The sequence below is a fragment of the Coenobita brevimanus genome, chromosome 39 (genome assembly GCF_032717465.1).
Source record: "Coenobita brevimanus isolate Jiangsu-jjx chromosome 39, ASM3271746v2, whole genome shotgun sequence".
In the NCBI taxonomy this organism is placed as follows: Eukaryota; Metazoa; Arthropoda; class Malacostraca; order Decapoda; family Coenobitidae; genus Coenobita; species Coenobita brevimanus.
Window position 1 is genome coordinate 23216319 of NC_136992.1, and position 144179 is coordinate 23360497.

General features: G+C 43.9%; 2 protein-coding genes across 2 annotated transcripts in view; one reads left to right on the forward strand and one right to left on the reverse strand.

Annotated features, from left to right (window-relative positions):
* LOC145396870 (zinc finger protein ubi-d4 B-like) overlaps positions 1-11260 on the reverse strand; it is a 636773-nt gene extending 625513 nt beyond the window's left edge. The window contains exons 1-2 of the mRNA XM_080270158.1: positions 11128-11260; positions 10101-10210 (exon numbers count right to left, since the gene is read on the reverse strand). Coding sequence (XP_080126284.1) covers positions 10101-10210; positions 11128-11171 — 154 coding nt within the window. The 5' untranslated portion in view covers positions 11172-11260. The remainder of the gene's footprint in view (positions 1-10100; positions 10211-11127) is intronic.
* Positions 11261-45869: 34609 nt separating this feature from the next.
* On the forward strand, positions 45870-119639 carry LOC145396820 (uncharacterized). The gene is made up of 6 exons (XM_080270105.1): positions 45870-46029; positions 46110-46277; positions 54072-54174; positions 60912-61164; positions 81315-81445; positions 118166-119639. Exons 1-6 carry the CDS (start codon positions 45870-45872, stop codon positions 118332-118334), a joined length of 984 nt encoding a protein of 327 aa, XP_080126231.1. The 3' UTR covers positions 118335-119639.
* The last annotated feature ends 24540 nt before the right edge of the window (positions 119640-144179 follow it).

The window sequence follows — 144179 nt, forward strand, 5'->3', positions numbered from 1 at the left end:
GGACAGTAACCACCCACTTCGTCAGTGAAACTTTTTGCAACCTGTGTGTGAGTGTGTGTGTGTGTTTACAGCCACAGGCCTATATGGGATGTTTGTTTGTGTGTGTGTGTGTGTATGTGTGTGTGTGTGTGTGTGTGTGTGTGTGTGTGTGTGTGTATAAGACCAAAGTGTGAAGCTCGTTAATACAGTCCATGGTGCCTTCATAGCATGTGCCTGTTGATTTGTGTGCTGTTAGTGGGTGTGTAAATGTCATTAGAACCTGTAAGAAATGTTTAACATTATGTTATTTCAGTAAGCATCTGTTGAGTTAGTGAGGTAGCTACTTGATAATTAAGAGAAGTTTTGTTTAGGAATAAGAGGCCAGTTCCTCTTACAGTTTGGGGTATATGCAATGCATTTTTATATCAATTTTCCATCTGAAAAAGTTTCTGAACAGTTCTTCATTATATTTATGGCCAGAATACCCCACTATAATGTGATATGATGCATCTTAATGTGATCTCAATTTATGAGATCATAAAAGAAGATCCATCCATCCATCCATCATCCAATCCTATGTTGCCCCATGGGGAGCATAGGAGCCCAGGGCTAGGCAGTTGGTCCTGACATTTAAGATGAGAGTGACCAGCCTCACTCATCCCTGAGTGGCATTATGTGAGCAATAAATCCCAACCACCCCTTGGATATAAACCTTCACTTTTTGGATATTTCTCTATGTGTAACTTGGGCCACGAGTGCCCAATACCTTTTTTTTTACATTTTTTAAAAACTAAAGTGTCCGAGGTTTGGACAGTGTGTCCAGAGATAGGTGCTATTAACCATTCTCATGTTTAAAGGGCAAATACACGGATGTCAGAAGTTTAGAAGAGCTGTCCGAAGTTAAGGAATTTGTTCCTAACTTCAGACATTTGAAAATGAAAAAAAACAAAAAAAACATGAGTTTTGCGTGGCTACTTTTTTTATTATATGGATTCAGTAGCTACTGTCCCTGGCTACCACATGACACCAACAGGGATAAAATTGCACCATTTTACACAGAATTATTCATTAAAACACATAAAAATGTTAGGGTGTTTTACGGTACTGTATGTCACTGGAATGTACTGGTTACTACCATTACCACTGTCATGAATGAGAGTTCTACCATGTTTCCATATGGACAATATGGACAATACAGTATCAATGGCCATGTGGTGACATATGAAGGTAAGTAGCACTATCTGTAGCCTGTAGGAATGCAAAGTCTTACTGAACAGACAATCTCATTTATCCCAAGAAACTGATACATAAAAGAAACGTACAGTATATATTTATAGAAATATGGATTTCTGGCTTCCTGCACGTGAACTACCATGAGATTGCTAATGAACCCCATGGCAGATTCAAATTCATGTAAAATGATGTATATTTAAATCTATGCCACAGCCATGAAACTGACTGATTACATGACTAGTGTACACGGTTGTGCTATCCCCTGGGTGAAGCAACTGCAGCATCCACCCAGGAGCCAAACCTACTCATATTTCCCTGGACCTCGCCTTGGCAAAGACTCTGATCTGACCTTGGTGAGGTGTTGTCTAACATAATGGGGTGCTGGATCCCCACAGAAGCAGTTGCTTACTGTATCTGTAGTCGGTAAGTCTACTCAGCCAGACAGACCAGGGTTAACTAACAACAACAATAACAACAACAGCAACGATGAACAGGATGACAAATTTTGTACTGAACTGTGTTCATGCAATATGAAATAAAGTTCTGCTAATGTAGCATCAAATTATCAAGTCAACCTACTGGACAGTGTATCTGTCCTAATTACTGTTGAACATTAGTATGAAAAAGGTCCAACAAGAAGCATTTCATAGGTTAAGCTACATACAACTGCCTGTATCATTTTGTTTCGTTTTTGTTTATAAAGACTTCAACATGTTTGCATGCATCAGCCTTGGTCACCTAAAGGTGGCTCTCCATGCTGCTCGATCTCTGGCAGCCTCCCTATTTAGTCCCTTATTCCTGAGGTCAAACTCTATGACCTCATCCTAGGTCTTCCTGGATCTGCCTCTCGCAACACCGCGCCCAATGTTCACACTTCTCACTTTCTGCACCGAAATGTCATCCCCCATCCTCTCCACATGCCCAAACTATCTCAATCTACCCCTCATCACAAAACCATTACACACTAATCCCATCCTTCCTCTCAACTTTTCCATCATAAACGTAGCCAACCCCCCAGGCCTCGTATTCAAGGACACATTGCACATCCACCTAATCACTGTCATTTCTGTGTGTTTGAGCCTGCAGATATCCTCCTTTACTGTCCAGGTCTCACTGTAGGCATTAATAAGTTATGACACAATTCTATACGTAATATGTAACTATGTACAGTAACTGTATAAGCTAGCTATAGGTAACAATATGTATGACTGGTAGTTGTGTCTGGAGTTCTCCAGGAAGAGGTTAGATTCATTTCCCCACAGCCAGACACTCACGTATTCCAAAACACAGGATGACCTGATGAAGCTGTTCAAACGTCGGAAGTGTGAGCCCTACATACACACACAAAAGCATACACACACATACACGTACGCCCACACACTTTAACCAGAAGTCAGAGGGGGATATAAGTCCAAAATCACATGTAGGAGTGTTAGAGAAGGTTAGACAGCCAGAGAGAAGGAGAGAGGACCAGACAGAGATCCCCAGAGAGCGACAGGAGAGTAGGAGCAAGAGAGAGAGAGCGGGAAGGCAATAGCATGCACTAACTGCTACTAACCATACACGGGTCACGTCAGGCTATTAACTTTTAGTCAAGCAACTGTTTCACAATAAACCTCCAACCACCCCAATCTGCCTATTTAACCGCCCCACTTAAAATACAAAGAGGATGACGAAACAGAGATGACCTACCCTGACATTCTCCTACAACTTTTATTCTCCCTCTGCCTGGGTCTCTTCAATCAACAAGACAATACATCTCTCTCTATAACAAAATAGAGTAAAGCCACATAATCCTGACATCTGGTGGCCTTTGACATTGGTGGCAAGTTCACACCATATGATGCCTCACAACTTTATACTGGTGGTGCTTCGACAATCTACAATTACAACCAACCTCCCTAACTCTCTACGTCTACAGCTATGTCTTTCGACATTTTCTCTCTGGCCCTCTCTCCTTCTCTCTGGCTCTCTAACCTTCTCTGACTTTCCTACATGTGATTTCGAACATATATCCCCCTCTGACTTCCCATTAAAATGTGTGGGCAAATGTGTGTGTGTATGTAGGGCTCGCACATTTCTGACACATGAACAGCTTCCATCAGGTCATCCTATGTTTTAGAGTACTTCAGTGTCTGGCTATGGGGAAATGTATCTAACCTCTTCCTGGAGAATTCCGGACATAATGACCTGTCTTACATACTGTTACCTATTGCTATATGCTGCAGTCACATAGTTACACATTAAATACAGTATTGTATCATAACATACTAATGCCAATATCACTATCAAACAGCATTCCACTTCTAACACACACATTGCATACAAAGATCCCTTAGCACTGAGGGAGAGCCCTCTCAACGTCAGGTGAGGCAACAGCTCCTTCATCTTCTTCAAACCACTCCTCACACTAGCCACAGAGCTAGCTCCAGCCCCATCTCCAGCACACAACATGTCTCCCAAGTAACAAAACTCTTCCACACACTCAAGAGACTCACCAGCAGGATCAATCCTTTCATGCCTGATATTCTCCACGTGTTCTTCCCGACACACTGCGCATGTGAAGTCAGCATTCACTCACAGTCTACCTCTAATACCAGTATGTGCTCGCTTATCACAAACACTGTACAAGATGGAAATACTTCCCATATCCTTGTGGCAAACTGCACATGGCCACTTTCCCTCTTGTTTGACAGCACCTCCACCAACCCTAGATACCATCACCATCCTTTTATCTGCATTTACTCTCAAGCCCTTGTGCCCCATACCATCTCTCCACTTCCTAAATCTTTCCTCACCTCCCTTTCATTCTCTGCAATCAACACCAAATCATCAGCATACCACGGAAGTCCATTTCTGAAGTAATGTAAGAGGGCTTCTGGCACCATGATAAATGACAAGGGACTGAAGACTGACCCCTGATACACACCAACATTCACAGAAAACTCATCACTTGAATTTCCATTCACTCTCATGTAGGTGCCCGCACCCACATAAATGGCCATAACCACTCCAACCAGCCACTACTCCATCCCAAGCTTTCTCATTGCCTACTTCAACACCTTTCTAGGGACTCTGTCAAAGGCTTTCACCATATCAATTTTCACTCAATTAACTCAATTAATGCTGGCATGCCGCAGGGGTCAGTTCTGGCACCAACCCTATTCCTGGTTCATATTAATGATCTCTTATCTGTCACCCACAATCCCATCCACTCATATGCAGATGACTCAACACTACATAGTTCATTCACACTCAGACACCCATTTACAAAGTCTCATATCTCTACCTCTCAATTCAGTACAGCCATCTCCATAAATCAAGACCTATCTACAATTAGTGAATGGGGACAAAACAACCTTGTCTCATTTAATGCCAGTAAAACTAAATACTGTATATACAATTTACTAACAGACAGATATTGCAGATTCGTACATTACCTTCAGCGCTACTAATATTCCCATCTCCAAAAGTACTGAAATTCTTAGCGTCTCACTTAACAATGCCCTCAGCTGGACCTCTCATGTTAGATCACTTGCTAAAACCATCTCAAAAAAACAAAAACTTGGATTATTGTACAGAGTCTGTAACGTCTTTCCTGATGAGCAGTTACCTATAATTTATGTCATGTGTGCTCTCAGCTTGAATATTGCTCACCCTTGTGGAATGGATGTGGAGAGGTTGCATTAAAACAACTAGACAAAATTCAGAACAAAGCTGTTAGAATTATTAACAACCCTGCCATTACAAATAAACTACAGTGGGGCACCAATTTTCGCGCTTAATTGGGTCCTAAAATAATGCGCGAAAGTGGAATTAGCGAAAGTTGGGGCATTGTCTTTATGGCAAAAAGGCTAATTGGTTCCCGGTTATCCTAAAGTAACATCAGATTTTCATTTTCACTTGCAATACAGTACATCAAATCACTATTGTACATTGCATTGTGAGATACAAACAATAAAAACTGTACAGTAGTGTACACATTATATGAGGAGAAACATACCACAGAGACCAGGTTACTCTCTTTTAGCCTTGGCCTTTCCTCCCGATTTTGAATGTCCCGGCCACTTTTTATCTCCACCACTGCCTCCCGGCCCTCCCCCCACACCACCAGGCTCTCCCCCCACACCACCAGGCCCTTTCCCCACACTACCAGGTATAGTAGAGGCCACTGAACCGTGAGAATCCAACACAATGGAGCTAGCACGCTCGTACACAATGGCGGGAATGGCTGGACAGAGTGTTGACATGACGTCATTCAAGATGGCGGTGGGTTGCGGGCGGGCGGTGCAGGAAATTCAAACTTTAAAATATTGTCCCAAACCCAAAATTTGTGCGCGAAAATCGATTTTTTTCAAGCGAAAGTGGAAGTTAGGGAATATTTGGTGCATGCCGCGAAAGTGGATTCCGCGAATCCTGCTGCAGCGAAAGTTCGTGCACTACTGTACCTCCCCTACAAGTAACAAGGAATGTTGCCTCCCTTGCAATATTTTACAGATATTTTTATGGCAGATGCTCAGACAAAGTTGCGTCCATGGTGCCACTTCTCCATGCCTTCCCTCATGCTACATGGGAATCTGGTAGCGCTCATGATTGGAATGTTACTCAGCCATATTGCATAACTTCTGCCTATCAGAAATCTTTCATTCCCCGAACTGCATCTCTCTGGAACTCACTTCCCCAGAGTTGTTTCCCTCCAAATTTCAACCCACAGTTGTTCAAGTCTAACTGTTACAGATATTTTATGAACAGAGGACACCAGTAATCTGGTGTATGGATTATTTTTTTTATTCATGTGTTTTTCCTTCCTCCGTTCTGTTATTAAAAATATATATATATATATATATATATATATGCTGTATATATATATATATATATATCTATATCTATATATATATATATATATATATATATATACAGTAATCCCTCTAATATCCGAACGCCCAATATCCGAACATCCCCACTAACCGGACATAATCCTCCTGGGATCCAATATTCCCAAAATGGGCCAAAAACTGCAAAAAATTTGAAAAAAATCTGACTTTTTTCCCTCCCATAATTTGAAATTCCCGCCTGGCGCCAAACAGCTGTTACACCATGGTCCCTTCACCCCTTCCTTCCTCCCCCTCCCCCCTCCCCTGTCAGGTTGCCATGCGGTCTTTTCCCTTACCAAGTGTGGGCCAATTTGGTAATGAAAATTCGTTTGGTAATGCATTAGAATAATGCATTACCAAATGGATTTTTCACATGTATGAGGATACACAGGATGGAGATGGTGGATTGTTTGCTCTCTCTGATTAATCTGCTACCCTACATAGTGTGAAAATAATCAACATGGTGTTAGTTATAAGGAGAGTGATTACATGTATTTCCACTTGTATATATAATTAGTATATATGCTAGCTTTACGAATTTGGTAATGAAAAGTTATATTTGACAATGAAAGTTGAGGAGATTGGTAATGTGGCTGTTGCGATCTGGCAACTCTGTTACCCCACCAACATCAACAGTCACAGCTTAACTCCGATGGAGAGCAGATACTCATAACAATGCAAGCCACAGGTGCTTGTTTTTTGTGAATAAACAGTGAATAAACTGCAATACCTTGCCACTAGAACACACAGGAATTTACAGTGTTGTGCAGTGTTAAGAAATTAGAATTTAGAGTGCAGAGGATTAACTGTGGACTGCAAACTGGCGGTTCAAACCAGTCCAAGACCAAGGGACTTGTAAGTACCCAGAATGTTTAATATTGTATAAACTCACCTCTAAAACCTCATTTTATGGTTCTTTTGCATTTATTTCAGTCTTTTATGTCCCTTATTGGTGTGATTTGGGTCTTAAATAGGTGCTATGCATGTCCAGAGGGAGTTGTATAGGTGTTTTTCAGAGTTAGGGTCCGTAAGTACTAGTCCATAAGCTGGGGCCCAATATCCGGACAGGACCACTATCCGGACCTGCCTATGGCTCTATTGATCCGGATATTAGAGGGGTTACTGTACTGTATATATATCAACAAAAACAAAGTACAGATCCCTTTTCTTTCCTATATATTTTTCCTGAAACTGGTAGACAGTCCTGATGGACCCAGGTTCGAATCCCGGCTGGGGCAGGGAACAGTTTAAGGATTTGAATTTCATAAAAGGCAGACTTTCCTGATCTACCAGATGACCCGCCGACATGTCGTAAAAATACCCCCGCTAATACCAATACACCAGTCCTGTATGAGACAGCCCTAGCATGTATTCAGTATGGACGGTGGGTGTTAGTGCCGAAGTGGTGACATGTGGAGGTGTAGGAGGACTACTGGGCCTTGGGATAGGCTACTGCCCCTGAGATATAGGCCCTGAAGCCTTTGCCCAGAGTCGGACACAAAAAAAAAAAAAAAAAAAAAAAAAAAAAAAAAAAGACAATGAACTTGGCATTGGTGGTCCCTCTGCCTGGCATTAACTCAAACTGCATCTCATCAATGTTCACTTTTTCTTTAATCATACCTTCTAAAACTCTCTCCATTACCTTCATTATCTGGTCCAAAAGTTTTACGCCTTTGTAATTTCCTCTTTGCAGGGCTTCACCCTTCCCCTTGTACACATTTACAATCACACTCTTCAGCCTGTCATCTGGAACAACACACTCATGTACAGAGTAATTATATTTAACAAATCAGTAACATCTCAAAGGCTTTCGATCAAGTCTGGCATAAATCTTTAATTTCCAAATTTCCTTCTTACAGTTTCTATCCTTCTATCTGTGCCTTCATCTACAGCTTCCTTTCTGGTCATTCCATAGCTGCTGTTGTAGATGACCATCATTCTTCTCCTAGATCTATCAATAGTGGTGTTCCTTAGGGATCTGTCCCATCACCAACTCTATCTATCTATCTATCTATTGCCAGACGCCTCAATCCCGTTTGGGGTGGCCACAAACAAATCGCCTCCAAGTCACCCTGTCCCCCGCCATTTCACTCCCCTGCTCCCAACTCACACCCCCCTCTCTCATATACCTCTCCACCCCATCTCTCCATCTCATCCTCGGCCTCCCCCTCCCTCTTCCCCCCTCCACCTCACTCACATACACTCTCTTCGTCAGTCTTTCACCCTCCATCCTCTCCACATGGCCAAACCACCTCAGTGTGTTCCTCATAACGCTTCCTATCACATCCACATCAACACCACAACGCTCCTTTATATCCTCATTCGTCAGCCTGTCTCTCCATGTGACTCCACAGGCTCCTCTTAAATAACTCATTTCCACGGCTCTCACTCTTGACTTGTGTCCTTCCAACAACGTCCAAGCTTCACTTCCGTACGTTAGAGTTGGTATCACAATACTGTCATGTAGTAACTTTTTCACTTCCATGCTCACCCCCCTGTTTCTTATCACTGCTTTCAAAGAACCAGCAACCTTTCTTCCCTGCTGTACCCTTTCAAGCACTTCACCCTCCAAACCTCCATCCTTACTCATCACACCACCCAAGTACTTAAACGTACTCACATTTTCCAATTCCTCACCATCCAACCTCGCTGTACATTCACTGACTTCACCTCTCTCAAAGACCATCACTTTACTTTTCCCTACATTCACCTTTAGATTCCGTTTCTTACACACTCTCTCAAACTCATCCACCAAGCCTTGCAGCTCCCCTTCGTCTTCACTCAACAACACGGTATCATCTGCAAACAACAGTACAGGGAGTTTCCAAACACTATCCTCTCTCACCAGGGCCACTCCAACATCCACCACCCTACCTTGTACCTCCTTTATTACTCACTTCCTTTTATTCTTCAATGACCTTCTAAGTTGTACATCTAATCCTATCCACTCATACGCTGATGATTCCACTCTTCAACTTTCCATTCCATTCCCTCAACATCCATCTCACTAGTTACTTCAACAAACAAGGGATGAGGTTATGGCACACCTGATGTCTGACTTGGCTCATATCTCTGACTGGGGGAAAAGTAATCCTGTTGTTTTTAATGAATCAAAGACTCAGTTGTTACACCTATCAACCCGACAAAATCTTCCACAGGACTATCACTAATGTTTAATAATATCCAGCTGAATCCTACATCAACCTTAAACATACCTGGGGCTTAATTCTCTTGGGATTTATCTTGGACGGATCATATTACATCTCTTGTAAAATCTGCTTCCAAGAGATTAGGTGTTCTAAGCCAACTCCACACCTTCTTTGCCCCTACATAGCTGTTGATTTTATACACGGGTTTTATTCACCCGTGTAGAGTACAACTCTCACGTGTAGGGAGGCTCCCCACATACAGCACTTCTCAATAGGGTGATGTCAAAGGCTTTTTGTCTCATTAACTCTCCTCCTCCTACCGGCTCCCTTCAACAGATAGATAGATAGATAAACATTTCTAATACTTCTTTACTCACATGGCTGTAAGTCCCATTTCTACTTCTGTATTTCTTATTCAATCCATTCTGCAATGCTAATATACAGTACAAGTCATATTTCTACAGTTCATATCTTGATTTTGATACTCATGCCTGACCAATCTCACACCCAGAGAGATACCTTCACATGGTGGCACTGATATAACTGGGCAGCTCCACTACCCAGTTATATAAAAGCCCCTCAACTCCTTCTCAGTCATCTGAAAGTAGGATGATTAACTATGGTACCTGGGCATCTTCAGCTTGCAGTTCACTAGGTTCACATCCAGATGGGCCATAACAGAAACATTTGTACGGTACTTTTATTTGGGTCCTCTTGCTGTCTCAGCACTAACATAAGTCTTTATTATGCATCAGGGCTTTCTCATACTATGACTAGCTACGTAAAGAAAAAAAAAAAAATAGTCACCATAATAAAAGGGTCAAGTGAACTGAGTATAAACTAGCCTGACTAAGCCAACACTAACCAGTCTGAGAGTCGAGGAATGGGAGGCGTGTCTTGCGTTCCCTCATCAGCCGCACATTATAGTTGGCACTGTTGATCATCAGTGAGCGATACTGTACATCCTGCAGGAAGCTGTCAAAACAATAATAATCAGCCAGTAAAATACCAATACCAGCACAGTAGAGTGGTTTTGTTATCAAGTTCCTGAGGCTTGTGATTTACTTTAAAGTTTCCCCTAGGTCAGAAATGAGTGTTTTTGTGCTTTTAGCCTTTCTTGTATGAACCAACACCACATATGACTTCAGAGTTGCCTCATTTAAATTACATTTTGCCAGCACATATCCCAGACTCAAGTATGGACTCACTGTAGCACACCTACTTTGCAAACATACACATTTATAATAAATACTACAGGTATTACAATGTATAAACAATATGATTGCCCAAGTATGATGAACAGTTCAGTGCTAAGAAGATACTGTGCATATACTGTACATACCAATGATATGCTTCTGCACAATACAGAATGCTTTTTTCACTGTTTTCTGATACACCCTATAAATGCTATCATTAATGAGCAGGAATTGTATATCTGACTGGTTATAAATGTAAGTAAACAAGTTTTTCCAAGCACATGATAAACCAGCAATACAAAAAAGATGTTTTCAATCCCCATTTCAATTTATTTACACAAAGTATTTGCTTGCTTTATAACACCTCCATGTGTAATATCATGATCACTGAAAAATAACAGTTTAAAATATATTACTAACATGCTAACAATATCTTGAGGATATATTAAGTTGGACCCTGACTTTATTAACATGCAAAATTACTCTCCTGTGCCTAGGATCAGACAACCATCCTTTGTTCACAGTTATGTGTGCTATACCTATATCTTTCATTCAATACTCTGCCATATGAACAAAAAAAAAGAAAGTTGTGATGAATGTGCATTATGGGCGGCTAAACGCGGGGGTGGGCAGGGCAGACCGGGGCAGGGCAGGGCAGGACAAGTGTCATAATCAGCTGTCCCTCATCACACTCACCTGCTGATTTTCTCCAGATTAGACTGCACCAGCGTGTCTGCCATAGTTGCAATGCCTCCGGGGGGTCTCAGGGGGCAATACTGGGGCTCTATGGGTGAGCTATGCGTCAAATAGCGGCGTCCATTAGTAATTAGTTGTGTACTCTCAGCCTTCGACCCATTTGTTTACTAGTGTCCTGCGTCCGGCTGAGACCCCCGGCTTGAGCACATAACTACCTTAATATACACCCAGCATCATACCATGCCACTACTACACGTATTAGCTGTCGTGTACCTAAGTGCCAATTAATGTTAATGGTATCTGGTGTAAGTTATTGGGATACCAATAATAAAATATGCAAAATAAGCTTTATCACCTTCCTAGGTATTCGGACAAATAAAAGAGTGCATATTAAAGAGGTAAAATAAAACGCTCGGAGCTTGGCCTGAGTGAGAGCCACATGTCTAGCGTGTGAAGTAAAGTAGCTTCAACTGTTTTGGAAAGAAATATTTCTGCTGATATTTTGTGCTTGTGGCGTCCGAGGTTTTATGAGACTCTGGCTTCAGCTCGTCTATTTTACGTTAACTTGTTCATATCATTACAGTAACATGGCGTACTAATAAATTCTCAACTGGGCAGACGCATGAAAGAGTACTTAAACAATGAATAACGGATGTAATGCGGACATAGATAATTAAATAAGGAGAACACAGTGAAAGGAGGGAATCGGACATTAGTCGATACCTTGAGGGGCCGCCGCGCGCAGAGTCTCGGCGTCGTCCGTAATTTATGAGCTTCGCCTCTTCTTTTTAGGCAAAATGAGTAGGCGAGAAGGTAGTGTGGCACCCCTTATTCCTCAAGTCTCCAAGTTGTTGTCAAATTTGCAGTGATATTAGCGGCGTGAGTGACGATATGGCGATGGAGGAGGTGGTGAGGCTGGCCATGGAGGCTTGTATAAACCCCGTGTTGTTGTGTAGGCCGGTGGCACCTTGTACACTCCTTTGTTTTACACCACCACAGCCACCAGACCCTCAAACTCCACAGTGCCGGGCTCGAGGATGCTGGGCTACGGCACTGTGGCTGACAGAGGCTGGGAATGGCACAAGAGAGGGAAAAATAATTAAGGTGGATAATCAGAGGGTGTCAGTCCCCGAGATTGGATTAGGCTACATGGCCGGTGGTCATATTTAGGTGGAATTTCTACATTCATATAACCATTTAATGTAAATATTTCCCTATATCAGTCAGTATATTTTATTGTACTGTATTAACTTGTTTACCATGGGACTTGTCTGCAGATTAATAATTGTGAAATTTGTATTGCAGTATATATCTACTGGTAGAAGGTAATGGGGAAGGATGTTTAATAATAGATTGTTAGGTTTTGGTTTGTTAGGTACATACTGTAGAAAAGATGCAATTTGCCATAGAAATGATTATCAGAATTGAATGAATTGCAACAAAGTATACAAGAAAAACAGGTTGTGGCACTGGGGGAAAAAATTGATAAAACAATAGTTTGTCAAAAATGCAATTACGAGATTCTGATTTTTTTTTTTTTTTCAGTGATTTAGACAATTCTAAGATACTTTTCTTCTGTGGCATTTTCATCACAAATTATTTTTATTTTATTCTTGATAATCTGACAAAACCATCAAGAGTAAAATATGCAGCCTTCATGGATTTTGAGAAAGCATATGACAGGGTGGATAGTCAAGGATTGTGGAAAGTATTATGAGTATATGGAGTACCCGGTATATGGGAAGTTGTTGAATGCTGTGAAGAGTAGTATGAGGGAGCTAAAGCTACAGTGCGTGTGGATAGTGAACTGATTGAATATTTCTATTTGAATGTTGGGTTGAAACAGGGATGTGTCTTGTCTCCATGGTTGTTCAATCTGTATATGAATCGAGTTATAAAAGAGATACAATTTAGGGCAGTAGATGTTGGAGTAGCCCTAATGAGAGAGGGCAGTTTGGAAACTCCCTGTACTGTTCTTTTCAGATAATACTGTTGTTAAGTAAAGATGAAAGGGAGCTGCAAGGCTTGGTGGACGAGTTTGGGAGAGCATGTAGGAAACGGAATCTAAAGGTGAATGTCGGGAAGAGTAAAGTTATGGTCTTTGAGAGAAGTGAAGTCAGTGAATGTACAGTGAGGTTGGATGAGGAGGAAATGGAAAATGTGAGTTCATTTAAGTACTTGGGTAGTGTAATGAGTAAGGATGGAAGTTTGGGGAGTGAAGTGCTTGAAAAGGTACAACAAGGAAGGAAGGTTACTGGTTCCTTGAAAGCAGTGATAAGAAACAGGGAAGTGAGCATGAAAGTGAACAAGTTACTGCTTGACAATATTGTGATACCAGCTCTAACGTATGGAAGTGAAGCTTGGACGTTGTTGGAGGGACACAAGTCAAGAGTGAGAGCAGTGGAAATGAGTTATTTGAGAGGAGCATGTGGAGTCACCTGGAGAGACAGACTGGCAAATGAGGATGTGAAAGAGCGTTGTGTTGTGGATGTGGAAGTAATAGAAAGTGTAAGGAGAAGCACACTGAGGTGGTTTGGCCATGCAGAGAGGATGGAGAGTGAGACTGATGAGGAGAGTGTATATGAGTGAGGTGGAGGGGGAGGCCAAGGATGAGATGGAGGGGTATATGAGAGAGGGGGGTGTGAACTGGGAACAAGGCAATGAAATGGCTGGGAACAGGGCGACATAGAGGTGATTTATTTGTAGTCACCTTATATGGGATTAAGGCGTCTGGCAATAAATAGATAGATAGAATTTGCAACAAAAATGCCATAGAAAAGCATCTTAGAATTGTCTAAATTGCTGAAAAAGAGATCAAAATCTTGTAATTGTGTTTATGGCTGAAAATATAATACTGTAATATCAAATTTCTAACAAAATATAAAGTGACCCATATTTGCCTTATTAGAAACGTTGGTATTATTATGCTTTTGGACAACACCTCCAATTTTTTGTAGGTTAGGGTTGGTTAGCTTAGATAATTTTTGGTTTGGTTGGCTTAATTTTGTTCAGATGTGATTTTATCAAGACAAATTTGTTTTTCCGATGGTGTTCATTATGTTGTGGACGAGTTTTCAGCTTCATTCCTACTGGGAGTTGGTGGTTTCTCTAGTTTTTAACTATTTAACCCATCATTTTCCTTGATCTTCAAAGTCTTCCCCACTTTAGAGAGGTTTTAATATTGATAGGGCTTGAAATAATGTCTGAGAGACTACTGATTTCTGGAAGAAAAGGTCAAATTTGTCTGAAACACAGTGAACACCGTTGGAGAAATATAATTTCGTCTTCTAAAGAGGTGTTGTGCGAAACAGCAATTTTGCCAAAACATTTATTCTAGAGGCAGGACATGCATGAAGACTAATGGGGAAGATGTATATACGGTATGTTTCGTCTTGTACTGGCACAGTACTGTGTAAAATTGGCCAAGTTACCACTTTCAGCCTGAGGATTTTGTTTTATTCTTGCCACTGTATGCCAGTTTTTACTAAGCTTTAGTGAAGCCTTTTTGTGGTGAAAACCTTTATTAAAGACTTTTAACCACTGCCGGATGTTTCAACTCGAGTGTCAGAGGTTTCTCCAATGTTCAGTTAAGTCATGTGAAGACAAGAAGAATAAACAAAATTCAAGGTGGTTGTTGTGCTACCCTAGTGTGTCTGGTTGAGCAGACCCATCAACTGCAGGCAAACAACCACCCCTGTAGGGCTGTCTTGTACAGTGATCCATTGTTCACAAGTGGCTGACAACGTCTCACCACAGTGAGACACAGGGATTAGTGTCGAGGTTTGGTTCTTGGGAGGATGCTGCATTTGAGTGTCTCCACCCAGTTAACAGAGGCACCATAGTAGGTTCCACAACACCCCTTTATATGGTTACCCCCCAGCATAGTAAATGGTTTCTTGAGCTATATTAAACCATTTGGCTTGTCACTCAGTATAGAGCCACCTGAAGTAGAAAGAAGAGTCAGAAATAGTGAAAAAGAGGACGGAACAGAAAGGAAGAGAGGAGGACAGACAGGCTGGTAACCATGAAGGAAAAAATAGGCAGAAAGGAAGAGAGGAGGACAGACAGACTGATAACCGTGAAGGAGAAAGTAGGTAGCTAACACTTAATCAAATGAGTGGGTGATGGGTGCCCCCATCTACCACCACAGAATTCAAGGTGAAGAGAATCAGTGCTGTAATAGCTAATACATTCCTGCGCAATGCTTTGTTTTATGATTTCTTTATCGTGATGCAGCATCATGTTGCATTGTCACTCTGTAATGGAAATAGTTGCTGATGAAGAACCTACACTTCATGGTGCTATGCCTCGTGGGTAGAGCAGCAGCAACATCTACCCGAAAGTCAGACCTCATATTTCTCTGCACCATGCTGAGAGAGACATTGGTCTGACCCTGGTGAGGCACTGTCTGCCACAAGTGGGTGCTGGGCCCTTACACAGTGTATGTACAGTACTGTACTGACCCTGGTGATGTCCTGTCTTCCAAAAGAGGGTGTCGGACCTCTACTTGGTGTACCGTACTGTATGTACAGTACTGTGCTGTACCTGTAGGATGGCCACACAGAATCAGTTGCTTATATACCTGTGGTCAATGGGTCTGCTCAGCCAGGCAGACTGAAGTAAGCAACAACAACACTGGAGACACTTAAACATGTGGATCATTATCAAACTCTTTGCCAGATTATAGCTTACAGTACTTGTTGTCATGATTACCATTCTATTTCTTAATGTTCACAGTTGCTCTCTTTACTGTATGGTATTTTAACTTTCACCTTCCATAACCAGAAAGAGACCCAACTTAACCACATATATTTTTGCATGGCATTACCCACTTATTGCACCATAAGGATTGCAGTGGCCTAGCGATGTGATTTTCACTAACGGCATGGCTATGGTGTTCATTAGCATTTTATTTTGTATGTTGGGAGTATAAGTTAATTCCAGGTGGTGATTTGTGGTCAGCAGTGACACAAAAGGTCAGATAGAAAGAACTGAAGCAAGGAGAAATTTGAGAATATCCTCCCTTCAATTTTGTTTGCAATCAAATGCGGATGCGATGATTTACTGAATTGACATTCATTTATGGAATCGGCACTTTTAATAAGAAATTACAGTATATACAATTTCTGACACCATATAGGTTCATACACACATAATTACCTGAAAAGTTGTACTTAATTCAGCTTAAAAAAAATAAAAAAAAAATAAAAAACTTCCTGAAGTTAGCAGAAGTGTTTCCTCTTTAGCTTGACAACATGCTTTGACAGACCTCTATTTTTATAATTATTGATTTAAAATGCCACTACAATAATCCCTCATTTATCTGGACATAATAGAGCCAAAGGCATGTCGGGGTAGTGGCTACATCCATATACTGTAATGAACACTATTCCCCTATCACACCCAGACCCTACCTACACCCACCTCTAACCTATACCTAACTTATTTGTACAGTACCTATGCTTAATTTGACAATGTTTTCCAGTCGTTCAGGCATATTTACATCAAAACACATTGGAATATCCAAAGTAATGGTAAACCAAGAAAACCATGCAGAAAAAACACTGAAAACCAAAAAACACCATACCTAAACACTGCGGTACTGTATGTACAGTACCCATCCTTATTATGGCAGTGTTTTCCGGCCATTCTGCCATATTTTGACATGAAAAATCCATAGGATTATCCAAAATAATTTTCAGCACCAAGAATCCATACAGAAAAAAAAAAATGAAAACCAAAAAACACCCTACCTAGACACCACTGTATGTACAATACTCCTCCTAATTTTGGCACTGTTTTCTGGTCAGTCTGCCACATTTTGATATCAGAATACTTATAGGAATATCCAAAGTAATGCTAAACACCAAGAAAACCATAAAAGAAAAAACAATGAAATCCAAAAAACACCCTACCTATACACCACTGTATGTATGGTACCCCTCCTAATTTTGGCACTGTTTTCAGGTCAGTCTGCCATTTTTAGACATCCAAACACACATAGGATTATCCATATTAATGCTAAACATCATGAAAACAATGCATAAACAACAAAAATCCACAAAAAAAACTGACGACAGTTTGAAAATCTGTTCTCTGTGACGAGTGATTTCCCGGGACTCAAAAAATAAATTCCACGGACAAATATGCCACCATGAATTGGTTATACTATCTATCTATCTATTGCCAGACGCCTCAATCCCGTTTGGGGTGGCCACAAACAAATCGCCTCCAAGTCGCCCTGTCCCCCGCCATTTCACTCCCCTGCTCCCAACTCACACCCCCCTCTCTCATATACCTCTCCACCCCATCTCTCCATCTCATCCTCGGCCTCCCCCTCCCTCTTTCCCCCCTCCACCTCACTCACATACACTCTCTTCGTCAGTCTTTCACCCTCCATCCTCTCCACATGGCCAAACCACCTCAGTGTGTTCCTCATAACGCTTCCTATCACATCCACATCAACACCACAACGCTCCTTTATATCCTCATTCGTCAGCCTGTCTCTCCATGTGACTCCACAGGCTCCTCTTAAATAACTCATTTCCACGGCTCTCACTCTTGACTTGTGTCCTTCCAACAACGTCCAAGCTTCACTTCCGTACGTTAGAGTTGGTATCACAATACTGTCATGTAGTAACTTTTTCACTTCCATGCTCACTTCCCTGTTTCTTATCACTGCTTTCAAAGAACCAGCAACCTTTCTTCCCTGCTGTACCCTTTCAAGCACTTCACCCTCCAAACCTCCATCCTTACTCATCACACTACCCAAGCACTTAAACGCACTCACATTTTCCAATTCCTCACCATCCAACCTCGCTGTACATTCACTGACTTCACCTCTCTCAAAGACCATCACTTTACTCTTCCCTACATTCACCTTTAGATTTCGTTTCTTACACACTCTCTCAAACTCATCCACCAAGCCTTGCAGCTCCCCTTCGTCTTCACTCAACAACACAGTATCATCTGCAAACAACAGTACAGGGAGTTTCCAAACACTATCCTCTCTCACCAGGGCCACTCCAACATCCACTACCCTACCTTGTACCTCTTTTATTACCCCATCCATGTACAGATTGAACAACCATGGAGACATGACACATCCCTGTTTCAACCCAACTTTCAAAGAGAAAAATTCACTTAGTTCCCCATCCACACGCACTGCAGCCTTCGCACCATCGTACATACTCTTCACAGCATTCAACAACTTCCCATCTATTGCATATATTCTTAACACTTTCCACAATCCTAGTCTATCCACCCTGTCATATGCTTTCTCCAAATCCATGAAAGCCGCATACAACTTCTTTCCCTTCTCTAGAAACTTTTCCACTAAAGATCTGAGAATGAATATCTGATCTACACAACCTCTTCCCTTCCTAAAGCCTCCCTGTTCTTCTCCAACTAATTTCTCTGTTCTTTCTCTAACTCTGTCAATAAGTATCCTACCATATACTTTTCCTATTATACTAAGAAGACAAATGCCCCTATGATTACCACACACTTCTTTTTCCCCTTTTCCTTTGTACAAGGGAATAATTATACCTGACTTCCAATCCTCCGGGACTCTACCTTCCTCCCAGGCCAATCTGCACATCTTCCACATCCATTCTACTACTATCTCTCCCCCATGCTTCAGCATTTCACCACACACTCCATCAATTCCAGGGGCTTTCCCTGATTTAACTTTCTTCATTGCTTCCACAACTTCTATCCTACTGATTTCTTCCTGTCTTCTCACCTCCCTCCTTCTTCCAGCCATTCCCCAGCCACTTATACTCGCATTACTTCCATCCTCCACGTTCAGCAATTCCTTAAAGTGTTCTCTCCATCTGCTCACTTTTTCTCCCTTCTCCACTAGTAATCTACCATTTTTATCTTTCACTCACCTGCTAACTTCACTTCCACCCTGTCTTACTCTTTTTCACCTCTTCCAGAACATTTTCTTACAGTCCCTCCACTTTACACTCAAATTCCTTCCAAATTCCTCATCCACTCTCTTCTTACTCTCTCTTACTAATCTTTTCACCTCTCTCTTTCTTTCTACATATAACTCTCTCTTCCACCTCTCAACTTCTTCCACGCCCCTATTTCTCATCCATTCATTGTATGCCTTCTTCTTTTGTGCCACAGCCCGTTTCACCTCTTCAGTCCACCACGCTGTTCCTTGCACCCCTCCGTCTTCTCTTCCTTCCACACACCACATCACATGCTGCACATATTTCTTCTGTAAATATTCTACACACACCTTCCACGTCCCCCATCTGCTCCAACTCATATTTGCCCAATCGTTCCTCCACTTCTCTCTTATACTCTGCCTTTTTCTCATCCTCTTGTAACCTTTCCACTCTCCTTGCAACTACTTCCTCTCGTCTTTCCCTTCTTCTATTCCTCCATCTTACTTGAACTTTAACTCTGGCCACCACCAAGTAGTGGTCAGAAAGTCCACTCCCCCAACCTCTATAAACTCTTGCATCCAATATACATCTTCGCATCCTTTCATCCACACACACACATAATCAATCATTGCCTTCCTTTCACTCAATTCACCACCCACCCTTCTCATCACTCGCCATGTATACCTGTGGATCATTTTATGCCTGAAGAAGGTATTGGCTATCACCAACCCCCTCCCAGCACAAATGTCCACTAACGCACTCCCATTCTCATCTATCTCAGCAGGCACACCCCACTCACCAACTATTCCATCCACTTTCACATTCCCAACTTTACCATTCATATCACCAATCAAAAACACTCTATCATTCCTTCCAAACTTTTCCATGCACTCTTCTACATTTGTCCAGAACTCTTCTCTCACTCTTCTAGCACGATCTTGCGTTGGCGCATACACACACACAATCGCCCACATTTGTATTCCAACTTTCAACTTTACCCACACAATCCTTGATCCAACTGATCCATACTGTCTTATGCTCCTCTTCCATCTTTTACTCACAACTATACATACTCCTTCCTGTATTTGTATAAATTGTTTACCATCATCTTTGCTGCTGTTTATCTTATAAGATAAGCTAATAAAAACACATAAAACTGATAAGTAAAAGAACAGAAATCAGTTATTTAAGAGGAGCCTGTGGAGTCACATGGAGAGACAGGCTGACGAATGTGGATATAATGGAGCGTTGTGGTGTGGATGTGGATGTGCAGTCACATGGAGAGACAGGCTGACGAATGAGGATATAAAGGAGCATTGTGGTGTTGATGTGGATGTGATAGGAAGCGTTATGAGGAACACACTGAGGTGGTTTGGCCATGTGGAGAGGATGGAAGGTGAGAGACTGACGAAGAGAGTGTATGTGAGTGAGGTGGAGGGGGGAAGAGGGAGGGGGAGGCCGAGGATGAGATGGAGGGATGGGGTGGAGAGGTATATGAGAGAGGGGGGTGTGAGTTGGGAGCAGGGCAGTGAAATGGAGGGGGACATAGCAACTTGGAGGCGATTTGTTTGTGACCACCCCAAACGGGATTGAGGCGTCTGGCAATAGATAGATAGATAGATAGGTAGAAAAGTACAGAAATGTGGCGATAATAAATTGTTCAGGCGTAAAACTTACCGTACCTTCATATAACTTCCCACCATCCTGATTCAAAATTTTGCCAACACCTTCCAAGAGTTAAGTGTATGTCTAGATGTAGAATTTGATGAGCCTTCTCATGGACTTTGTGGAATTTTGATACGACCAATAGTAGTCGAATAAATTGCAAGAAAAAACTTTGAAAACTCTTGAGTCAGTGTTATCACCACAGAGGAGGGTAGGGACTGAGGGAGTGATGGGGGGGCCGAGAGGGTATGGAGGAGGGATGGGAGAGAGGGGGAGAAGCGAGATTGTGGGCAGGATTCTCCCCCTTCTGTTGACAGGCGGATGGACACTTTTGCCATACATTTACTTGTGGCTTGCGGTCTGTTAGATGCTGAGTGGCCATGCAGAAACACAACTCACCACGACTGGGGGACTTTTGACTGTCTGTAGAGAGGCAGACGGCAGCTGTCACCTAACATGTACTTGTGGTTTGTGGTGTGTGTTTGATGGAGGTGGCAGTTGGGAAAGGCTTAGTCCCCCATGGACGCATGACATTAGGCATTCGGTGGGGAATGCATACAGACATTTTGACACTGCTAGCGGGTTACAGTCACATTACTCGGGTGCTGGAGGTTCGGTGGGAGTGACAGGACGAGCGCGCGACTTTGACAGTTCAATACAGGGACGGACAGACATTTTAGCTCTGGTTGTGGGTTACAGACTACTTCCCACTCTCGGCTTGACCCCGGCATCCACGATGCCGAATGTTTGAGCATGTTGGCTGGTTGGCCGAAGTTCTCAGGGACTTTTATGTCTGGATAATAGCAAGTAAATTCAGATAATGGTTTAATAGAGCCAAGGCCCAGCATCTGGATAATGAACATGTCCGGATACTGAGCGTCCGGATAAATAAAGGACTACTGTACATTCATTTGCACATTAAATCTATATTTATACAAAACATAAGTCTAACAAGGCATGTTGGCGATGTAAAGGGGAAACACCTGCTAACTTTTGCAAGTTTTCTCTTTTAATCCTGATTTTTAATAACCCTTTAAAATTCCAGTGACACATTTTCATGTCATTTCAAATCCAATGTCAGAAATTCCGATGACGCATTTGTGTGTCAGTTTAAGATACTTTTGTAGAATATTCACTATAAATCGCATTTATGAGTCATAGAGACTCTAGTGTGATATCATGGAATGGTTGCTCTGTGTGTGGCGGGTACCGTACTGTACAGCTGGTCTGACTCATGGCTTTATCTCTTTATTACTTTATTCTTGAATGTTTTTCTACAGCAAGGTATAAAATTTTTGGTTTTTGCCTAACTACAGCTCATAATTTTGACTTTATTTTCTTTGTTTTCGTTTTTTGAACATACTGCTATGAAGTACAGTACAACTATTCAGCTTTAAAATGACACCACAACCTGCATTCTATCATGAAAACTATATTTGCACAGACCGATCAAAGTAAAAGATCGCTAAGTGAATATGCGGCTGTCATACAAAATTGTGCATCTTTTTTCTTTTGCTTTACCACTCAGTAACATGCATAAATTGCCATAAAGTGTACGGTATATCATCATAAAGGTAATTTATTTTAGTTTTCCATGGCTTAAACCAGATTTATATATCTTTTAGTTTTTTTTTTCTTTTGACAAGTATTTTTCTATGGCATGGTATAAAATTTTTGGTTTTCATCTAAATTCAACATATCATTTTGAATTTTTATTTCCTTTGTTTCCTTTTTTTGAACATACCACAATAAAGTATAACTAGTGTATTCAGCTTCAAAATAACACCACACCCAGCATTCTTTCTTAAAAAGTGTATTTACAGTGACTGATCAAAAAAAAGATCAAGAAGAGGTTATGCTGCCGAGAATTATAAAAAAATTATGCTTCTTTCCTTTCACTTTACCATGCAATAACATGCAGAAATAACAAGACTCTGTATATCACTGTAAAGGTAATTTATTGTAGTTTTGCATGGTTTAAACCAGATTTCAGTATCTATATTGTAGTTTTTTTTTTTTTTTCCCCCCAAATATTTCTCTACATCAAGGTATAAAGTTTTGTATTTTCACCAAACTCCAGCTTATCATTTTGACATTTTATTTTCTTTGTTTTCCATTTTTGAACATAGTACAATGAAGTACAGCTTTTCAGCTTAGACACCAAAACTAGTATTCTATCATAAGCAATTTTTTTTCTTTTCTTTCTTTCTTTTTTTTTTTTTTATGCGAGGAAGAAGGAATACGGGTATACCCCAGTTTAACGATGCAATTGATTAAGTAAAAACCCATTCCTAGGCGGGGTATCGTATATCGGGGTAGATTTAACATGTATAAGGATGCGTTTTTGATCCTTGGGCTTCCCCCCAACCAAGTCCTAAACCACCCAAACAAGACCAAAAACAAGTTTCTGGCTCACCTAAGCCCCCAAATAGCTTTAAAACAAGCTAAACTAATCCTTAAAGCAATTTATAACTCACCTAAACCCAAAAATAAAAGCTGAAAATTGCCAAACCTAAGTCTGGGAAAAATCAAACTTAGTAAACTGTACCCCAAAATGACAATGTTCACCCCCACCAACGACTAAAATACATTAATGCTGTATAAGTCTAAAAACAGTTTATAAATCAACCTAAACACAGAATTTAAGTCTAAAATATCATCAAAATCGGTAAAAAAAAATCTAAACCTATCGTTAAACCCAGGTTTGGCCATCATTAGGCAGGGTATGGTGGTATTTCTACCCCCATTGCTAAGCCGGGGTATCAGATCTAAGGGTATCATAGACAGTAATACCCTGATATACCCTTAGATGCATCGATACCCCAGCTTAACAATGGGGGTAGAAATACCACCATACCCTACCTAGCAATGGCCAAACCCCGGATTAACGATGGGTTTTGATTTTTTTTTTACTAATTTTAATTAATCTTAGACAAATTGTGTGTTTAGACTGATTTATATACTGTTTTGAGACTTAGATTAGTCTGTTTTGCATAGGTGGGGTGAACATTATCATTTTGGGGTACAGCTTACTATGCTTGATTTTTTCCAGACATATATTTGATGATTTTCAGATTTTATTTGTTGCTTTTAGGGAGTTATTTACAGGTGTTAAGCTTTGGTTAGCTTCCTTAACAGCTGTTAGGCCATTCAGATTGCTTTAAACCTGTTTTTGGCCTCATCTGGTTAGGTTTTGGACTTTGGAGGGAAGCCTAAGGCTGGTAAACGGTCCACAATGAAATACGTGTTAAAAGTACCCTGATATACGATACCCCGCCTAATAATGGGGTTTTACCAGACCAATTAGATTGTTAAATTGGGGTATGCCTGTATCAGGATATACAGTACCTGTATGTGGCCGAGAAATATACAATACTGTATTGTGCATCTTTTTTTCTTTACTTTACTGTGAAAATGGAGAGGTGAGAGTGTGAGAGAATGGGAGTATGGATGGGGTATATGTGCAGGAGTAGCTGAGAATGAGAGGGCAAAAGAAGGAGTATGTATAGTTGTGAGTAAAAGATGGAAGAAGAGCATAAGAGAGTATGGATCAGTTGGGTCAAGGATTGTGTGGGTAAGATTGAAAGTTGGAACACAAATGTAGGCAATTGTGTGTGTGTATGCGCCAACGCAAGATCGTGCAAGCAGAGTGAGGAAAGAGTTCTGGACAAATGTGGAAGTGTGCATGGAAAAGTTTGGAAGGAATGAGAGAGTGTTTTTGATCGGTGATATGAATGGTAAAGTAGGGAATGTGAAGGTGGATGGGTTAGTTGGTGAGTGGGGTGTGCCTGCTGAGATTGATGAGAATGGCAGTGCGTTAGTGGACATTTGTGCTGGGAGGGGGTTGGTGATAGCCAATACCCTCTTCAGTCACAAAATGATCCACAGGTATACATGGCGAGTGATGAGAAGGGTGGGTGGTGAACAGAATGAAAGGAAGGCAATGATTGATTATGTGTGTGTGGATGAAAGGATGCGAAAATGTGTAATAGATGCAAGAGCTTATAGAGGTGGGGGGAGTGGACTTTCTGACCACTACTTGATGGTGGCCAGAATCAAGGTCCAATTAGAATGGAGAAATATAAGAAGGGAAGGATGGGAAGAAGGAGTATTTGTAAGGAGAGTGGAAAGGTTACAAGAGGATGAGAAAAAGACAGAGCATAAGAGAGAAGTGGAGGAACGATTGGCCAAATATGAATTGGAGCAGATGGGGGACATCGAAGGTTTGTGCTGGATATTTACGGAAGAAATACGTGCAGCATGTGATGTGGTGTGTGGGATAAAGAGAAGACGGAGAGGTGTGCAAGGAACAGCGTTGTGGAATGAAGAGGTGAGACAGGCTGTGGCACAAAAGAAGAAAACATACAATGAATGGATGAGAAATAGGGGCGTGGAAGAAGTTGAGAGGCGGAAGAGAGAGTTATATGTAGAAAGAAAGAGAGAGGTGAAAAGATTAGTAAGAGAGAGTAAGAAGAGAGCAGATGAGGAATTTGGAAGGAACTTGAGTATAAAGTGGAGGGACTGTAAGAAAATGTTCTGGAAAGAGGAAAAGAGTAAGGCAGGGTAGAAGTGAAGTTAGCAGGGGAGTGAAAGATAAAAATGGTAGATTACTAATGGAGAAGGGAGAAAAAGTGAGCAGATGGAGAGAACACTTTAAGGAATTGTTGAACATAGAGGATGGAAGTAATGTGAGTATAGGTGGCTGGGAGGAGGAGGGAGGTGAGAAGACAGGAAGAAATCAGTAGGATAGAAGTTGTGGAAGCAGTGAAGAAAGTTAAATTGGGGAAAGCCCCAGGAATTCCCGATGTCACTAACCGAGGAAAAACTGCCACTTTTCACCTGATTATTTAATTTTTGACATCAAAGTAAGTCAACTAAACCCCGTTCGTTTTGTGTGCCCTCTGTGTCACTAAAAGGAAGGGAGAAATTATAACAACATTATTTTACTCACTGCTACAGGGAAGAGAGGCTGTAATATAGTCAGATAGAATCAAAAATTGGTGGGCTGAGTCTACCATCTCGGTTTTGGGAGTTACTCTTCTTTCCTTCCTTAAATATCAGTGAGCTATATTTTACATCCATTTCATTTATTTGTCCATCAAAACAAAAGTAAATAGTGTTCTGAGAAACGTAACAATTCTTCGTTAAGAATTATTAGCTCGACACGGTTGAAGATCGTACGTTACGATCACAAACAATAACAAACTCACGCGTGTCTGCTGCCCCCGGTGGACCTGTTGTACAAAGATAATGGAAAACCGTTGCACAGAGAAATGGACAGTGCCTAAACTGATGTTTTTCCTGAAGTCTAGAGGAATACCCTGTTCAGGATACACCACCGGCATGTTGTGTTGACTTTCTGTGCGGTATTTTGGAGCCCTGGGCATCGTCGGATTTCGGCCGGCGGTCTCGTCTCTGCATGTTTTCGGCTCTAGACATTGTTTGATATTCATATGAAAAACTGTGCAGATTTTCTTCAGCATTTTGCAGATGAAGCATTGTTCTTTTAGAAAACTAAATTATATGGGTTTCAAACAAAAGGTGCAGCTAGAGACTTGTAAATATGTGATGAATGCTGTCACACCCGATGTGCTTTCACGACTTCTATAGTAACGTTTTCCTGCATTTACCGCATTAAAGCATATCTAGGAAATTAGTACCGGTATAACAACTAAAGAATAATATCATGAAGAGCTTACGTACAGTATGTCAATAACTATCACGGGAGAGATTTTTAAAAATATTCGACTTCTGTGGTCTCTCCATGAGTAGCCCGACTTCCATATTGAACCAGCTGGCGATCAGTGGCAACTCTTGAGTTAGTGACGGTGGAAATTGATGGAGTTTGTGGTGAAATGCTGAAGTATGGGGGAGAGATAGTAGTAGAATGGATGTGGAAAATGTGCAGATTGGCCTGGGAGGAAGGTAGTCCCGGAGGATTGGAAGTCAGGTATAATTATTCCCTTTGTACAAAGGAAAATGTGCAGATTGGCGGTTTGTGGAGTGAGGAGATGCAAGGGTGTGCAAGGGACAGCATGGTGGAATGATGAGGTGAAACGAGCTGTGGAACAAAAGAAGAAGGTATATGGTGAATGGTTGGCGAGTAGACGTAGGGGAGAAGATGAGAGAGAGAAGAGAGAGGAATATGTGAGCAGGAGAAGGGACGTTAAGAGACTGGTGAAGGAGAGTATGAAGAAAGTGGATGAAGAGTTTGGGAGGAATCTGAGTGTGAAATGGAGGGAGAGTAAGAAATTGTTTTGGAAGGAGGTAAAGAAAGTAAGGCAGTGTGAAAGGGGAAATAATAGGGGAGTGAAAGATAGGAATAATAGATTGTTGGTGGAGAAGAGAGAGAAATTGAGGAGATGGAAGGAGCACTTTGAGGATTTGTTGAATGTAGAGAGTGAGAGCAGTGTGAGTATAAGTGGTTGGGGAATGGCGGGGAGAAGAAGAGATGAGAGGAGGGAGGAAGAGATCAGTAGGGCGGAAGTAGTGGAAGCGATGAAGAAGATTAAGCTGGGAAAGGCCTCAGGAATTCATGGAGTGTGTGGTGAAATGCTTAGGTATGGGGGTGAGATTGTTGTGGAGTGGATATGGAAGTTGTGTAGATTGGCTTGGGAAGAGGGAAGGGTTCCGGAGGACTGGAAATCAGGTATAATTGTTTCTCTGTACAAAGGAAAAGGGGAGAGAGAAGTATGTGGTAATCATAGGGGTATTTGCCTTCTTAATGTGACTGGTAAAATATATGGTAGAATACTCATTGATAGGGTTAGGCATATGACAGAGGAGCTAGTTGGAGAAGAACAAGGGGGATTTAGGAAGGGAAAAGGGTGTGTAGATCAGATATTTATTCTAAGATGTTTAGTGGAGAAGTATCTAGAGAAGGGAAGGAAAGTGTATGCTGCCTTCATGGACTTGGAGAAAGCTTATGACAGAATAGATAGGCAAGGTATGTGGAAGGTATTAAGAATATATGGAGTGGAGGGGAAATTGTTGAGTGCTGTGAAGAGTATGTACGAGGGAGCTAGGGCTACGGTGCGAGTGGATGGTCAGCTGAGTGAGTTCTTTGATCTTAATGTGGGACTGAAACAGGGGTGTGTGATGTCTCCATGGCTGTTTAATATATATATATGGATGGGGTTGTAAAGGAGGTGCAAGGTAGGGCAGTGGATGTGGGGCTGGCCCTAATGAATGAGGGTGAGATTTGGAACCTTCCGGTGTTGCTGTTTGCTGATGATACAGTATTGTTGAATGAAGATGAATGGGAGTTGCAAGGTTTGGTGAATGAATTTGGGACAGTGTGTAGGAGGAGGAAGCTGAGAGTTAATGTAAACAAAAGCAAAGTTATGGTGTTTGAGAGGAATGAAGTCACAGAGTGTGCAGTGAAGTTGGATGGTGAGGATATGGAGAATGTGAGTGCATTCAAGTACTTGGGTAGTGTGATGAGTAAGGATGGAACTTTGGGGGATGAAGTAAATGAAAGGGTACAGCAAGGAAGGAAGGTTGTTGGTACACTGAAAGCAGTGATGAGAAATAGGGAGGTGAGTATGGAAGTTAAGAAGTCACTGCATGATGGTATTGTGATCCCTACCCTGACGTATGGAAGCGAGGCGTGGACCTTGCAAGAAGGGAACAAGTCAAGAGTGAGAGCAGTGGAAATGAGTTACTTGAGAGGAGCATGTGGAGTGACGTGGAGGGACAGGTTGACGAATGAAGAAGTGAAGGAACGTTGTGGGGTAGATGTGGATGTGGTTGAAAAGATTAGGAGAAATACACTGAGGTGGTTTGGACATGTGGAGAGGATGGAGAATGAAAGACTGACTAAGAGGGTGTATGTAGGTGAGGTGGAGGGAGGGAGAGGGAGGGGTAGACTGAGGATGAGGTGGAGGGATGGAGTTGAGAGGTATATGAGGGAGGGGGGGGTGAGTTAGGGGGAGGGGAGTCAAATGGTGGGTGACAGAGTGACTTGGAGGCGTTTTGTCTGCGGCCACCCTTTGCGGGATTAGGGCGTCGGGCTATAGATAGATAGATAGATAGTATGGAAGTAAGAAGTCACTGCATGATGGTATTGTGATCCCTACCCTGACGTATGGAAGCGAGGCGTGGACCTTGCAAGAGGGGAACAAGTCAAGAGTGAGAGCAGTGGAAATGAGTTACTTGAGAGGAGCATGTGGAGTGACGTGGAGGGACAGGTTGACGAATGAAGAAGTGAAGGAACATTGTGGGGTAGATGTGGATGTGGTTGAGAAGATTAGGAGAAATACACTGAGGTGGTTTGGACATGTGGAGAGAATGGAGAATGAAAGACTGACTAAGAGGGTGTATGTAGGTGAGGTGGAGGGAGGGAGAGGGAGGGGTAGACCGAGGATGAGGTGGAGTAATGGAGTTGAGAGGTATATGGGGGAGGGGGGGTGAGATGGGGGGAGGGTAGTCAAATGGTGGGTGACAGAGTGATTTGGAGGCGTTTTGTCTGCGGCCACCCTTTGCGGGATTAGGGCGTCAGGCTATAGATAGATAGTGACAAAGGAAAAGGGGAAAAAGAAGTGTGTGGTAATTATAGGGGCATCTGTCTTCTTAGTATAATAAGAAAAGTGTATGGTAGGATACTTACTGACAGAGGTAGAGAAAGAACAGAGGAATTAGTTGGAGAAGAACAGAGGGGCTTTAGGAAGGGAAGAGGTTGTGTAAATCAGATATTTATTCTTAGATCTTTAATGGAAAAGTTTCTAGAGAAGGGAAAGAAGTTGTATGCAGCTTTCATGGATTTGGAGATAGCATATGACAGGGTGGATAGACAAGGATTGTGGAAAGTATTAAGAATATATGGAGTAGATGGGAAGTTGTTGAATGCTGTGAAGAGTATGTATGATGGTGCTAAGGCTGCAGTGCGTGTGGATGGTGAACTGAGTGAATTTTTCTCTTTGAAGGTTGGGTTGAAACAGGAATGTGTCATGTCTCCATGGTTGTTCAATCTGTACATGGATGGGGTAATAAAAGAGGTACAAGGTAGGGTAGTGGATGTTTGAGTGGCCCTGGTGAGAGAGGGTAATGTTTGGAAACTCCTGTACTGTTGTTTGCAGATGATACTGTGTTGTTGAGTGAAGACGAAGGAGAGCTGCAAGTCTTGGTGGATGAGTTTGGGAGAGTGTGTAAGAAACGGAATCTAAAGGTGAATGTAGGGAAGAGTAAAGTGATAGTCATTGAGAGAGGTGAAGTCAGTGAATGTACAGCGAGATTGGATGGTGAGGAATTGAAAAATGTGAGTACGTTTAAGTACTTGGGTAGTGTGATGAGTAGGGATGGTGGTTTGGAGGGTGAAGTGCTTGAAAGGGTACAGCAGGGAAGAAAGGTTGCTGGTTCCTTGAAAGCAGTGATAAGAAGCAGGGAAGTGAGCATGGAAGTGAAAAAGTTACTACATGACAGTATTGTGATACCAACTCTAACGTATGGAAGTGAAGCTTGGACGTTGTTGGAAGGACACAAGTCAAGAATGAGAGCGGTGGAAATGAGTTATTTAAGAGGAGCCTGTGGAGTCACATGGAGAGAGAGGCTGACAAATGAGGATATAAAGGAGCATTGTGGTGTGGATGTGGATGTGGATGTGATAGGATGTGGATGTGGATGTGATAGGAAGCGTTAGGAGGAATACACTGAGGTGGTTTGGCCATGTGGAGAGGATGGAGGGTGAAAGTCTGACGAAGAGAGTGTATGTGAGTGAGGTGGAGGGGGGAAGAGGGAGGGGGAGGCCGAGGATGAGATGGAGGGATGGGGTGGAGAGGTATATGAGAGAGGGGGGTGTGAGTTGGGAGCGGGGCAGTGAAATGGTGGGGGACAGAGGAACGTGGAGGCGATTTGTTTGTGGCCACCCCAAACGGGATTGAGGCGTCTGGCAATAGACAGATGGATAGACTTTACTGCGCAGTAACATGCATAAATTGCCATAAATTATGTATCATTATAAAGGTCATTTATTTTAGTTTTGTATGGTTTAAACCAGGTTTATATATCTTTATTAGTTTTTTTTTTCCAAGCATTTTTCTACACCAAGGTATAAAGTTTTGGTTTTTGCCTAACTTCAACCGTCATTTTGATTTTTTATTTTCATTGTTTTCATTTTTTGAACATACTAATGTACAATAAAGTACAATTGTTCAGTTTTAGAATAACACCACAACCAGCATCCCATCTTAAAAAGTGTATTTACTCTGATTGAGGAAAAGTTCACAAAGCAGATATGCGGTTGAGAATCACATAAAATTGTGCTTCTTTTTCCTTTTGCTTTACTGCACAGTAAAATGCATAAATAACAATAATCTGTATATCACTGTAAATGTAAGTTATTGTAGTTTTGCATGGTTGAAACCAGATTTCTATATCTTTATTAGTTTTTCATGCTAAATATTTTTCTACAGCATGTTAAAAAATTTTTGGTTTCGCTTAACTTCAACTCGTCGTCTTGACTTTTCATTTTCTTTGTTCTCCTTTTTTGGACGTACCACGATAAAAAACAACTATTAAGCTTGAAAGTGACACCAAAACCAACAGTCTACCCTGAAAATTGTATTTACACAGAGCAATCACCTTAACCTGTCCTATCACTCCGGTACAGCCTGTGGACCCTCCAAAGAAACGTCATCTGTGGCACCTTGGAGCTGCGGATTGGGAGGCCCTCAGGCAGTACTTCTTTGATTTTCCCTGGAATGATTATTGCTTCCATGGACAGGAGTCATCTGAGTGTGCCTTACACATTACGGAGGTTATTCTTTCGGGCGTGGAAGCATACATTCCTTTCTCTTATCCTTTGTCTAATGCAAGAAAGCCTTGGCTTAATCATGCTCGTTCTAATGCTGTCCGCAACAAGGAGAAGGCGTACAAAAGGTACTGGAGCCAACCCACCCCTGAATCACATCATCCTTACTTTTCTGCCTGGAATCATGCTAAGTCTGTTCTTTGCTCTGCTAAAAATGATTTCATCTGTACTAAATGCTCTCAACTCTCCAACTCAAATTCTTCCCACTCCTGGCACCATGCCAAAAACCTTTCTAACAACTATACCTCATCATCCTTCCCTCCTCTTTTCTATTCTGATGGTTCTGTAGCTATTTCTTTTACTGTTAAAGCAGATCTCTTTGCTCAGACTTTCTCCTCCAATTCCACCTTAGACAATTCCGGTGCTGTTCTTCCATCACTTCCCCCTCTGACTTCCTCATGGCTGACATTAAAATTTCTTCAGCTGATGTATTTTCTGCCATCACTGGCCTCAGTACTAAAAAGGCATATGGGCCTGATGGAGTTCCTCCTGTTGTTCTCAAGAACTGTGCTTCTGTGCTTACACCCTGCCTATGGTCCGTCTACTTTATGAAGAGCGTTTGGGCGTTGTCCCTCTTGGGGAGTCCCCACAATGCTGCCATACTTTGTACTGGGCACCTTAACCCCTTAACCGCGGGGCGTCACTTTCGTGACGCTTGGGAGCAAGGGATCATACCGCGGGGCGTCGCTTTTGTGATTCTGTGTTATTTTGAATTCACCCGGGCTTCCAAGTGGGGGCTTGTATCATCTATCAGTACTGCCAATGTCCAACACTAGTCAGCACTCCTAATCTCATCTGTACTCCCATCCATTGTTGACAATTTAGCCATTTCTCCCCGTTCTTGACTCCCCTCCCTACCCCCCCTCCATTACCCTATCCTCTCGCCTGCCCAGCCATGCTACAGCTAAGTAAATCTTCCCTGGAATTTTTCACTGATTTCATCCATTGAAATAAGCTCTATGTCCTATTCTTATACCAAATAATATATACAAGAAAGAAATAAGGTAAGTGAGAGTGCCATACACCTGGAATTGGCTAATTATCACCAGACAACACCTCACGTGCAGTCATTCGCTAATTTTCGCTGTTTTTTTCCCCTTGAAATATGCTATATAATCTATTTTCGTAATAAATATACATGTAAGGAGGGAAGGGAGAAGCCTAAGTGATATTTACATTCACCTGGAACTACCTAATTTATAATGTATTGTCTAGATTTCCTGCCAGTCATTTGTGCTATACATAGCTGTTTCAAGAGCTAACATTAGTAGCACTGAATATCCCCTAAGTAGGCCTCTACCACGGCCCTCCCTTATCAGTTTACTCTCATCTTCCGAAGTAGAGGTACGTCTGTTTCTTCTTGCTGACTTCAGGGACTTTTTCACCCCCATGCAAAGGGCCCTGTGACCTTTACCCCCTACTAAACCTCGTGTGGAAAGAGGTAAAGGGCTGACAATTGATAAAAGAGTGACTACGATCTTTCTATTGAGTAAAACAGTGCAAGTGGAATTGTAAATAATGTGTAAACAGCAAGTGAAAGTAATGAATGTAAATATATGTGAACAATGGAAAATAGTTTTATAAGTTACTTCAAGTGACAGTGCATAACACAGTGTAAATAAAATGGAAATGTAAATAAAATAGAGAACGTAAATAGAAATGTAAATGAGTAGTATTATAAGAATACGAGTATATACCCTAGGAGTAATGAAAGTGAAAGTTTCACTCTAGCATGTCTGAATACTGTGAGTTATGAGAGTGAAGATGAAAGTGACATTCACTCTCAATGCTAGTATACAGGACAAGAAAGTAAATGCTACGTATTTTACTGAAAGAAATTGAATCCCTACAGTGACAATAAACTAATACTACTGAAGGAAACTTATGGATAAAGACTGTAGATATATATAAGTGTTATATAGTAATAGAAATATAAAGTGTGAGGGGTTTTATGAATAATAAATGACAGAGTACCAAGAGCGAACTAGTGCCAGTGCGACAGTCAGACGCGCTCGTAATTTTCATTGCTTTCACAGTGGGTTTTTTTTTGGAGTATGGATCCCAAACTACTTGAAAATCATAGAGTAGTGTTTATAGTGTTAATATCTGGCTGTGGTAATCATATTACGGGTTGTCGGGAAGTGTAAAGTGGAGACTTCATTACCCAACTTCAGAGGTCTCCACAAGTCCTACGGTAACCGACGAAGGCTCAACAAACATTCCAGGAGAAAGCTGAAGGTATGTGCCATAAGCATATGTAATTTTAATATTCTAGAACTAATAACTGATTTTTGGCAAATATTTTTTGAGAGTCTGTCGGAGCCCGAATAACCCCGCGGCACACGCAAAACATCGGTAAACATGCCTGCGGTGTAGGGGTTAATTGGATTAGAATAAAGGCGTAAATGACAACTCTCCCTCCCACACACCACTCTCCTCTCTGTCTGTCTGTCTCTGCATATAGAAATTGCACTTTTTGTAGATTTATTTCTATAAAAAGTCTATACGGTTTTATGAATTATTAGAATTTGAGGAAAAGCCTCTCTCTGTCTAACATTATTTTTTATTATGACTGATTTATTTTCCACACCACCTCTGAGGTTGAGGAGAAGCATCCTGACTGTCTTGTTGTGCTCCTGTTCTATTTCCACCGCATTCCCTCCCTCCCTCCCTCCCTCCCTCCGCCTTGCCTTTTCATCCTTATCTCCGGCCTCTCCAACCTCCCTCCCTCGCTGTCTGCCTATCCCCCTTATCTCCATTCCCTTTCCCTCCTCTCTCTCTCTGTTACTATCTATCTGTCAACATTATGTTTTTCTTATGTTTGTGATACTTTCCATAAAGTATGATGTTTTATTTGTTCTCTATAATTTCGCCTTTTTTTTTTTTTCCACACTACCTTTGAGGTAAAAGTCAAGGCGTTTTTTTTATTTTTTTTATAGAAGTTTTCCCCTGTAGGCCTAATCAACAGCTTTTGAGGGAACAATTATAGGTCCTCTGTTTGCCTTCTCTTCTAAAAAATACTTATTTACATTGTAAGTAAGTTCTTTTTCTCTACTGTGGAGCACACGAGAGCGAGTAGCAGGAGTAAGAGCATCCATCTCAGGTGGCGGCCAGGGTGGAAATGACCTGGATTAACACGGTCACTATACCCTTACAAGCATGGCAACGTTGGAAAGCAACGTTGCCAAGTGTTGTGGTATTTATAAAAAGTAATTATTAAAAGAAAAAAAAGAGGCAATTATAACACTATATAGCCTTATTAAAGAATTAAATATATATATACTGTACATAAACTTCTTTTACAAGTAGCAAATAGCTGACATGAGACAGCAAGGTGTATATGTTTGGCAGAGAGGCAGCCTAGGAAATTCTCAAGAGGGACAACGCCCAGACGCTCTTCATAAAATAGACGGACCATAGGTAAACTCTTTTGCCTCTGTCTATCAACTTGTACCTTTCCTTCTTGCTGGAAGTTTGCTCTCATTCAGCCAGTCCCAAATAAGGGTGATCATTCCCAACCCTCTAACTATCGTCCAATTGCTTGAACATCCCTTATTTCAAAAGTTTTCGAGTCAGTTCTTAATAGAAAAATTTTAAAGTATCTTTCCTATCACAACCTTCTTTCTGATCGTCAGTATGGGTTCTGTCAGGGATGCTCCACTGGCGATCTTCTCACCAACCTTTCAGACCCCTGGTCATCCTCCTTTCGGAACTTTGGCGAAAGCTTTGCCATTGCACTTGACATCTCAAAGGCTTTCGATCGAGTCAGACATAAATCTTTAATTTCCAACCTACCCTCTTACGGTTTCTATCCTTCTATCTGTGCCTTCATCTATAGCTTCCTTTTTGGTCGTTCTATAGCCACTGTTGTAGACGGCCATCGTTCTTCTCCTAGATCTGTCAACATTGGTGTTCCTCAGGGCTCTGTCCTATCACCAACTCTCTTCCTTTTATTCATCAATGACCTTCTGAGCTGTACATCAAACCCTGTCCACTCATACGCTGATGACTCCGCCCTTCACCTTTCCATTCAGTTCCCGCAACGCCCATTTCAGCATTTACTTCAACAAACAAGGGATCAGGCTATGGCACACCTAATGTCTGGCTTGGCTTATATCTTTGATGGATAAATATAATCTTGTTGTTTTTAATGCATCAAAGACTCAGTTCTTACACCAGTCAACACGACAAAATCTTCCACAGGTGTACCCACTAATGTTTAATAATACTCAACTTAATCCTGCATCATCCTTGAACATGCTTGGGGTTTCATTTACTCGGGACTTATCTTGGAAAGATCATGTTACATCTCTTGTAAAATTTGCTTCCAAGAGATTAGGTGTGCTAAGCCGACTCCGTTCTTTCTTTACCCTTGCACAATTGTTGACTCTATACAGGGATTTTATCCGCCCCTGTGTGGAGTACAACTCACATGTGTGGGGAGGCTCCCCACATACAGCTCTTCTCAGTAGCGTGGAGTCATATGCTTTTCGTGTCATTAACTCTCCTATTACTGACTCCCTTCAACCTCTATCTCTTCGCTGCACTGTTGCATCTTTATCACTTTTCTATCGCTACTTCAATGGTCACTGTTCCTCTGAACTGTGTGCATGCATTCCTCCATCTCTACGACGGGCGCATAGCACCCGTCAAGCAACAAACTCTCATCCCTTTTCTGTCCAGCTCTCTAATGCAAGAATTAACCGTTATTCCCAGTCCTTCATTTATGCAACAGGTCTACTCTGGAACTGTCTCCCTCTGTCTGTATTTCCTTCTTTCTATGATCTCCAGTCATTCAAACGCAGTGTGTCCAGGCATCTCGAAATGATTGGATCTTGAATTTTTCTCTCTCGTTTTGTTTTTTTCTTGGAGGAAACTGTTATTGCGGGCTCATGGCCTTTGGTTCCTTCTTCCTCGCATTAAAAAAAAAAAAAAAACTCAAAGAAAGATATTGAGGTACGGAGGTATTGGTTAGTGTGAGAGCGGCTGACTCTAGCACAGACCTAGTCTCCCTGGCCCAGAAATCTGATAGGGTTAATAGTTAAATTAAGCACAATTTTTTTAGTGGTTTTCAGATAATTAGGTATGTATTAGCCTATATGGTGATAAAAATTATATTTTCCAATTAAAAGTACCGATTTGTTGTAGGTGGGGGCGCTCACCATCAACTTACTGGATGTAGTGCTGCGTTGGGTGCCTACATTTTCCTCTCTTGCCTCCTTCCTCTTCTGCCTTTCTTTCCTTCATTTTTTCCTCTTTATTCTGCCTGTGGGTGACTTTACACTCCCTCCTCTGTGTATCTTTCGTTCATTCTTTCCTCTTCCTTCTGCCTATGGGTGACTGTACACTTAGTGACAAGCCAAATGATTTCCTGTACACCAGGAAACCTTTTATTATGCTGGGTGGTAACTATGTAACCAAATTATGGCACCTGGTGGTTTAGTGGTTAATTGAGGTGCTCCAATCAGATTGAGCCTGTGTAGGCTTATATCCAAGGGGTGGTTGGGGTTTGTGAGGTACTACCCAAAAGTTCCAGTAATTTGAACAGACGGAGCCAACCATTTGCAGTTTTGCCTTTTGCCGCTAGGAAGAGTCAGCAGCACCCCTTGTGCGTCAGTGTGGCCCCAGCCGTGTCTGTGAGCGGACGTGTTGTTGAGCTGCGCTTACTATTGTAACGTGGTGTGTAGGTGGTTTGACGGTTTTGCAATGGTGAACCAGTGATGCAGTAATGTGATGTTGATCATTTTCTTTGATATCCAAGGGACTCTTCACAAGGAATTTGTCCCACCCTGTCAGACTGTCAGCGGAAAGTTTTACTGTGAAGTTTTGCAGCATCTGAGGGAGAAGATCCACCGCAAATGTCCAGAACAGTGGAAGAACAAGGACTGGGTCCTGCATCATGACAACGCCCCCACCAACACATCAATTGTTGTCCAGCAGTTCGTGGCTTCCACTAACATGGTAGCCATTCCACACCCACCCTGTTTGCCTGCCCTTGCCCCTTTCGACTTTTTCCTGTTTCTCAAGCTGAAATTACGTCTGAAAGGGCGTCAATTTAACTCGATTGAGGAGATCCAGACAGAATCATAGGAGGTGCTCAAGACCATCATGCCTGAAGCCTTCCAGGGATGCCTGGACTCTTGGAAAAAATGCTGGGACCGCTGTATACATGCCCATGGGGATTGCTTCAAAGGCGACAGTGAGAACTAGGAGGTAAGGTAGCATATTTTCCTACAATATTCAAATTACTGGAACTTTTTGGTAGCACCTCGTATTGCTCACATAATGCCACTCAGGGATGAGCAAGGCTGGTCACTCTCATCTTAGCTAAATGTCAGGACCAACTTGCCTAGCCTGATTTCTACGCTCCTTATGGTATGACATAGGATTGGATGATGGTTGGATGGATGAAAAGTATCGATTTAGTTAATGACTGCTGATTCGATAACTTGTCACACCGGTGAAACACCTAGGTGGTGGGGTATTTTCAGTAAGAATCTTACCCACTTCCCCCCATCACTGCTGGATGCCTTTCTATATTCTATAGGTGGCACACCTATTTGTTCATGTTAGGAAAGACCACTCACAGTATTCAACCCCCTTTACTCTGATTGGTCCTGCCATTGACAACTAAATAATTTCACACTTGATGCACCGTAGCTTTTAGTTTTTTCATACTTAAAGTTGTATTAACCTTGGGGTGAACTACCATATTTGTAGTGAATAGCTAGATCTTGAAAGCTATAGTCTACAGTATTTAACTTATACGTAAAGGTAATAAGGTCAGTCTGAGAGCAACATCCTTGGACAGAGGGGTTAATCTGTCAGTGTCAAGGGTCTATGATAATATGTGTAATTAAAGTGAAACAGTTGAAGCAAACCATTAAGTTGTATTCCATACTCTGTGAGCTATTTGGATCTGTATATTCAGACATGGCCTACTCATGCACAGGAAAACAGACTATTTTTGTCAGATCTGCTAAAACCAGCTGTTCCAGTTTTTTCATTCATCAGCTGCTGAAAACTGGTTTCCCACAAACACTTGTCCATCATTTCCTCTGCAGAGAGTAGTTATTTCTTGCTCGGCATATACTGTGTTCATCTAGCTTACTTTTCAAAATCAGTACGGTAATATATTATAGCAGAAACACTTTCATAAAGCTCAGAGGCTGATAAGGGTGTCAGGCATCAAAACATTATTCCATGATTTCCATATACAGTATATACTTTTTAAGTTCAGATTTTTTACCCAGCTCAGGCTGGGTAGCATCGTGTTGCGAGCCACAGCTCAGGCTGTGATAACCTTCCAGTGGCTGTGCGTCACCACTAACTACTCCACCCGTACGCAAACTGATGCATAGTGCTATGCAAAGATGGTGAGAGATTTTTTTTCTTTTTTAACAAATGATGCCCTGGATGTTTACCTTCTTCTTCTTCCCCCCCCCCCACGGGGTGGGATGAAAAAAGGTACCGGTAATTGCGCACTCCATGGGTTGAATAGTTTCTTTAAACCCCTTTATTAGGATAATGCCTTTTTTTTTTTTTTTTTTTTTTTTTCTTTTTTTTTCAGTATATATTTTTGTTCAGCTAAGAGGGTCTTTGGAGTGTCTAGTGTGAAACAGTCTCTATGAGCCACTTCAATGCTATGAGGCCTCTAAAACAAAATATACCGTATATATATATATATATATATATATATCTATCTATCTATTGCCAGACACCATAATCCCGTAAGGGGTGGCCATTTGACTTTGAGTTATTTGTTTTACGGGGAGGGGCACTAACCCTCCACCAACCCACTTGTTGACACATAGGGAGCACGTATGGTTTGGTTATATGGTTACCACCCAGCGTTGTAAATGGTTTCTTGGCTTACAGGAAACCATTTGGCTTGTCACTCAATGTAAAGCCACCTGTAAAGGAAAGAAAAGCAATAAGAAGTGACAGGAAAGATGGGAGAAATAGGAAGAGAGGAGGACAGGCACAGAAAAAGAATGATAAAGGCTAAGGAAGAAGTAGGCTGCACTACATCAAGTGAGTGGATGATGGTGAGAAATAGGAAGAGAGGAGGACAGGCACAGAAAAAGAATGATAAAGGCTAAGGAAGAAGTAGGCAGCACTATATCAAGTGAGTGGATGATGGTCGCCACCACCTATATATATATATATATATATATATATATATATATATACAGTAATCACTCCAATATCCGACGTAATAGAGCCATAGGTAGGTCCGGATATTGGTTCTGTCCGGATATTGGGCCCCAGCTTATGGACTTGTACTTATGGACCCTAACTCAGAGAAGCACCTATACAACTCCCTCTGGACATGCATAGCACCTATTTAACACCCAAATCACATCAATAAGGCAAATAAATGACTGAAATAAATGCAAAAGAAACATAAAATGAGGGTTTAGAAGTAGGTTCATACAATAATAAACATTCTGGTGACTGGCTCCTGGACTGGTACTTATGGACCCTAACCTTGCCTAACTCAGAAAAACACCTTCCTACTGCACATGCATAGCTCCTAACACCCTACTCACACCAATAAAGGACATTAAAGAGTGAAATGAGGTAAGTATTGTATGGAAAAAGGTACAGTATGAAACATTCTTATGTCCAGATAGTGGGGATGTTCGGATATTGGGCGTCCGGATATTTGAGTGATTACTGTATATATATATATATATACAGTACTCGTCAGAAGTATTCAGCGTTGTCCGCCGGGCGCGCAATACTTATGGCCCAAAAAGAATCACCCATTTTTGGGGGTAAGAATTGAGCCACAAGTTTGAGCTCCGAGCATGATGTCACGGTAGCCTGAGGCCTTCCGACGCGCTGGTTGGTTCCCGCCTCAGTCGCCCACGGGCTGCCTGAGAGAGAGGAACTCCGCCGAGTGTCCCTCTCAAATTGCGCCATTTTTTACTGAGTGTCCCGCAGTGTTTTGGCCTTCAAAACTTTGTTATGGCACCTACCCGTGAACTATCGAGTGAAATCATATCCCAGATCATTGCTCTAAAGGAGGCAGGCCACCAGACAAAGGAAATTAGTGAATTGGTTGGTGTGGCACAATCGACAGTGCGTCGTTGGTGTGCGCGGTTTCGAGAGGAAAACAGTGGTGAAGTTCCCACAAAGAAACTGAGGTCTGGTAGGCCTAGGAAAACTTCCTCAAGGTCTGTTAATGTTTTAAAACGTGCAGTGGAGTTTCATCCTCGTGTGAGTGCAAGGAAAATTAAGGAGAGCAACCCGGAAGTGTTTGGTGAGGTGTCAGTGAGTACAGTGTCTCGTAGGGTGCATGAGCTTGGTTACACAAGTCACAGGCCTGTGAAAAAGCCTCTTCTCTCTAGCAGCCAGAGAATTCATAGGCTTGCCTTTGCTTATAAATATCTAAACTGGGGTGAGGAGCAATGGTTGTCAGTGTTGTGGTCTGATGAGGCAACGTTTAGTGTTATCTGTAACAGAGGAGCACGCAAAGGTAGTGACCCACTTGACCCACGATATGTAGAAAGCACAGTTAAACATCCTGATTCACTCATGGTATGGGGTTGTTTCTCAGGGAAGGGTTTGGGGAAGCTTGTTGTACTTCCCAAGAACCTCAGAGTGAATCAGGATGTTTACCTGGAACTTCTGTGTGATCATTTACCAGACTCCTTCGAGCTAACAGGTGCATGACTGTTTCAGCAGGACGGTGCACCTGCTCACAAGGCCAAATCAGTCACCAATTGGCTTCGTGACTGCGAGGTATCATTCATGACAGACTGGCCAGGAAATAGCCCAGACCTCAACCCGATTGAAAACCTCTGGTACCTCGTAAAGAAGAGTCTCCAAGGGAAGGACGTGAGCTCTCTGCCTAAGCTGGAAGCCGCCATTTGTGACTCCTGGGACAAAATACCCCTCCAGCACCTCAGGAGCCTCGCCCTTTCACTTCCAAGACGTCTCAGGTCCGTGAAGAAACGTAAAGGCTACCCTACTAAGCACCAAAGGTAAATAAAATGCATTATTTATGTTTTTTCAGTGTTGAAAGGTTTGTTTCTCAGGAGGGACGCAGGGCGCTCCATACTTCTGACGAGCACTGTATATATATATATATATACAGGTAACTCGCACGGAACACGTGGGTTTCGTTCCTACCGTGCCATGTTAGGTGCGAAATCGCGTATATTTAAACTACTCCATATTTTGCTCCCTAGACCCCCCAAATGTGTTGTTTTGCTGTTATCTGTCACTGGTAATCACTAGAAAGCACTTTAAGTGGTTAGAAGGTTTATTTAATGTTATAACTCACAAATACAGTACAGTACTCCAGAGCAATCGGTAAAGAGGTGGCCTGCGGTCCTACCGGACCCAAGTTCAAATCCCGGCTGGGGCAGGGAACAGTTTAAGGATTTGAATTGCATGAAATCAGGCTTTACTGATCTACCAGAAGACCTGCCGACATGTCGTAAAATTACCCCCGCTACTACCAATACACCAGTCCTGTATGAGACAGCCCTATCATGTATTCAATATGGACGGTGGGTGTTAGCGCCGAAGTGGTGACATGTAGAGGTGTATGGTATGTAGGAGGACTGCTGGGCCTTGATAGCAGGCTGTGAAGCCTATGCCCAGAGTCGGACACATAAAAAAAAAAAAAAAAAAAAAAAAAACAAACACTGTACGTAAACACAAGGAAACATTCCGACGCCGATCATAGGTAATCATATAAATCAGGTTAACTGGTACCAGTGCTTTAACTTACAAGCACATACTAGAACAGTACATATTTAATTTAGAAATGCAGTGCTGTGATATCGAATGATTTCAGTACATAATCTGTTAGGAATGGCTGGAAAAAAAAAATGTTATGAATACATTTTCACCTTTTTGATATATGTTTATGGTAGTTTCGAGTTATTTTTTACGTTATCGTTGTGCCCATGCTTGGAAAAGGGAGCGAAAGAGTTGATTTTTCAGTCCTAAATGAGAAAACTGCACGTCCTCCAAGGCTAGACTCTGCCACGGGAGAATAAAGTGGAGGGTCAGTCCAATTAGCAATAAGGAAGTTGTGTCACAACTTCCAGCTCCCACACCACGAGTATGGCTAAATATAGAATTGTAATGCAGTTTCAGAACTAACAATAAGTCTAATTATTACGAATACAGATACAAAGCAGAAATAAATACGTTTACAGACGGGGAAAACGTACTTCTTCCGTCATAACATGTTCATCTTTCTCTATCATTTTACCTTGTTATTTTCGCAATATATATTGCTGTCTCGTAAACAGGGTGGTTGTTTGTGTTTTGCAAGGGAGGAAAAAGATTGTATTTTCTGTCTGGGTCGAGATAATGGGTGTAACCATGTGTGGTTAGGCATGGCCACGAGCGAAAAAATCGTACATCCACTCATCACGATATCAGGTGGTGAACTGACAGATGACACACGAGAGGGTGAAGTCAAGGTCAGTCTCATGTCCCAGATTTTCGTTCACTTCCCGAAAGTTTTCACAGTTTTCTACAATTTGCATTGCATCAAATGATCCAAACCATTACAGCAAACCTGAGCAAATAGGTAAAGATACCAAGACAAAAATGTATTTTTCTCTTATTATAAGTCTTTAACGAACAAACTAAAAAGGCAATATTCCGACGCCGATCATGGGTAATCATATAAATCAGGTTAACTGGTTACAAGGCTTTATTCAATGCTTTAATTGCTTACAAGTACATACCAGAACAGTAAATATTTAACTTACAAATACAGTACTGTAGAAAAGCAGTACAGTAAGAGTTTAACGAACAAACAAAAAAGGCAATATTCCGACGCCGATCATGGGTAATCATATAATTCGGGTTAACTGGTTACAAGGCTTTATTTAATGATTTAACTTTATTTAAGTGCTTACAAGTACAGTACATACGAGAACAGTAAATATTTAACTTACAAATACTGTACAGTACTGTGGAAAAAACGAACAAATAAAAAAGGCAATATTCTGACGCCTATCAGGTAAATTGGTTATAAGACTTTATTTCTTGCTTTAACGTTATTTAATAGTACTTTAAGTTGCACATAAACTTACCAGAACAGTACAGTACTCTAAATATTTAACTTACAAATACTGTGCTATTGTACTCGGGAATGTCTCACTCACTGAATAATTTCTCGCCTAGATCGTCACATAATCAAAACAAACCGCGCGCTGCGGTGACGTTCGAAGATTTGATCTTTCAAAGGCCTCTCCTTGCTTTAATTTGTAGTTTTCATGATGGTTTTTTAATCTTACGTTGTCTTATATGTATCCCAGCCCTTACCGTGTATAATTGCGAGCAGTGACGTTCGAGGATTTGATCTTTCAAAGGCCTCTCCTGCGTTAATTTGTAGTTTTCATGATGGTTTTTTAATCTTACGTTGTCTTATATGTATCCCAGCCCTTACCGTGTATAATTGCGAGCGCGTTCCATGAGATCGTGTTCCGTGCGAGTTACCTGTATATATATATATATATATATATATATATATATATATACAGTATTATGTATATACACTGAACCCTCTGCTATCACGGGTTCTGCTATAGCGTATCTCGCTATCACGCCTATATAAAAAAACACCCAAATACCTATATCACGCACTGAATGCCTGCTATCGCGCACCAGAAATGTTCAAAAATTTCAAAAAGGCCGGGCTCTGGTGCTCCGCCCAGCCAACGTGATTCACGCTGTGATTGGTCGTGTGACGTCAACGCCAGCTAAACGCTGATTGGCCGCCCGACCGAGTCTCCCACCCGCCAAACCATTCAAGGGTTTGCCCTCAGACCGCGAGCAGTGTTAGCGAGAACAATAACCTTTTTTGTGATACAGCCATGGCCAACGTACCCCCTCCCCGTCCCCCTACCATCGCCCGACGTAATGCTGCGGCACCTGGCAGGGAAATAAAGAAGAGGAAGAACCTAAGCTATGCAGATAAACTGGAAATAGTGAAACTTCTCGATAATGGTGAGACCAAGTGAAGTGTGGGGAAGAAATATAACATCAATGAATCAACTGTGAGGGGTATTTATAAGAATCGTGATCACATCATAAAACATACAAGTCTTGCACCATCACAAGCTGCTTCCCAGGCCCTACGTAACAGAAATCAGTTGTCCTCAAGACCAAGCAATTGCTTGGGAGATATATGGATCGACAGGCAAGGAGAAATATTGCTGTGGACACACGTGAAATCATGAACACTGCCAAGGAAATTTATGTGGACCTCGCTAAGAAGTTAGACGTGAGACAACCTCCAGTTTTTATGGCTTCAAAAGGTTGGGTGGACAAGTTCATGGCAAGGCACAAAATTAAAAGTGTGAAAATATCTGGTGAAGCGGCAAGTGCTGACAATGCAGCTGCACGTGAATACCCAGAAACTATTACGAACATAATTGAGGAGGGCCAGTATAGCCTACACCAGAACAATTTTATAACATGGATGAAACCAATTTCTATTGGAAAACTTTGCCACGGAGGACGTTCATCACCACCAAGTCAGCGAAAATACGCGGAAGGAAAGCACTCAAGGAACGATTCACCTTGGTGCTGGCCATGAATGCCTCAGGGACGAGTCGCCTGAAGCTGACAGTTCTGCACAAAGCAAAAAGACCCAGGGCCTATAAAGGTTATAACATGAAGAAGCTCAACGTGACATGGATGACTTCAAAGAAGGGGTACATGTCTGCCAAACTGTCCCTGGATTGGCTGAAGGAGGCATTTATCCCGCAAGTTGAGGAGCACTGCAAGAAAAATAACGTCAGGTTTAACATTCTGATGGTGATGGATAATGCCCCTGGACACTCACCCCTTCTGAGGACTGCACACCCCAATGTTAAAGTGGAATTCCTCCCACCCAATACCACCTCACTGATCCAGCCCCTCGACCAAGAAGTTATTTTAGTCCTGAAGGCTGCATACTCCAGGCGTCAGTTTAGAATGATGAGGGAAGCAACTGAGGACACACAGTTAATCCAGCAACTGGTCAACAGCAGTGAGGATGAAAATGAGGATGATCAATTGCAAGGAGACACCGATGCTGAGCAGAGGGTTATAAACTATTGGAAGCGGTTCAGTGTCAAGCAGGCTGTTAATCTGATGGTTCAGTGTTGGGATAACGTAACCCAGGCAACAATTCGTCACGCTTGGCAGAATCTTTTGGAGGGTTACCTGAGCACCATCGTGGGACTGCACCTGGTGAGCCTCAGTCAGTTCAGGCAGTGGTTGAGGCAGCTGCTGAGGAGGCACAGCAGATACCTGGAGCTGGTTTTGGGGATACAACTGACGAAGATATTCGTGAAATGATACGACCAGCCCCAGTTTCTGCTGATGATATCGTGGAAGAGGAAATGACACGAGATGAGGACAGTGCAGGAGAGGAGGAGGAGGAGGAGGAAGGTGGCGGTGATGTGCAGCGTACCGAGGGACCGTGCATAAACGATATAAAAAAGGTCATTGACTTGGGTGGCCAGCTACGACACCTGCTTGAACAAGATTCCACCATTAACAGTGAGGCGAGGTGTTCCTTAATTACTCAGGCACTGGCAGGATACGAAGAGCAATACCATACTCACATCAGCTCTCTACAGCAACGATAACCGACTTCCTACGCCGTCGGACACAGGCACAACCAGGACCTTCAAACCAGGACCGTCAGCCAGCACTTGCCCTCCTGGACTTTCATGATGATGAAGAGGAGGAGGAATTTCATGGGTTTGCTGAGAATTTCCTTGATGAGATAGAACGTCATAGAGGTGGTCAGTAGACTCCAACCGAGCCTTGTAACCCCTCTATCCCACCCAAGCCACTCAACATCCCCCCAAAAGGTGAATAAATAGGGATATTAAGCTCTGTTTTTTATTAACCTTGGTTTGTTTCTAATTTGCATGCTCATTTTTAGACTATTATATGTTAATATGTGGTACAAAAAGGGCATCTTAGGGGTAAATATTGAGGTAATGGCACCAGTTATAATTTGTACCGTAAGTTCTTCAGTTCGTCTATCACGCTTTCGGCTATAGCGCAGCTCTAGCGGGACCAATTGGGCGTGATAGCCGAGGGATGAGTGTATATATATATATATATATATACAGTAATCCTTCCACTATCAGACGTAATAGAGCCAAAGGCATGTCCGGAAAGTGGTCCTGTCCGGATAGTGGGCACCAGCCTCCTGGACTGGTACTTATGGACCCTAACCAGCCTAACTTTGAAAGCCACCTAAATAACTCCCTACCGGACATGCATAGCACCTATTTAAACCTATTTAAGACCCTGTTCACACCAATAATGGATATAAAGCATGAAATAAATGAAAAGGAACCAGAGAATGAGGAATTAGAAATGGCTGTACCTCAGCCAGGGTACTTACATCACATTTGTGGCTGCCTTTCTAAGGTTTTGGCAGTGATGAAAATGCTCTTGAAGCACGTACAGTAATCCAGTGTTGTGCTGCACTTAATTCTATGCAGTGTGAGTTATAATTGTTTAACACTGCACATTGTTCTTAACTGCACCACTGCAGTTCTAACCGCCAGTTTAAACTGCCAATTTGCACTCCACAGTTGATCCTTTGCACTCAGAGTTCAAATTTCTTAACACTGCACAACACTGTAAATTCTCATGGGGTCTAGAGGCAAGGTATTGCAGTATATTCACTGTTTATTCACAAAAAACGAGCACGTGTGGCTTCCAGTGCAGTAAGCATCTATTCACAATCGAAGTTAGGGAGTAACTGTTGATGTCGGAGAAACAGAGTTGCCAGGTTGCTATGGCCACATTACCATTCTCCTCAACTTTCATAACCAAATTTAACTTTTCATTACCAAATTCATAAAGCTAGCATTTATTCTTCACTAATTATATATACAAGTGGAAATACAGTACATGTAATCACTCTCCTTTTAATTAACAGCATGTTGATTATTTTCACGCTATGTAGGGTAGCAGATTAATCATAGAGAGCAAACAATCCACCATCTCCATCCTGTGTATCCTCATACATGTGAAAAATCCGTTTGGTAATGCATTATTCTTATTCATTACCAAATTGGCCAACATTTGGTAATGAAAAATAACAAATGGCAACCTTGACGGGGAAGGGGGGAGGGGGGAGGAAGGAAGGGGTGAAGGGGCCATGGTGTAAGCAGCTGTTTGGCGCCGCGCGGCAATTTCAAATTACGGGTGGGAAAAAATTCGGATTTTGGGGGGATTTTTTTCTTTTTTTGGCCATTTTTCGGTTCCGATGGTCCAGGCCCACAATGTCCGGTAAGTGGGGATGTCCGGGAAGTGGGCATCCGGAAAGTAGAGGGATTACTGTATATATATTTATATATATATATACACACATATATACAGTGCTGGTATGTATATATATATATATATATATATATATATATATATACAGTATATATATATTTACTGGCATATATATATATATATATATATATATATATATATATAGATATGTATATATATATATATATATATATATATATATATATATATATATACTTTATGTGTGTATATATATATATATATATATATATATATATACTGTTTGTTTATATATATATATATATATATATATATATATATATATATTCTTTACTGTATATATATATATATATATATATATATATATATATACAGTGCTGGTATATATATATATATATATATATATATATATATATAGACTGTACTGTATCTATATATATATATATATATATATATATATATATATATATATATATATATATATGCTGCTGCCAAGTAATATTATTAAACTCAAGGGGATCTCTCTTCATCCCTTCACTACGATGATACATTTTCTTCTTTTTCTAGATATATCCAGACGGTCACATGTAGCTATGTTAGGATAAACTTTGAACCAGATATAACATCATTAACCTCTCGCTACGGGGACTCCCCTTTTGATGATCATTGCTGATGCCTTGCTCCCTCCTGTGAGCCACTAATCATGGGGTGGCCATGACAAATACCTCCTGGTTACTTTATCCTCACAGACCTCTTTCACTCACTCTGACACTCCTCATCCCTTCCGTCTCTTTCACCAGTGTATATACTATTAGGTGGGGGTGCTCACCATCCACTCACCTGATGTAGTGCTGCTCTCAGGTGGCTGCTCTTTCTTCTCTTCCATCTTTCCTTCCTTCCTCTTATGTCCTTTCCTTCATTCTTTCCTCTTCCTGCAGTCCACGGGTGACTCTACACTGAGTGACAAGCCAAGTGGTTTCCTGTAGGCAATACCAGGAAACTATTTACTATGCTGGGTTGTAACCATATATCCAAACAGTGGCACCTGGCAGTTTAGTGGGAAATTAAGGTGCTCCAACAGGATTGAGCCTGTGTTGGTTTATATCCATGGGATGGGTGGGGTTTATTGCTCACGTACCGGTAATGCCTCTCAGGGATGAAAGGCTGGTCACTTATCTTAAATGTCAGGACCAACTTGCCTAGCCCAAGGTTCCTATGCTTCGCATGGGGCAACACATGTATGTATGCCTGTAAAGTCTTTTTTCATACTATAGATGGTCTGCCTCTTTGAACACTAGGCTGTTGTCAGTTACACTTTCATATGCTTTCTTTAGCACCCTATCTATGGGCATTCATTGTACATATCTGTAACATCTCCATGTATTTCTCATTGTCCACTCAGCAGTTCCACATTACACGCCTGTAGTTCGTTCTTCCGTTTTATAATACAAATGAATTTCATTCTTACACACTCCATCATCATCTCACCTGCAGCAAAGAAAGGCCATTTCTACAGCTAACACCAAGACAGCTATCTGTCTTTCATGAGTCAGGATTCACTCCCAAATGAGTGTCACGGTAGTAGTAGAGTAGCCCCAGTCTGTCTGGCCAAGCAGACCCATCAACCACATCGTCCCTTCCAGGCCATCGGGTGCAGTGAATTGATGTTCCTGTGCAATGGACATTGCCTTGCCCACAGTGGAGTGTTGTGGAAGAATGTAAGGGTTTATTCCTGAACAGATGCCCCATTTGCATCTTTCCACCCACATAACAGCAACAACATACTGTAGTAGGTTTCACATCACCCCATTTTTAAATTACAGTAAAAGCTCGTTTAACCGGAATGCATTCGATTCCGGATATTGAATTTTCTGGATAATCAAATGTAACTCTTAGAAATTTTCTGGGAGGTCAAACAAATGAAATAGTACCAAACTTGGACCTTTATTTCATAAAGTACATTATTGAGTATTAGATACAGTACAGGTACACTCATGCTCACTAATATCTGCCCAGGGGTGCCCCCTTCCTACCTCAGAATACCTAGGGAAGAGGGGAAGGAGGGACGAAACGAGCTCCACCTGCCACTACCCCAGCTCCCGACCATCCCCCATACCCCTACCCAACCCCACACCCCACCCGTCATTCTTAACTAGCATTTACATCTCAAGCTGATATCACACCTAACACTCCTGGGGCCACTGCTAATACAAACAAAGAACATTAGGATATGTTAAAAGAATATAACTATCAACATGTTGCTTCAAGAAATTACAGTAATTCATTATGACGTTGACAGTAAAAAACTTTAACAACAGCCACCTCAGGCCTCCTGTGTTGAGTGCACTGCTTTGCACACACACACACACACACACACACACACACACACACACACACACACACACACACACACACACACACACACACACACACACACACACACACACACACACACACACACATACACGGACGCATTAGACCTGGGATGGCCGTTGTTAACGTTTTTGATTTATTGTCAATGTTATAATGCATTAATTTCTTGCTGCAGCATGTTCATAGTCATATTATATACTTTTTACATATCCTAGTGTTTTATATTTCTGTATTAGTAATGTGACTATGAGTGTAAAGTATGAGGTTAGCTTGAGATGTAACTGCCAGTTAAGAATGACGAGTGGGCTAGGAGGGGTAGGGGTATGTGGGAGGGTTGGGAGCTGGGGTAGAGGCGGGTGGAGCTCGTTTTGTCCCCCCCTCCCGTCTTCCCTGGGTATATGGGGGTACGAAGGGAGCACCCCTGAGCAGAAATTAGTGATCATGAGTGTACACTACAATACACACAAAAAGACAGCAAGAGAAATTGTACAGGACTGAACACAAACCGGCAAACATTCAATCAATCAATCAATCAATCATTTCCTGTGGCATCCCACGGGATGCATAGGGCCTCAATGAACTCTCTCCACCAATATTTGTCTCTTGCCATCTCCTTCAGGTCCCACCAACACTCCTCTCCTGCTTCTTTTTTCATTGTCCTCAACCAGGTTTCCCTCGGCCTACCTCTACCTCTTCTTCCTCTAGCAGTCCACTCTGGCACATCCTGTATTAAACTACCTTCTTTTCTGTATATGTGCCCCAGCCACTTCCAGCGAGACAGTCTCACATATTCATTAACTGGTTCCACTCTCATAATATCCCTTACTCTTGCATTTGTAACTCTGTCTTGCCACTTTACCCCAAGAATCCTTCTGAGTATTTTATTCTCAAATCCTAATACTTTCTGATCTGTTGCAATTATACTGTACCATGACTCATGCCCGTATATTAAAATTGGTCTAACCATGGACTTGTAAATTTTCACTTTAGTATGTACCTAAAGCATATTATTATTCCAAACAGATTTCAACATTCCAACAGCTCGCCAAGCCTGTCTAATCCTCTCCTCAGTTTCATTGTTTAATGATCCATTAGATGATACAATTGTTCCCAGATATTTAAAGTTTTCTACATTCTTCACCACGTTATTTCCAATTACACAATCGATTTGGTTCTCCACGTTCATATTAATAATTTCAGTCTTTCCACAATTTATTACTAATCCCACTTTTTCTCCTTCCTCCACCAGACAATCAAGCACCCTCTGCATCTCGTAAATACTTCCACAAATCAGTACAATATCATCAGCATAGTCCAAATCCATCAGCTTCTTATTTTCTTTCCAGTTAATTCCTGCACCTGTTCTCCTTACAACCTTTTTCATAATATAATCCATAACCAAAACAAACAACAATGGCGAAAGAACTCCTCCTTGAATCACTCCTGACCTAACTTGAAATGGATCACTCAAAGAACCACCCACCATTATATACCTTACAAAAAATACCTTCATGCAGGCTTCTAATAATATTTACAGACTTTTCTGGTATACCATAGAATCTCATAATTTTCAACATAGCTCCACGTGAAACACTATCAAACGCCTTTTCAAAATCCACAAAACACATACTAAGTGGCATTTTCATCTCATTAGCTTGTTGCATTAGATGCCTTACAATAAAAATCTGATCAGTACAACCTCGACCCTTTCTAAATCCTGCTTGTTCTTGTCTTAAAATTTTATCAATTACTGGCTCTATTCTGTTCAACAAGATTTTGGAAAAGACTTTTGCAACTACAGGTGTCAAAGTTATCCCCCACTCCATTTTTCCACTCTTCTGGAATTCCACCATTATCCCAAGCCACATTAAAAAGTTTCAGAAGCGCATTCATCAACTCGTCATTTTCCACCTTAAGCATTTCAGGGAATATTCCATCCTCTCCTGGGGCCTTAAAATTCTTTAACTCCTTTATAGATTTTGCTACCTCTTCCAAAGTTATATCCCCTGTTTCTATCTGCAAATCTCTCTCGGCTGGCAAAATGTCCTCTTCAGCTGGGATTGGTCTATTTAGAACAGATTCAAAGTGCTCTTTCCACCTTCCTTTTATATCCAAATCTTTAGTCATCAAATTACCATTTCTATCTCATACAGGTATTTCCTTCCTTCTCTTTTCAGTCCCAGTTAACTCCTTTATGGCCTGATACGCTGCTCTTGTACTCTGACCGTCATTTTTACATAATTTAATTTCTGTCTCTGTCGCCTTTTCATCATATAGTCTCCTCTTATCACGTCTAACGAGTCTTTTTACTTCAGAATGTAAGCTCCAGTACTTTGCTCTAAGTACTTCAACTACCTGGCCATGAACATGTTGTTCTTCACTTCTTAACTTAGCCTCTTTCCTTTTCTGAATTGCATTCCATGTTTCATCTGACATCCACTTTTTGCTTCTTGCTTTTCCCTTTTTCTTAATAACCTTAGCACTCTCATGCAAGACCTCTTTTACCTCTCTCCACATTTCATTAATATCATTGTCTTCAGATTCCATCAAAGTCTGCAGGACTAGAAACCTGTTCCTACATTCCCACCGAAACTTTTCCTTCGTGCTCTCATCACTTCTCAGCTCATCCAAATCATAATTATTACCTCCTGTACAATTACCATCGACGTTTCTCTTAAGTTTTATTTTAATCTTTGACACAACAGGTTGATGATCACTACCTATATCTGCCCCCCTCCTGACGCAAACATCTTGCAAATAACTTCTATGCCTTCTGCTAATTGCAATGTGGTCAATCTGGTTACAATATTTATCACATGGTGAAATCCAAGTAGTCTTATGTATTTTTCTCTGTTCAAAGATAGTTCCACCAATTATAAGGTCATTTGCCAAACAAAAGCTTCCAAGTCGCACCCCATTTTCGTTCCTTATACCAACACCCTCCTTACCCATACAATCTTCAAAGCCATCCCTACTACTGCCAACAATCGCATTAAAATCACCAGTGCAAACTAACACATCATGTCTTGCCACTCTATTCACTACATCCTGCAGCTTCTCATAAAAGTCATCCTTCATTTCATCAGCGGCCTCATTTGACGGAGCGTACCCTACAACGATACTGATATTACCATGGTCAGATTTTAAACGAGCACAAAGCAAGTGCTCATTAATTGGTTCAGACTCACATACTGCCTTACAAGCATCTCTACTCAGCAGTAAGCCTACTCCTTGGTAATGATTTCCATCACTCCTACCAGAAACCAACATAGTAATACCATCTTCCAAATTCATTTTATCAACTCCAAGCAACCTTGTTTCTGTAAGAGCACAAATATCTATCTTGTATTCCTTGAACACTGAAATAAGCTCTTCCATTTTACCAGCCTGATTGAGAGTTCGAACATTCCAGTTTCCTATTCTTAAGGTTCTTTTTGGATGTATAAACTTATTTTTACACTGTGGGATTCTTAGCACCCCCTGCCCACTTAAGGGCTGCACGGGACTGAGGGCCATTGCTCCATCACCAGAGTTCATCAAGATTTCTTAGGCAGAAAAATATTTTACCCTGGAGCCAATGCCAGTGACTCGCAGGAACTAGACAGTGGAGAGAGGAAATTAACTAAATGAAACATTACAAAAAATTATTTAAAGCAAAATTTAGCATATGTTACAGGCCAAAATAATTTTGAAAACTTAGCTGCGTACACTACTTTATCCTGTACTGTACAGAACAAACCATGTATTATAGGGGGACGACTGGTATCCGGAATATTTTCGATTCCATGCCGGATCAAATTTGTGTTCCGGTTATACGGATGTGCTGATGCATCGGATGCCAGTTAATCGAGCTTTTACTGTATGTGGTCACCACCCAGCATTGTGATTGGTTCTGGATACAGAAAACCATGAGACTTGTCACTCATTTGTCATCATTGTAAAAAGAACTAGGCAGCATTACATCGAGAGTGTGGATGCTGTTGCCACCACCTTCTATGGTGATAGGTGAGACACTGATATGAGGGGCACTGTTAACATCCATACTAACTCTCCTACTCTTCAAAATACAACTGAGGTCACCAGTTACTATCCTCTTCTGAAGTGATCTCTCCTGAACTTCACCCTCCATTTTGTTTACACAGTATAGCCCCTAGATGCTTGTGCCATAGCTCCTCAATCATGTCATATCCTATCTGGACCCTACATTTCACTGTTTTTCTTCACTATGCCTTGTATTCCCTGCCAAACCCAAGTGTTTCATACCATTTCATTTCTCATATCATTATCTTATTTTTCTTTACATTCACTTCTATTTTCTTTCTCGAGGCTCAACATCTGCATAAAATTGACTGTTAGCAACAAGATACAAGAGAGGTTACTTCCTCAAGGCAAAGGGTTTGATGAAATGTTAGCACTGTGCTGTAAATTTTCTATCTATCTATCTATCTGTCTATTGCCAGATGCCTTAATCCTGTAAGGGGTGGCCACAAACAAATCGCCTCCATGTCGCTCTATTCCCTGCCATTTCACTGCCCTGCTCCCAACTCACCCCCCCCCCCTCTCTCATGTATCTCTTCTCTCCATCCCATGTGACTCCACATGCTCCTCTCAAATAACTCATTTCCACTGCTCTCACTCTAGACTTATGTCCCTCCAACAAGGTCCAGCTTCACTTCCATATGTTAGAGTTGGTATCAGTACTGTCATGTAGTAGCTTTTTCACTTCCATGCTCACTTCCCTGTTTCCTATCACTGCTTTCAAGGAACCAGCAACCTTTCTTCCTTGTTGTACCCTTCAGGCACTTCACCCTCTAAACTTCCATCCATACTTATCACACTACCCGCATACTTCACTCATAGTCTCCATTTCTTCCCCATCCAGTCTCACTGTTCATTCACTGACTTCACTTCTCTTGAAGACCATAACTTTACTTTTCCCTACATTCACCTTTAGATTCCGTTTCTTACACTCCCAAACTCATCCACCAAGCATTGCACCTCCCCTTCGTCTTCACTTAACAACACAGTATCATCTGCAAACAACAGTACAGGGAGTTTCCAAACACTGCCCTCTCTCATTAGGGCCACTCCAACATCCACTGCCCTGCCTTGTATCTCTTTTATAACCCCATCCATATACAGATTGAACAATCATGGAGACATGACACATCCTTGTTTCAATTCAACCTTCAAATAGAAATATTCACTCAGTTCACTATCCACACGCACTGCAGCCTTAGCACTCTCATACATACTCTTCACGGCCTTCAACAACTTCCCATCTACTCCATATATTCTTAATACTTTCCACAATCCTTGTCTATCCACCCTGTCATATGCTTTCTCCAGATGCATGAAGGCTGCATCGCTACAACTTCTTTCCCTTCTCTAGAAACTCTTCCACTAAATATTTAAGAATCAGTATCTGATCTACACAAGCTCTTCCCTTCCTAAAACTTCCCTCTTCTTCTCCAGCTAATTCCTCTGTTATTTCCCTAACTCTGTCAAAGTATCCTACCATACACTTTTCCTGTCACCAAGAAGGCAAATGCCCCTATGATTACCACACACTTCTTTTTCCCCTTTTCCTTTGTACAGGGGAATAATTATACCTGAATTCCAATCCTCTGCGACTCTAGCTTCCTCCCAGACCAATCTGCACATCTTCCACATCCATTCTATTACTATCTCTCCCCCATGCTTCAGCATTTCACCACACACTCCACCAACTCCTGAGGCTTTCCCTGTTTTAACTGTATTCATTGCTTCCCCAACTTCTATCCTACTGATTTCTTCCTCTCTTCCCTTATCCCTCCTCCCAGCCATTCCCCAGCCACTTATACTCACGTTACTTTCATTGTCTATTTTCAACAATTTCTTAAAGTGTTCTCTCCAATTGCTCACTTTTCCTCCCTTCACTAGTAGTCTGCCATTTTTATCTTTCACTCCCCAACTAACTTCTTTGGCACCCTGTCTAACTGTATTTACCTCTTGCCAGAACATTTTCTTACATTCGCTCCACTTTATGCTCAAATTCCTTCCAACTTCCTCATCCACTCTCTTCTTACCCTCTCTTACTAATCTTTTCACCTCCCTCTTCCATTCTAGATATAACTCTCTCATCTGTCTCTCAGCTTCTTCAACATCCTTGTTTCTCATCCACTCACTATATGCTTTCTTCTTTTGTGCTACAGCCTCTCTCACCTCTTCAGTCCACCATGCTGTTCCCTGCATCCTCTTTCATCTTCTCTTCACCCCACACACCACCTCACATGCTAAACATATTTCTTCTGTGAATATCTTGCACACACCTTGTATGAGAACTAAAGGGTTACAACCTTTTTTGATGTACATACAATCCCATTACAACCATTGTGATCCCGTGTGTACGTTCAATGTACAATTACTTTTCACTTATACGATCACCAACATGCAAGCTTACAGTCATTTATTTGTTCCAAGATGACCATTGAATTTGGTCACTGTTGGATGTGTCATTATCACTGAGGGAACAGTACTGTGGAGTTGGAGTTCAAGGAGGAAGTATAGTACAATGAAGTGATATAACAACCATACCACCATGCCAGCTTTGTTGAGTTGGAAACCACTTTTTAGATTTGTATTTGGTGGTAAGCAGCAAGTGAAGTTCAGTAAAGTGAAATAACTACAAACTTGGGTGAGCAGCAAATTGTGTTTAGACTGTTGGGTGGGTGACCCTTGGCCAAAAATGTATCCAATTTGAACCTATGTTATGGATTGGAGAGGTATATGGGACAGGGGTGTGTGAATTGGGAGCAGGGCAGTGAAATGGCGGGGGACAGGGTGACGTGGAGGTGATTTGTTTGTGGCCACCCCTTATAAAGGATTAAGGTGTCTGGCAATAGATAGATAGATAAATAGATGATAAATCATTATGAGATGATCCCCCCCCCCCCAAACAAATCCTCACCGAAAAATGATGGCATGCTTTTCACTTCAAACCAGAACAATGACAGATCATTTATTCAGACTACAAGGAAGCAGGTGGTTTATGTAGCCAGATCATGTATCTAACTAAGGGAAGATTGATGCCCTTGCTCTGCTTGGTCCCAGCTCATTTGTTAGCCTGCCAAAAGGTAGTACAGGTGCTGTAGGTGGATGGTTGCTCTCATCCCAGGGGGCACTACTTCGGGAGTGACATGGGGCCATGGCCTGGTAACTGGCCTTGCACAATTCTCCCTGGCAAGGAACTCATCTGCATTTATGTTGTAGTCAAGCGCAGTCTGAGGCTACTACTCACGCACACTTCTTTACTGGTATGGTTCATAGCTCATTCTTTTGGGGGCTATGCCTCTTCCTTTTTCCCTACCCCATGCCATGTAGAAGGACCCTGTTCTGGCCCTGACAAGACATTGTCAGCCACAGGAGAGTGGCTGCTTGCTTGTGGTCTGTGGTGTGCTTGGTCCAGACAAACCAGAGTAAGGAAACAAGAAGGTAGCAGACTGGACAAAATTTAGCTAAAAAACATCAAGCACTCCCATCTTCAACATTAAGAGGCTCATTGTGAAATTTAACATCATACTTAATCCAAACAAGCAACATTTTCCATGAGGCAGTAAAAGACATTCCAACCCAGATTTTACACCAGAGACTGATCACTGCATAGACCAGTGCAGTTCATTAAACACACACACACACACACACACACACACACACACACACACACACACACACACACACACACACACACACACACACACACACACACACACACACACACACACACACACACATACTACAAATAGGTAGTATACTACAAATAGGTAAATACAAATAGGTAAACACACACACACACACACACACACACACACACACACACACACACACACACACACACACACACACACACACGACACCATCGCAAGGCCCCATTATTAAAAACATCATTCATATGGATGGGATGTTGAATGAGAGACTGACAAGGAGAGTGTATGTGAGTGAGGTGGAGGGGGGGAAAGGGAGGAGGTGGCCAAGGATGAGTTGGAGGGATAGAGTGGAGACGTATATGAGAGAGGAGGGTGTGAGCTGCGAGCAGGGCAGTGAAATGGCGGGGGACAGGGCGATGTGGAGGCAGTTGGTTTGTGGCCAACCCTTATGGGATTAAGGTGTCTGGCAATAGATAGATAGCTAGGCATTCATTCATCATCTAATCCTTTGTTGTCCCAAAAGGAGCATAGGAGCCTGGGGTTAGACACATTGGCCCTGACATTTAAGATGAGAGTGACCAGCCTCACTCACCCCTGTTCCTGGTTCATATTAATAATCTCTTATCTGTCACCCATAATCCCATCCATTCATATGCGGATGACTCAACACTTCATAGTTCATTCACACTCAGACACCCATTTACAAAGTCTAAAGTCTCTAACTCTCATGAGAGTACAGCCATCTCCATAAATCAAGTCTTATCTATGATCAGTGAATGGGGACAAAACAACCTTGTCTCATTTAATGCTAGTAAAGCCAAATACAGTATATACAATTTACTGATAGACAGATATTGCCAGATTTGTATATTACCTTCAGTGCTACTAATATTCCCATCTCCAAAAGTATTGAAATTCTTGGTATCTCACTTAACAATGCCCTCAGCTGGACATCTCATGTCAGATCGCTTGCTAAAACCGCCTAAAAAAAACTTGGAATATTGTACAGAGTGCGCAACTTCTTCACCGACGAGCAGTTAGCTATAATGTATAAGAGTCATGTGTGCTCTCAGCTTGAATATTGCTCACCCTTGTGGAGTGGATGTGGAGAGGTTGCATTAAACAACTAGACAAAACTCAGAACAAAGCTGCTGGAATTATTAATAACCCTGCTGTCATAAATAAACTACCTCCCCTACAAGTAAGAAGGAATTTTGCCTCTCTTGCATTATTTTGCAGGTATTTTTATGGCAAATGCTCAGACGAAGTTGCATCCATTGTGCCACCTCTCCATGCCTTCCCTCGTGCTGCACGGGCATCTGGCAGTGCTTATGACTGGAACGTCACTTAGCCATATTGCAGAACTTCTGCCGATCAGAATTCTTTCATTCCCCGAACTGCATCTCTCTGGAACTCGCTTCCCCAGAGTTGTTTCCCTCACAACTTCAACCTACAGCAGTTCAAGGCCAACTGTTACAGACATTTTATGAATGGAGGACACCAGTAATCTGGTTTATGGATTGTTTTTTTGTTTTGTTTTTTTTTACTCATTTGTTTTTCCTTCCTCTGTTCTGTTATTAAAAGAAAAAAAAAAAAAAAATCACCCAGTGGATATAAACCTGCACAGGCGATATCCGATTGGAGCACCATAATTACCTGCTGAACCAACAGGCATCATAATTTGGTTATATGATTGCCACCTAGCATAGTAAATGGTTTTCTGGGTTACAGGAGACCACTCGGCTTGTCACTCATTGTACTGTAGAGACCATAAGGCAGCACCACATTGAGTGATGATGGGTGCCTTTATAACAACACTTAGCCATTCTCAGCACTATGAAACATTTAACAGCATTTGTAAGTCACAAGCACCCACAGGCCCTTGCCACCATCACCTCCAACACTCTGTCAAACACTCAACAGTATTACTCAAAAAGACTTCCTCCAGACATCCACATATCAGAGAAGTCCTTAAGTGGAGCTGATCTGGTACATCTAGCTAGGCTTAGAGCAGCACATAACCCAGTCCTCCTTAGTTACCAGCTTAGACTGAGGTTGGGTTGAATCCCAGATAATGTGCCCTGCTTGTCGAACAGGCCGAAGTAGTATGATGCACATAGTGTAGTGCTGCACAGCACATTCACAGAAAGATACAGACACAGGAAAAGCAATATAGGGAACCAATGGGATGACCCCACAGGGGCAATTTCTTACCTGAGGTCAGTGAGTGTGCTTGACCTCACAGACCAGGTTAAAGCAACAACAATATGGATGCAACTCATGTGACCTCTGACACTGATTTACTAACACACAGACACAGTCACCACGGCAAACGGCACTGTGTTAATGAGTTTTGTTAATTAAACAAGCAAAACAGGATTATTAATGCTCCTCCCAACTTGGCTTATGGCTTCCGTTAGATGGCTACCTCACTCGTTTTAATATACAGTAGTTATACCCACTATCGTAAGATGTGTGCTCAACCTTATAATGAAGGAATGTGAGTTTGTCATCAGTAGAACAAATTTAGCATCTTTAAATTGGCTTTATATTGTTTAAATTGACAGTATTTATGTTGATTGACTACAGCCTTAATTCATTTCACACATTCATTCATCATCTAATCCTATGTTGCCCCATGGAAAGCGTAAGAGCCCGGGGCTAGGCAAGTTCATCCTGACATTTAAGATGAGAGTGACCAGCCTCACTTATCCCTAAGTGGCATTACATGAGCAATAAATTCCAACCACCCGCGGATATAAACCTGCACTGGCTCAATCCAATTGGAGTGCCTTAATTACCCTTAATGACTTAGTAAAAATCATGTGCAGAAACTTATACAGTGTACTGCACCATTTAATAAGGTGTATACTGTATGTTGTATAGATGTATGAGATACTGTAGAGCCTATGGGGCATTAATTTACACACATTGATATGCCATGTTTGGCTGGTTTTGTTTTATACCATGGGAATTTATTTTTACTACGGTATGAAATTTTTGTTTTCATTTGGTTAGATTGTGTTAGCATACAGTATGTGTGGTGCCTGCATGAAGGCTGTTCTCACGGGCTTCTTTATCTCACCTTCGCCAGTGTTTATCTCCAGAGACGTCCGTGACGGCTCGGTCATCCGCCACCAAGCGACCGGCGGAGGAGGAGGAGGGGGAGGATGGGGGGGAGGTGGAGGTAGAAGAGCCTAAGAAAAAGATAAGTTTTGGGCTCAACAAACCCAAAGGGATGAATGTTGGGTTGATGCAGCCTTCAAAGAAGCCACTTGGGGGTATATCTATCAAGCTTGGACAAACTCAGGTGAGAGAACATTGTCACCAGCTGTTTGTTATACTATCCTCATCTTACTTGGTTTGTCTTCATGTACTTTGCATTCATTTCTAAACCTTACTGGATACTTCATTTCCTTGATTTATTGTACTTCATTTGCTAATCTTTAACCCTTTCGTTTTGATGATGTCTTTCATAGATTGATATGACAGTACCAAAAATTAAATAAGGTATATACTGTACTGAAATTACAGTACTGTATTTAAGAAAGGGTCAGTGGGGATTGTTTGTAACCCCTCGACAACAAGAGATCTCCCTTAAGAATAGTAATATCTGGTGATAGCAACAGCAGATTTAAAAAAAAAAAAAAAATCCAAATATAAGGGGTAATTTTTTTACATAAGGGAAAATAAGATTGAGTAGAGAGGTTTGAGTCTGGATTCCATTATACTGCTCTTTAATAGGACAGCACAAGCTCGTCCAAAATGGTTGGGTCCAAAAGCTTAATGGAAAATGGTGTACAGTATTTTGGATTGTTGAGTCATGATAATCAGATCATCATGTAATATATACAGTACAACACCATGGTGTTGTGAGAGGTGTGGTACCATTGCCTGGGCAAGTGCTTGTGTGGTTCTGTTGTTTAAAGGTAAGGGTGATAAGTATGAGTGTACTATATTATCTTTAGGGGTGTAAGTCTGTTGAGTGTTGTAGGTATGGTGTACGGCAAAGTGTTAATTAAGAGAATTAGAGAGGTTCCAGAGGGAGTGATTGGTGATGAGCAGTGTGGCTTTAGGAGAGGAAGGGGATGTGTGGGTCAGGTGTTTGCTGTGAGACAGGTGTGTGAAAAGTAGAGGAAGGTAAGGATGTGTTTTGGGCATTCATGGATTTAGAGAAAACATATGATAGAATTAGGGAGATATTGTGGACTGTTTTAAGAGTGTATGGACTTGATGGTAGGTTGCTAAAAGCAGTGAAAAGTTTTTATGCAAATAGTAGTGCGTGTGTAAGAGTGGGAAATACTGTGAGTGATTGGTTTCCCATGAGAGTGGGGCTGCAGGAGGGATGTGTGTTGTCACCTTGGTTGTTGGATATTTATATGGATGGTGTTGTAAGGGAGGTGAATGCAAGAGTGTTAGGTGGAAGTTTGAGTCTCGTGAATGCTGATGGTGGAGAGTGGATTTGGTTGTAAGGGAGGTGAATGCAAGAGTGTTAGTTAGAGATTTGTGTCTGGTGAATGCTGATGGTAGAGAGTGGATTAGGTGGAGGTTTGAGTCTGGTGAATGCTGATGGTAGAGAGTGGATTAGGTGGAGGTTTGAGTCTGGTGAATGCTGATGGTAGAGAGTGGATTAGGTGGAGGTTTGAGTCTGGTGAATGCTGATGGTAGAGAGTGGAATCTGAATCAGCTGCAGTTTGCGGATGATACTGCACTGGTGGCTGATTCAGAGGAGAAATTGAGACAGTTGGTAGAGGAGTTTGGAAGGGTGTGTGAAAAGAGGAAATTGAGAGAAAATGAGAATAAGAGTAAAGTGATAAAGTGTACTAGGTTGGTAGATGGTAGGAGGTTGAATATAGTTTTGAATGGTGAGTTGCTTGAGGATGTAGCGTGTTTTAAGTATTAAGTGTCATGTGTTGCTGTGGATGGAAAAACAGATGCAGAAGTGAAGTTTAGAATGAAGTAGGAAAGGTGCTGGGAGGAATGAAAAAGGTGTATAGATGTAGCTCACTTAGAATAGATGTAAAGAGAAGGCTGTATGAGGGTGTTGTGGTACCAACTGCATTTTATGGGGCTGGAACATGGAATATGGGTGTAGCAGAGAGGAAAAGTTTGAATGTAATGGAGATGAGGTGTCTGAGGAGTATGCTTGGAGTGACGCATATGGATCGAGTGAGAAATGATTAAGTGCGAAGAACTGGAGTTGTGCGGGAGATGGCTAATCGAGTTGAGCAGAGGGTGTTGTGATGGTTTGGGCATATGGAGTGAATGGATGATAAGCGATTGGTGAAAAAGATAACTGGATCGGATGTGAGAGGTGTAAGGCTGAGAGGAAGACCACAAATAGGATGGATGGACAGTGTGAAGAGAGCATTGGATGCGAGAGGGATGTCTGTTGAGTAAGGAAGACTGGCTGCACATGATAGAAATAATTGGAAAGAATTTGTGAATGAATAAATAATAACGCAGCCCTGAGGGGATATTCTCCCGCATTTGGTCTGATCGGCTGATCAGGTCAGGTGCGGGAATGGGGATGGGTCCATGGTGATGTGGCAGGGGTAAATTAGCTTTGCTGTCAGGCCCTGTTGTGGATGATGCTTATTACACTGCGCAGTTAACCCTCATATGGTGTGGTGCGGTGAGGATCTGTCCATTCTCCCCTTGAGGCTGAGATGCGAATGAATGTGTGTATGTGGATGAGTAAATTGGGAATGTCGTCATGTCTTGGCAACCTTCCTAGGTATATAGATAGACAACACCATTAACAATAAATACATTGAAGAATCTTGTGTTGGTAATACTATCTGCCTGTCTGTGTCCACAGAAAATAATTTGCCTTTACATATGCATAGTATTGGGGCAGGTGATATCACATGAAAATTGTTTAAAAGTGGAAGTTTCTGGTAGTTTTGGGGGGTTCAGATTTGAGAGTCTGTAATGTATGGGATTTTTCTTCTTCACTTAAGAGTTCTTCACCAAACTGAAAGCAGTAACAGTTATGGCAGTAGCCAGGCTAGAAAAAAAATAATCATAACTGAAGGGGTTAAGGATAATATCGTGATAACTGGTATATGTTTACTTGAGAGTTTGAGTCCAGTAAGGTAGAAATGGGTAAGTTTGTTCAGCATCATCAGCCAGGGACTTTTCACATGTAATTTATTCTTTCCACCTCTAGACAGCTTTATTCTAACTTTGGAATGACGTGATATTGAAGGGGTTAATGAAAGTTAAACTGGTATCTAGCCACCCACTTTGGAAATTGTTCCATAAGATGAATAAAACTGTGGAGGCAGCAAGAATAGAATAACCAACTACTGGTACCGTACAACAGTGCTGAATGCAGAAGCATAGAAGAATTGACAGAAACTACAGCAGTCACTAGCCTTTTATGCCATCATCTGAAAATCATTAGTCAGTGATTGACAGACAGCCTGATAGCTAGATATCTGTATCGTTAAGAACTAATATAACAGTAGAACTCCTCTATCTTGAACTATTGGAGTGGGAGAGGCTGTCTGAGTTATACCAAATTAATTCCAAATTGCCCAAGAAGTGTTTTGTTCACCTTAAATTATGATTCACAGTGTTGTGTTATTTCTAAATCTCAGTAGTCTCCCAGCACTAGCACTGAAACCCTCATATTTCAAGTGTTTGCCAGATGTTCAGCAACTGCTTGAATTTCGGTGCTGACTCCAACACCCACTGAACATTGTTGTAGGTACCATTTATAAAGAGCCTCATCAAATTTGTCATAAATTAGCTCTCTAAATCACTTCATTGTTGATTGTTCACTGCTAACACCAAACTTGTCTACACTACTCAAAAGTTTGTCCTTAGTCTTCCTTCTGTTAGAGACACGCTTTCGAAATTCCATATTCAGTCATGAGTTGGGCTAGGAATGCCTTTTTGTGTAGCTTTACAAGGATTTTCATTTATTTATTTATTTATTTATATATTGGATAGACAGACACTTGTTTACAGGCTTGGACCTAGGGCTGAAAGATTTTTTTTTTTTTTTTTTAACAGTATCATGCCTGTAAAGAGACAGTTAATTTGTAGATTTTTATGTCCAAATAATGCAGGGTGTGAGTTAGAGGGGGTCTGTTGTAGTAATATAAACATAAGGAAGTGGATAGCTAAATGGGATGGGAAGGATTGACAAGAATAAAGGAGGAGAGTACACTAAAGTACTTGTGCATGATTTACTGTTTACCCTATCTACTTTTACTTATCCATTTTGAATGCAGAACTGTAACAAGAAATTTGTGCAAGAATATTGTGTTATTCACAAAGTTCTGTGGAAAGGATGTTGGACCATATTATTGCCTTAATGTGCTATTGAGCAACATTGAGTAAAGTCCAAACAGAAAACACTCTCTACCAAGTTAACTCTTTTACACACCATGACACAGTTTGTGTCACCAAAATTACCTTTTGGAGATTCATGGTGACACAAATGCCATCATGAGAAATACAGTAGACCTTCCATAGTCAAATGGTTCCAAATCGCTGAGTTCAGTCATTTGTGGAAACCATGTGGCCATTCCTTGAGGACATCTGAGACGCATTTACAGTGTTCATGGAGCATCTAGAGGCACAAAAAAAGCGTTGATGGGGTTACCTGCGAAGCTCTGTTCCTGTCACACAGCTCCTCCAATGCTTTCCCAAGTGGTCCACTCTTTGTTCCCCTTTGCCTATGTCCCACAGTCCAGTACGGGTTGCTCTATGCCTTTGTGTTGCAGTAGCTACCACTGCATACTGTACATCATTACCCACCCAGAATCTCTGGTCATAGAATTACCCTGCAGTTACAGGAGCATTATGTAGTCCTTTATATTAAAATGGGAATGAGAACAGGCACAAAAAGCGAATAGCCTAAATAAGTTCTTCCCCCTCCTTGGTGTTAGAAAAGAGGTCTGGGTGATGATGATGGTGATAAAATATGTTTGGAGTATCAGTTATGGTGCTTTACCTGCCATGTGCAGATCAACTATGGACCCTCAGTCGGCTGCAGTGCTGGCCAGTTTTTGACTTTTTATTTATTTTTTTTTTTCTCTCTCTAGGTAGGGTAGGAATGATGAGAAAACATGGAAAACAACCATTAAAATACTCACAAAAGCCAAAAAAGTTTATTTTGAGGTCGATTCATTCTTGGCCGTTGGCTGAAATGTTTTGTCTGAAACCCATAGACTTCATCGACTGCCTGTGACACCCAGTGAGTCGAGGTAGGGGATTGGCATTTTCTTCTTGGGTAACTATTCCAAGTGACCCTGGACTCTCTCGGAAGGTACATAGATAATGTGGAAACTGTCCCCAAGCATAATGATGTGCGGGTTACATAAAGACACGAGTGTCTTCATGTAACCCGCATGGGCCAAACAGGGTAGTACTCCCGAGGGGAATGAGAATGCTGGTGATAGGGAGAGCTGGAGCTTCTGTTTCACTAGCTATCTAACCATCCCTCTTTGCTGACCTTTTCAGTGTGACAGTAACATGGAGAGTAGACCAGCATACTCTCCCAAACATTTCCTTTAACTATCTATGCACTACACCACATGCACTTTACATTTCACACAACGTATCCCACTACGTTACAGGGGTTGGCGCCAGCAAGGGCATGCGGCCAAAAAACTTTGCCCCCGCTACCTAGTGGCGGACTTCTGGGGGGAGGCGTGGCAGAGGTTCCGCCAGTATAGATCGTGGGTCCAGGGCGAGATGGGGTTTGGGCCTGTGCTAGAGCGTACAGGGCATTGCAGTTCCCAGGCTGCCGCTTCTGCCCAATAGAGAGGGGCCCGAACCTGGGAGTAGCGCCCCAGGAGGCTGCCCTATCAGTGGGTGTATAATGGCGGGATAGTTGCAGTGCCAAGGCACACTTGGAGGGTGTCCCTGCAGCTGTCCTGGCAGGGTGCCCCGAGGCCACTACCACAGCCACTGGTAAGCTGGTGGGCTAGGGGTCCCAGATCCATTGCCTGGACCTGGGACTGTGCTGTGAGTGGGACCTGTGCTATGTCTGTCTCCCTTTATTAATACTGAAGATGACAAAACAAAATAAGTTTCAAAGCAAGCCTGAGGACAGGAAATCACCCATGGGGATGAGGGTGGGTTCATGGAATGTGGGAAGTTTGAGGGGAAGAGCGGGGGAAATCGTTGAGGCATTCAGTAGGAGGTGGGCGGATGTGGCGTGTTTGCAGGAAGTCCAGTACAGGGGTGGATCAGCCAGAAAGATTGTTGGGAAGGACGGTTGCTATAAGTTGTTTTGGCAGGGGGGGACAGACGGATATGGAGGTGTTGGTGTGATGGTTGCGGAGAAATGGGTGGAATATGTTATGAATGTTTTGAGAGTAAGCAATAGGTTATTGGTAGTGAAAATACTGTTGGGTAGAAAGATAGCTGCGATTGTATCGGCATATGCTCCATAGGCAGGATTGGATGAAGCTGAGGAAGATAAATTTTGGGATGATTTAATACATGTAGTGGGTGGTATGAGGGGTGATGAGATAGTGATTTTGGGAAGGGACTTAAATGGTCATGTAGGTGAAGCAGCACAAGGTTATGAAGGAGTGCATGGGGGATGTGCGTATGGTCTAAGGAATGCTGAAGGGGATAGGATACTCGAGTTTGGGGAGGCAACGGACATGATTGTGTGCAACACATATTTTAGGAAAAGGGACAGTAGGTTAATTACGTATGAGTCTGGGGGAAATAGCAGTCAGATAGATTATTTTCTGGTTAGGAGGGCTGGTAGGAGGTTAGTGAGGGATGTTAAAGTTATAGGAAGTGAGGAATGTGTGCAGCAGCACGAACTATTGATTTGTGATGTGGTGCATAAAGAACAAGTGATGAAAAATAGGGCTTATGTACCTTGGAGGAAAATATGGAAGCTGAAAAACCAAGTAGTGAGGGATGCCTTCTATAGCGAGTTGAGGAGAATGGTGGCTGAACAGGGAGCTGTAGACAGAGGCGTTAATGAACAGTACAGAGCCCTCAAGAACAATTTCTTGAGAGCTACTGATGTAACATGCAGTTGGACAAGAGGACCACCAAGACATAAAGTAACTTGGTGGAGGGATGAGAGTGTAGAAGCTGCAGTTAAGGAGAAAAGAAGGCTTTTCCGGGAATGGAAGAAGGGTGGTAGCAAAGAGGAATATTTGGCTGCCAAGCGTAGGGTTAGAAGAGAGGTATACAGGGCAAAGTCTGAGTCACAGAGACTATTACTTGATAACCTAAATCATGGGGAAAGGAAAACTATGATATTTATGGTGGCAGGTCAAGTGAAGAGGGATAATCGGGATATTATAGGTGAGCAGTGTGTGAAAAATGATGAAGGAAGGGTAGTGGTGAACAGTGAGGATATTAAAGATGTATGGAGAGAGCATTATAACCGGTTGTTGAATGAGGAGTTTGACTGGGACAGGGAAGGTTTGGAGCCAGCAGATCCAGTGTCTGGCCCTTGGCCTTTGATTGATACTGCTACTAAGAGTGAGGCAATAGGCAGGATGAGGGAGGGGAAGGCAGCAGGTGTGTCTGGGTTGACTGCCGAAATGTTGAAGGCCTCAGGCGATATAGGGGTGAGTTTAGTCACTGACCTGATAAATAGGATTATTTATGAGTGTGTTGTCCCAGATGATTGGCTGAAGAGTGTAATTGTAAATGTGTATAAAGGGAAGGGTGATGCCCTGGAAAGAGGAAGTTATTGAGGTATAAAGCTTTTAGAACAGATAATGAAGGTAATGGAGAGAGTTTTAGAAGGTATAATTAGAGAAAGAGTGAATATTGATGAGATGCAGTTTGGATTTATGCCAGGTAGGGGGACCACTGATGCTATATTCATTGTTTGACAGCTTCAGGAAAAATATATTGGTAGGAGAAGGGATCTTTATTTTGTTTTTGTTGATTTGGAAAAGGCCTTTGACAGAGTCCCTAGAGAGGTGGTGAAGTGGGTAATGAGAAAGCTTGGCTTGGAGGAGTGACTGGTTAGGGTGGTTATGGCTGTGTATGTGGGTGCTCACACCCAGGTAAGAGTGAATGGAGATTTGTGTGATGAGTTTTCCGTGAATGTTGGTGTGCATCAGGGGTCAGTCTTGAGTCCCATGTTGTTTATCATGGTACTTGAAGCCCTTTCACATGACTTTAGAAACGGACTCCCATGGGAGTTGTTGTATGTTGATGATTTGGTGATGATTGCAGAGAACGAAAGGGAGGCGGAGGAAAGGTTTAGGAAGTGGAGAGATGGTATGGGGCACAAGGGTTTAAGGGTAAATGCAGATAAAACAAAAGTGATGATATCTAGGGTTGGTGGCGGTATTGTCAAAGATGAGGGAGAGTGGCCATGTGCAGTTTGCCACAAGGGCGTGGGAAGTAATTCCATCTTGTGCGGTGTGTGTGATAAATGGGTGCATAAGAGATGTAGTGGTATCAGAGGTAGACTGCGAGATAATGCTGATTTTATGTGTATGGCGTATCGGGGTGAGCAGGTGGAGATTGTCAGACGTGAAAGGATTGAACTTGCTGGTGAATCTCTTGAGTGTGTGGAAGAGTTTTGTTATTTGGGAGACATGTTGTGTGCTGGAGGTGGGGCTGGAGCTAGTTCAGTGGCTAGGGTGAGAAGTGGTTGGAAGAAGTTCAGGGAGCTCTTGCCTCTCCTGACATTGAGAGGACTCTCCCTACGTGCTAAGGGGTCTTTGTATGCAGCATGTGTTAGGAGTGTAATGCTGTATTGTAGTGAGACCTGGGCATTGAAGGTGGAAGATATTCGCCGGCTCAGACGTACAGAAATGACAATGATCAGGTGGATGTACAGTGTATCTCTGCGTCCAAGGCCTTGGAGGGGCTGGGTTTACGATGGAAGAGTTGAGAGGTAGGATGGGACTGGAGTGTAATGGTGTTGTGATGAGGAGGGGTAGATTGAGATTGTTTGGACATGTGGAGAGGATGGGGGATGATAATTGGGTGAGGAAGGTGAGAAGTGTTAATATTGGGGGTGGGGTTATGAGGGGTAGACTGAGAAAGACATGGGACGAGGTCATTAAGTGTGACCTCAGGGTTAAGGGACTGAACAGGGAGGCTGCAATGGATCGTGCAGCGTGGAGAGCTGCCATTAGGTGACCAAGGCCAACACATGCAAGCATGTTGGAGCCTTTAAAAACGAAAACAATGAGTGGCATTTATCAGGTAAATGTTCGTAATTTTGGAGTTGGTATTTTACACATGTAAAAAAGTGTTTGCACACATATGTATTTTACAGGAGCATTGTGGTGTGGATGTGGATGTGATAGGAAGCATTAGGAGGAACACACTGAGGTGGTTTGGCCACTTGGAGAGGATGGAGGGTGAGAGACGGACGAGGAGAGTCTATGTGAGTGAGGTGAAGGGGGGGGAGAGGGAGGGGGAGGCCGAGGATGAGATGGAGGGATGGAGTGGAGAGGTATATGAGAGAAGGGGGTGTGAGTTGGGAGCAGGGCAGTGAAACGGCGGGGGACAGGGCGATGTGGAGGCGATTTGTTTGTAGCCTCCCCGTACGGGATTAAGGCGTCTGGCAATAGATAGATAGATTTGCATCTTTCGCACAAAGCACATACATTTCAAATTCTTCCTGCACATAGTACTCACTATGTGTCTTATGTCATACACACAAGACACAAGTTATTTACGAAGTAAATGAAAGGTTCATACAGTAATCCGTCCAAGATCTGACGTAATAGAGCCAAAGGCATGTCCGGGATTTGGTTTTGTCCGGGACTTGGGAAAAATTCCCCTGGACAGGTACTTACAGACCTCAAACCTAGCTTTGAAAGCCACCTATAAAACTCCCTACCAGACATGCACAGCACCTGTTTAAGACCCTATGCACACAAATGCCCCCACCATCCGCCCCTCTCCCAGTCACGACTCAGAGAGATGCCTGGAACCACTGCCTGACCCACTTCTTCATTTCTGCAACATTCACGGCCTTTCCTCTAACTTTCTCTGTGTCAAACACCACCTCTCCTCCTCTAAACCTCACCTTCTCTTCTTGACAGAGACTCAGCTGTCTGAGGCAACTGACAGCAAACCCTTTTCTGTTTCCTCCCACTTTATACTCATTTCAAAGCCACAGGTGGCTGTTGTATATATGTACACAACGATTTATCTTGCTCTCGTGTTCATGAACTTGATTCTTCTGAATTCTCTTCTCTCTGGCTTCAGCTTTCTTGTCATTCTCTGACTAAATATATCTGCGCTGTTTAGTTATCTTCTAATTCTACTGACTATGAAAATTTTTTCGACTGTCTTACTTCTACGATGGAACACATTCTATCCATTTCTACTTTCTCTGAAATCTCCTTTCTCGGAGATTTCAATGTTCACCACCACCTTTGGTTCTCCTCTCCTTTGACTGATCCACTTGGTGAACAAGCCTACATCTTTTCTGTCCTTAATTACCTAGAGCAGCTTGTACAGCACCCTACCTGTATCCCTGACCACCTTGGAGAGAGCTCCAACATACTTGACCTCTTTCTTACAACTAATCCTTCTGCTTACACTGTTAATCTTTCCTCTCCGTTGGGCTCCTCCGATCACAACCTTATTACCTTAACCAGTCCTATTGCTCCTGTACAGCCTGTGGACCCCCCAAAGAAACGTCGTCTGTGGCACTTCGGAGCTGCAGATTGGGAGGCCCTAAGGCAGTACTTCTCTGATTTTCCATGGAATGATTATTGCTTCCTTGGTTGGAACCCATCAGAATGTGTCTTGCGCATTATGGAGGTTATTCTTTCGGGCATGGAAGCATACATTCCTTTCTCATATCCTTTGATTAATGCAAGAAAGCCTTGGTTTAATCACGCTTGTTCTAGTGCTGTCCGCAAAGAGGAGAGGGCATATGAAAGGTATCGAAGCCAACCCACCCCGGAATCACATCTTGTTTTTGTTTCTGCCCGGAATCGTGCTAAGTCTGTTCATTGCTCTGCTAAAAATAATTTCATCTGTACTAAATGCTCTCAACTCTCCAACTCGAATTCTTCCCACTCCTTCTGGTACCTTGCCAAAAACCTTTCTAGCAACTTTACCTCATCTTCCTTCCCTCCTCTTTTCTATTCTTATGGCTCTGTAGTTATTTCTTCTACTGATAAAGCAGATCTCTTCTCTCAGACTTTCTCCTCCAATTCTACCTTAGACGATTCCGGTGCTGTTCCCCCATCGCTTCCCCCCTCAGACTTCCTCATGGCTGACATTAAAATTTCTTCAGCTGATGTATTTTCTGCCATCACTGGCCTCAATACTAACAAGGCATATGGACCTGATGGAGTTCCTCCTGTTGTCCTCAAGAACTGTGCTTCTGTGCTTACACCCTGCCGAGGTAAACTCTTTCGCCTTTTTCTGTCAAATTGTTCCTTCTTCCTGGAAGTTTGCTCTCATTCAGCCAGTCCAAAAGAAGGGTGACCATTCCCAACTCTCTAACTATTGTCCAATTGCTTTAACATCCTGTGTCTCAAAAGTTTTTAAGTCAATTCTTAACAGAAAAATTTTAAAGCGTCTTTCCTATCACAACCTTCTTTCTGATTGTCAGTATGGGTTCCGTGAGGGGTGCTCCACTGGCGATCTCACCTACCTTTCAGTCTCCTGGTCATCCTCCTTTCGGGACTTTGGAGAAAGCTTTGCCATAGCACTTGACATCTCAAAGGCTTTCGATCGAGTCTGGCATAAGTTTTTAATTTCCAAACTGCCCTCTTACAGTTTCTATCCTCTTATCTGTGCCTTCATCTATAGCTTCCTTTCTGGTCGTTCTATAGCTGCTGTTGTAGATGGCCATCGTTCTTCTCCTAGATCTGTCAGCAGTGGTGTTCCTCAGGGTTCTCTCCTATCACCAACTCTCTTCCTTTTATTCATCAGTGATCTTCTAAGCTGTACATCTAACCCTATCCACTCATACATTGATGATTTCACCCTTCACCTCTCCATTCAGTTCCAGTAACTCCAACCTCAGCAGTTACTTCAACAAACAAGGGATGAGGCTATGGCACACCTAATGTCTGACTTCGCTCGTATCTCTGACTGGGGTAAAAATAATCTTGTTGTTTTTAATGCATCAAAGCTTCAGTTCTTACACCAGTTAATCCGACACAGTCTTCCACAGGAGTACCCACTAATGTTTAATAATATTCAGCTCAATCCTGTATCATCCTTGAATATTCTTGGAGTGTCATTCAGTCGGGACTTAACTAGGATAGATCATACAGCACATCTTGTAAAATCTGCTTCCAGTCGATTAGGTGTGCTGAGACGACTCTGTACCTTCTTTACCCCTGACAGTTGTTGACTTTATACACGGGTTTTATTCGCCCCTGTTGAGAGTACAGCTCTCATGTATAGGGAGGCTCCCCACATACAGCTCTTCTGAATAGTGTGGAGTCAAAGGCTTTTTGTCTTATCAACTCTCCTCCTCTTACTGGCTCCCTTCAACCTCTCTCTCTTCACCGCAGTGTTGGATCTTTATCTCTTTTCATTCGTTACTTCCATGGTCATTACTCCTCTGAACTGTCTGCTTGCATTCCTCCACCTCTACGACGGGAGCGTAGCACCCATCTAGTAGCAAACTCTCATTCCTTTTCTGTCCTGCTCTCTAATGCAAGAGTTAACCATTACTCCCAGTCCTTCATTTATGCAACGGGTCAACTCTGAAACTGTCTCCTTCTGTCTGTATTTCCTACTTCCTATGATCTCCAGTCTTTCAAACGCAGTGTGTCCAGGCATCTCGAAATGATCAGATCTTGAATTTGGCTCTCTTGTATTTTGTTTTCTCTTGGAAGGAACAGTTATTGTGGGCTTGTGGCCTTTGCTTCCTTCTTCCTAGCCTTAAAAAAATAATAATAATAAAAAATAACGGACAAAAACCATGAAATAAATGAAAAGGAAACAGAGAATGAGAAGTTAGAAATCTATCTATCTGTCTATAGCCCGACGCCCTAATCCCGCAAAGGGTGGCCACAGACAAAACGCCTCCAAATCGCTCTGTCACCCACCATTTGACTACCCTCCCCCAACTCACCCTCCCCTCCCTCAAATACCTCTCAACTCCATCCCTCCACCATATCCTCGGTCTACCCCTCCCTCTCGCTCCCTCCACCTCACCTACATACACCCTCTTAGTCAGTCGTTCATTCTCTATTCTCTCCACATGTCCAAACCACCTCAGTGTATTTCTCCTAATCTTCTCAACCACATCCACATCCACCCCACAGCGTTCCTTCACTTCTTCATTCGTCAACCTGTCCCTCCATGTCACTCCACATGCTCCTCTCAAGTAACTCATTTCCACTGCTCTCACTCTAGACTTGTTCGCCTCTTGCAAGGTCCACGCCTCGCTTCCATACGTCAGGGTAGGAATCACAATACTATCATGCAGTGACTTCTTAACTTCCATACTCACCTCCCTATTTCTCATCACTGCTTTCAGTGAACCAACAACCTTCCCTGCTGTACCCTTTCACGCACTTCATCCTCCAAAGTTCCATCCTTACTCCTTACACTACCCAAGTACTTGAATGCACTCACATTCTCCATATCCTCACCATCCAACCTCTCTGTATATTCTTTGACTTCATTCCTCTCAAACACCATAATTTTACTTTTGTTTACATTAACTTCCAGCTTCCTCCTCCTACACACTGTCCCGAATTCATTCACCAAACCTTGCAACTCCCATTCATCTTCACTCAACAATACTGTATCATCAGCAAACAGCAACACCGGAATCTTCCAAATCTCACCCTCATTCATTAGAGCCACCCCCATGTCCACTGCCCTACCTTGCACCTCCTTTACAACCCCATCCATGTATGTATTAAACAGCCATGGAGACATCACACAACCCTGTTTCAGTCCTTCATTGAGATAAAGGAACTCAGCTCACCATCCACTCTCACTGTAGCCCTAGCTCCTTCGTACATACTCTTCACAGCACTCAACAATTTCCCCTCCACTCCATATATTCTTAATGCCTTCCACATACCTTGCCTACCTATTCTGTCATAAGCTTTCTCCAAGTCCATGAAGGCAGCATACACTTTCTTTCCCTTCTCTAGATACTTCACTAAACATCTTAGAACAAATATCTGATCTACACACCCTTTTTCCTTCCTAAATCCCCCTTGTTCTTCTCCAACTAGCTTCTCTGTCATATGCCTAACCCTGTCAATGAGTATTCTACCATATATTTTACCAGTCACACTAAGAAGGCAAATACCCCTATGGTTACCACATACTTCTCTCTCCCCTTTTCCTTTGTATAAAGGAACAATTATACCTGATTTCCAGTCTTCTGGAACCCTTCCCTCTTCCCAGGCCAATCTACACAACTTCCATATCCACTCCACAACAATCTCACCCCCATACCCCAGCATTTCACCACACACTCCGCCAATTCCTGGGGCCTCTCCCAACTTGATCTTCTTCATTGCTTCCACTACTTCTGCCCTACTGATCTCTTCCTCCCTCCTCTCATCTCTTCTTCTCCCAGCCATTCCCCAACCACTTATACTCGCACTGCTCTCACTCTCTACATTCAACTAATCCTCAAAGTGCTTCATCCATCTCCTCAGTTTCTTTCTTTTCTCCACCAACAATCTGTTGTTCATATCTTTCACTCCCCTACAATTTTCTCTTTCACACTGTGTTACTTTCTTTACCTTCTTCCAAAACAATTTCTTACTCTCCCTCCATTTCACACTCAGATTCCTCCCAAACTCTTCATCCACTTTCTTCTTACTCTCCTTCACCAGTCTCTTCACCTCCCTGCTCTTGCTCACATATACCTCTCTCTTCTCTCTCATCTTCTCCCCTACCTCTGCTCGCCAACCATTCACTATATGCCTTCTTCTTTTGTTCCACAGCTCGTTTCACCTTATCATTCCACCATGCTGTCCCTTGCACACCCTTGCATCTCCTCCTCACTCCACAAACCACCTCACACGCAGCGCCTATCTCTTCCGTGAATATCTTGCATACATCTTCCACCCCTTCCATCTGCTCTAGCTCATACCTCCCCTATCTTTCTTCCACTATCCTCTTATACTCTGAGTATGGAAAATATTTTGCAGTGTACGGTGTACAGTCACTACTCGTTATACGTTGATCCGGTATACGATAATTCGCTACGATGATTACAGAAAAGTTCCACCCCAAAATCCGATTTATGATGACTTTCCCGCTATAACGATATTGCCTTTGGAAAATTTCTTACAAAGCACTAGGCACACACGAGGCGACCGTCACTTGACTCAGGCAAGATGGCGGTCCCAGCCTGCAGAGCATTGTTTTGGTTCAGTTGCGGTCCTGCTACCCCTTCAAAGCCCTGTCTTTTCCACTCATTCACGTGGGCCCCCATGTTTTCGTCACCTCTCAGCCAAGCATCCTGCTGCAGTACTCCTATACATCGTGTAGCACCAGGCCAATGCTACGCAAGTGTGATTGTTGAGTTGTTGCAACGATTTACTGTACGTGATTAACGCTGTCTATATTGGTGTGATAGTGTTTGTTTTGGTCTTGGAGACACCTTGGACCGACACAAGAAGTGATTAACGTGGGTTGTCATTTTTGTTTCAGTCTTGGGTAGGTGACTTTGGGAAGTTGAGTTGATGTAACCCCTCTTTCATAATGTATTTCAATCTCCTGATTAACGATAAACTCGTTATACGTTAAGGTATGACCTGACGTAACCCCATCGTATAACAAGTAGTGACTGTACCTACGACACGTCCGTGGCCGTCACAAAGATTAATCTGCCTCCTTTAAGGTTCAGATAGTGGTGAAAAGAGTGTTGTGCTGCACTTAATCCATTGCAATATGAATTATAATTTTTTAACTGTACATTCTATTCTTACTTGTGCCGCACCAGTTGCAACACGCCAGTGTTGCACTCTGCACTTAATCTTTTGCCCTCTGAATTGTAATTTCTTACACTGCACAACACTGTGAATTCCCATGTGGTCTAGTGGCAAGGTATTGCAGTTTATTCAATGCTTATTCACAAAAACGAGCACATGGCGCAGCTATGGCGACGAGCATGCAGTCACGACGGTAGGTAGGCGGGAACTGGGGAGGGGAGGATGCAGGGGTGCTCTACTGCACGCCAAAACACAACTGTTCATCACCGCGTGGCAAATTTAAAGTAGGGATGAATACCTTTTTTTTTTTTTTTTCCCCTAAGGACCCAAGCCCAAAATTTCTGGGACTTGGGCATCCGGGTCTTAAAGGGATTATTGTACTGTAGTTATTGCTATGAAATCACTTACACTATTGTATATATACCTTACAGTTACATTCATAGGCATCTTTTTTCACACATAGCACAGAGGGTGTTGTACTCCTCGAAACTGGGGGTTACCCACAACCCCACATCACTCTCCACACGCTGGTACTTGGAAATCATTCTGCCAGGTTCGGGGCTGTACTGTACTGTGCTGGCAGACGTGGCACTTGCGTTGCACATTCGTTCTCGTAGCTGAGGGAGGAATGATTCAGGGAAGGTGACATTCGGTAAGGCACAGGGTTGACACCACTGTGTGCATGAGTACGAGCCCCACAATCACGCCCGTGGGTACCATTGAGCTCCTGACACAGCTCTGATGTACCCCTTGGTCTCGTTGGTTCCCGTGGTGCTGGCGTGGAGGAGGTGAGGGTTCAGGGCTGTGATGTCAAGAAGATGGAAAAAAAACTTCTTGTACCACTTCATCGTGCGCCTGGCGCAGTCGACACTCGAAATCATGGCGTAGGACTGGTCCACCTGGCTCATGTTGATATAGTCCAGGACTGCTTCTGGCTTCCATGCATGAACCTGTTTCTTGCTGCGGTAGTCCATAGTTTTGGTGCTGAACATCAGAGGGCACTGAACTATAGAAAAAAGGTTCACTTCTCAGTTGTGATGCCAGGCGGTGGCAAGGATGTTATTCGCCTGGTGAAACACCTCCTCCTTCCTTTGCAGCTTCTGACCCATGTTTACCATGTGCTTTAATTTTTTCTTGACTGTGCCACAGATTCCTGGTTCCTGCTGGTGCTGGTACCGAGTGAGAATGGGGCTAGTGTATTTGTTGCCCAGGTACAGGACGTGCCCACGTTGAAGGAACTTATCATAATCATCATCATGGCCTCTGGCAGTCCGATTGTTCAGTCTTCCACAATTTCCGTCTAAAGCGCCTGTGTACAAGACTATGACCTGCACATCCCCTGTCTTGCAGTCGCACATGATGAATGTCATGAACACGAAGCAGTCTCTTGGTTGGGTTATACTGCCCGAAGGTGATGCTTTCTTTCCACAACACAAGACTCTCGTTTATGACCAAGTCTTGACAGGGAGAGAAAGAACCTCATCTAAGCAATCAAACACTAGCCTAGTCCTCGTCATCCTGTCAGTGTTGCCAACATTGCTCAGGTCAAGTGTTGCAAAAATGAAGACTGTTTAGGATGTATTGAAACCTATTCCGCCCCGTAACTCTTCCAAAGAAAGGTGTCGACAAAACGGGGTCCACAGTCCAGTACGACACCAGTCAGTTCTTCTTGACGAGACCCATGAGGAGAACCAAGGCCAAGAAGAGATACAACTCGGGTGTGATGTCGGCACTGAAGAGGCGGCTGTGGGATGTCTGCTTGGTTGCACCACGGCAGAAGGAGGCATAAGTGTTCGGTTGGCGGATGATTTTCTAGATGAGGTCCATGGTGAAGATATTCTAGAAAAAATTGATTCTTCTGGAGATGGGAGTCAGCTTGGGCACAGTACAGCCAGCTGTATCCTCGACTGTGAAGGGATGAATGATGGGGACAAAATTGCTCCCATCTTCCCACTCCCAGATGATGCCATCTCCTCCTTCATTGTCACCCTCGTCACCACTGGAGCTACCTCCGTTGCTGTTGTCAGGTTGGGGAGGAGGTTGGGGAATATCTCTTGCATCCTCACTGTCACCACGGCTGGAACTTTTCTTCCCTCTGTCCTTTCCTCTTTCTTTTCCTTTTCTTCCTTTCCCCACCATTTGAGGCTGAGGGAAGGGAGCATGGGGAGACTGTAAAGATGCCGCAGAGGTGCTGGCTTGGGGAGAGAGTGCACGGTGTGGGGTGTGAGGTGGCCTGCTGTCTGTTGCCCCACTCAATTAGAACAAAGAGACACTCAACTTATATCTTTTTCTCAGGAGCTTTTCCTCATTCCTCGGGGTTTTCCTGGGTGATCCCACCCACGAAGGCAACCGATGTTGAATCTGAGGGGTCACCAACGGCCTCTTCATCACTAGAAGAATCATCCATGGGGTGAAGGCAGCGTGGTGGTGGTGGTGGTGGTGGTACAGGGTGATAGGCAGCCATGTGGTAAGCCTTATATATCACCTTTCTTGGCAATGGAACCTCGTCCTCAGTGCTTCATTCTGACTGTGGTTGGACACAGTCTTCATCAGCAACATCATCATCAACTGGTGAATCACTTTTACCATCAATGGGGACCACCAGGAGATCGTCAGTCTCTTGCTGGGATAGATCTCGGTGCGACATGATGCTCACTCACTCACAGTCAACGTAAGATTGAGGATGCAGCTACCCGCGCGGCCTGGGGGAGGCGTGAGTGAGTCATAGCTTCAGTACCAGCCCTACAGAGGTGCAGGACTACGCTTACCAGAAGTCTCCCACCAAATTTGAACGTTCAAATTTTGGCTATTATTTTTCAGTTGCAGACCACAATTGTGTGGCTGTGGCAGTTTGTGCACACACACACATGGCAGGCCGTCATACTGTGTTATGGCTGTGGCAGACGGTTGGTTCAAAGACTGGTCCTTCAATAACATTTATGCAAATAGACGTGTGGGCATTGCCAGCTTGTCTCCTTTGTGTTACCTGCATAATAATCACCTACTTTGGCCCTACTTATATCCATGTACATGTCCCTCTCACTTTTGACGAATAAAATATTTGTAGTGTCTGTAGCTCCTTCTGTGGAATATAATACAGTTTACAGCATGCCCTTGTTTTACAATGAGGATGCATTTTAAAAAATTCTTTTCATAGTGATTTATTGTATATTGAGTCAGTTATAACTTGGGTTCAGTGGAGATAAATTTTTTGGCTAAGGGTCATCCGCTTAACAAAGTAAAAAACTGGTTGTTATTTCACTTCACTCCACTTCATCTGTTGCTTGCTACCAAAAATAAGCCTAAAAACAAGTTTCCAACTCACCTACACAGGTAGCTATTTCACTTACTGTACTTCACTTGTGGCTTAATCTCCAACATCACACTATTGTTCCATCACTGATGCTAACACCCAATAATAAATGCAAATGCCATCTTGGAACAAACAAATGACTGTGGACTTGCGTGAAAGCAATCATAGAAATGAAAACAGCGATCACATATCAATGATTGATGTTTTGTATGGGGTCTTAATCATGTTTATGTGAAAATTCTCTCTTATTGAAAAAAGTTCCAAACTTTTTTGTTATCATATAAGTGATTTAGTGCATACTATTTTGTTGTGTAATGAGGGTCTGCTGTATACACACACACACACACACACACACACACACACACACACACACACACACACACACACACAGGTATGATACTTGACCTTTGAGATGAAAGATGCACTTGCTGGACACTTAGACACCATGAAATGACGAAGGAGGGAGATTGGTAATGTTCCATTCATGGTTTCACTGTACCAGAGTATAAATGGGTCGTCACGATTGCATGTAGCGAATTGTGTTGCGAGATATACTTACATGAGCAATCTAGAGGTAAACAGACCTTTTGAAGGTTGTCGGTCAGCTGATTAACGTAAAGAAAAGTGAAAGTGTTGTTGTCAGGCCAATAAATATTACTTTCTCTTGGACATCCACCACAAAATATAGTTAGGCCTACAGTAGCTAACTACAGTGCAGCATAGGATAAAGTGTATAATTTTTCAAAGCAACTTGTATAATGGGCATGTTACCAAACTCATTACTGTATAGCAAGCGTACTATATTGCAACTGCAGAGCCCCTTTTGAGGGTCAACAAGCTTTCACTGAAATTTCAAATGCACAGTAATAATCCGTTATGAATCTCCCGCATTTTGGAGCACGTATTGTACCCTTTCTTAAATTGTCTTATGGACATGATTTGATTTGCTAAATTTACCTCTTAAAGTTGTACTATGACTCAGATTGTGTCACAAAATCTGGAATAAACAAATTTCAATGAAAAAGTTGGTCATCAGCCTTCTGACCTCCCCCAGCCTGAAGAGTATGGCATACAGACTCACAAAGCCAGAACTTTACTGCTGCACACAAGAAGGTTTAGACTGACACTTTTGTTGGTTATGAACATTATGCTTATGGACACCACACACACACACACACACACACACACACACACACACACACACACACACACACACACACACACACACACACACACACACACACACACAGTTTCCCTCTCTCACATGCATATCTTATTAATGGTCAGAAAGCAGCAGCACAGCCGGGGATCAAACCCAAGGTAGGAGCAGCTGCAGCAGTGTTCAACGCTGAAGATGATGATGACTCAGAAGAAGAAATGCCACCTGAGGCCAAGATGAGGATGAAGAACATTGGCCGGTAAGAAGAGAGAGAGAGAGAGAGAGAGAGAGAGAGAGAGAGAAAAAAATTTTCAGTTGGATACTTGATGTTTTAGTTATTAGCAGGCACTAGGTGGAGTCATTAATCTGTATAGTCCTTTCGTCATAAACATACTTTCTATAGAATATTTTCACAATCCACCTTTTATTTTGTGATGTAATTTGTGACCTTTTTGCAACTGAATCAAGATTTTTCATTGCTGAATCAATGAAAACAAACATTTAACTATCTATCTATCTATTGCCAGACGCCTTAATCCCGTAAGGGGTGGCCACAAACAAATTGCCTCCATGTCGCCCTGTCCCCTGCCATTTCATTGCCATGCTCCCAGTTCACGCCCCCCCTCTCTCATATACCCCTCCACACCATCCCTCCAGCTCATCCTTGGCCTTCCCCTCCCTCTCCCTCATCCACCTCACTCACATACACTCTCATGAGTCTCTTGCTCGCCATCCTTTCCACATGTCCAAACCACCTCAGTGTGTTTCTCCTAACACTTCCTATCACATTCACATCCACACTACAACACTCCTTCACTTGTCAGTCTCTCCGTGTGACTCCACATGCTCCTCTCAAATAATTCACATCCACTGCTCTCACTCTTGACTTGTTCCTCCAACAAGGTCCAAGCTCCACTTCCATATGTTAGAGTTAGTATCACAATACTGTCATGTAGCACCTTTTTCACTTCCATGCTCACTTCCATGTTTCTTATCACTGCTTTCAAGGAACCAGCAACCTTTCTTCCCTGTTGCACCCTTTCAAGCACTTCACCCTTTAAACTTCCATCCTATCTCATCACACTACCCAAGTACTTAAATGCACTCACATTTTCCATTTCCTCCTCATCTAGCCTCACTGTATATTCACTGACTTCACTTCTCTCAAAGACCATCACTTTACTCTTCCCTACATTCACCTTTAGATTCTGTTTCTTACACACTCTCCCAAACTCATCCACCAAGCCTTGCAGCTCCCCTCTGTCTTCACTTAGCACAGTAGCATCTGCAAACAAGAGTACAGGGAGTTTCCAAACACTGCCCTCTCTCACTAGGGCCAGTCCAACATCCTCTGCCCTACCTTGTATCTCTTTTATAATCCTGTCCATATACAGATTGAATCACCGTGGAGACATGACACATCTCTGTTTCAAAATAGAAATTTTCACTCAGTTCACTATCCACATGCACTGCAGCCCTAGCACCCTCATACATACTCTTCATGGCCTTCAACAACTTCCCATCTACTCCATAATATTCTTAATACTTTCCACTGTCCTTGTCTATCCACCCTGTCATATGCTTTCTCCAAATCCATGAAGGCTGCATACAACTTCTTTCCTTTCTCTAGAAACTTTTCCACTGAAGATCTAAGAATCAATAGCTGATCTACAGAACCTCTTCCCTTCCAAAAACCTCCCTCTTCTTCTCCAACTAATTCCTCTGTTATTTCCTTAACTCTTTCAATAAGTATCCTACCATATACTTTTCCTATTACACTAAGAAGACAAGTGCCCCTATCATTACCAAACACTTCTTTTTCCTCTTTTCCTTTGTCTCTGTCTATCTATCTATTGCCAGATGCCTCAATCCCGTTTGGGGTGGCCACAAACAAATCGCCTCCAAGTTGCTCTGTCCCCTGCCATTTCACTGCCCCGCTCCCAACTCACACCCCCCTCTCTCATATACCTCTCCACCCCATCCCTCCATCTCATCCTCGGCCTCCCCCTCCCTCTTCCCCCCTCCACCTCACTCACATACACTCTCTTCGTCAGTCTTTCACCCTCCATCCTCTCCACATGGCCAAACCACCTCAGTGTTTTCCTCATAACGCTTCCTATCGCATCCACATCAACACCACAACGCTCCTTTATATCCTCATTCGTCAGCCTGTCTCTCCATGTGACTCCAAAGGCTCCTCTTAAATAACTCATTTCCACTGCTCTCACTCTTGACTTGTGTCCTTCCAACAACGTCCAAGCTTCACTTCTGTATGTTAGAGTTGGTATCACAATACTGTCATGTAGTATCTTTTTCACTTCCATGCTCACTTCCCTGTTTCTTATCACTGCTTTCAAAGAACCAGCAACCTTTCTTCCCTGCTGTACCCTTTCAAGCACTTTTCCTTTGTACAATGGAATAATTATACCTGACTTCCAGTCGTCCGGGACTCTAGCTTCCTTCCAGGCCAATCTGCGCATCTTCCACATCCATTCTACTACTATCTCACCCTCATGCTTCAGCATTTCACCACACACTCAATCAACTTCTGGGGTTTTCCCTATTTTAACACTCTTCATTGCATCCACAACTTTCATCCTACTGATTTCTTCCTCTCTTCCCACATCCCTTCTTCTTCCTGCCATTCCCCAGCCACTTATACTTGCATTACTTTCATTCTCTGTGTTCAACAACTCCTTAAAGTGTTCACTCCATCTGCTCACTTTTTCTCCCTTCTCCACTAGTAGTCTACCATTTTTATCTTTCACTCTCCAGCTAACTTCTTTGGCACCCTGTCTAACTTTCTTTACCTCTTTCCAGAAAATTTTCTTACATTCCCTCCACTTCACACTCGAATTCCTTCCAACTTCCTCATCCACTCTCTTCTTACTCTCTCTTACTAATCTTTTCACCTCTCTCTTCCTCTCTACATTAAACTCTCTCTTCCGTCTCTCAACTTCTTCCATGCCTCTGTTTCTCTTCCACTCATTATATGCTTTCTTCTTTTGTGCCACAGCCTCTCTCACTTCTGCAGTCCACCATGCTGTTCCCTGCACCCCCTTTCTTCTTCCCTTCACCTCACACACCACCTCACAGGCTGCTCAGATTTCATCTGTGAATATCCTGCACACACCTTCCATGTCTCCCACTGCACCAATCTGTATTTACCCAATCGCTTCTCCACTTCCCTTTTATATTCTGTCTTTTTTTTTCATTCTCTTGTAGCTTTTCCACTTTCCTTGTATATACTACTTCCTCTTGTCCTTCCTTTCTTCTATTTTTCCATTTTATTTGGACTTTTATTCTGGCCACCACCAAGTGGTGGTTCAAAAGTCCACACCCTCAGCCTCTTTACAGTACTCTTGCATCCATAACACACCTTCTTATCCTTTCATCCACACACATATAATCAGTCATTGCCTTCTGTTCATTCAGTTCACCACCCACCCATTTCATCACACGCCAAGTATACCTGTGGATCATTTTGTGCCTGAAGAGGGTATTAGCTATCACCAACTCCCTCCCAGCACAAATGTCCACTAAAGCACTACCATTCTTATCTATCTCTTCAGGCACACCCCACTCACCAACTACTCCATCCACCTTCACATTCCCTACCTTTCCATTCTTATCTCCAATCAGAAACACTCTCTCATTGTTTTCAAACTTTTCCATGCACTCTTCCACATGTCCAGAACTCTTCTCTCATTCTGCTTGCGCAATCTTGAGTTGGTGCATACACGCACACAATTGCCCACATTTGTAATCCAACTTTCAATCTTACCCACACAATCCCTGAGCCAACTGATCCATGCTTTCTTATATTCTCCGTCTATCTGTTAATCACAAAAATGCACACTCCTTCTTTTGCCCTCTCATTCTCACTTACTCCCGTGCATATACTTTGTCCATGCTCCCCTTCTCTCACACTCTCACCTTTCCATTTAGTTTCAGTTAACCCACATACATCCACTTTTGCACCCTGAGGCACCTGTACAATCTCTTTCTTTCACTTCATCATTTCCACCCCTTACGTTCCAAGTCGCCATCTGTATCGTGTTCTTTGTTCGGCCCTTAGTCGTCACCTTTTGGTCAGTCTTGGTCCAAGGCTTCTTGTTAGTATTTTTAGTTGGTTGTTTTCCGGGAAGGGGCACTAACCCTCCACCAACCCACTTGTTGTCATGTAGGGATCATGTGTTGCTTGGTTAGAAGGTTACTACCTAGCGTTGTAAATGCTTTCTTGGTTTGCAGGAAATCATTTGGCATGCCAGTCATTGTAGAGCTACCCTAAACAGAATATCACTACACTAAGTGGGTGGATGATGGGTGCCCCCACCTACCATTTAACACTTGATATATTATGGATATACTCAAAGAATGCATGTACCTGTACTGTTCATGGTGACCAATGAATCATCATCATCATCATCATCATCTGGACCTCGTTCCCACCCAAGGGCATGGTGAGGAGTAGCAATTTTCCAGACAGCCAAAATTTGCCCAGTCCAATGGGCAATGCTTCCATTTATCATTCAAGCCCCCTGAATCCTGGCTGTATCGGATACGCCAAAAACATTCACCACATTCTGTAGATTCACATAAACGTACTGGAACCGATTGAGTCAGTCTGGACGCTGCCATGTTAAAAGGGGTGCCAGAAACCCAAATCACGCCCTTCTCCTCAAAACATTCATCCAGCCAGTTTGATCTCGTCAGTTCCTTAGCCTCACCGACTTCCAAACCTCTCTTCCTCACACACTGATCCACCATATCTCTCCACCTTCTCCTTGGCCTATGTTTTGTGTGTGTGTGTGTGTGTGTGTGTGTCTGACTCTGGGCATAGGCTTCACAGCCAGCTCTCAAGGCCCAGTAGTCCTCCTACATACCATACACCTCTCTACATGTTACCACTTCGGCGCTAACACCCACTGTCCATATTGAATGCATGCTAGGGCTGTCTCATATAGGACTGGTGTATTGGTATTAGCGGTGGTATTTTTACGACATGTCAGCGGGTCTCTCCATGTGACTCCACAGACTCCTCTTAAAATAACTCATTTCCACTGCCCTCACTCTTGACTTGTGTCCTTCCAGCAACATACAAGCTTCACTTCCATACTTTAGAGTTGGTATCACAATACTGTCAAAAGTCACTACATGACAGTATTGTGATACCAACTCTAACGTATGGAAGTGAAGCTTGGACGTTGTTGGAAGGACACAAGTCAAGAGTGAGAGCAGTGGAAATGAGTTATTTAAGAGGAGCCTGTGGAGTCACATGGAGAGACAGGCTGACAAATGAGGATATAAAGGAGCGTTGTGGTGTGGATGTGGATATGATAGGAAGCGTTATGAGGAACACACTGAGGTGGTTTGGCCATGTGGAGAGGATGGAGGGTGAAAGACTGACGAAGAGAGTGTATGTGAGTGAGGTGGAGGGGGGAAGAGGGAGGGGGAGGCCGAGGATAAGATGGAGGGATGGGGTGGAGAGGTATATGAGAGAGGGGGGTGTGAGTTGGGAGCAGGGCAGTGAAATGGCGGGGGACAGGGCAACTTGGAGGCGTTTTGTTTGTGGCCACCCCAAACGGAATTGAGGCATCTGGCAATAGATAGATAGATAGTCAGCGGGTCTCCTGGTAGATCAGTAAAGTCTGATTTTATGAAATTCAGATCCTTAAACTGTTCCCTGCCCCAGTGGGGATTTGAACCTGGATCCGGTAGGACTGCAGGCCACCTCTCTACCGATTGAGCCACCACCTCCCAATAAATTTGTGATGCTCTTCAAATTGCTGGCGTTGATCTATAGCCCTGACGCCTGCCAATATTTACAGGCAAACTGTACCAGATTTGCTCAGATATACCTTTTTCACCACTCTGTTGTTAGCCGTTCTCTCCACATGACCATACCATCTCAGTACACTCTCTTCGGTTCTGGTGTCCACCAACTTCCTCACTCCACACCTTTCACGAATGACATTATTTCGTATCTTATCCATCCTCTGTACTCCACATATATTCTTCAGCAGTCCCATCTCCACTGCTCTTACTCTTGACCCTTCATTTTCATGCCACACCATAGTCTCACATTCATATCTTAAAGTTGGCACTAACACCCTCATGTAAGCCTTGTGCAGCTGCAACACTCAAGCCTCTTTTTCATATCAAGGCCTTCATTGCACCAGCTACTTTTCTTCCATGTGTCACTCTACTTTCAACTTCTTTTGCATATTTTCCTCTCTTTTCTATCACTGTACCTAGGTATTTGAACTTTCTCACTATTTCCAGTGTCTCTCCATTCACTGTAACATCACACTGGGTGTCACTTTCTCACTCAGTAACCATCACTTTACTCTTTTCTACATTCACTCGCAAGGCACAATGCTTACAGACATCAGCAAAACTCTGCACTAGTCTACAAGGTTCTTGTCCCATATTTGCAAGCAGTACTGCATTATCAGCATACGACAAATTTGAGATATTCCATCCATCACCATTCATTACCAACACCATGCCTCTCTCCATAACTCATGTTTTTACTTCTCTCATCACCCCATCCATATATGCTGTATATTGAACAACCATGGGGACATCACACAACCTTGTCACATGCCCACACCGATTGTGAACCATTCATTTAGATGCCTGTTAACCCTTACTTATGCTTTGCTACCATCATAAAAACTTGACAGCACCTAACAGCTTACCATCTACACCATAAATGTGCAAAACTTTCCACAATCCCTCTCTGTCTACTTTGTCGTATGCTTTTTCCAGATCCATGAATGCCATAAACACCTTATGGTCCTTCTCACAGGCCTTCTTTGCTGTCTGTCTCACTGCAAATACTTGGTCCACATATCCTCTGCCACTCGTAAAGCCACCCTGTCCATCACTCACAAGGGCTTCTGATGTCCCTCTTACTTTCTCTATAATAATTCTTCCATATAGCTTCCCTACCACGCTTAATAAACTTCTGCCACGATAATTCTTGCACTGACTTTGCTCATCTTTATTTTTGTACACGGGTACAATCACAGCCATTTCCACTCTGCTGGCACAGTTTCACTCGTCCATGCCTTCTTACAAATCTCCTACAAGCACTTCATTCCCTGCACTCCACTACACTTAAGCATTTCTGCATACACCTCATCAACCCCAGCTGCTTTCCCATTTTTCAGCCACTTCACAGCACTCTTCACCTCTGCAAGTGTCATGCCTCCTGGCACTGCACTCCTCAGCACACCCCCAAAACCAGTCAGGTTTACAGCCGCTCTGCTCTCTCTGTTCCCATTCATCAGGCTTTCAGATATTCTTTCCATCTGGTCCTTACTTCATCTCCATGGGTAAATAATCTACTACCTGCATCCTTCACACCATCCCATTTCTTTCCATTTTCACTTCTACATTTCCACACCTCTTTCCAGAATAACTTCCTATTTTCAGAGTAGTTTGCATTCATTTTTCTTCCCAGATCATCATTTACCTCCTCCTTTTTCCTCTTCACTAGTCTCTTTACGTGCTTCTTGCTCTCAGTATATTAAGTTCTTATTTCAACTGAACCCCTGTCCTGTAACCACTTTGGCCACTTCTTCCTCTTTTCCTCCACTGCTAACCTCCTCATTGCACCATGCTGTACCTTTCTTCTATGTTGTTATTCTTGCCACACCACACACCACTTTAGCATTCCTAACTAAGCAATCCCTTTATGCATTCCATAGGCTTGTCACGGAGTTTTTAAAATAACACGGGGTTTTTATAATAAATGCTAAGTATTATTTAATTGATAATAATATTCAATAATACTGAAGAGCAAGGACAATGATTGTCTTGCTACATCAAGTAATGATTCTTTACGCTGGCCTTCTTCGCACGATTCTCTAAGAACGAGAATTTATAAACTTTCTCAACAGTACACAGCAGAGACTAATTACCAATTGCTGTTTCTTAGTACTGTTAGCCTCTGGAGAAAGTTACTTCACCCCTGACAATAAATAACTAATACTAATAATAGTATCAGGTTCTTGCTGGTGCTTAACTCCTAGGAGGCACAACGGATTTTAAGTTTAATACAAGACTGGCCTAAGTACCAGTTATGAATAGCAAAACGTTTATGCAAGCTAGAAGCTATATGGAAAATAAGCTTAATTGTGGAGAAATGAAACAAGAGTTTACATTACATTAAGCTCAAGAAAAAGAACTGTTAAATTTATTGATTACAAAAAATAAATTTAATGTTACATTTCAAATCAAATTAATGAGATCGCAGTCACTCACTCACACACGAGCTAAATTCTTACGCCTAGAAAAGAACACAACATGCGGCGCAGCCGGCCAGCAAGTAAGGAAACAGCACACTTAACTAAACTCTTAAACCTAGGAAAATACAAAAAGGAAATACTGGTCGATGAATGCGGTGTATCACCCAAACAAGGGTGGGAGCACTGGGGGAACTGTACTAGTGGAGCTTGGGTGCTAGCTGACCTCTCACACTTCTGGAGCACAGGACCTCTCTCCGTCACAACAAACACTCGACTCCTTCAAAATTAGATGTATGGGCAGGACGCACAAGCCACCGGAAGAAGGCGTGGCTAACGGTTGAGGCAAGCAGGGGCGAACAATAAAGAAACAATGGTATTGCTCAGTAGAGCACTTAGTGACGTGCATTAAATCGGTCACTTTTGAAACAGTGACGAATGTTTTGAAAAGTATACCCTGAAATGGAGAGAGAAACGGTTAATTGAGCGATACACAGTGAGTTTTCCACTAATAGTTCGTGGCTTCTCACAAAAGGGAAATGTCACTAATTTGATTCGTGACAAGGCTCTCCAGATCCATTTCATTCCAGCTCACTTATTCTAACTCCTCTGCTTTGGTCCTGTAATCATCTGTCATTTCTTTGATCCTCAACTTCTCAACTTTTAGTCTTTCTCCCTGACTGCTCCTTTCATGATCCACCTCACTCCTCTCATCTTGATCTTGCACACCACAATCATATGATCTGACAGACCTCCACATCATCCTGTCACAGCTCTCGTATCAGCAACGATTCCCATCATCGACCTCTCTACGAGCACGAAATTAATCAGGCTTTTTTCAACACGATCCACGTTTCCTCTATACCATGTATACTGTATTTATGTACATCTTTCTGTTTGAAATACGAGTTACAAATGCACAGCCTCCTTTCCTGACACATATCCTTTAGTCGCTTCCTATTATCATTTTCTCATGGTACTCCATAGCAGCCCATTATGTCATCCTCAGGACCAGTGCCTACTCTTCCATTCATATTCCCCATTATGATCACCTTGTAGCTCCTGGGCATTTCTCCCACTACTTCACCCAGCTCATCCCAAAATCTGTCTTTCTCTCTCTCACTCCTGTCCTCACATGGTGCGTAAGTTACAATGACTGCCACTTTCCCCTTCTCAAACTTGACATACATACACCTCGAGCTGACACATTTGTACTCTCTCATTCCACTCTGCCACACCTTATTCATCAGCAAGCAACTCCTTCCTTACATCTTCCTCGCCCATTCATTCCCGATCTTACACAATGAAATCATCAGAGAAATTACCAATATGCCGGGAATCGAACCCAGGAGTCTCAGGTGAGAGCCAGGCAGCATACCACTACACCACAACCAGGTAAAAGTTAACTCTCGTTGTCACAATCTTGTAACCAACGTCCCTCCGCCCCCCACTGTGGGCCTGAAGAGGGTGAGTTAACCCCCTGGCACTCGGGCAAGTAGATGCTTTTAATCTATCCCAAGCACTTACGGCAAGTCAGAATGAAGAGAGAACCTGTATTTTTACACAGGAAAAATCATCAGAGAAATTTCCAATATGCCGGGAATCGAACCCAGGACTCTCAGGTGAGAGCCAGGCAGCATACCACTACACCACGACCAGGTAAAAGTTAACTCTCGTTGTCACAATCTTGTAACCAACGTCCCTCCGCCCCCCACTGTGGGCCTGAAGAGGGTGAGTTACCTCCTAACTTCCATCCTGACTAGACGCTTATCACAGTGGATGCAGCACGTGCTCGTTTTTGTGAATAAATAGTGAATAAACTGCAATACCTCGCCACTAGGCCACATGGGAATTTGCAGTGTTGTGCAGTTTTAAGAAATTAGAATTCAGAATGCAGTGGATTAAGTGCAGAGTGCAAAATGGTGGTTGAAACTGGCATGGCGCAAGTAAGAACAAAATGTGCAGTGTTTAACAATTATAACTCACAGTGCAAAGGATTAAGTGCAGCACAACACTGGATTACTGTATGTGCTTCAAGAGTGTTTTCACCACTGCCAGAGCCTTAGAGGAGGTGGGTTAATCTTCTTAACGGCCGTGGACATGTAAGTACCCTGTACACTGGTAAATATTTTCCATACTCACATCTAATTCCTCAGTCTCTGGTTCCTTTTCATTTATTTCATGCTTTCTGTCCCTTATTTGTGTGAAAAGGGTCTTAAATAGGTGCTATGCATGTCCAGTAGGGAGTTATGTACAGTGGAATCTCAAATTTCGACAGTTTAGAATTCGATGAATCAAATTTCGATGCATTTTGGAGTGGTCTGCCTACCTTACTTTTCGATGCAATGTCGCGTATTTTGATGCTCTCAGGGCCAGACTCCAACCAAAACAAGCAAAGATATTATTGTTATGAAGGGAGGTTTGCCAGTTAGGTAGTCTCTGCTCCAACCAAAACAAGCAAAGATAATATTGTTATGAAGAGAGATTTGCCAGTTAGGCAGTCTCGTATCTTCTCGGAGTTTCGTGTACAGTAGTTCCCGTATCGGTACGAGTCAGAGTTGCCAGTTAGCCGGCTGTTTGTGAGCATAGTTATTTCGTAACTTATGCATTAATTTAATGTGCTTTTTCTCAATGATGTTTTATTTAAATGACTGCTTGTTAAATTATGTAGTTTAAGTTCGTATGGTAAATGATTTAGTGTGTTATGTAATGTGAGACAACTCTTCATGTTTTGATGTGTCTGAGTTGGCAACTGTTGCCCGTCAAGAGTATACTGTACTCGTTAAATGTAGACGTTTCGAGAGTTATGCAAGCTTATATAAGATGGAGTAGAGATTATTACAAGTTTAGTCGGGTTTCAGGTCAGTTTGAGTGAAGTGCAGTCGGTTTTGGTTTGAGTGTAGTGCAGTGTAGTGTCAGTGAAGATTATATACTTTCGGTACTTGTGAAAACAGTGGCAAACAGTGACAGGTTATTGAAGTTTGTATATCATTGGAACTTGAGAAGACAGTGAAGTGTATTAAGTGTAATTAGTCAGCAATGATTGTTATCAGTATTTGTGTAATAAGTGAAATGTTAGCAAGCATTAAGTGTACTAACTGTGAAGTGTTGTTAAACATTAAGTGTAACTGCAATCGGTAAAGTGTATAGTTCCAGTGCTTGTAAGAACATTGAAGGGAAGTTGAAAAGCATTAAGTGGAATTACTTGGAAAATAAAGACAGTGAACTTAAGAAGCCTGTGTTTATTTTCACCTCAGCTGATCTTGTGTACTGTACACCTTAAGGCTGACCATAGGAAGAACAATTCGCTGGGCAATGTCCTTCCTGTACTGTACTACTGCTGTTGGAGCCTGTGGCAGTGTTGGGACTGGGATGTGACAATAATGTTTTATTTAAATGACTGCTTGTTAAATTATATAGTTTAAGTTCATATGGTAAATGATGTAGTGTTATGTAATGTTAGACAACTCTTCATGTTTTGATGTGTCTGAGTTGGCAACTGTTCCCGTCGAGAGTATACTCGTAAAATGTAGACATTTTGAGGGTAATGCAAGCTTATATAAGATGGAGTAGAGATTATTACAAGTTAAAAATGCTAGAAGTGAAGGAAAATTAAAAGAAAAAGTATGAACCTAACCTAATATCGTATGTGACGTGCTGTCAGGGTTAGACTCTAACCAAAACAAGCAAAGATAATATTTTTGATGTGAACCAGAATGCTAGAAGTGAAGGAAAATTATAAGAAAAGGTATGAGCTGAACCTAATATCGTATATGACATGTGTCAAGAAGAGAATGAAAATCAGCATCATTTATTCATACAGTATATGAAGCATACGATGATATGGTTCCGAGACAATTCATCGTCGTCAATTCGCCCGTCAGATAATGCCCCATCAAAACATGGATGATTTCCCGTCAGGACAATTCGTACCCTGGACGATTCCCCATCATTCTGTAAATATACTTATTATTAATTAATCAGTACTTTAGTAACTCGAAGATATAACAAGAGAAATCAGAGGAAGAGAATCAATAGTAGAAATACTAAAACAAAATGAATAGGAGCCCCCACAAACTAGAGAAAGATGCCACTGCCTGCCAGATAACTTAATGTAAAATGCAAAAGTGGGGTCAACTTGAATAACCCTCTGTAATACAATTTTTGTGTTACTTTACTGAAAATAGGATATTTTTGGATTTATCTATATATAATACTGGAGAAAAAATGGTTTCTTTATCAAAATAAAATAGAAATGGAAGGTGGCGTCCATCTTAGTTTAGGGACAGTTTACATGCGATTATTATGTTGCCTTAGTATTGATCACAGTCATGTTTTTAGGTGGTGAATGTACATCTGTAGGGAAAAATTGTAACTGAGTATAAAGAAATTTTACCTTACATAAGTAATGAGGGAAATATGGTACAGTCACTCATAAAAGGAACGACCCCCCCGGCCAAGACACCTTTCAACCAATATGATATCGGTCCTGGTAACACTGTAAATGACGTCAGGTGTGGGGGTGTGAAGCTGCGTTTGGAGGAAGTTCATTCTGTGTCGAGCCCATTCATTTAATCCTTGAGGCCGGGGGTTTCATTTGCATCATGTGCGGCATTAATGCATAAATGTTCGGGTATGGGATTGTGTTATCACCTGAAAGTTCTTTGTTCTTGTAGCATAAAGTTAATTTTGTGTGAAGGACAACATAACAATTCAGATATAAAGTATGTTTTTACTCGAAATGTGGATTGAAGCAGTGTTTCGTGCAGATTAACTCCGCCCCTCCTCTCAAACACCCCTCCTCATCCCCCCATATGGCTGACGTCAAATACACTGTTACCAACACTGAATACCCCGAGTTATATTGCCTCTAAGGCAGGGGGGGGTCTTTTCTTTTATGAGTGACTGTACTTAAACAATCGGAGATTGTATGAACCCACTGAGCTCATATGGAGGTGCTTTCTTATGGGAAGCGTGGTGTAGTTTGTGCGACTGCCGCGAGGGACCCAGGGCGGCGCTGATGGTGTGTATGCACCACACCTGACTCCCGCACCTTTTGAAATTACCTGATGATTCCGGAATATATAGTGTCATGGTCTACTGTGCGGGTAAAATATATGTGGAAAAATAGTCTGTAGCAGAACTGAGATGTTTTCTCAAAGCAAGAGGAATATCATGCCTTTAAAAATTCGGGTCGGCTGATCTCGGCCCCATACGATTTTAGCCATACAGTTCTTACTGTTATTAAGTGTATAATGGATAGAATCATGTCAGGATTTGCCAGATGAAAGATTACGATCTTTGGAAACTGTATGATATATTATTCCAACAAATGAGATTCATAACACTTGGTAAAAATGTGCTGAATGCAAAAACACACAATAAGCTTTCATGCTTTTTAGTAAACTCCATGGAGAGGTTTTCAGCGTAAATCTCATTTAGAGCATCAGTAAAATATCTAGGATGAATAGAATACAGGTATAATGCTTTATGCATGAGTAATAATCTCGATAGACATTTTTTTACAGGAAGGTATACCAGCTCTGAGTGGGTAGTGACCCAACGCAATTTAGTGATCCAGCGAACAGTGGCAACTTTCAGGAGTTTGTGGAGGCTCCTATTACAGGTGCTAGCAAATACAGTAGGCATGATGGATGGTGAACTTGTTGAATGAAAGGCAATGATAGACTACGTGTGTGTGGATGAGCGAATGAGAAGACAAGTGTTGGATGCAAGGGTGTGGAGAGGGTGGGGGAATGGAGTCTCAGACCATCACTTAGTGATGGCCAAGGTAGAGCTGCAAAGAAAGTGGTTGAGGAGGCGAAGGGGAAGACAGGAGGAAGCAGCTCCTGTGAGAAGAGTGGAGAAATTGCAAGATAGTGAGAAGAGGACAGAGTATAAGAGCATAGTGGAAGAAAGATTGGGGAGGTATGAGCTAAAGCAGATGGAAGGGGTGGAAGACGTATGTAAGATATTCACGGAAGAGATAAGCGCAGCGTGTGAGGCGGTTTGTGGAGTGAGTAGGAGATGCAAGGGTGTGCAAGGGACAGCATGGTGGAATGATGAGGTGAAACGAGCTGTGGAACAAAAGAAGAAGGCATATGGTGAATGGTTGGCGAGTAGAGGTAGGGGAGAAGATGAGAGAGAGAAGAGAGAGGTATATGTGAGCAGGAGAAGGGAGGTTAAGAGACTGGTGAAGGAGAGTAAGAAGAAAGTGGATGAAGAGTTTGGGAGGAATCTGAGTGTGAAATGGAGGGAGAGTAAGAAATTGTTATGGAAGGAGGTAAAGAAAGTAAGGCAGTGTGAAAGGGGAAATAGTAGGGGAGTGAAAGATTGGAATAATAGATTGTTGGTGGAGAAGAGAGAGAAATTGAGGAGATGGAAGGAGCACTTTGAGGATTTGTTGAATGTAGAGAGTGAGAGCAGTGTGAGTATAAGTGGTTGGGGAATGGCTGGGAGAAGAAGAGATGAGAGGAGGGAGGAAGAGATCAGTAGGTCGGAAGTAGTGGAAGCGATGAAGAAGATTAAGCTGGGAAAGGCCCCAGGAATTGATGGAGTGTGTGGTGAAATGCTTAGGTATGGGGGTGAGATTGTTGTGGAGTGGATATGGAAGTTGTGTAGATTGGCTTGGGAAGAGGGAAGGGTTCCAGAGGACTGGAAATCAGGTATAATTGTTCCTCTGTACAAAGGAAAAGGGGAGAGAGAAGTATGTGGTAACCATAGGGGTATTTGCCTTCTTAGTGTGACTGGTAAAATATATGGTAGAATACTCATTGATAGGGTTAGGCATATGACAGAGGAGCTAGTTGGAGAAGAACAAGGGGGATTTAGGAAGGGAAAAGGGTGTGTAGATCAGATATTTGTTCTAAGATGTTTAGTGGAGAAGTATCTAGAGAGGGGAAGGAAAGTGTACGCTGCCTTCATGGACTTGGAGAAAGCTTATGACAGAATAGATAGGAAAGGTATGTGGAAGGTATTAAGAATATATGGAGTGGAGGGGAAATTGTTGAGTGCTGTGAAGAGTATGTACGAGGGAGCTAGGGCTACGGTGCGAGTGGATGGTGAGCTGAGTGAGTTCTTTGATCTCAATGTGGGACTGAAACAGGGGTGTGTAATGTCTCCATGGCTGTTTAATATATATATGGATGGGGTCGTAAAAGGAGGTACAAGGTAGGGCAGTGGATGTGGGGGTGGCCCTAATGAATGAGGGCGAGATTTGGAAGCTTCCGGTGTTGCTGTTTGCTGATGATACAGTATTGTTGAGTGAAGATGAATGGGAGTTGCAAGGTTTGGTGAATGAATTTGGGACAGTGTGTAGGAGGAGGAAGCTGAAAGTTAATGTAAACAAAAGTAAAGTTATGGTGTTTGAGAGGAATGAAGTCACAGAGTGTGCAGTGAGGTTGGATGGTGAGGATATGGAGAATGTGAGTGCATTCAAGTACTTGGGTAGTGTGATGAGTAAGGATGGAACTTTGGGGGATGAAGTACGTGAAAGGGTACAGCAGGGAAGGAAGGTTGTTGGTACACTGAAAGCAGTGATGAGAAATAGGGAGGTGAGTATGGAAGTTAAGAAGTCACTGCATGATAGTATTGTGATCCCTACCCTGACGTATGGAAGCAAGGCGTGGACCTTGCAAGAGGGGAACAAGTCAAGAGTGAGAGCAGTGGAAATGAGTTACTTGAGAGGAGCATGTGGAGTGACGTGGAGGGACAGGTTGACGAATGAAGAAGTGAAGGAACGTTGTGGGGTAGATGTGGATGTGGTTGAAAAGATTAGGAGAAATACACTGAGGTGGTTTGGACATGTGGAGAGGATGGAGAATGAAAGACTGACTAAGAGGGTGTATGTAGGTGAGGTGGAGGGAGGGAGAGGGAGGGGTAGACCGAGGATGAGGTGGAGGGATGGAGTTGAGAGGTATATGAGGGAGGGGGGGGGTGAGTTGGGGGGAGTGGAGTCAAATGGTGGTGACAGAGTGACTTGGAGGCGTTTTGTCTGCGGCCACCCTTTGCGGGATTAGGGCGTCGGGCTATAGATAGATAGATAGATAGAATACTGAAACGAAGAGAAGTGCGGTAATTATGAATATAAGGCACAACATAGAAATGAACAATAGAGACAGAAAAAAAATAGTCATGTTTTTTAAGGACAAGGGCTCCCAGATGGGAGCAGGCACCACCAACAACAAGCCATGTGCAAGGCGATGCTCTGTTGTCGGCGGCCATCTTGCAACTGTCCTGCCAGCAGCCAGCCCTCTACAGCCAAGTGCTGCACTTTCAGCCTGTACCTTCCATATGTGGACATACATTTCACTGCAGTTTAGTTTTATGTATTTTCTTTGTATTTTCGTCGCAACTTACCTGTTTCAAGATGGCGAGCAAGAGTGGTTCTTCGGGTAGCAGTGGTAATGTACGAGAGCAACCTGGCACCTCTAAATCTTTGCAGCCAAAGGAGAAATGGTAATACAGGAAAGGGCAGAAATACACCAAGTATTGCAGTATGGCAATACAGTGCAGAACTACAGTTACTTAACCACAGTTATAGTTCATAAAGTTTACAGGAGGTGTAGGCAAAAAATCATGATTTTAAGGGAGTTAAGTTCGGAGGCCCTGGACCCAAACTAATTTTTCCCATAAGAAGGTCAGTTTAAATTTTGATTATTTGAATTTCGCGGTGATTTTTAGGTACATATGCCCATCGAAATTTGAAATTTCACTGTAGGTGGTTTTCTGAGTTAGGCTGGGTTAGGGTCCGTAAGTACCAGTCCAGGAGGCAGGGTCCCAGTATCCGGACGATCCCACTTCCTGGAAATGCCTTTGGCTCTATTACATCAGGTATTGGAGAGATGTTGTATCTCAGAAAGTATAGCACATAGGGAAACAAAGTAAAGATCATGTTACTCACCAACTCCTACTTGTGTGAATGAAAGTGTCCCCAGGTCTGTTGGTCATTGTGTTGATGAGTAATGACATGACGAAGAAAACTATTTTCGGCACGAGAGCAGGACATGTTCGTGCATCTGCCCGCGGCACCGACTATGGCTTTGCTCTCAACGTGATAGCTTCTCCACTACGTGAAATACTAGACACTGCTGCATCCAAAGCATACCGTATGACACTAACACTGAGCCCTTTTCTAGTATCCTTGGAAAGAGGCTTGGCAGGGGTGGATGATGCAATTGGCTACAGGCGGCGCGGATGGAATCAGACAAATAGGAACCTGAAGATATTGTTGTACACCTGGCAAAAGCACGGGACGGACTGACTCTCACCTGTGTGCTATGGAGGGACTCCCTCCCTACCCTTTGGTGCTGAGAGGAAATGGTGGCCGGTTCAAATGGTGGTGGGAACACTCTTGCGTGTATAGCTGCTACCCGACAGCCTTGTAACACCCCGATTCTGTCATGTAGACATTACCTGGTGGACAGGGGTTAATCACCTTTAACCCCTAAACCGCAGGGTTGTTTTGGCGCTCCTTGCATGTCCCGCTAGGATATTCGCGCTCCGACAGACTTTGTAAAAATATTTGCCAAAAATCAGTTATTAGTCCTAGAATATTATAATTACATATGTTTATGGCACATACCTTCAGCTTTCTCCTGGGATGTTTGTTGAGCCTTCGTTGAGTACCGTAGGACTTGTGAAGACTTCTGAAGTTTGGTAACGAAGTCTCCACTTTACACTTCCTGACACCCCATAATATGATTACCACAGCCTGATAGTATCACTAGAAATACTATTCTATGATTTTCAAATAGTTTGGAATCCATACTCCAAAAAGAAACACTGAAAGCAATGAAAATTATTAGCGCGTACCAGATTCCCACTTGCGCTCGTTCGCCACTGGTATTCTCTCATTTATTATTCATAAAAACACTCACACTTTATATTCCTATTACTATATAACACTTATATATATCTGCAGTCTTTATCCATAAGTTCCCTTCAGTAATAGTAGTTTATTGTCACTGTAGGCATTCATTTCTCTTTCAGTAAAATACGTAGCATTCATTTTCTCGTCCTGTATACTAGCATTGAGAGCGAATCTGTCACTTTAACTTTCACTTTCATAACTCATAGTATTCATACATGCTAGAGTGAAACTCACGTTCATTACTCCTAGTATATATACTCGTATTCTTATATTACTACTCATTTACATTTCTGTTTACATTCTCTATTTTATTTACGTTATTTACATTTCTATGTTATTTACATTACTTGTATTTACATTTCTGTTTTATTTACACTGTGTTATGCACTGTCACTTGCAGTAACTTATAAAACTATTTTCCACTGTTCACTTATATTTACATTCATTGCTTTCACATGCTGTTTACACATTATTTACATTTCCACTTGCACTGTTTTAGTCACCAGAAAGATCGTAGTCACTGTCCATAATTTTCATTGATAAATTAGCCAGTTGACATTCCACAGCAGTCACTTAGCCCTTTACCCTTTTCCACATGAGGTTTAGTAGAGGTAGAGGTCACAGAGCCCTTTGCATGGGGCTAAAAAGCGGCAGAATTGGACAGCCGCGAATCCAACGTGGTTTTACCTTGAAAGACAACAGTAAATGCTGTGGTGGCCTAGGGGCAGTGAAAGGCTGCCAATGTCAGCTTGGTGACAGCTGCTAATATGTATGCTATGAAATGATTGGCAGGAAAGCTAGACAATACATAATAAATTAGGTAGTTCCAGGTGAATGTAAATATCACCTAGGCTTCTCCCTTCCTTTCTTATATATATTTTTATAACGAGAATAGATTATACGGCATATTTCAAGGGGAAATAAACAGCGAAAATTAGCGAACGAGTGCACGTGAGGTGTTGTCAGGTGATAATTAGCCAATTCCAGGTGTATGGCACTATCACTTACCTTATTTCTTTTTTGTATATATTATTTTGTATAAGAATAGGGAATAGGGCTTATTTCAATGGATGAAATTAGTGGAAAATTCCGGGGAAGATTTACTTAGCGCAGCGCGACCGGGCAGGCGAGAGGAGAGGGTAAAGGAGGGGACGTAGGGAGGGGAGTCAAGAACAGGGAGAAATGGCTAAATTGTCAATAATGGATGGGAGTACAGATGAGATTAGGAGTGCTGACAAGTGTTGGACATTGGCAGTACTGATAGATGATACAAGCCACCACTTGAAAGCCCGGGCGAATTCAAAATAACACAGAATCACAAAAGTGACGCCCCGCGGTATGATCCCTTGCTCCCAAGCATCACGAAAATGACGCCCCTCGGTTAAAGGATTAATAATCGTTCTCCCCTGGTACTCCATTCGCAGGACCAGTGTGGTGGTAGATGGTGGCAGTCATCATCCACTCACTTGATGTGCTTCTGCCATCTTCTGCCTTCGTCTGTATCATCTTTTTCTGTGTCTGCCACCCTCTCATACTCTTTCTCCCATCCTTCCTGTCTCTTTTTATTGCCCTTTTTGACAGTTCACATGGCTCTGCATTAAGTGACAAGCTAATGATATCCTGTAACCCAGGAAACCATTTGCAACATTGGGTGGTATCCGTATAACCAAATAACAGGTGATGTAGTGCCTAGTATGATGCCTTGATAAGTGGGTGGAGACACAACTGCTGTGTCCATCCAGGAACCAACCCTCCATACTCTTCCCTGTGCCTTGCTGTGGCAAGATGCTGTCTGCCGCAAAGGAAGGTTGGTCCGCTGTACTGGATGGCCTTGCAGGGGCAGTTGCTTGTCTGCAGTTGATGGGTCTGCTTGGCCAGACAGACTAGTGTTATTTTATCTATCTACGTACCTATTGCCAGACACAATTCAGCAATAACAATAGGACCAGTGTCGACTCGTGTTTGTCATCCATAATGAGTACTTCGTAACTCTTGGCATCTCCTGTCACTCCATCCATCTGATCCCAGGATCTATACCATGCTGCCTTTCCCCTGTTATCGTGACGCTTACACATTGGTCACCATGCTGGAACTTGACATACTTTCACCTCTAGTTGACACATTAATAGTCTTTCATTCCTCTCTGCTGTTCATCATCATCAACAACACAACTCCTTCATTGCATCTTCAACATACATTCACACTTAACTTTGCACACCCTCCTACTTTCTGATTTCACACTCTTCCACTTTTATTCACATAATGCCATCACAACATTCCAAGCATCCATTAAAACACATTCACCTCTTCCACTCTCCTACTCACCTCATTCATGCCTCTCCCATTTCACACAGCTGTATGAGCCTGCCTACTCTTCCTGGGCCCTTGACAGGTATAGGATCGTCTGAGGCTCCCTGAATTTTTGCCAATGAATTTCAGGAGGTGCTAACCCCTACCAAGCCATGTCCCTTTTGCCTCTGCTTGCAGGAATTAAGGGATTATATGGTTATTACCCTGTATAATAAATGGTTTCCTGCATTCCAGGAAATCATTTGGCTTGTCACTCAGTTTAGGCTTACTTTTACATATCCCTACACTGAGTAAGTGGATGGTAGGTGCCCTCTCCTTCCTAGATGTAAAAGAGAACTTTATGCAGAATTGGTTTCATTATTTGCTTTGTGGTAGGTGGGGGCATTGATCATCCACTCACTCAGAGTAGTGTTACCTTATGGTCCCTGCACTGGGTGACAAGCGAAATGGTTTGAAACCATTTGCTATGCTGGATGGCAGCCACATAACCGGGTTTTTTGGCCGGGTTAAGTGTCCCCATGTAAAATCACTAAATCATGGCGGTTGTTTCGGAGAGCCTTGGAAGGCCCAATACCTGTCCAGGGCCCCAACCAAATGGGCAGAATTGCATGGCCTTGTGGAATGGGCGAGGTGTGAATGAGGAGAGCAAGAGGGTGGAAGTAGTGTGTGTGTTCAAGAGTACGAGATATGCCATAATGGGATTGTGTGAAATAAAGATGAAACGGTGTGAACTGGAGGAGTGGAAGGATATAAAATGTGTAAGGTAGGGCATGAATGAGCAAGGAAGATGCAAGGAAGGAGTTGCTTTGTTGATGAACGAAGTGTGGCAGAGTGGAATGAGAGACTACAAATGTGTGAGCTCGAAATGTATGTATGCCAAGTTCAAGTTTGAGAAGGTGAAAGTGACAGTGATTGTAGCATATGCACCATGTGATGACAGGAGTGAGACAGAAAGACAGGTTTTAGGATAAGCTGGATGAAGTAGTAGGATAAATGCCCAGGAGCAATAAAGTGTTTGCAATGGGTGATTTGAATGGGAGAGTAGGCACTGGTCATGTGAATAATATCATCATCATATCATCATCATCTGGACTTCCTTTCCCACCTTAGGGCAGGGTGAGGAGTAGTAATGTTCAGACAGGCCAAATTTGCCCAGTCCAGTGGGCCATGCTTCCGTTCTCTCACCATTCAAGCCTCCGGAAGCCTGGCTCTATCTGATACGCCAAAAACATTCACCACTTTATATGGCTTCACATAAATGTATCCAGTAGGGTCAGTCCAGACGCTATCACAATAAAAAGGGGTGCCAAATGCCTGATCATGCATTTCTCCTCACAATATTCATCCAGCCAGCTTGATCACTTGTCGGTCCCCTAGCCTCACCAATTTCCAAACGTCTTTTCCTCATGCACTCATCCACCATATCCTTCCACCCTCTCCTTGGCCAACTTCGCCTCCTCCCTCCTTCAAATTCGCTCAGATATACCTTTTTCACCACTCTGTTGTTATGCATTCACTCCACATAACCATACAATTTCAGTACACTTTCTTCGATTCTGGTGTCCACAGACTTCCTCACTCCACATCTTTCACAAATCACATTATTTTGTATCCTATCCACTCACTGTACTCCACGTACATTCCTCACCAGTCCAATCTCCACTGCACTTACTTGACTTTTCATTTTCATGTCACACCTTAGTCTCACATCGATATGTTAAAGTTGGCACTAACACTCCTTCATGTAAGCCTCATGCAGCTCCAACACTCAAGCCTTTGTTTCTTATCAAGACCTTCATTCCATCAGCTGTTTTCCTTCCTTGTGTGACTCTACTTTCCACTTTTGCACATTTTCCTCTTTTCTGTCACTGTATTCAGGTATTTGAACTCTTTCACAAGTTCCAGTCTGTTTCCATTCACTGGAACATTGCACTGGGAGTCACCTTCTCTTTCAGTAACCATCACTTTACTCTTTTCAACATTTGCTCCGAAGGCACGATACTCACAGACATCAGCAAAACTCTACACTAGTCTACCAAGTTCTTGTCCGGTATTTGCAAGTAGCACTGCATCAATAGCAAACAACTAATTTGAGATATTCCATCCATCACCAGCACCATCCCTCTCTCCATTACTCATGTTTTTACTTCTCTCATCACCCCATCCATATATATAATGAACATATAGTGTATATAATGGATAATAATGGAGCACCAGGAGAGAATGATATTGGGAACTAACTGAAGGACATGCATCAGCAAAGAAGGTTGTGCATTTGTAATTCTTATTTCAAACACAAAGATGCACATAAATATATAGTTATAGAGGGAATGGAGATTGTGTTGAAAGAAGCCTGATTGATTATGTGCTTGTAGAGAAATCAATGCTGGGAAGTGTTGTTGATAGGGCAGTGAGAGGACAGTGTGGAGGTTTATCAGATCATATGATTGTGGTATGCAAGATCAAGCTGAGGGGAGTGAGGTGGACCAAGAGACAGAGGAGCAGCCAGAAAGAGAGAATGAAAGCCAAGAAGCTGAGGATCAAAGAAATTAATACAGGGCCAAAGTGGGGGAGGAGTTAGGTTCAGTGAATTGGAATGAAATGGATCTGGACAGCTTGTGGAATGCATACAGGGATTGCTTTGTTAGGAATGATAAAGGGGTGTATGGTATAGCAAGAGTAACAACAAAGAAGAATGGTATGGCATGGTGGGATGAAGAAGTTAAGAGAGCAGTGGAGGAAAAGATGAAGTGGCATGAGTAGACATTTGACAGGGGTTCAGTTGAAATAAGAACTGAATTTACTGAGAGCAAGAAGCATGTAAAGAGACTAGTGAAGAGGAAAAAGTTGAAGGTAAATGATGGTCTAAGAAGAAAAATGAATGCAAATTACTCTGAAAATCGGAAGTTATTCTGGAAAGAGATGTGGAAATGTAGAAGTGACAGTGGAAAGAAATGTGAAAGTGTGAAGGATTAAGTGGTAGATTTGACCACTGGTCTACATTTTGAAAAAAAATTTCTTCTGATTTAATGATTCATGCTGATTTCGTACAATTCGAGAGTGCTTATTTCGAATATACTTTCAAAAATTATGTTGGACATCAAAATTATTCACAAAACACATGAGTATATTTGCGCAATAAAGGGAACACAGCAGGCATTAAACGGCACTTTAATGGAAATTCACTGGAATGGCTACCACACAAATGCATAAATGTGATGTGCAAACAATTGATTAGCACTGGCAGTTGACCTAAGGCTGGAATTTCCTTCTCCTAGATTTCCTAGTGTATTCAGTGTCCGATCAGTCGCGCTGCAAGCACCGGCAGTAGTCTGCCATCATGTTGGCATTCCATCCCTCTTCATATCTGTGTGCCTTCATCTTGATGTCCTGGTGAAACCTTTCACCTTGTTCTTCACTGGTTGTGCCAAGATTTTCCGGGAAAAAGTTCATGTGACTCTGCAGAAAATGCACTTTCACGCTCATGTTTGCCCCCAAGTCTCTCAACGATGTCAGGAGAGTTTCTGCGATGGATTCATAGTTTTCTTCTTTCTCGTTTCCAAGAAAATTCGAAACTACGTTGGCAAATGCAGTCCAGCAATCTTTTTCACCGGGTGTCGTGGATTTCACGAATTCTTCATCCTTCACAAAACACATGCGTATATTTGCGCAATAAAGGGAACACAGCAGGCATTAAACGGCACTTTAATTCACATGAACTTTTTCCCGGAAAATCTTGGCACAACCAGTGAAGAACAAGGTGAAAGGTTTCACCAGGACATCAAGACGAAGGCACACAGATATGAAGAGGGATGGAATGCCAACATGATGGCAGACTACTGCCGGTGGGCCATTGAATATTCCTGCCTTGAGTTTTTCTTCCAGAAGTGCAGGGAACTTCAAGCAAAGGTATTAGAAGCATGCGCGTTCCTTGTCGAGAGCTCTTACAAATTGTTTCGTCAGACCTAATTTTATATGTAGTGGGGCAGCAAAACCTTCTGAGGTTGAACTAGCAGTACATTTTTGATGTTCTCTCCAATGGTGAACCGTTCTCTGGATGGCCATTCCTTCCATATCCAATGTTCCTTCTTCGCATGGCTGTCTCAGAGACACAGAAAAACAAGGAAATGTGGTGTAATCGCCTTGATGCCCTAAAACCATCGATAGCACCTTCAAGTCACCGCACACCATCCAGTTGTGATCACTGTATTTGATTTTTTCAAGAACCAATTTCATTGTGTCATATGTTTCTTTCAAGTTGACTGAATGACCGATGGGAATGAAGGCAAGTTTGTTGTCGTTGTGCACACACCTCAAACTTCTCTTCGAACTGTCAATAAAGAGCCTCTGTTCATCTGGCATGTATTCACATCCCACATCCCATCTTCTCAGTCAGCCCCTTAATATCTTTACATTAGGTAAAACCACATTCCTTTGTGAAGTCTATCTATCTATCTATTGCCAGACACCATAATCCCATAAGGGGTGGCCACGTGACTTTGAGTTATTGGTTTTACGGGGAGGGACACTAACCTTCCACCAACCCACTTGTTGTCACGTAGGGAGCACGTATGGGTTGGTTATATGGTTACCACCCAGCGTTGTAAATGGTTTCTTGGCTTAGTAATGCGGTAAATCTGCCTCTCGGTTGCAGTACTTGATGTTTGTTCCGGGTGCCAACATGTTCTTATCTTTGAGCCTTGACCCCAATAATTCTGCAGATAGCTTTGACAGATTGAGATCCCTTACCAATTCATTCAGTTCAGCCTGCGTGAATGGTCTCGTACTCTTGATACCGCTACATGAGGCAATATATTCATCATCATTGGTATCAGATAGTTAATGCGTTGGACCTTTATCCAAACTTGCGACATCCAAAGTGGTGAAAGTAGGCACAGGGACTTCATCTGAGTGAAGAACAGGACGCAATGCTGTGGGAAGATTAAGATACTCAGTACAGGTTTTCGTCTTCGAGCTGAAACAAGACACATTGACCATGCAAAAATAACAATCAGTCAGGTGGTTTGGGGGTTCCCGCCATACCATCGGAACTCCAAAACTGAGACTCTTCCTCTGAGGTTTTGTTTATTGTCTGAGGTTCTCAACACATGTCCTGTACACCTTATGGGGGGCCCATGGTTTCTCCCGGTCACCAAGAGGAACACCAAAGTAAGCGCGATACACTTTGCAAACGAACTCTGTGATTTTTGTGCTCTGTTTTGGGATGGTAAAGATCCACAGATATAGCAAAACACATCAGGATCAGTTTTACATTTTCTACAAGAAGCCATTGTTTTCTGCGACACAGTCAGTATAAATGAAGCAATAGCTGGCTCAACCAATCAGCACAGCACCGACACTGCAGTCATCCAACTGACAACTAACCCCTTCCTACCGGCCGTATTGTAGACAACTAGCCCCTCCCTACCAGGCGTTCTGTCATCGGCTGTTGAATCATATCAGCTAGAGGTGCTTCCTGTCCCTACATCTCGGACTGACAAAGGCATAATACCGCATGTACACGGTAGCAACCAAAATATTAGGGGCACAGCGTAATATGGCATTTTATATTAATCTACCTCAGCATTATATTACAGTGGGGCCATTTCAGGGATAGCATTCAACATTTTGTGGGAAAATTTGATGCCCTACCTGAAAATGGTTGTAATTTTCGGAATCACCATTCCAGAAATATCCTTAATCTGGTATGAGCCACTAGTCAGCAAAAGTGATGTAGACCAGTGAATGAAGTAAGGACCAGATGGAAAGAATATTTTGAAAGTCTGGTGAATGGGAATGAAGAGAGCAAAGTGACTGTTAACATGATTGATTTGGGGGGTATACAGAGAAGGAATGCAATGCCAGGAAATGGGAAAGCAGCTGGAGTTGATGAGGTGTATACAGAGTTGATTAAGTGTAGTGGAGAGAGTGGAATGAAGTGCTTGCTGGAGATGTGTAAGAAGGCATGGATGAGTTAAACTGTGCCAGTAGAGTGGAAAAAGGCAGTGATTGTACCCCTGTACAAAAATAAAGGTGAGCGAAGTGAGTGCAAGAATTATCGTGACATAAGTCTGTTGAGTGTTTTAGGGAAGGTATATGGTAGAATTACTATATTATACCCTAGAGAAAGTAAGAGAGACATCGGAAGTCCTAGTGAGTGATGAACAGGGTGGCTTTAGGAATGGCATAGGATGTGTGGATCTAATATTTCCAGTTAGACAGATAGTGGAGAAGGCTTGTGAGAAGGACTATAAGTTGTTTATGGCATATATGGATCTGGAAAACGCATATGACAAAGTGCAGTAGATACAGAAAGACTGAAAGGTTTTGCAAATGTACAGTGTAGATGGTAAGTTGCTAGGTGCCGTCATAAGTTTGTATGATGGTAGTGAGGCATGTGTGAGGGTAAATGGGCATCTGCTGTAAGATAGGGGTATTCGAAGCGCTTTGGCTATTTTTCATTGTACTAAGGTTTGTAGTGCAATATTTAAGGCACTTAAAATGCCTTACTGTATGGGTAATAAAATTCAGTGGTCCTATTTCATATGTGAAAGTGGATTTTAACATAGAAAAACACAGGAAAGACGTATTTGAAAAATTAACCCGTCACGTCCCGAGGTTTTCCGCACCTCCGACATCCCCCAGTCCCGAGGTATTTTCAAATTTTTTTTTTTGGCTAAAACCTTTGCTTTTGGTGAGAAACATCGAAAATTCATAGAGAAATCGCTCACCTGAGGTTTAAAGTGCCCAATCCAGGTAGGAGTTCCTCCTTACCTGAGTGGGTTTTCTAACATGCTGGCACCAAAGAAAACGAGTTCTATGGGAGGGTAACTATTTTATCCACTCATAAATGGTATTTATTTATTTACTTGGTACGAATGTATATGTAGTATGACAGTATATTGGTTTTCAAGCAGTAATAAAGGCATTATAAGCATTGTTTCACTCACTAACTAATCACCATACCTGACCTATTTTAGCCACACTACCTGATCATTATTTCTGGCTGTTTCTTCTTCTAATGCTATGTAAACATTGTCCTCCACATTGTCATCGATTGGGGAATCACTCTGTCCCTGAATAACTTTACTAGCCAGGTCACTGGTAACAGGTCCTTTGCCAAGACAATGGCGTGAGGGGGGGAGGGGGGAGGTTATGCAGTGTAAGGCATTGTCCCTGCTTGGTATCTTGTACAGGAATAGAGGAAGGTGTCCCGTGTATACATACGAAAAATCACGTGCGAAAATTGAAAATTGTGCAAATTAGCGACCTTGCAATTGCACGACGTACTGGTACGTCGCCGGGACTGGCAAATGCAAATCATTGCAACGTACCCATACGTCGTCGGGACGGGGCGGGTTAAAATAATGTTTATCAACACCTGATGTAGGTCAATGAGGTGCTTCTGAAAAGCTCCGGCCCAATTGAGGGCACTGCAGACTTTAGTTTAATACATTCCTGCGCTGTTGAAAAACCTTATTTCTCTGTTAAATATCAACGCTGGTGTGTGAAACTGTGAATCACGGTATTGTCATATACCATAATATAAATAATACAAATAGAAAACATAATTATAATGTAGCTTGAATTGTTTTCTTAATCATATATGGAAATGAAATATTCATTGAGAGCAACCCAACTATTTCATTGGTCCTGTAATGTAACATTTCTACTATACTGTATAGTGGAAGTGAGGTTCTTAATATATAGTTGGCTCAGACTGTAAATTATGCCTAGTGGGTATCTTGGCATATTCGGCCTCTATGTTGCCATAAATTTAATGTTGAGTATCCATCCATCCATCCAGCATCCAATCCTGTGTGTTCCCATAAGGAGCGTAAGAGACCAGGACTGGGCAAGTTGGTCCTGACATTTAAGATGAGAGTGACCAGCTTCATTCATCCCTGAATGGCATTATGTGAGCAATAAACCCCAACCATCCCTTGGTTATAAACCTACACCCGCTCAATCCAATTGGAGTGCTGTAATTACTCAGTAAACCACCAGGCATCATAATTTAGTTATATGGTTACCAACCAGCATAGTAAATGGTAACCTGGTGTACAGGACACCATTTGGGTTGTCAATCAGTGTAGAGTCACCCACAGGCAGAAGGAAGAGGAAAGAGTGAAGGACGAAAGACGGAAGAGGGAGTGTAAAGTCACCCATAGGCAGAAGGAAGAGGAAAGAATGAAGGAAAGGAAGACAGAAGAAGAAGGAAGGAAAAGAGGAAAGAGCAGACACCCAAAGCAGCACTACATTGAGTGTGGATGGTGAGTGCCCCCCACATACCAGCATTCATCATCACATTTCATCCAGTCTAGGAGACCATCCTAATACCAGGGTCATTTATGCATCATTGTTTGGCGGATCTTGCTGAGGATGGACATTGAAGGTAAATTAAGCCAAGACATCTGCCTTCCCTACACATAGAGGGAGTCAAGTTCTGTATTCACGATCAGCATAGCTGGATGTAGAGGAGTTCACGGTAAGTGATTTTGGAATGAATGAGAAGTTGAGAACATAATCTCTGGTGAAAAACTTAAATGGGACTGTCCTGTGCTGCACATGTGTGACTTGGGTGGGCAAAGTGTTGAATACCAGTATTTACTCAACATTATATTTAAGCTAACATAGAGACTGAGTGAGTCAAGATTTCCACTAGGCTTAATATGCAGTCTGAGCCAACTATATTGTAAGAACCTCACTTCCACTACATGTACTGATAGTAGAAATGTAATATTACAGGACCAGCGAAATGGTGGGGTTGCCCTCAGTGAATACTGTATTTGATTTCCATATATGATAAGTAAAACAATTCGCACTACATTATACAGTAATCACGTTTTCTATTTGTATTATTTATATTATGGTATGTGACATTACAGGGATTTACAGTTTCACACTGCAGTGTTGATATTTAACAGAGAAATAGGTTTTTTTATACAGCACAGGAATTTGTTAAACTAGAGTCCACAGTGCCCTCTATCGGATACTAGCTATGAAAGCACCCCATTGGACTCAGTGGGCTTTCCTTCAGTGCAACATTTGAGGTTTTCATTCGAATCACTCTGACCTTCGATGCCTTCTTGCCCAGTATTGTCCTTTGGTTGTGTGCCTTCAGGAGACCCACCTCTCCGCTCCTCGTACTTCAGTTCGAATTGAACCAGCCAGAAGTTCAGTTATATAGGTCGATTGATCCTCCTTCAATCCATGACTGTTTCAAGCGTTCAGCCTTGTAAACAACATACGGACTAAGGTGCTTTCCACTGGCAGTCATGGAGAACATGGTGGATGTTGAACTTTTCATCATATTCATGATATGCTCTGCATGTTTTATACCACACTGGAATATCGAGAGCCTTCCCTTAGAATCATCCATGATGTTGGTTTCGTCATAGTTAATGATGTTCACAGGAGGTACTCCCCTAAGACTGTCTTCTGGCTTTTTAAAGTAGGCTGCTATGACCTCTTCAGAGACAGCAACCCTCTTCCTCAAAATATTATGGCATATCCTGGAAGACAGCAGGACTTTATGTCTCTTCAGGAAGCCATGTACCCAGTCTGTACCTGGGAGATTAGCTTTGAAATCCACGATGTAGTGTCTACAAATGTTCAGATAGTACTTGATGAAGTTGCAGCATATAAATTGTTGAAGTTGCAGCATATAAATTGTTGAAGTTGCAGCATATAAATTGTTGAAGTTCTATCTATCTATCTATAGCCCGACGCCCTAATCCCGCAAAGGGTGGCCGCAGACAAAACGCCTCCAAGTCACTCTGTCACCCACCATTTGACTCCCCTCCCCCCAACTCACCCCCCCCTCCCTCATATACCTCTCAACTCCATCCCTCCACCTCATCCTCGGTCTACCTCTCCCTCTCCCTCCCTCCACCTCACCTACATACACCCTCTTAGTCAGTCTTTCATTCTCCATTCTCTCCACATGTCCAAACCACCTCAGTGTATTTCTCCTAATCTTTTCAACCACATCCACATCTACCCCACAACGTTCCCTCACTTCTTCATTCGTCAACCAGTCCCTCCACGTCACTCCACATGCTCCTCTCAAGTAACTCATTTCCACTGCTCTCACTCTTGACTTGTTCCCCTCTTGCAAGGTCCACACCTCGCTTCCATACGTCAGGGTAGGGATCACAATACCATCATGCAGTGACTTCTTAACTTCCATACTCACCTCCCTATTTCTCATCACCGCTTTCAGTGTACCAACAACCTTCCTTCCCTGCTGTACCCTTTCACGTACTTCATCCCCCAAAGTTCCATCCTTACTCATCACACTACCCAAGTACTTGAATGCACTCACATTCTCCATATCCTCACCATCCTATCTCACTGCACACTCTGTGACTTCATTCCTCTCAAACACCATAACTTTACTTTTGTTTACATTAACTTTCAGCTTCCTCCTCCTACACACTGTCCCAAATTCATTCACCAAACCTTGCAACTCCCATTCATCTTCACTCAACAATACTGTATCATCAGCAAACAGCAACACCGGAAGCTTCCAAATCTCACCCTCATTCATTAGGGCCACCCCCACATCCACTGCCCTACCTTGCACCTCCTTTACAACCCCATCCATATATATATTAAACAGCCATGGAGACATCACACACCCCTGTTTCAGTCCCACATTGAGATCAAAGAACTCACTCAGCTCACCATCCACTCGCACCGTAGCCCTAGCTCCCTCGTACATACTCTTCACAGCACTCAACAATTTCCCCTCCACTCCATATATTCTCAATACCTTCCACATACCTTGCCTATCTATTCTGTCATAAGCTTTCTCCAAGTCCATGAAGGCAGCATACACTTTCCTTCCCTTCTCTAGATACTTCTCCACTAAACATCTTAGAACAAATATCTGATCTACACACCCTTTTCCCTTCCTAAATCCCCCTTGTTCTTCTCCAACTAGCTCCTCTGTCATATGCCTAACCCTATCAATGAGTATTCTTGAGTATTGTTGAAGTTGCAGAATATAAATTATTGAAGCTGCAGCATTTAAATTGTTGAAGTTGCAGCATATAAATTGTTGAAGTTCTATTTATCTATCTGTCTATAGCCCAATGCCCTAATCCCGCAAAGGGTGGCCGCAGACAAAACGCCTCCAAGTTGCTCTGTCACCCACCATTTGACTACCCTCCCCCCAACTCACTCCCCCCTCCCTCATATACCTTTCAACTCTATCCCTCCACCTCATCCTCGGTCTTCCCCTCCCTCTTCCTCCCTCCACCTCACCTACATACACCCTCTTAGTCAGTCTTTCATGCTCCATTCTCTCCACATGTCCAAACCACCTCAGTGTATTTCTCCTAATCTTCTCAACCACATCCACCCCACAACGTTCCTTCACTTCTTCATTCGTCAACCAGTCCCTCCACGTCACTCCACATGCTCCTCTCAAGTAGCTCATTTCCACTGCTCTCACTCTTGACTTGTTCCCCTCTTGCAAGGTCCATGCCTCGCTTCCATACGTCAGGGTAGGGATCACAATACTATCATGCAGTGACTTCTTAACTTCCATACTCACCTCCCTATTTCTCATCACTGCTTATATATGTATATGTATATATAATTGCAGCATATAAATTGTTGAAGTTGCAGCATATAAATTGCCCCAAAGTGCTAAGTCAAATTGCCTCAGGGGGCTGAGTCAAAATGCCCTGTTAATCAGAAATAATAATTTATAAACAGAAGCAGCTAACTTACTTTGGTAGGTAGTTAAACATTAATGACACTTAGAATGTTATTATATATCCAAGGGACAGTGGTGAAAATTACAATTACTCCTGTCTTCCTTATAAAACACAGCTCAAAAAAATCTGAATAACATGAATGAAAAACTGACCACAGTTCACTTACCTTCCGCAAGCTATCCCTTAATTTCATTTTCAGTATAAATTAATGATTTTAGAGTATAGTGCCAGTGAAGAAGTCAAATATACCCCTATTTACACTGTCTGGACCACCTGAGTCTCATTACCCCTCATTGAGTCTAACTGCCCCAGGCGAGTTGAATAGCCCCAGCTTATGGTAAGTGAATGGTTCATGATCAGTGTGGGCTTGCAACAAGGTTGGGTAACATCCCCATGGTTGTTCAGTATTTATATGGATGGGGTGATGAGAGAAGTAAATACACGAGTAATGGAGAGAGGGATGGTGATTGTAATGATTGGTGATGGATGGAATATCTCAAATTTGTTGTATGCTGATGATGCAGTGCCACTTGCAAATACTGAACAAGAGCTTGGTAGACTAGAGCAGAGTTTTGTATATGTCTGTGAGCAATGTGCCCTTAGAGCAAATGTAGAAAGAGTAAAGTGATGGTTGTTGAAAGAGAAGGTGACTCCCAGTGTGATGTCACAGTGAATGGAGAGAGGCTGGAGTTGGTGAGAGAGTTCAAATACCTGGATACAGTGACAGAAAAGAGAGGAACATGTACAAAAGAAGTAGAAAGTAGAGTGACACAAGGAAGGAAAGTAGCCAGTATTATGAAGACCATGATAAGAAACAGAGGCTTGAGTGTTGCAGCCATGCGAGGCTTACATGAAGGAGTGTTATGGATGTGAGACAATGGTGTGGCATGAAAATGAAAATGAAAAGCAGTAGAGATGGTACTGCTGAGGAGTGTATGTGGAGTAGAGAGAGTGGATAGGATACAAAATGTGATTCATGAAAGATGCAGAGTGAGGAAGTCTGTGGACACCAGAATCAAAGAGAGTGTACTGATATGGTATGGTCATGTGGAGAAAATAGATGACAACAGAGTGGTGAAAAAGGCCTATCTGAGTGAATTTGAAGGAGGGAGGAGGCGAGTTAGACCAGGAAGAAGGTGGAGAGATGTGGTGGATGAGTGTGTGAGGAAGAGAGATATGGAAGTTGGTGAGGCTAAGGGACTGGCAAGAGTTTGAGCTGGGTGGATGAATTTTGTGAAGATAAGTGCATGGCCAGAATTTGGCATCCCATTTTAACATGACAAAGTTTGGATTGACTCTGTCCGGTAGTTATATGTGAAGCTACTGAACGTGATGAAATTTTTTTTTCTTATCTGATGGAGCCAGGATTTCGAGGGCTTGAATGATGAGTAAATAGAAGCATGGCCCATTTTGGGCAAACTGTGGCAGTCTGGACATTGCTACTTCTCACCCTGCCTTAGGGTGGGCAAGGAGGTCTGCATGATGATGATGATTTGCTTTGTCTCCTGTTACAGACCATGTGGGGAGATCTCTGTCTCTGTCTGTCTGTTGCGAGATGTCTCAATGCAGGCTCATGGCCTTTGGTTCCTTCTTCCTCGCATTAAAAAAAAAAAAAAAAAAAAAAAAAAAAATCCCATAAGAGGTGGCCACAAACAAATTATCTCCACATCGCCCTGTCCAATGCCACTTCACTGTCTTGCACCCAGCCACACCCCTATCTCTCATTTACCTCTCCACTCCATCCCTCCATCTCTTCCTCGGCCTCCCCCTCCCTTTCTCCTCCTCAACCTCTCTCACATACACTCTCTTTGTTAGTCTCTTGCTCTCCATCCTCTCCACATGGCTAAACCACCACAATGTATTTCTAATGCTTTCTATCACATCCACATCCACACCACAGCACTCCTTCACTTCCAGCAACCTTTCTTCCCTGTTGTACCCTTTCAAGCACTTCATCCTCTAAACTTCCATCGTTACTCATCGTACTACCCAAGTACTTAAACACATTCACATTTTCCATTTCCTCCTCATCCAGCCTCACTGTACATTCACTGACCTCACTTCTCTCAGAGACCATGACTTTACTCTTCCCTACATTCACATTTACATTCCATTTCTTACACACACTCCCAGACTCAGTCACCAAGCCTTGCAGTTACCCTTTGTCTTCATCTAACAATACAGTATCATCTGTAAACAACAGTACAGGGAGTTTCCAAGCACTGCCCTCTCTTATTAGGGTCGCTCAATCATCCACTGCCCTACCTTGTATCTCTTTTATGACGCCATCCATATGCAGATTGAATAACCATGGGGACATGACACATCCCTGTTTCAATCCAACATTCAGATAGAAAAATTCACTCGGTTCACTATCCACTCGGACTGCAGCCCTAGCATCCTCGTACATACTCTTCACAGCATTCAGTAACTTCCCATTTACTCCATAATCCTTAATACTTTCCACACTCCTTGTCTATTCACCCTATCATATGCTTTCTCCAACTCCATGAAGGCTGCATACAACTTCTTTCCCTTCTCTAGAAACTTTTCCACTAAAGACCTAAGAATGAATATCTGATCTACACAACTTCTTCCCATCCTAAAACCTCCCTGTTCTTCTCCAACTGATTCCTCTGTTATTCCCCTAACATGGTCAGGAAGTATCCTAACATATACTTTCCTTATTACACTAAGAAGACAAATGCCCATTTAATTGCCACACACTTTTTCCCCCATTTCCTTTGTACAGGAGAATAATTATATCTGACTTCCAATTATCTGGGACTCTATCTTCCTCCCAGGCCAATCTGCACTTCCTCCATATCCATTCTACTACTCTCACTCCCCCATGCTTCAGCATATCACCACACACTCCATCAATTCCTGGGGTTTTCCCGATTTTGACTTTCTTCATTGCTTCCACTACTTCCATCCTAGTAATTCCTTCCTGGCTTCTCACTTCCCTTCTCCCAGCCATTCCACAGCCACTTACATGCACATTACATTTGTTCTGTATGTTCAACAATTCCTTAAGGTGTTCTCTCCATCTGTTCACTTTTTCTCCCTTCTCCACTAGCAATATACCATTTTTTTCTTTCATTGACTTATTTCTTTATCATCCTGTCTAACTCTCTTTACCTCTTTTCCAGAACATTTTCCTACGTTCCATCCACTTTACACTCATATTCCTTCCAAAATCATCATCCATCTTCTTACTCTCTCTTTCTATCTTTTCACTTCTCTCTTCCTATCAACATTTAACTCTCTTCTTTCTCTCAACTTCCTCCACACTCCTGTTTCTCATCCACACACTACATGCTTTCTTCTCCTGTACCACAACCTGTCTCATCTGTTCATTCCACCATGGTGTTCCTTGAATGCCCCTTCAGCTTTTCGTCACCCCTCACACCACCTCACATGCTGCACAGATTTCTTCTGTGAATATCTTGCACACACTTTCCATGTGTCACATCTGCTCCAGATCATATTCACCCAATCACTCCTCCACTTCTCTCTTCTATTCTGCCTTTTTTTCCATCCTCTTGTAACCTTTCTACCCTCTTTGTATGGACTACTTCCTTTTGTCTTTCTCTGTCTCTGAGGGTTCAAATCAGTGTCAATAACAACTTTAACAAATAACTTATTTTACTTCCAAAAGCTCTGCACAGCACATCACAGAATTGGGTTCTTTTAGATGTTAAGTAGATGCACAGTCAGACACTTCTGCTTGTAGAGTACATACCAAATGGGAACAGTTATATTACGAGATTGCTGTGTACACTCGGATCAAAAATGATTTTTAATGTCATAGAATATCTGCAACCTTATACATCAGTATCATCAAATATCACATTGGCAGATGCATATGTCCATATCTCACTCAGGCATACCAACCATACTGACGAAGATTATGTCAAATACATTTCGTTCACACGTATGTAGAGGTCACCAGTGTAAAGATCATTTTGTATCCGAGTGTACAGGTTAACATATCTACAAATTCTTAACTGACAGTTGGAGTATTTCTTGCAATGTGTCACTAGGTAACTAAAACTAGGGAGAGTGACTTTGAAGAGGCTGGAGTGAGAGTAATAAGTCCTCCATCTTAAACACTCTTGTTACATCCCAGTAGCCACACCTTGTCTCCATCACTGACCCATCTGACAGCAGGATTATATCACTTACCAGTCATATACACGAGGTTGTCATAACGGGTGATTGTGCTATGGTTGGCTAATGCATCCTGTTGGGGCAGTCCTCATCACTTGGGTTCATCACTTCCTTTCCATCCTTGTAATTTGACACGAGTTGTCCCTTATCATATCCGATATGGCACCTACCAGACCGGGTCACAGCTGAGTAAAAGACAGGTCACGGCTAAGGTCAAACATCACATTATTGGCCTCAGATTAGAACTTCACACAGTTGGATAGCAGGCTGGCAACAAAACACGGTTAGTCCCCAGATTAGCAGCCGGATAGCAAACCAGTCACATTTCTTTTGCCATTTAAGTTTGAATGACGTGTGAATGATTGTCAGCCTCATATCTTTGGGTATGCAGTTGGTAGTTTTCCCATTTTCCTACTTTCTCTTGTTTTGGTTCCTACCTCACCATGTCTTTAGATGGAAGAAAAAGATGATGATGATGATGAAAGTTTTCAGACAAACAAGAGTAATCTCTAATTCTCATTGTCAGTTAGTTAAAAAAAAAAAAAGATGACAAACAAGAGCCACTTCCAATTCTCAGTGTCACTTGATCTTAACTATGTTTACACATCACTTCTCTAACTTCATTTAATTATCATTTGCAGGGACACTCCCACATCAGCGGGTCCTAACAGCTTTGGGAAGACACGCATGGGCTTCTGTGACTCCAAGAAAATATATGAGAAACAGCTGAAAGAAGTTCAGGAGAAGGCCAGTAGAGGTGACGTGCTGCAGCCACAACAAAATAATGGAGATCATAGCAGCGATGACTAGGCTGTGTGTTTTGGCTTGGATGGAGAGATTTGTGTTGCAGGGGGGAGAGAAAATGTGTATTGTTGGTTAGAGTAGTGCAGCACTGTGGGTGACCAGTGAATAGGTGCTTGTTGCAGATAGGAGTAAAAGTGTAGGGTTGGCAAGGATAGTGCAGTGTGGTGGATGAGTAGAATGTATATTTGGAGTTTGACAGAGAGAAAATGGTGCCTTTATGAAAAATTAGTGCATTATTTTGGTATGTTAATGGGTGTTGGTGAGTACAAGACGTGAGGATGACTAAGTGAGTGTGTAAGTCAAATGGAGAAGACCAGGATGTAATCTGGGGGGAGAGGAGAGCCTGTTTGAGTAAATTAAGAAAATAACAAGATTGGGTATGGAGAACAAAATAAAAGTAAGATGTAGATCAGGGAGAGTTAGCTTGATAAGAGTGTATGAAACATTCTTCAAACAGTGTTCAGGTTTCAAAGGACAGTGTTTGGATACTAAGAAGGTGCTGGAGAGGGATACTGTGGCACCAGTATAAACAAGTACCTCCACTGCTTGGTTATACAAATGTCCCTCACTTACTCTGTCCCTTGAAAGAGGGATATTAGACTGCAAGAGGTCAGCTTCAGCCTGCAGTCCACTGGGTTCACATCCAGGAGAATGACTTCAGCTTGTGAATAAGAGAAAGTACGGTTTGTAGAATGGTACTTGGTACAGGATATTGGTGTGTGAGAAAAGGTTTGTAATGATATGAAGAAAACATTATGTAAAAAAAATGAATGATAGTAGAAATGTGTGATGAGAACAACATAAAAATTAATTGTTTAATGCAGCTGAACTAGCCCTGGGTTCATAACACCTCAAATCTTCCAGAGTCCAAATTCTAATCACTCATCAGAACCTCAAAAGGTGCCTATAAAACCATTTATATGTCCAACATTCATGTAACAGTTGAAAATGACCCACAGTCATATCACTTTACTGCAGTTCTGCTGGACAGAGCCAAGATTGTCAAGCTGATTTTACCCATTTGCCAGTAGTTTAAGCAGTTTCAGAGTAAGAGAATTTAAAATATATGTCCATTTTTTAATACAGTACATATTTAGTTATTGTTTTTCGGCAATTTAGTTGAAGCAGTAGGTAGTGCAGTTTTCAGTTCAGTGATGCACTTTGCAGTCAATACAGGTACTTGACCTCTTATCTGGCTACCCAGAAACTGGCTTTCTCTAAATTCATCTATTTTTCAGGTCTACTAGTGCATAACCTTTCACATGATGGAGTAAGATTTTTAAAAATTGAAATAAAGGAAAGTCTTGCTGTCATTTTGTTTCCAAAATTACCCCTGTTTTCACGTCAGTGCTGGCACAGTTGTAGTTCACGAACAGTATTTATCACTACATGGTATTGTGGTACTGGTGAGCTCAGGTTACCACCAAATGTACATTTGATATCACACAGGCACTTGCACTGTCATCACCACCACTAAACACTCTTACCAGTCTCTACAACACCCTCATTGATTGTGGAACTGCTAGTTGGAAATATTTATTTCAATGAGAGTAAATGTAGAAAAGAGTAAAGTGATGGTTACTGAGAGAGAAGGTGACTCCCAGTGCAATGTTCCAGTGAATGGAGACAGACTGGAATTGGTCTATCTATTGCCAGATGCCTTAATCCCGTAAGGGGTGGCCACAAACAAATCTCCTCCATGTCGCTTTGTCCCCTGTCATTTCACTGCCCTACTCCCAGCTCACACACCCCTCTCTCATATACCTCTCCACTCCATCCCTCCATCTCATCCTTGGCCTCCCCCTCCCTCTCCCCCCCTCCACCTCACTCACATATGCTCCCCTCGTCAGTCTCTCACTCTCCATCCTCTCCACATGGCCGAACCACCTTAATGTGTTTCTCCTAACACTTCCTATCACATCCACATCCTCACCACAACACTCCTTCACTTCCTCATTTGTCAGTCTGTCTCCCCAAGTAACTCCACATGCTTCTCTCATATAACTCATTTCCACTGCTCTCATACTTGACTTGTGTCCCTACAACAAGGTCTAAGCTTCACTTCCATATGTTAGAGTTGGTATCACAATACTGTCATGTAGTAGCTTTTTCACTTCCATGCTCACTTCCCTGTTTCTTAAAACTGCTTTCAAGGAACCAGCAACCTTTCTTCCCTGCTGCACCCTTTCATGCACTTTGCCCTCCAAACTTCCATCCTTACTCATCACACTACTCAAGTACTTAAATGCACTCACATTCTCCATTTTCTCCCCATCCACCCTCACTGTACATTCACTTACTGTACTTCACTTCTCTCAAAGACCATCACTTTACACTTCCCTACATTGGTACAGTGATTAGAAAAAAGAGGAAAATATCCAAGGGAAGTGGAAAGCAGAGTGACACAAGGAAGGAAAGTAGCTGGTGCAATGAAGGCCGTGACAACAAATGGAGGCTTGAGTTTTGCGGCTGCACGAGGCTTGCATGAAGGAGTGTTAGTGTCTACTTTAACACATGGATGTGAGACTATGATGTGGCATGAAAACAAAAAGTCAAGAGTGAGAGCAGTGGAGATGGGTCTGCTGAGGAATATATGTGGAGTACAGAGAGTGGATAGGATACGAAATACTGTAATCTGATTCATGAAAGATGTACAGTGAGGAAGTTTGTGGACACCAGAATTGATGAGAGTTTTATTGAGATGGTATGGTCACGTTGAGAGAATGGATAACAATAGAGTGGCGAAAAAGGTATATCTGAGCGAATCTGAAGGAGGGAGGAGGCTAGGTAGACCAAGGAGAAGATGGAGGGATATGGTGGATGAGTGTGTGAGGAAGAGAGGTTTGGAAGTCAGTGAGGCTAGGGGACTGACAAGAGACCGAGCTGGCTGGATGAATGTTGTGAGGAGAAGTGCATAATCGGGGATATGGCACCCCTTTTTAATGTGACAGCATCAGGATTGACTCTATCAGGTAGGTTTATGTGAAGCTGCAGAATTTGGTGAATGTTTTTGGCTTATTAGATAGAGCCAGGATTATGGGGGCTTGAATGGTGAGTGAGTGGAGGTGGATTGGGCAGATTTGGGCTGTCTGGACGTTGCTACTCCTCACCCTGCCCTAAGGTGGGAAAGGAGGTCCAGATGATGATTAAGAAAGTAAAAAAAAAAAAAAAAAAAAAGGTGATTAAGTGAATTCACTTGGTGGGTAGTATTGCTTCGGTACCTCTACTGTTCATGAATAGGAATAAAAATATTAATCGGTAAGTAAATAGAATTGTGTTATATTACAAAATATGTTGTGAGCTGGAAGAAGGGCAAGACTGTAACACCAGCCAAACGGGGCAGTACTCGCAAGGTGGATGAAAAATTGATGACAGGGAGAGCTGGAGCTCCTCTTTCATCAGCCCTCGGGACTGGCTTCTGACCATTCCCATTTGGTGAACTCTTTCGGTGTTCCAGTAACAAAGAGTAGGCCAACATGATCTCCAGTACAAGTTCCTCTGTCAACACTAAACTACATGAACATTACATTACATACTACACTTCTTTTTCAATATTTTGTTAAAAATGGCCAGATGGAATGAATTTTTGAAAGGCTGATGAATGGGATAGAAAGAGCAGAACCACTGTAAACATGATTGGTTTTGGTGGTGTGCAGAGAAGGAATGTAGTGATGGGAAATGTAATACCCGCACAGGTGAAGAACGCTGTGAAATGGCTGAAAAACGTGAAAGCAGCTGGGGTTGATGAGGTGTTTGCAGACATGGTTAAGTGTAGCAGAGAGAGCGAAATGAAGTGCTTGTTGGAGATATGTATTTACCTATTTGTATTTACCTATTTGTAGTATACAGGAATTGAGCAATGCTCGTGTTGTCCTGTCTCCATATCCACATTTATCAAGTCTACCTTTACACACATGAATGTTTTTCTCATGCACCACCTCTTTGTCTAAGTCGTTCCAAATATTTAAGAATATACCTAATTGTGATATACACGGAATGTACTATGCTTGTGGGTTTCCGTCGCTGTTTCTCAATAAGTCGAATTTAACTTTAAACTCGTTTAAGTTTTTAGACTGGACGATCTCTTTGTCCAGGCTATTCCATAAGTCTATACTTCTGTAAGGAAAGCTATATTTCTTGATATCCTTCAAGCAGCTTGACTTTTTCAATTTCATTCCATGTCCTCTTGTTGCTCTCTTATCCCATACAAACAGATCTTCTTTGTCAATTTTATCTACTCCCACCATGGTCCTGAACACCGCAATCATGTCTCCCCTCTTTCTCCTTTCCTCTAATGAAGGCAAATCCAGTTTTCCAGCCTCTCTCTGTATGACAGGTCTGTCAGACTGGGGACCATCTTGGTTGCTGTTCTTTGTATTCTCTCAATCTTGTTTATATCTTTCTTTTTGTGTGGGGACCACACTACCGCTGCATATTCTAACCTGGGGCATGGATGAGAAACTGGGCCAGCAGAGTGGGAAAAGGCTGTGATTGTACCCCTGTACAAAAATAAAGGTGCACAAAGTGAGTGCATGAATTATCATGGTATAAGTTTATTGAGTGTGGTAGGGAAGGTATATGGAAGAATTATTATAGAGAAAGTAAGAGAGAGAAAAGTCCCGGTGAATGATGTACAGGGTGGCTTTAGAAGTGGCAGAGGATGTGTGGATCAAATATCTGCAGTAAGACATGTAGTGGAGAAGGCTTGTGAGGAGGACTATAAGGTGTTTATGGCATTCATGGATCTGGGAAAAGCATACAACAAAGTAGACAGTGAAGGATTGTGGAAGGTTTTGTGCATGTACAGTGTAGATGGTAAGCTGCTAGGTGCCATCAAGAGTTTTTATGATGGTAATAGAGCATGAGTTAGGGTAAATGGGCATCTAAGTGAATGGTTCACGATCAGTGTGGGCGTGCAACAAGGTTGTGTGATGTCCCCATGGTTGTTCAATATATACTGTATATGGATGGGGTGATGAGTGAAGTAAAAACACGAGTAATGGAGAGGGGGATGGCTCTGGTAATGAGTGGTGATGGATGGAATAGCTCAAATTTGTTGTATGCTGATGATGCAGTACTACTTGCAGATACGGAACACGAGCTTGGTAGACTAGTGCAGAGTTTTACTGATACCTGTGAGTGTCGAGCCTTGAGTGAGTAAGTGGAGAAAGGAGTAAAGTGATGGTTATTGAGAGAGAAGGTAACCCCCAGTGTGATGTCACAGTGAATGGAGAGAGACTGGAATTGGTGAGAGAGTTCAAATACCTGGCAACAGTGATAGAAAAGAGAGGAAAATGTGCGAAGGAAGTGGAAATAGAGTGATACAAGGAAGGAAAGTATCTGGTGCAATGAAGGCCTTGATAAGAAAGTGAGGATTGTTGCAGCTGCACTAGGCTTACATGAAGGGATGTTGGTGCCAACTTTAACATATGTAGCCTACGTGAGTCTATGGTGTGGCATAAAAATGAAGTCAGGAAAAGTCAGGAGTGAGAGCACTGGAGATAGGACTGCTGAGGAATGTATATGGAGTACAGAGAGTGGATAGGATACGAAATAATTTGATTCATGAAAGATGTGAAGTGAGGAAGTCAGTGGACACCAGAATCGAAAAGAGTGTACTGAGATGGTATTTAAAATGCTACAATATCACCGAGGGCAACCCAACACCCCCAGAAAGGGCCCACAGAGGAGCATATACAGCACGACTGGACTCCGGGCGACAGGGATATGAGTCCGTCCAGGCCGCGTGCCCCTATGACCCAGAGCTCGCCTACCACCACCATAGCAGGAAATCGAGACTACCTTCCGGGCGAGCCGACCACCGACAACCACGGGGTGGAGCTTTTACTCTATCTCCAGTCAGCACCCCTGAGACAGCTGGTAGCCGCTCAACCCTCCTACAGGAGACGGCCTGCAGCCGCTCTGGAGGTGACGAGGAGACGGCCAGAAGCCACCCTGGAGGTACCCTAAACGAGAAGGCCAGTAGCCGTTCGACCCTCCTACAGGAGACGGCCTGCAGCCGCTCCGGAGGTAACGAGGAAACGGCAGGTAGCCGCTCTGAAGGTGCCCCTCAAGAGACGGCCAGTAGCCGCTTGACCCTCTTACAGGAGACAGCTTGCAGCCGCTCCAGAGGTAACAAGGAGATGGCCGGTAGCTGCTCCGAAGGTGTCCCTCGAGAGATGACCGGTAGCCGCTTGACACTCCTACAGGAGACTGCCTGCAGCCGCTCTGGAGGTAACGAGGAGATGGCTGGTAGCCACTCCAAAGGTGCCCTTGAGTCGGCCTGTAGCCGCTCCCTCCCCCAGGCCATGGCCAGTAGCCGGGCCTTAGTGACGGCCGGTAGCTGTGCCCCTAGAAGGCCACAGCCAGTAGCCGGGAACTACGGCGGGAGGTGACTGGTAGCTGCTCCTCCATCAGGTGCTGACTCCTGCCCACAAACACAGAGGGAGACCCCAGCCAGAAAGAGTATTGGAGAGGCCCTGAAACTACCACTGGGCTCTTCTCATTACAGCCGGTTCCTGAGAGGACCCATCTGATGGACCCCGATGGAGGCCAACGCCGCAGACCACTCCTTACAGCGTTCCCAACTGCTGGAGACCGCAGCCCCCAGGACCCCCGGGCGGAACATCCCTTCACCCCGATGCCGGAGATATTCGTAGTCCGTCAGGTACCTGAACAAGAGGTTCAGGCAGCTGTTCAGCCCCAGCCCCGAGGGCCAGACTCCCGTCCCAAGCCCTGAAAGTGTGGGATCCTTCGCCACCAGCAGCTCCAGACGAGAGAGAACGCCCCTATGCGTGATCCCATGGCCCCTGAATAAGGAGGCCCCTGGTGGAACTCAGCTTCGTCAGTAGTGAGGCTGAGTAGTCTCCGACGCCCTTGTACCTGACCGCCAGTACACCCAGTCCCGCCAGTGACTGACAGTGAAAGCACAGTGTCCGTGACATAGTGAAGTAAGGGTAGAGCAGTGAGTGTCAGAATATGGAAAGTCAGTGCGCGAAACATCAGTAGTAATATAAAAGAAAGGTGGAATAAGTACGGTAACAGAGAAACAGTGAACACGGCAAGGCAGTGAAACAAGGGTCTATCCCAGTGAACACGCTTCCAGACAGTGACACCGCCTCACATTAAGATCATACGGAGGCCCCAGTGCAAGAGTAATAATTAACACCCGACCGACAAACCAGTTAGCCTTCCAGCAGTGAAAATAGTGCCACAAACTCCACTAGTATACAGAACCTAGACTTTCCCAAAATAATAGTGTTTAGCTTCTCTGCCCTAAGTGCTATTCACCTTACCCGATCGTGTCCTAAGTATCATCCTGTGCGATACTAACACCCGATGTCTAACCCTTAGTAAAATGCAGTATTGTTATGAAGGGGGATTTGCCAGTTAGGTAGTCTCGTACCTTCCGAGACGTTTTTGGTACCGTAAGTTTCGGTACGAGTCGTCAGAGTTGCCAGTTTGCCTGGTGTTTGTGAGCGTACTTATTTCGTAAGTTAAACATTCATTTATTTTTATGCTCTTTTTTTCTTTATAATGTTTTATTTAAGTAATTGCTTGTCAAATTATGTACGGTAATTTAAATTCGTATGGTTAATGATTTAGAGTGTTATGTAATGTAAGACAACTCTAGAATGTTTTGATGTCTCGTAGTTGGTAACTGTTGTTGCTAGGGGCTGATGCAGACAGTATTCCGAGAGTAATGCAAGCTTATATAAGGATGGGGTAGAGACTGTTTTGAGTGGTTAGTCGGGTTTCACTTCAGTGTGAGTGAAGTGCAGTCGGTTTTGATGCAGTGCTGTTAATGAAGTTTGTGGAGAGTTGCTTTGGAATCATTAAATGTAATTACTGTCTATGAAGATTGTATATTTTTGGTACTTGTGAAAACAGTGGCAAACAGTGACTGGTTATTGAAGTTTGTATATCATTGGAAGTTGAGAAAACAGTGAAGTAATTCACCGGGTCAGTCAGGATCACTTGATGGTCGTGATCGTCAGCTTTTACCCTCCCGGAAGGGAGCTGAGAGCTCATACAGTCCGATCTAAGGGCAAGGCTGTGACCTTCATACACCAACACACCCGTCCCCTTGCTCAAGGGGGACAGTAACCACCCACTTCTTCAGTGAAACTTTTCGCAACCTGAGCGAGGCGCGAACTCCCGTCTACCAGATGGCAAGTGAGAACGTTACCACTGAGCCAGCGAGCGGTGTGTTGAGCATTAAGTGTAATAAGAGTTAGTAAAGTGTGTATAGCTCCAGTGCTTGTGAGAACAGTGAAGTTGGAAAGAATTAAGTGGAATTATTTGGAAAATAAAGACAGTGAACTTTAAGGAGCCAGTGTTTATTTTCGCCTCAGCTGATCTTGTGTACTGCACACCTAAAGGCTGACCATAAGAAGAACAACTCACTGGGCAACGTCCTTCCTGTATACTGTACTACTGCTGTTGGAGCCTGTGGCAGTGTGGGGTGGGGACGTAACACTGGTGTCAGGAGTGTGGATTATTATTTCAGGGCTGCAGTGAGTCTAACCTTCGACATGGAAGCGGAAGGTGTGAAAACAAGGTCTAGAGCTGGACAGGAGGAGGAAATTTCCCTGGCGACAATCGTGAAGCTATTACAGGCACAGAGTGATAAACTAGAGGGACAAATCGAAGAACAGAAAGAGTTCACGAACGAAATCAAAAAACTATTTCAGGCAAATAGGGAACCACTAGAGGCACAACGTGAAGAACAATATGAGCAACTTCAAAAGGCATCAGAGGAACAACAGAAGAAAGTACAACCGAGGATGCAAGGGCAACTAGATGCATTCATGGGGGAAATCAAGGACGAACAGCAACAGCTTAAGGAGGATGTTATGCTGGTGTTTTTAAGGCGACTTCTCGTCCTAAAAACACTAGCGACTGAAGCGGGGTCCTTTTTCTAGACCGGAAGTAAAGCACCAACAAAGGAACAGGACATAAAAATCAGGCAGTATACCTTAGCACATCTATTACCTTAATTCTAACCGTAACAATACAACACAGAGTGATATTTGAGATACAGGGGAACAGAGACACAGAGTTAACATTCAGCACCACAAAATATAGTTACACTCAGTACACACTACAATGTTCATACAGGGATATCTTGAATCATATATGGTATTGTCTATGAAATGCGTGGCTTTAACAGAGACATTTACAGTACTCCCGAAGGAACTCCCGCAGAATACCGTAGTATCCCCGACGACAGGGCGAACCAGGAACAACAGAGTTCGCCCACAAGAAAGCCGACACCCCCACTCGGACCCCTAGGGGTAGCCGCCACCAGCCACCACCACTCCGGGCAACAACGACGCATGTCAGCCCGGGCCGTGCGCCCCTGTGACATTCAGCCACCACGCCGCTGCCACCGTAGGCGAAAGACACTACCTTCGCGTGGCGGAATCACTGAGTTAGCTAGGGGTGGAGTCAGAAGCAGTACTCCAGACAGCGCCCCTCTGGTAGAGACGATCTATGGTCGCTCCCACAGTGTTTCGGTAGAGACGATCAATGGTCGCTCCCACAGTGTCCAGGTAGAGACGATCAATGGTCGCTCCCTTAGTGTTCCGGTTGAGACGATCAATGGTCGCTCCCACAGTGTCCAGGTAGAGACGATCAATGGTCGCTCCCTTAGTGTTCCGGTTGAGATGATCAGTGGTCGCTCCCACAGTGTCCAGGTCGAGACGATCAATGGTCGCTCCCTTAGTGTTCCAGTCGAGATGATCAATGGTCGCTCCCACAGTGTCCAGGTAGAGACGATCAATGGTCGCTCCCTTAGTGTTCCGGTTGAGACGATCAATGGTCGCTTCCACAGTGTCCAGTTAGAGACGATCATTGGTCGCTCCCTTAGTGTTCCGGTCGAGACGATCAATGGTCGCTCCCACAGTGTTCGGGTAGAGACGATCAATGGTCGCTCCCCCAGTGTCCAGGTAGAGACGATCTATGGTCGCTCCCAGGGCGTAGCTAGGAGAGGGACGTCTCCACAACCGGAGATTGAACTCCAGGTGTCCTGTCCCAGAACATCCCGGACAGACCTCCCTGCCTCCCCCGGTCTCTGTTCTTTACGCCTGGCCCTAGAGCAGACACACCTGTCGGGCCCCAGTGACAGTCGCTGCCGCAGTCCTCCCCTGACGGCGCCTCTGGACGTGGGAGACCGCAGCCCGTCGCCTCTCTCGGCCCTCCCTAGGACACCCGGGCGAGACCTCGCCACGCCCCCACGACGCCGGGACCTGACCCATAAGTTCCGGGACCTATTTGGCCCCAGTCCCAAGGGCCTTACGCCGGAGCCCAGTCCGGAAGCCACCGGGAGTCCCGGACACGAGAGGACGCCCTTGCGAGCCGTCCCGTGCCCTCTCAGTTCGCCCTGTCTTGACGGCGCCCCTAACTCAGCCGGATCACCAATGTCGTGCCCCCGTCTCCTTTCTTAAGAGAATACGGGTGATAATGTAATATTAGTGATATAGGTTAAGTGTGACTCTCTCTCTCCTAGAACCAGTATTGTGCGGTGAAACTATGTGATGTATATCGGGGTAAAACAGATCACAATGAGAAGTTAGAGGTCTAGAATGTGGACTAAGATCTGAGTGAATATATGTGTGAGTGTCACCCTGGATATCTATAAAGACATATCCCCATTGCTGAAAGAAAGACTGTGAGGAAGGAATGTCATCTAGCCGCGAAGTAATATTGTGAAAGTAGTATTAAGAGTATTCCGCCCTTGTTCCGCGTTGTGAAGCGAGATTCTATGGACCATACCTGGAAGACCTGTCTGACAGATGTGTAATTAATAAGCCTGTGCCTAAAGAGACATGTTCCCACTCTAGCGAGGAAATATCAAGAAAGGAAGTATTAATAATATTCCCTCCCTCTGCACGCTACCCCTAAAAACCCTCTCTATTACTCGTTCACGCTCTTAAAGCCAAATCAAGAATCAGAGTTAGTTGCCAAAGTACCTTCACTAACAGAAACCATATAAACTCCCCTGCTAATATCGGGCATCTTCCAATATTACCATAACTTTCTCCTCGCCGTTTTAAGTCACTCTCCGCGCCTCCCCTATCTCCTCCTAGTGAATAATAACCCCCCCCCTCCTCCTCCCCCCCCCTCCGCGCTCTGCGCGCACCTGTATTTACTGCACTCCTAATACACTAGGATTGTTGTGTTGTCATTAGTATCTAGAAAGCAAGTATCCCGCGAGATACACATATCTTAGATAAGGTTTTATATTGCTCAATATTGTGTTGTAATATCTGCTGAAATGTCCTGTGTCTGACTGTGGTAATATATGTGTATGGTGTTGCCGAAAGTTTTTATGTCCTGCCTCTCTTTATTGCACTAGCTCCGGTCTCGAAAGAGGACCCCGCTCCACGTTGGGTGAAATAGGAACGAGAAGTCGAGCCTAATTCTACCCAGCATTACAGTCTATGTGTCACTTTTAGGCAGGATATACAATGAACGGATCACAAAGGGGAGAAACAAGATTGGGAGTCCGTAGGGGAAATATTACTATAAATAAGGTAGGGTGCGGATAGCGACACTTGACACAGTCACCTTGTCACGGCGACACACACACTCAGGCTTTTGACGGGCCCGCGCACCCTTACCTTATGCGTTCACAGAAAGTTCTCTTATTGGGGGGACTTGGATAATTACTCTAAGGTTCATTCTCTGTCCTGCCAACACTGAGTTCTTGTGGACTGTTATTAACTGCACTGTTCTTCACTTGGTCACTGTTCACTGTTCTTTTCCTCGATTTGTTCTTGACACAAGGGGAGTCACTATTTTCCTATATCTCCTGGGTAATGTTCACTCCGGGACAAGGGCGTGAAGGTAGAGCCCTAGGGGGACCCGGCCTGTAGAGGGCAAGGGATTACCCGCAGGTGAGTCACTGCCCGGGTCACACTCGTCGGTGGGGTGCAGGGAGGCCCTCCCGTCTGGGGGCCTCGACCTGATAGGTGGCCCTCAAGTTGGGGCCGCGTCGGTGTGGTGCAGGGAGGCCCTCTCGTCTGGGGGCCTCGACCTGAGAGGTGGCCCTCGGGACTGGAACTGAACAGCCGGAGTAGTCGGGCCTGTCGTCTTTGGCTCCGTGGAGTGAGGGAGCCGGGATCACCTTCATCGGGAGCTGGTGGGTCTGGCCTGGGTGTCCTGGGACTGCGGGCACCAAGGGGCAGAGGCGCCGTCAGGGCTGGGCTGCGGCAGCTTCTCCTTCGGGACTCGGGCAGGAACAAGGAACTCCCGGGCGTGGGCGGTAGGTCCAATATTGAGCCTTTCCACCACTCTATTGTCACCTCTGGGGCTATATTCCCGGGTGATGACGAAGGGCTCCCACAGGGGAAAGAGGCTGGAGAAGGACTCACGTTACTCGTGTCCTCTCTAGTACGTCCTGAGGCCGGAGCCTTGGGTCGCCTTACCCTGGTACGTACATTGGCTGTAGCCGTGAACTTGCCCGGCGTACAAGGAGCAACTGAAGGGCATACAAGACCGCTCCTTCCCCGCCATGTATAGAGACCGTCGGCGCGGTGTTGCTCCCGTAGTAGGGGACAAGCCGGAATGAGGGGCACAGAGGCCACACTCTCTCCAGTACGAACTGAGACTACCTTCAGGGGCTTCTCTACCCTGGTACGTGTCCCAGCCGGAGCCAGGTGCCTACCCGTCTTGCCTAGAGCAACTGAAGGGCGTACAAGGCCGCTCCTTCCCCGCCACGTATAGAGACCGTTGGCTCGGTGTTGCTCCCGTAGTAGGGAAAAGCTACACGTACGGTAGCAGGGGCTCTTTACCCTGGTCCGTACTCTGGCTGTAGCCGGGAGCTGATCTTTCCGACCAGAAGCAACTGAAGGGCGTACAAGGCCGCTCCTTCCCCGCCACGTATAGAGACCATTGGCGCGGTGTTGCTCCTGAAGGGGAGAACAGCAAGAGAGGGATGCACTGGGGCAACTCTCTCTCTCTGGTGTACTAAGGCCGGAGCCTTGGGTCGCCTTACCCTTGTACACTTTATTAGGCCGTAGCCTTGGGCCTCCTGCCCTTGGGCCTCCTGCCCTAGAGGGTGTAACAATAGCCGTCAATATGGTGTTACCTGGGACTGAATCTAGTTCAGTCCCACCCCTATTCTGACGACATTTGCTCCGCCCGCAAGGTAGTTGCCTTTCCCCAGTCACCTGGGGTTGGGGCAGTTGCGGGGAACAAGGGCCCAGGACCGTAGTGTCCTGGTGGCCCTCTTGATTGGGGTCACTAACCCCACCATTGTGTCCTCCTAGAGTGGTGATGCGGTGGCGGCCCGGTGGTGGGGTGGGGGGTGGTGAGGTGGGAGGTCCGGCAGCGGGCACGGCGGACATTTTACCACCCTCCGCGTTGTAAAAGTCACGACCCCGTGACTGAAGGTGGTAGGTGGTGGAGGTGGATGTCTGGTGGGCCGGGGTGAGGTGTTGAGTGAGGCTGACCCAGTGGGTGGTGAAGGTGTTAGGCTCCTGATGGGGGTTGAGAGTGAGCCGGAGGGAGGATGGATGGTCGGTCCAGCATAGGAGTCGGAGCAGGTGGTGGGTGTCTCGGATTCTGGCATGTGGGCGGTCATGGGGAAGCCAGTGTACTCTCATCACCTTCATCTCGGGGAATGGTGCCTGGTGAGGAGATGAAAGCTGAATGCTGGAGAGTGACGGGAGATTGGTGGTTTTATGGGGGATGGTTCGGTGGGAGGAGCGTTGTCCTTTGGGGAATTGGGACTTGGGAAGATTCCATCGTGCTTGGTAGAGGGGGAGGTGTTTGGGGTGGGGGGGGTATGTGGTGGTGGTGGGTGTTGGGATGGGCGTGCGATGGGCGGGGGTGTTGGGGTGTATCTCAAGGGTGGGCGTGAGAGGCGTCCTGATCTGGTGGTGGTGGTAGTGAGGGTTGGTGTGGGTGGTGATGGTGGTTGTGCACGCGGTGGTGGTGAGGGCGTGCGGCTGTTAGGGGGGGAGGCGAGTGGGGGTGCGGTGTGGCGCGTATAATGAGAATGGTCAAGGGGGAGGAGGGTGGTGGGTGTGGAGGTGGTGGGGTGGTGAATGGTGAGGTCTGCGGAGGTGTGGCTTTGGGCGGTGGTGGTGATGTGGGCGGTAGGGGCAGTGTGGGTCGCGAGGTGGTGGGTGGACAGGTGTTAGGGAGGTGAGTTGTGAGTTGTGAAGGGGTGGCTGTCTCGGCCGGTGGTGGTGGTGTAGGCGGTGGTGGTGGTGTGTCGGGGGGTGGGCTGGTTGTCGGTGAGGTGGAGGGAGAGGGTGAGAAGGAGTAGGAGTAGGAGTCTGGGGGGTAATTCTGAGAAAGGTCGGTATGGACAGGTGTGCGGGAAGAGGTGCAGGTTGGCCGGGTGCATGGGTGGTCAGTGTTGGGTGGGTGGAAGGGTCGCACGTGGGGGTTTCTGTATGTGCGGTGTTGTCCCTGTTGATCGATTATGACTTGGTATGGGTTGGGTACTTGAACAATTTTGAAGGGTCCATTAAATCGGGGGGAGGTTTTGCAGGGGGCGGGCAGGTGTGCAACGACTACGGACTGACCAGGTTTGTATGGGTTGGAGTGATTCGTGTCGGGCGTCAGGTCTTGTTGAGTGTGTAGGTGGTGGAGGCGGCGTTTGAGGTGGTGGAGAGGTCGGTAGTCGTTGGTGGGGTGGGTGGCTGTAGGTGGTGGCGGAGTGGTAGGAGTAGTGGAGATTCCCCAAAAACTCTTTCATGTGGAGTTATCCTGTCTTCTCGTGGGCATGTGTTTAAACCCCATTGGATAATCTTGACGTGGGCAGGCCAGTCCTCATTCCCTGTTTGCATAATGCGTGTGCGGACCTGGTTCATGAGGGAGCGATGGCTCCTCTCGCAGATGCTGTTACCTTGGGGCCAGTAGGGGGATGAGTGGGAGATGTGGTATCCAAATATGTTTGCCAGTTCTTCCCAGACCTTGCCAGTAAATTCTGGGGCATTATCTGAGTGCAGTGCTTGGGGAATACCAAAATATGGGAAGACATGGCGGGTGAGGGCATCGGCAAATGATACTGCACTGTTATCATTGGCGGGGCATGCGATGATAAACTTTGAATACACATCCACGAATGTGATTATGTATTTGTACCCTGCTTTGGGTGTGAGGGGGCCGACGACGTCTAAGGAAAGTAGTTGCCAGGGTTTCTGCACTGTTAATTTTCCTGAAGGGCCGGGTGTACGGGTGATGTCCTTTCCTAAAGCACAGGCTCAGCAGGATTGTATGATGTTCTTGGCGATGGTGGATGGGTTAGGTGTCCAGTACATGTCGATAAAGACTTGTAGGAGTTTTTTAGTTCCCAGGTGGATGCCGTTATGGGCGTGGAGGTGTAGCATAGTATTGTGGGCAGTGGTGGGGCTTAGGACGATGTGTCCATTGGGATTGAACAGGTGCTCGCCATGTGGGTGGAGTTTAGCGAATGTTTTCGGTGGGATCCAGGTAGGGCGTTGTTTGTTGTGCCACATTTGGACTAGGTCTGGCTCTGTTGAGATTGCATTGATTGGTAGACGGGACAGGGCGTCGGCGTTTGTGTGGAGTTTGCCTGCTCGGTATGAGATCTCGAAATCATACTCCTCGAGTGTTTCTCACCATCGTATGAGTTGTGCGTTGGTGGTGTTTGACTGACGTAACCATTGCAGGGATTGGTGGTCCGTAATGACTATCACATGGGTGCCTGAGATGTAGGAGTGGAAGTAATCGAGGGACCAGATGATTCCCAGGCACTCGCGTTTGGTGGCCGCGTAGTTTCTTTCTGCAGGATTTAGGGTGTGGCTGGCACAGGTGATGATATGTTCACGGCCATTTTGTACTTGTGCAAGGACAGCCCCTATGGTGATGAGTGATACGTCGGTATACAGGCGGAATGGGAGGTTGTAATCTGGGAAAGCGACTACGGGGTCAGAGGTTAGCTTGGACTTGAGGGTGGTGAATGCAGTTTTTCTTGGTTCGGTCCATACAAACAGCTCGCCTTTTTTTGTTAGGTCGTGTATGGGTTTGGCAATATCTGCAAATCCTTTGACGAACCGCCTGTAGTATGATGTTAGGCCTAGGAAGGCTCTAGTTTCGTGTACGTCACGAGGTAGGGGAATGTCGGCGATCGCACGTAGTTTTTCTGGGTCAGGGGAGATGCCTTCAGCGTTAATCAGATGTCCAAGGAAAGAGACTGATCTCTCGGCCAAGGCGCACTTTGTCGGTTTCAGTTTGAGTCCTGCCTGGCGGATACAGTGGAAAACTTGTTTGAGGCGGTGGAGGAGGTCGGCCCAGGTATGACTGAAAACGATGACGTCGTCCAAGTACGCCATACAAGTCTCCCAGGTTAGTCTGCTGAGAACTGACTCCATCAGGCAGAAGAATGTGGCAGGGGCGTTGCAGAGTCCGAAAGGAAGAACATTGAATTCATAATGTTTCCCGTTCGATATTGAGAAGGCGGTTTTGTGCTTGTCGTTGGGGTGTACAGGGACTTGCCAATAGCCTGATTGCAGGTCTAGGATAGAGAACCAGGTCGACCCATGTAGGGAGTCAAGCGAGTCATCGATCCTGGGTAGGGGCGTAGCGTCTTTGATAGTGATGTCGTTGACTCTGCGGTAATCGACGCAAAAGCTCATAGTCCCATCTTTCTTTCGCATGAGTACAACAGGTGAGGACCATGGGCTAGTGGAGTTGGAGATAACGCCGGCATCGAGCATATCCTGGACCTGCCGGTCTTCTTCCGCCCGTTGTTTTGGATTTTTTCGTCGTGATGGTTGGCGAATTGGAGGTCCGGTTGTGTGTATCTCGTGGCTGAGATAGGTAGTGTGGCCAAGGTCAGTTGGGCCGGAGGAGAATAGGTCCTGAAAGTCCAGGAGGAGTTGTCGGAGGCTGTTGGTTTGGGAAGGGGATAGATGTGATGGTAGGTCGGGGAGAGTGGGATGGTCGGGGGGGTGGTGCTTGGCATGGTTCTGCTTCTTCCGTGTCGCCAATGATGAGTCCTCGTGGTAGGGTTAGTGGGGTTGTGGCGAGGTTGGCGATACGGATTTCATAGGCGTGTGGGGGGAGGAAGGTGGGGGATACTAAACAGGAGGAGAGTGGTCCGGTGGGTATGGATGGTGAGAAGAGGACGGAGGTACCTGAAGGTCTGTTCAGTTTTACCCATGCTTCGTGGTGGGGTGGAATGGTGATTGAGGAGGCGATAGTGGCAGGAAAAGATGGGGAGGGGTCCAGACGATGTGTAGTGGGGGGTGGTGATGAAGGGGGATGAAGTGAGGTGTTGCGTGAGGTTGGGTTGGGGTCAGATGTACAGGTGGGTTGGGGCAGGTGAGTGTTCGGGGGTTGTGTGTGTTTGCGTGGTGAGGGGGGGGTGGTGTTCTTCCTTTTTCTTCTATCAGATTTTTTTTTCTTGTTAATTGATGCTTGGTTGGGGCGGGCTGGACTGAAGTGGAGGGGGCGCTGATGGCAGTCAATGGTGGCGTGGAGTTTTTGGAGAAGGTCCAGCCCAAGATATCCATCATATTGATCACATGTCGAATTGAATATGATGAATGGGTGGTTAGTGGATACTCGTTGGTGGGTGTTGGTTTGAAGGGCCCGTGTTTCCCCACGGATAGGCAGGGGGCCATCCCCCGCGTCGACGAGGTTGGCTGAAGTGGGGAGAAGGGGGCCGAAAGCAGAGGTGTGGCGGGAGTAGAAGTGGGAGTAGAGGCACGATCTGGCTGCTCCCGTATCTACCAGCAATCGTACCTTGACCCTGTTCAGCCAAATCTTGTTGTAGACTGGGGGTCTGTAGCTGTGTGAGGTGGCCCCTGCCACCGTGGGGAGGTGCGGGGACGGGCCTAAAAATCCATCTGCTGAGGTTGGGTGTGGTCGTCGTGGTCGTCGTTGTCCGTTCCCGTGTAGAGTATTGGCGGTGCGTCATCGTCCGGGGCGTCGTCGTCTAGGGAGGAGACTTTCTTGCACCCCTGGTGAAAGTTTCTGCTCCTGCTAGCCTTTAGCTGTTCTCTTATGTCGTGCAGGGGGCAGGTGCGACTGCAGGCCGTGAACTCCCAAGGATTAATTGTAATTAGATTGCCTTGTTCCTTGGGGTTGGGGCGTTTTTTCTGCGGGTAAGCCCTGGGCACAGTAGGAGTCGGCTCTGTAGTTGGCTGGTGAGGCGGCGGCTTAGGTTTGGGTGGAGGGTTGTGGTTCGGCAGGAATATTGTCACCGCGTGGAGTGGTTGTGGTATGGAACGGGCGGCGAGGAGACGTCTGACGAGTTGCAGGTCCTGGTTCATGTCCCCTGAGGGATCATAGATCGAGAAGTGCTCCCTGACTGTGCTAGGGAGAATCCTCAGCAGGGCATGAAATGTGTGTATATCTCGGGCATTTGTAGGTGCCTCGGGATAAGCGGCGCTGACGAGGCGCCGAGCCTGGACGAATATGTCATCTAGGTTTCCGTCGTAGGTGAGGGCATCGAGTTGAGAGAGGGCGACAACTCTGCCTATTGATGGCGTGAGAGCCTGTCTCACGATTTGTGAGAATTGGTCCCATGTCAGTTCTGGGACGATTTTTGGTGTGACAGTGGCAATTATTTTTCCCAGGTTAGGCAATGTGACTGCAATTTTTTTCTCTGTCCGAGTCGAACCCTATGTCTAGGAGGGGTTTGACCATATCTAAATATACTTCAGTGTCACATTGGTCCGGGTTGAATCTCGGTAATTGGATGTGCAGTTTGGCTGCCATTGTGCGAGTTTCCTTTTTATCGTTCCTCCATGCTTTTACTCGGACCCAGAACCACCGCTTGCCACCAGTGTTATGCTGGTGTTTTTAAGGCGACTTCTCGTCCTAAAAACACTAGCGACTGAAGTGGGGTCCTCTTTCTAGACCGGAAGTAAAGCACCAACAAAGGAACAGGACATAAAAATCAGGCAGTATACCTTAGCACATCTATTACCTTAATTCTAACCGTAACAATACAACACAGAGTGATATTTGAGATACAGGGGAACAGAGACACAGAGTTAACATTCAGCACCACAAAATATAGCTACACTCAGTACACACTACAATGTTCATACAGGGATATCTTGAATTATATATGGTATTGTCTATGTGTCACTTTTAGGCAGGATATACAATGAACGGATCACAAAGGGGAGAAACAAGATTGGGAGTCCGTAGGGGAAATATTACTATAAATAAGGTAGGGTGCGAATAGCGACACTTCACACAGTCACCTTGTCACGGTGACACTCACACTCAGGCTTTTGATGGGCCCGCGCACCCTTACCTTATGCGTTCACAGAAAGTTCTCTTATTGGGGGGACTTGGATAATTACTCTAAGGTTCATTCTCTGTCCTGCCAACACTGAGTTCTTGTGGACTGTTATTAACTGCACTGTTCTTCACTTGGTCACTGTTCACTGTTCTTTTCCTCGATTTGTTCTTGACACAAGGGGAGTCACTATTTTCCTATATCTCCTGGGTAATGTTCACTCCGGGACAAGGGCGTGAGGGTAGAGCCCTAGGGGGACCCGGTCTGTAGAGGGCAAGGGATTACCCGCAGGGGAGTCACTGCCCGGGTCACACTTGTTGGTGGGGTGCAGGGAGGCCCTCCCGTCTGGGGGCCTCGACCTGATAGATGGCCCTCGAGTTGGGGCCACGTCAGTGTGGTGCAGGGAGGCCCTCTCGTCTGGGGGCCTCGACCTGAGAGGTGGCCCTCGGGACTGGGACCGAACAGCCGGAGTAGTCGGGTCTGTCGTCTTTGGCTCCGTGGAGTGAGGGAGCCGGGATCGCCTTCGTCGGGAGCTGGTGGGTCTGGCCTGGGTGTCCTGGGACTGTGGGCGCCAAGGGGGAGAGGCGCTGTCAGGGCTGGGCTGCGGCAGCTTCTCCTTCGGGACTCGGGCAGGAACAAGGAACTCCCGGGCGTGGGCGGTAGGTCAGATATCGGGCCTTGCCACCACTCTAGTGTCACCTCCGGGGCTATATTCCCGGGTGGTGACGAAGGGCTCCCACAGGTGAAAGAGGCTGGAGAAGGACTGACATCACTCGTGTCCTCTCTAGTACGTCCTGAGGGCGGAGCCTTGGGTCGCCTTACCCTGGTACGTACGTTGGCTGTAGCCATGAACTTGCCTGGTGTACAAGGAGCAACTGAAGGGCGTACAAGGCCGCTCCTTCCCCGCCTTGTATAGAGACAGTCGGCGCAGTGTTGCTCCCATAGTAGGGGACAAGCCGGAGTGAGGGGCACAGAGGCCACACTCTCTCCAGTACGAACTGAGACTACCTTCAGGGGCTTCTCTAAACTGGTACGTGTCCCGGCCGGAGCTGGGTGCCGACCTGTCTTACTGAGAGCAACTGAAGGGCGTACAAGGCTGCTCCTTCCCCGCCACGTATAGAGACCATCGGTGCAGTGTTGCTCCCGTAGTAGGGAAAAGCTATACGTACGGTAGCAGGGGCTCTTTACCCTGGTCCATACTCTGGCCGTAGCTGGGAGCTGATCTTTCTGACCAGAAGCAACTGAAGGGCATACAAGGCCGCTCCTTCCCCGCCACGTATAGAGACCGTCAGCGCGGTGTTGCTCCTGAAGGGGAGAACAGCAAGAGAGGGATGCACTGGGGCAACTCTCTCTCTGGTGTACTAAGGCCGGAGCCTTGGGTCGCCTTACCCTTGTACACTTTATTAGGCCGTAGCACTGGGCCTCCTGCCCTTGGGCCTCCTGCCCTAGAGGGTGTACAATAGCCGTCAATACGGTGTTACCTGGGACTGAATCTAGTTCAGTCCCACCCCTATTCTGACGACAGTTGCTCCGCCCGCAAGGTAGTTGCCTTTCCCCGGTCACCTGGGGTTGGGGCAGTTGCGGGGAACAAGGGCTCAAGACCGTAGTGTCCTGGTGACCCTCTTGATTGGGGTCACTAACCCCACCGTTGTGTCCTCCTGGGGTGGTGGTGCGGTGGCGGCCCGGTGGTGGGGTGGGGGGTGGTGAGGTGGGAGGTCCGGCGGCGGGCATGGCGTGCATTTTAGAGGAAGTAGATGCCGAGCTAGAGCAGCAGAAGTATGAGGTAAGCAATAATGTGACAGTGTAAACAGCATGTAGATGAACAATTGAAGACAGTTAGTGAGGGAATAGTGATGGAGTGCAGACAGCATGTAGATAACCAGTTGAAGCATGTAGTCGACCATGTGAAAATAACTAGTGAGAAAATTGAGGCTGTAGAGAAATATTGCACTGCTAAGCCTCAGGTTAGTGTACAGGGAGCATATGAAGGGAATGGACAGTGTATGGTGAATCTTGACGGATCCCAGGCATCTAAAGGTAGCATTACAGGGTTGAATAATTAGAGTGCAGAAATTTTAAGTCCTGGCCTTAATTATGATGACCCAGTTTTTAGGCCCCAAACTAGTGAAGTGCATGGCTATAATGGGGGTCCAATTAAAAAGAAACCTCAGGAATTTGATGGTAGAGTATCTTGGGAAATTACCGTGCACAGTTTGAGTTACTTGCGGATCAGAATGGTTGGGAAAATAAGAGGAAGGGTGCAGAAGACTCACCACTGAAGAAATGCAAAAGAACCTTGATGAATAGTGCGCGAGAAGACAGAAGGACAGACGACATGCAGTGTAGTAGGAATGGGAATCACAAGAAGAAATGCAGCTTTACTGTAGTGACAGGGCCAGCGTCGAACGGGGAAGACCTGTGGAGGATGCAGTTGGAGGGTACAGATTTGCAAATGGTGCTGGAGTGGCTGCAGCGGGGTGCAGTGCAACCATCATGGGGAGGTGTTTCCAGGTTGGGCCCTGTGACCGGGAGCTGCTGGAGTCAGTGGGACCTTCTTCGTTGCAATGGACTACGGGAGCATCAGTGAGCGACGCCCAATGGCCTCAGTGAGTGTTGGCAACTGGTGGTTCTGAAGAAGATGAGGTCTGAGATCTTGGATGAGTCCCATTATCAGATCACTAGTGGGCACCTGGAAGTGAAGACAGCTCTAAGCAGGCTGCGACACAAGTTCTACTGGATTGGCATGAGTCAGGATGTTGAAGAGTGGTGTTGGGCCTGTGATGTGTGCTGTGCCAAGAAGGGACCCAAGAAACGTGGTTGCGCCCCTCTTCAGCTGTACCAAGAGGGTGCACTGATGGAAAGAGTCGCCGTGGACATTGCTGGACCTTTGCCACTCACTGAAAGAGGAAACCGGTATATATGTGTCGCCATGGACTACTTCACAAAGTGGCCAGAAGCCTATGCCATCCCCGATCAAGAGGCTCTGACTGTTGCTCAGGTGTTGGTTGATCAGTTTTTCTGTCGTTTTGGGATGCCACAAGAGCTACATTCAGACCAGGGTAGAAACTTCGAGTCTGCTGTGCTCCGTGAGTGCTGCAAGTTACTGGGGATCAAGAAGACCAGGACGACCCCCCTAAGGCCACAGTCAGATGGGATGGTGGAGAAATTCAACTGGACCCTGGGGCAAGAACTGGCCAAGTACTGCATTGATGGACAAACAGACTGGGACCAGAAATTACCTACTTTGCTGATGGCATATCGGTCTGCATCCCACGAGTCTACTGGCTACACTCCTGCAAAACCGACGTTGGGCCACGAGTTACGTTTACCTGTCGACTTGTTAATGGAAAGACCACCTGGTGAAGAGCTGCCTACAGACACCACCAGCTATGCGAAGCACCTTCAGGAAAAGCTGGCTGAGGTACATCATCAAGTGCGAGGAGCCCTCAAGTTTTCAGGAGAAGTGATGAAGTGCAAGTATGATGCCAAGGCAAGTGAAGTGAGCTTCAAGGATGGTGACCAAGTCTGGTTATACAATCCTCAGCGTAAGAAGGGACAGTCACCAAAGTTGCAGAGCCCATGGGATGGGCCTTACACTGTGTTGGACCGCCTGTCGGACGTAACATATCGGATTCGGGAAGGCAGGAAGTCTCGCCCAAAGGTGGTACACGCGAATCGTCTGTGGCAGTACCATGGGCCAGGACAGTACAGCTGGGATCTCTCTGAGGAATTGTGTTCACCCGCAGCCGAGGATGTTGAGGACCAAGGAGCTGAAGTGCAAGAAGATGGTGACAGTTTCTGGAGGGAAGAAGTGAATCAAGAAGAGGACCAAGACCTTCTTGGAGGAGTGGACTATGTGGAGGAACAAGGACATCGTCGGAAGAGGTATAGAAGAAGACCTGATAAATTGAAAGATTATCTTGTGTATAGTTAAATGTTTCATTAGAATTAGGGTTTATGTTTATGTTTGTGTATACTGTGTAGTTTTGTCGGAAGGACAAAGAACTAGGGAAGGGGTAGTGTTATGAAGGGGGATTTGCCAGTTAAGTAGTCTCGTACATTTGAGACTTTTCTGGTACCGTAAGTTTCAGTACGAGTCGTCAGAGTTGCCAGTTTGCCTGGTGTTTGTGAGCGTAGTTATTTCGTAAGTTAAACATTCATTTATTTTTTTGCTCTTTTTTTCTTTATAATGTTTTATTTAAGTAATTGCTTGTTAAATTATGTAATTTAAGTTCGTATGGTTAATGATTTAGAGTGTTATGTAATGTAAGACAACTCTAGAATGTTTTGATGTCTCGTAGTTGGTAACTGTTGTTGCTAGGGGCTGATGTGTTACAGAGGCCGAAAGGCAAAACATTAAATTCATAATGTTTTCCGTTGCTGGTCGAGAAGGCGGTTTTGCCTCTGTCCTCCTGGCACACCGGGACCTGCCAATACCCTGACTGGAGGTCGAGGGTAGAGAACCAGGAGGCGCCGTATAGGGAATCCAGGGAGTCATCTATACGTGGGAGTGGAGTGGCATCCTTGGTGGTTACATCGTTAACCAGGTGGTAGTCGATGCAGAACCGCATCGTGCCATCCTTTCTCTTCACGAGGACGACTGGGGAAGACCAGAAGCTGGTGGAGAGGGAGACGACTCCGGCTTCGATCATCTCCTGTACATGGCGGTCTTCCTCTTCCCGCTGTTTGGGGTTCTTCCGCCAGGATGGCTGTCGAATCGGTGGGCCCGTCGTATGAATCTCATGAGCCAGGTAGGTGGTGTGTCCGATGTCAGCTGGTCCTGCTGCAAACAGCCTGGGAATCCAGGAGTAGCCGGCGGAGGTTGTCTGATTGGTGAGAGGAGAGATGGTCGGGGATAGGGGGCAGGGGGGCAGGGGAGTGGGAGGGGGAGGGGGCGCAGGACTTGGCTTCCTCCAGCTCTCCAATTATGAGCCCTTTTGGGAGGGTGAGGGGCAAGGGGGCGAGGTTGGCAATCCAGACTGTGTGTGATGCAGGGGAAGGAAAGTTGGGGGCAGAAGGCAGGCTGAGAGGGTTCCAGGCAGTAGGAACGGGGAGAACAGGACAGAGGTGCCGGAGGGCTGGTTGAGGGGCACCCCGGCTTCATGGTGGGGGGGGAATGGTGACGGTGGAGGAAATGGTGGCAGGAAAAGAAAGGGGGGAGGGGGTGGTGGGGGGAGGGGGAAGGAGGGGGGGCAGAGTCTTCCAGCCGTGGCATGCAGATGCAGACGGCGCGAGGGAGAGGTCAGGTGATTTACGGAACTGTAGCTGTCTGTTGCTGCAATCGATGTGGCTCCTAACTTCTGCAACAGGTCCAATCCCAGGTATCCATCGTAATTGCGGCAGGAAGAGTCGCATATTATGAACTGATGTTGGGTCGACACCGGTTGATGGGTGTCGACTCTCAGGGCTCGTGTTTCCCCACGGATAGGCAGGGGACCATCCCCCACATCCACAAGGTGAGTAGCCATTGGGCGTAATTGGCCAAAGGTCGATTTGTGATGGGAGTAGTGGCTATACAGGCAGGATCTGGCCGCTCCTGTATCGACCAGAAATCTGGCTTTCACCCCGTTCAGCTTCATCTTGTGGTAAACTGGGGGGCGGTATTTGGGGGAAATGTCCCCTGCCACTGTGGGAAGGTGCAGGGACGTTCCTAAAAATCCAGCTGTCTGGGGGCTCCTTCTTGCTCCGGCTCCTGTTCCCCGGGGTCGGTCTCCTCCACAGGTGCGGGTTCGTCCTCTGTTACCTCATCCTCTAGATAGGAAACTTTGCTTTGGCCTGGGGTGGTAGTTTTCCATCGTGCAGCTTTTAATTGATCACTGATATCGTGCAGTGGGCACCTGGAGCTGCACACGGAGAATTCCCAGGGGTTCACTAAGATGAGGTTGGGGTTCTTCCTGTGGCTGGGGCGCCGGTGGGTGGGGTGTGCCCTAGGTGGGCTGGGTGCTGCTACGGGGCATAGGCGGACGTGGCTTGACTGGGGGAGCCGGAGTCTTTGTGGGAAACTTCCTTACCACGTTGATTTGTTGGGGTGCAGGGCGGGAGGTCAGGAGGTGACGTATCAGTTGAATGTCCTTATCCATGTCTCCAGTCGGGTCATGGATCGTAAAGTGTTCTTTGACTATGCTGGAGAGCACTCTCAGTAGAGTATTAAAGTTGTGTTGCTCCCAGGTTTCATCATCTGCCTCTGGGTAGGCAGCAGTGACCAGGCGTCTCGCCTGGATTAAAGTATCGTCTAAGTTGCCATCGAAAGTTCAACTATTCAATTGGGATAGTGCCACCACTTTACCTAGTGATGGGATGATGGCTTGGATCACGAGTTTCGTGAAATTCCGCCAGGTGAGCCCCGGGACAATCTTAGGTGCTATATTAGCTGCCGCTTTGCCCAGCAGTGGGAGTGTGACTGCAATTTTCAGCTTATCATCCTCGAAACCGATATCTAGCAAAGGTTTAATAATTGCCAGGTACGTGTGAACATCATACTGTTCGGGGTCGAACTTAGGTAATTGCACATGCGATTTGGTTGCCATTTTTCCGGTTTAATGCTAGGTGTTTTAGGGTCCGACTTCCCGTCCCTTAAACGCCTAGTGTGTAGTGGGACTCTCTTTCTAGACCGG

What these genes read in the sequence shown, in the direction of transcription:
- LOC145396820 (XM_080270105.1), top strand. Translation starts at nt 45,870, where the DNA reads ATGACACGAGATGAGGACAGTGCAGGAGAGGAGGAGGAGGAGGAGGAA. An exon ending in GATAGAACGTCATAGAGGTG is followed by an intron (nt 46,278 to 54,071) that starts GTCAGTAGACTC and finishes TTCTGGATACAG; the next exon opens with AAAACCATGAGACTTGTCAC. An exon ending in AGGATGAAGAACATTGGCCG is followed by an intron (nt 81,446 to 118,165) that starts GTAAGAAGAGAG and finishes TATCATTTGCAG; the next exon opens with GGACACTCCCACATCAGCGG.